The 135474-nt window shown below is 45.1% G+C and overlaps 1 protein-coding gene across 1 annotated transcript; it reads right to left on the bottom strand.

Annotated features, from left to right (window-relative positions):
- Positions 1-13831: 13831 nt before the first annotated feature.
- On the bottom strand, positions 13832-110403 carry RDH10 (retinol dehydrogenase 10). The gene is made up of 5 exons (XM_078783439.1): positions 109840-110403; positions 19808-19906; positions 18894-19039; positions 14960-15094; positions 13832-14217 (listed from the first exon to the last, which is right to left on the bottom strand). The coding sequence occupies exons 1-5, from the start codon at positions 110287-110289 to the stop codon at positions 14043-14045; spliced, it is 1005 nt and encodes a 334-aa protein (XP_078639565.1). The 5' UTR covers positions 110290-110403; the 3' UTR covers positions 13832-14042.
- Between the last annotated feature and the right edge of the window lie 25071 nt (positions 110404-135474).

Here is a 135474-nt window from a genome sequence, read left to right as displayed (position 1 = left end):
GAAATACTTGATCGGGTGAGGCCGATGCAATCCGGACCGATTTATATACAGCGGCTCTGATCGGCATTGGAGCGGGACGGACAGGTAACGATCGTCGTCGAAACGGCACAAGATAATCCTCCCGCTGCAACGACGCTGTAGTCACGATCAAGCCGTTCTAACTACGATCAAGCCGTTCTAACTACGATCAAGCCGTCCTAACTACGATCATTCCGATGGACTACGTTGCATTCACGCTGTAATCACATTCACGCTGCAGATTACAGATTGTAGGTTGATGGTCACCAGCGCGTCCTCTTTAACGAGCACTGCTGCATAAGTCCTTTTAGCAACGATATTCTCTCGAGTCCTTCTACCAAGCGCGCTTCCTTATAGTCCTGTAAAAGGGCTTTGTGCACTCGCTTTTATAATCTAGCCAGCGATCGCTCCGCGAGCCCAAAAGCCACGCCTATCAGGCGATGTCACTACAGCCCTGGTTGGCTGGTTATTGCTTACCGGCCCTGCCCTGACGTCTGGGTGACGTGGCCACACCTTCTCCCTGGCGATCCGCCCACTTTTTCTGGGCTTCACCTCGTGGCTTATGGCGGCGTTTAGCGAGCTCACGCTCAAGGGCGTGACTCTGCTAACAAAGGCACGTAACAAATTGGGAAGGGCCATGGGGCACAGACTGGGGAGCGCGCTTAATGGCATTGCTTGGAGGGAGGCTGGCAAAATGGACGAAAGGGCCTACTTCTTATTTGATTGACACAATGCAGATTCAACTATTGGAAAATGCCTTATCTAAACACATACTGAGGAATAACTGATGTCCTATGGTGACCTACGTGTTGCTTGTGGCCTATCTATGGGGTGCTATCTTTAACCTGTAATGATGTCATATTTACAAGCAAGTGTGGGTTCTCAAACCCGCAACAATATATATATATATATATATATATATATATATATATATATATATATATATATATATATATATATCATGAAAAATACACTTTTTTGTTTGACATGTAAGTGAAGTGTAAAATACACCAAAAAGGTATATTACAAATCTTGAAAACATGGAAATGAGCCACAGAATATAAAAAGATTGTCTTTATAGCTTGGAACAAGTTATACATTCTCACAAGACATATTACATTTGCAAAATGATATGCAGGAGACGATGTGTTTCCGGCATCGTTTTGTGCTACACTTCTTGCAAAGAAAGGTAACACAGTCACATATTCGGGTCGTCCACTAATGCAAGGATCTGGCATGAATGATGAGTCGTCAGCACTGATAGTCCATCCAAAATTGGTTGGAGCTCTTGGTGAGTCCATGTTTAACACTGAAGTACACCATGTAAAATGATCGATGTAAGTGACCTCGTAATGAAGAACTTGTACAAGGTAGGTTTAGAAAGTTTGGTGCACTAACCTGTGTGACGATTTCAACACGAAGTTTATCAAATGTCTTACACTTCTTACCTGGTTTTAGAACTTTGACCAAGTATTCCTCTGCAAGCTCAAAGGATTGATTACTGGGTGGAAGAAGTCGACCGAAGTTCTGTAGATCTTTTTCTGGGTGTGCTCTAAGCGATGACGCGTTTGTACCTATTTTACTGGTCACCTCAGACCCAGTAAGAAAATGAGTGGCAAGAATGACTTCACTGACAGGACCCATATTTTTGGCCAAAGTATGAATAGATGTTTGTTGCTGACTTTCTCATCCAGAGTTCAGAGAGACCATTTTCATGAAGAACCTTGTAAAAATGAATAAGCAGCACAAACACACCTGAGTCATTTGAAAGTACAACTACATGCTGCGATCCTTGTTTGACCGAGTGGAAAATGTGAGGGATGAGGTGCAAGTCGGATTCTTCAATAGGTGTCTGAAGTGTGTCCTCGACTGTGCTAATACTACTGACTTTTATTGCTACTGCAGGGATAGGTCCACTTTCAAGGAACACGCCACTTACGACAGTTTCCCACTGCCGATTAGCCGATACCTCCAGTAGAATCTGTTCCAGATCATCTTGAGTCAAACTTTTATTGCCAACTGATGCCCAGAACATGTCCACCTGCACAGGAAGCTTCGTAGCAGGGGTAATGGACGTCAAAATTAGTGGTTCGACAGAAGATCTTCTTTCTCTCTCTGCATTTTTGATCGATGATGGCCGGTAGCTATCAAATATATAGTTAACACTAGATGGTATTCATAGAATACTTACCCTGCGTAGTCTTGAGAAAGACTTAGTCCAAGCCAACTCTTCTGTTTTTTAAGGGTTTTTTTTTTCATAATTATCATTTAAAAAAATTATAGTGGAGGAGGCGCTCCTATGGTGAAGATTTAGTGTCCATCGGACCAACAGTTGCTAAGAATTTTTTATTTTTTACTTATCGAATGAAGCGTTGTACTTGTTGAATCATGACGTCATAATTAAGGCACCGATGACATCATCATTAACATATCTTATTCTCCATGGGGAGTACTTGACAATGAGCCATGTTTCAATTTTTTCCATTAGGCGGTTTGGGAGACATAGAGGTGTAACGTTTTTCCAAGATGGCGTCTGCACCACGTGACCTATGACGTCATAATTATCAGCATAAAAACTACAAGCAGAGGCGCTCCTACGGTAAAATTTAATGTCAATCAGACCAACGGTTGCCGACAAAATTAATTTTTAAAATGCAGAAACAGCACACGTACGACACACGTACGCAGAAGATTGCTTAAGGTGGGTTTTCACGGGACTCGCGAAGGATGCGAATGTCGAAAAAATGGCAAAGTCCAATATTCGTATGTTAGGCTCCAAAAGTTCGCCAAACATGCGCGGGGGTTCGGAAGCGTCGTCAATTGTTCGCAGGAGTCGTTTTTTGTTCGGCGGGTATTTCAAAAAAGTTTGAAATTTATAGCGAACGTTTCCAGCATCCCGGGTCGTGATTTGCTCTCAAAAATGTCTAAAAAGCTTCGTCATATGCGCACGACATACTCACGACGTGCGTGATGTTCGCAAAATCTTCGTTAAACCCCAAACAGATTCCGACTGTTTGGATAATGTCTCGCGCATGTCTCGCGAAAGCAGCGAAGTTCGTCCGATCATTTATCGACCTATTCACGAACTGTTCGCGTCTGTCTTCGTGCGAAGTTCTCATGAACGTTTGGCGCACGTGTCTGGTGGCAAATCCGCAAATTTATATACTGCCCAAGTGTTGGTCGGATCGCCGGTCGCAAGATAATCGCGCGACATATGTACAAATTTCGCATGAATGTCGCACGACGTTCATTATTCGCGAAATATGCGCAAAACGTTCGCATGTGTCGCGAAATGTCCGCACGAATGTTGCCCGAGATTCGTCCAACATTCGTGTTGTTCGCATTTTAGTCGTGTGTTCTTCGTGTATGTGGACTGGCCATAGTTCGGCAACGCTACACACGACATTCGCCCATACGTTGTGAGAACTACGCACAAACTGCGCAAGAATGGTTTACGGCTCCATTGTCGCGACACATTCGGAGAAAAACTTCTCCGAATGTTGGACTTTGCCATTTTTTCGACATTCGCATCCTTCGCGAGTCCCGTGAAAACCCACCTTAAACCCCGCTTTTCGCTTCGCAAGAGTAGGGTAATGACTGAATCTGCAGACATTGTTTACATTATTATCGAGTGTTGTAAACAAATACGGTTCCGTATCCTTCGATATGGTCTGGCACCCAGCTCTGCTCACCAAACTCTCCTCCTATGGTATCCATGGAAATCTCCACTCATGGCTTGCGGACTTCCTCTCTGGTCGTAGGCAACGTGTGGCCCTGAATGGATTTCTCTCATCTCCCCTTCCTGTTCTGGCTGGAGTTCCCCAAGGTAGTGTTCTGGGCCCTGTGCTATTTCTGGTCTTCATCAATGATCTCTCCGACTCTCTGGAAAATCCTCTCTATCTCTTTGCTGATGACTCCACTATCTGCCGCTCCATTCCTCATCCCTCAGATCGGCAGTCTGCAGCCTCCTCACTTTCTGCAGACCTGGACAAAATCACAGACTGGTCAAACAAGTGGAACATGTCTTTCAATCCTGACAAATCTCACACTCTCACAATGTCTCTCCGAAAGGACCGACTGGAAAACCCTCCCATCTACTTTCTCAACAATCCTCTCCAAGAAGTTCTGTCCCTCAAGCTTTTGGGTCTCACTATCTGCCATGATCTTTCTTGGGAAAACCACATTTCCAAGCTGGCCTCCAAAGCCAGTCGCCGACTGGGCATCCTCCGTCGTGCGAAGTCCTTCCTTGGCACATCTGAGCTCCTCACCACATACAAGGCTTTCATCCGCAGCTCAATGGAATACTGTTCCCCCCTCTGGGCTGGTGCTCCTGCCTCACACCTAGCTCGGCTTCACGCTGTTGAGGCCAAAGCTTTCAGAATCATTGGAATCTCCTGCGATGAAGTTAACTCCGAGGGCCTTTCACTCACTCACCGCAGGCAGGTTGGTGGTCTTTCTGTCTTCTACCGACTCCTCTCTGGCCTTGCTCCCCCAGCTCTCTCTGTGCTCTGTCCCCCCAGTATTCCTTCAGGTCGCACAATATCTGCCTGCAACCCTCTTATGGTTACACTGCCAAAATCTAGGCTCTCTGCTCACCATCACTCTTTCATTCCCATTTTCTCCCGCCTCTGGAACAAACTACCCCACTCCCTTCAATCCCACTCCTCCCTCCAGGTCTTTAAAACAGCTGTTCACCACCATCTCTTATCTTCGCCCTTCCAAAATCTTGATCTTTTCTACCCCCGCTAATTCACCCCAGAGTCCTTGCAGTGTTCATATGTTTTATACCTCTCCCACCTCCCCCCAAGTCCTCCCGATGTCCCTGCTCTCAAATGTTGTGTTTGTGTCCTTCCCCCTCTCTCCCCATCTTGTCTGCCGCTCCCCTTGTTTTTTGTGTTTTGTGTGTCGGTTTGACTTTTTGTGTGATTAATGTTTAGCTCTTTCACGAGCCTCGATCTTGTATACAAAAAAAACAAAAAAATCTTCAAATGTGTTGTGTCCTTTGATCAGAATTCTGCGTAACTGATTCATGACATCAACAGCAACGCTGGTTTTCAGTGTGTACTCTTTTTGAAAATTGAAGTCTGTGCTACCCAGTGTTTTAGTTAACTCAGACATGAGCAGCTGTGCTTTCACCAGTTTAGTTGTGGCACCGTCTCAATCTAGTAAGGAAGATGTAACGTCATAGCTAAGGATTTCTGCCATTGCCATTCCTCTTTCCTTAGCAATGTCAACAGTCCTTTGTGCTTGTAATAATTCTTTGACAGTATTTACAGGTGGCTAGGTTTTTTTTCTTGTTTTTTTTTGGATACAATATCGAGGCTCGTGTAAGAGCTAACGTTAATCACAAAAAAGACAAACTGACACATAAACATATAATAAGGGGAGCGTTAGACAAGATGGGGAGAGAGGGGGAAGCACACAAGCACAACATTTGAGAGCAGGGACATCGGGAGATCTGTGGGAGGGAGAGGGCTTAGGGGGAGGAGGCGTGGGAAGGGGGAGGAGGTGGGAGAGGTATAAAACACACATGGACACTGCAAGGACTTCCAGGAAAGAAGTTGGTATTTCAAACAAGGTGGATCTGGGGTGAATTAATGGGGGTAGAAAAGATCAAGGTTTTGGATGGGGGAAGATAAGTGATGGTGGTGAATCTGATAAGAGATGGTAGTTTGATGATACATCTAAGCCTGTTGTTCTTTGAAAAGTGTGGAGCTTTTGCTTGTGGATTGGAGCGTGAGATACACCTTTCCTCACGAAACATTGAATAAGCTTCTTTCCCTGTTGTCAAAAACTGGAGTAACGTTTTGGCATTTGATGCTGGCACACATTCATTGGTTAATATGTTATGGGGCCTGACTTCACCTCTACTGAGATATGGGTTTTCTCTGCTTTTGACATACTGCAGCATTTGTTGGATGTTGACTTCCGTTTGATTTCTGAGCCTTCCTGTTAGCTGCATTCTCAGCTCATAATCAACTTGTGTAATGTTCAGTAGTCCTTGAAATGCTTTTCGAATAAGAAGGACCTCATGATAAACAAGCTCCCATTAAGCAATATAGTCTTTTCGTTTTGTTTGGCCAATGATCCCCCCAGTTGACCTCTGAGATCTCTTTATTGTCTGTTTGAGAGCCATGTCGACATCAACTGCATTAAACTTTCCATTTGTTCTTCGAACAACAAATTGGCCTTTCATCAACTTATAACAAACCGTAGGATAGCGTCTCTTAATGAAGAATCTAAAGAACATGTCACATTTGGCACAGCTGTAACCAGAAGAAGAAAATAATGATGAAAACCGAAAGAGGGTACTATTCGCATATGCCCAAAACAAAATGGCGTCGTAAAAATTTTAGGTCCGGGATGACAGATGTCTACCCAAGATTTTCCCCTTCATTTAGGCATGCCCTAACAGGATCCAGTGAGAAACTCGTCCACCTCAAAATTCCTACAGGTCTTATGGTCAGGGACTGGGCTACCACCTTCAATTGAGCACCACCTCTGCAACTCGTGAATGGCCTTGGTCGAAAATATGTCCTGGCTGACCCACAAGAAGGTGTGAGTAATTGGGGCCATTAAAGTTTATCACACCTGAATATCCTGTATATGCAATGTGCTTTCACTACACCACAGTGCTTTGAGGTACACAATCAATAACAACCAGGTACGAATGACCCTCAATAGCCCCAAAGTGGTTTCATTGATGTATAAAAATCTTACAACTTGCAGAACATTTTGGCGACGTAATAGTTTGAGCATCCGTTCTGAGTCTGGAGAGGTCTGTTTTTTTCAAACCCCAGCCAAATCATACCAAGGACTTCAAAATGGTGCCTGCTGCTTCCTTACTTGATCTTCAGGATTTCAAAGGATAGAGTTGCAATGGGCAAACAACGCTGGGAATGCAATGGCAAACCACCCAGTATAAGCCTTGACAAGAAACGGCTTAGGCAGCACCAACGTTCTTTAAAGTGCATGCTACATCAAATCAAATCAGCAGAATCAATTCAGAAGCAAAAGTTCACCATGAAGGAAAGTTTGCGAAGAAGAGGACGTTGCTTTTTGCACAAGTCATGACATCTAAATGATCTGATCTCTCATCGGAGACTCATACAAGTCATAAAACTTCAATGGGGACACTGCTGCAGCATTGGGGGCACAATACCAGAAAGTGTTTTTAAAAGTGTTTTTCAACGTTTCATGTTTGACGTTTAAATGTTTAACGTTATTTAACGTTTACGTTAAACGTTTTTAAACTTTTAACGTTTAAGTGTAGACACTGTTTTTACGAGGTATTCTGAAGCTATATTATGATGCACTCGAGAAACATGTAATTTGGCCATAATTCGGTTTCACCCCCCTCCCCCCCCTTCCCACGCGTCCTCCCCCCCCCTTCCCACGCGTCCTCCCCCCAAGCCCTCTCCCTCCCATAGATCTCCCGATGTCCCTGCTCTCAAATGTTGTACTTGTGTGCTTTCCTCTCTCTCCCCATCTTGTCTCCCGCTCTCTTTATCGTATGTTTTATGTGTCAGTTTGTTTTTATATGATTAATGTTCGCTCTTACATGAGCCTCGATCTTGGATTAAAAAATAATAATAAAAAAAATAGAAGCTCAAAGGCCTAATCTAAATACTGTGACATCTTAAATAGTCACAAATGAGTACAGATTGTAATGTATCAACACTGGTTCTCTCCATGTTGTGAATTGAAAATACTGTGTTTGCATTCACCATCTTCTCAAGTGTGCATTTTTCAAAAGTCCTAAAATAATTTCCAGACACAACATGCATCGACACAACTTGAGAATCTTTTTATTAACTTCTTTCTCGACATGTACAAAACTTGTGCCTCAAAGCTCTCTTCAACGCAAGGAAAAACTCATATATTCTTCTATAAGCAGTTTGGCACATTCACTAAGGAAATCAAACGTACGAGCACCAATGGAGCCCCGAACTCAATGCCATTTAGACCGAAGCCCGTCGCATGATTCTAACAAATTCCAACCGTTGTACATTTGTGAAATATCACGTTCTGCGGCAAACCCGAACTCTTATGAACCATTGACTGCATGAAGGCCAATCCTACGAAGTTCATTATGTACAAACATAAGAAGACCAGATTCCTGCCAGTCATCTTGATGACGAGCAAAAGATGGAAAGGCTACACAGCATTCTTCCTAATCTTGCACCTTCTGCTTTAGATACATTTCTTCAAAGCAAGGCATATCTGTAGCAGTAAGTAAACGGCAGGTGAAATGCATCAACTGAAATTCCTGTTGGTGCCCTCCTCTTAATACAGTCGACTCCTGACAATTTGAATATATCTATCTGCTCTGAAGATTGTACAAATTTGGCAAAATTTGAATCCGTGTTTTTACCTCCGCCACCAAAGGTAGCCGGATGGAGGTTATATTTTCACCACTGTGTGTCTGTTTGTTTGTGAACAAGATATCTCAAAACGTTGTGGACGGATTTGGACGAAACTTGGTGGACCGGTTAGGTGTCTGACAAGGACGATTCAAATCGATTTTGGCGAAGATCTGAATATGTATTCGGATATGAGAATTATTTAATTTTTAAGTGATTCTTCACCATTGAGTGATAAGGCTAAAACCAACAGAAAGCAAACAACAACACAACAGGCATTTTAAGGCCATGTTCCCTGCTAGAGCGGGGGTTAGCCTTGCGGTCCCCATGACAATCTTCTCCATTTTGCCCTATTTTCTGCATCTCTCCTTGTTAACCCCCTTGCCCGCATTTCTTCTTCCACCATCTTTAGCCAAGTCTTTCTCGGTCTTCCCCGTCCTCTACTTCCTTCTACATTAACTTCCATCACTCTTCTCAACCAGTCACTTTCATCCTTCCTCAATACATGACCAAACCATCTCAACCTGTTCCTCTTCACAGCATCAATCACAGGCAATATTCCCATCATCTTTCGCAATTCATCATTTGGCTTCTTGATCAGGCGGATCAGGTCTTGATCTTTGTCTTGATCAGGCGGCCTCGAAGACCGAAATTGTGACGGTGTCACCCTACTCTCCGCGCAAATATGCGCAACAGAAAGCAAGATATCTCAAAAAGTTATGGACGGATTTGAACGAAACTTGTTTAATGTTGTAATTTCTTTTTATTGGTAGGTTATGTTTGAAACCCTGTCTGTTTGTTTGTGAACAGGAAAACTCAAAACGTTATGGACAGATTTGGACGAAATTTGGTGGAGAGGTTGGGTATCTGACAAGGACGAAATGATTCGATTTTGATGAAGATCGGGATCTGGATACTAGAACTTTTGAAGTGATCATTCACTATTGGGAGATAGGGCTAAAAATGATATGTAGTAACATATCTCAAAAAGTTGTGGACGGATTGTGGTAAAACATGGTGGACAGGTTGAGTGTCTGACAAGGAAGAATTGATTCCTGTTTTGGTGAACATCTGGACCCAGAGCCGAGAGTTTAAAAAAAAAAAAAGATTTTTTTTTTTACCATTGATTGTTGTTATTTTTCCTGACTTGGAAGAAAAAGTCTAGCTTAGGATATTAAATACTCATGTCATGCTATAAGACTCATACAATTACGAGCATTAAAAAAAAAAAACAAGATTGCGATTTACAGACCACCACGAGTATCTTTTACAGCACAACAGTATGAGGATGGGAAAGATGGTCGCTTTAGGAGCAAACTGTACACCTGAAGAACAATACAAAATCAACGTGCCTCATGTATCTGTCTGGCCCTTATGGTAAATTATGACTGAAGCTTGCTGCAAAGCACGAGTGACTGCTAAAAATAACTAGATGGTATTCATAGAATACTTATCTCGTGCAGTTAACTTGGTGCGAGCCAACTATTCTGATTTTTTTCAGGGTTTTTTTTCTTTCTTTGATCCAATATGGCTGCCAGAGTATGTGACCGATGACATCATAAATTTACATTCTCCAATATAATTGCGTAGATCACACACAATCAATTTAAAACTGATCGGACTAAGCATTGTACTTGTCGAATTACGACATCATAATTAAGGCACCAATGACGTCATTGTTAACAACACTTATTCCCCATACAGAGTTCTTTACAATGAGCCACATTTCAAGTTTTTCCATGGAGAGCTTTCGGAGATATAGAGGTGCAACTTTTTTTTTCTTTTTTTTCAAGGTTTAGAAGTTGTTTTTTTTCAAGATTCCTCTAATACGTGACCTATGACGTCATAATTATCAGTAAAATATGGACAGGATGAGATGCTCCTCTGGTGAAAATTTCGTGTCTGTCAGACCAACAGTTGCAGAGAAAAGTTTTTTTATACTGATGGGATCAAACGTTGTACTTATCAAATGATGACGTCATAATGAAGGTACCGATGAAATCATCATTAACATATCTTATTCCCTATGGGGAGTCCTTGACAATGAACCATGTTTCATTGTATTTCCATTGAGCGGTTTCAGAGATATACACCTCTGTTTTTTTCCAAAATGGCATCCGTACCAGGTAAACTATGACGTCATAACTATCACTAATAATTCTTCAGGAGGAGCCGCTCCTATGATGCAAAATTTCGTGTCTATCACTTGCTGAGAAAATGAATTTTTTAAAATGCAGACACTACGTACGCCACACGTAAGGAACCCAACCAATCGCTTAACCTCGCTATTTGCTTCGAGAGCGCAGGGTAATCATTGTCGTTTCTTTTAGCATGAGGGATTGTGCAAAAAAAGAACAAATCCTTACTCAAAACTTCCTGTGCATTGATTCACCCAGATTTGCCCGATTTGTTTGAGCACTATTCTGTATAGGCCGCAGCTTACAATAATTAGATGGTGCTGAAAAGGACAGCGCAGCGAGAATCATGAAAGGAAGAAGAAATATCTGTAAAATTGTTTAAAGAGATTGTTTAACTGCAAATATCATGCAGATGAAGATGAAGCAGACATTCACGGAAGTTAATAGCAGAGCACAAAGGACGAGCAAGTCGTCAGAAACGGCATTGAGCCAGTTTGGAATAAAATCTCAGGAATGACATAGTGTGCGGTGGATATATACAATGGATTTAGGATGAAGATTTAGAACAATCGAATCATGCAGGATGAAGCATGGGAAAGATGGTGGAGGAAGGATAAAAATGAGAAATCTAAGAATGGAGAAACAAGTGGAGTTTAGGGGAGTGTGGGAGAAGTGGAGAGAGAATGGGAAAAGGCTTGGAAGGAGATCAGACACGCGGAGGAGGGGATGGGAACGTGGGGTGATGGGGAGGTCAAAATTGTGCACCCCATTTGGTTACATAATAAATAGATAGCCCCAGAAAAAAGAGCAAACGTACATACAGCTAATTATGCTATAGAAATATGTGCTGAAATGCATACTGTATTTGTAAGCTCAAACACAGCCAATGTTATAGAATGTAATAACAAAAATAGTCAAGAAATGCTATAAATTGAATAGGTTAACATTAAGTCCAGTACTAACTAACAAGGTTATCATCAGCACAAATGCAGCGCTATCCCCAAGTAACCTTATCCCTCACCCAAAGTGTAACCCCAACCCTCATGCACAATGATGAACAAGGCTAACCTCAGCACAGATGCAGGATGTGACTAATCCCTCCACTAACCCAACATAACCTTAACCTTAACTCTATCCCTAATTTTAACTCCAGTGCTAACTAACAAGGTCCCAAGGCTAAATCTGGCTGTAACTTTAACCTTTACCGTAACTTTTGCGTCGTCAGTGCCTGCTGATTCAGTGTTACCACAGTAAAGCCAGTGCATTCACTTAACACAAGATCATTTTGGAATGATATGAAAGAGAAGTTACACTAGAGTATGGTATGTGGAGCACTGTGTGGAGCACTGTGTACGAGTTTAAATCCAGCAGTTCATTTGTACAGACCTCAAGAGGAAACCAATGTTCAATATGCTATTGTGCCACCATGGCGCACAAACATAACTTATCAAGGCGTGGGACTCAGGTTTTAATTGCTGTTGAAAGGGGAAAACTCATAAACTGCTTAAAACTACTATGTTGCAACAACCTTCCTAAACATACTGGCATTCGGTCATATGGAAACCGCTCAGAACCTTCTGGCTATTGACTATATTGGCTATTGACTGTTGACTATATTGTTGACTGAGATTTGCCTTATTTATTTGAACAGATTCCATACAGCTGTAACCTACAATAATGGGATGTGATAAAAGTGCAAAGAATCATAATGTGAATGAAATTTCGATGCAGACTTCCATCATACAAATGCCCTGTCAAGACGTCTCTTCATTGGCATTCTTCATGAACACCTTGATTTCTGTGTCCATCAAGCATATTTTTTGCAGGTAAAGCAATGATTTTTTAAATTTTTTAAATTTTTTTTACAGCCTGGTGTTGGCTTAGCGGTTGGGGTGCCGGCTTGGGATCCTAGGATCCTGGGTTCGAATCCCGGTCGATCGCTGAATTAACAGCAGGAGGGTTGACTCAGCCTGTCAATCTTCCGAGGTCGTGCAAATTGAGTACCAGTTGACTGGTAATTCCCTGTGTGTCGCAAAAGGCGACTAACAGGGTTGGCGAGAGGAAGGGCATCCGGCCGCAAATCATTGCTTCAAAAAGGGGACCACGGTGCCCGAAGAAGGCCAACCCCTGCTCTGTGGGGGAAAATGGCCTCCAAAGGTGGTCTAAAGCAATCTAATTTTTATTTTTTCATGTTAAATTTATCTCTTTTTTGTCCATTGTCATCTAGAGTTTTGAAAGCTCTCAGAGGAGCCCAATGTCCGGTAGAGTAACGTGTATGAAAGGATGCATGGTCTTGCATCCAAATACTACACCGTTCAGTAAAACTGAAAAAAAACCCAGAATGATGGACTATACAAGTGATAGCTCAAAATCAAGAAGCTCTATTTGAGAAATGGCGGCATTTGAATTGGTTTGAATCGTTTTGATAAGACCCCAAGTCAAATTACTAGATACGAAATGTATTCAACTTGGCAAGAGTCGACTGCATTCCTTTCTCTTTATTTTGTCTTCATCATTAGCTGATTCTTCCTTTACATCTTTTCAATCCTCACCGTGTGACCTCCAACTCTGTCATGAAGATTACGAATTGTCAGGAACTGATAACACTGGTGCAAGCCTTAAATTTCATAACATTAACTTTCCATTTTTCATAACATTTTCATGTTTTCAGAATGATTTCCATTTCACTTTCCATTCAGACATTTCGAGTTTTCCAAATCAGAAGACTTTTCGTGATACGAGTCTGATTCAAAATGATGGAAATCTTGCATTGAAAGAAATGCATGAACCAGTCGTATGTGAGCTAGCGCCGGCACCTTGGCCAAATTCCGAATTCCTGCTCCAACGTACATCAACGGAACAGCTCTAGCAAATGATGCTACCCGCAGCTATGTGCTGCATATGGAGGAAGAAGATGAACCATTCAAGTCATAGTTGCCTGCAAAGGGCATTTAAACCCACTGTTGGAGTACAAAATGGCAAAGTGTATTGAAGTCGTTCCGACCTTCATTCCGGAAAGATGTGCGAATGAGCCACCAAAGTTGTACAGCCTTCTGTACTCCTGGGCAGATGTCTCCCATGCATGTCTGTCACCGTTGGCCAACACCACTTCACACCCAAGATTTCAAAGCAATGCCCAGCTCCGTCAGGCAAGCGTCTCCACGTCGAGACGATTCAAGCCATGAACATCAAGAACCACGCGGCTCCCGCATTTGGCAAAATCACACATCTTGCCCGAAACACGTTGTGCCACACTTTCACCGAATACGTTACACTCAGTGAAATTTCACTTTCTGATAAAGATAACAGATGTATGATTCGAAAGCAAATTTATAGAGGCACAGCTCATGAGTGCTTTTTCTGGGGACAGTTTTCAGGAATGAAGATGAAATGGGGGTAGTAGAAATTAAGCGAAGAAAAAGAAGTAGGGAATGATGAATTGGAGTAGGATGGACGAAAATAGGGTGATGGTATAAAAAGAGGAAGATAAAATGAAAGATTAATATAGTAAACCATCAATAAATCAGTCCAGATCTGCATTGCCATTGTCCACACAAGGATTTGTGGGTAGAGCATCTGTCCAAGGCTCCTTCTGGTTATTGTTGAGGCCTCGACGATGTTCAGCAAAGAATGGATACATGCACTTGTCTGCGCCGAGGAAGCGATAAATGCAGACAACAGCGTCCCATGGCAAAATGCTGCAAACAACAAGAGGAGAACGTGGGTAGCGGTAAAAATAAATATAACCGAATGGAATGTCATGAGCACACAATACAATATGAAGTTACAAAGTACTTTATGTACAAGTAAGACTGCCAATGATTAATCAAAAGGAAGTCTGAGGAAGCACAAGCAAGGTCCAGGTCTTGTTTTCTTTTCAAACACAATTTCACAAAGAGGGATTTTATCAAACTCTCCTCCCTTCAAAACTACACAAATAACAAAGCTTTTCCCACGTATCCTCCAGCTATTCCCCCGCAGGCACCTTCACAAATACTCCACTGCTTTTCCAGAGAAACTCAGTGTTTCATCGCAGCCGCCAAGGAAAATCCGCTAATCCCAAAATCCGAGAGGCTTCCAGAAGCCAAGGCTCCTGGTGCCACTGCAGCATGTGGGCAGACGCAGGGTCCGGTCCAAATGTCTTGTTACACACAATATAGTTTTCCCCTATTGAAATTTATTCCATTGATATGTAATAAAGAAAGAAAGAAATATATATATATACTTTTTTTTCACAACACAACACAAACCAACCTCGTGAACATAACTGACAGGAGAATATTATTTGCCAACTGGGGAAACAAGACACATGGACCACCCTTTACAAGACATTCCCTGGGGAAACAGGACATGGACCCTTTTCAGGACATCCATTTTCTCTCTAACTTACCAACAAGTCAGCCTATTGGACCATAAATCTTATTATGTAGATAACCTCACCTCTTCATAAAGACCACGAGGTACATAAGGCGTGGGGTGCAGATCATGGAGCGGTTCGTGAGGACAGCATGCATGGCTTCATGCACACAGTACTGTGGCTCCAATGGAGATAGCAGGTATGTTTCAATTTCTTTTCTGATAATAGTGAGAAGACATCGGATGGTTTGGTGAGCAGTGATGTCTTGCTGACTTTGAAAACCAATATGTAAACAAGCATAGTACGGTCGACCTTTAAAAATGAAGTTCAAGTGACAACCCAGCTGTTCAAAGACAAAAAGTGAAGTTTCATCAGCAACTTTTTAAGAACTAGAAATTCAACCGAATAAAGTCATGGAGAATAAAAACAAACCAAGATGAAACAACAATATAAAACAAAAGTTTCAAGCGTTGGTGAAAGTTGTCTTTTTCCAGGAAGCTTAAGAATACTTTGATGACAACAAGAGAAAATCTGTTTGGACCATCCTCATCCTATAGTGTGAGGGGAAAAGAGAGAGGGGATTTTTTTTTTGAAACAAGCAGGAATATAATGATTCAATGTTGACCATTGTGGAAGTTTGCTGATTAAAAAAAAAAAAGCAGTTAGACAAGCCCGAGCAAATCCCACTCGCTGTAGGGTCTGTGTTTCTGGATGCAATATGCTTAGACTAGAAAAGAAAAGGCCCAGTACACTATATTCTGTCTGCCACCAGTTTCAGGTACCACCTCCGTCTCCCTCCCGATATATCGTTCAAAAAACAAGAAGTGTGGATTGTCTTATGAAGGCAAGAACCCTTTGATCTGGTGATGCGTGCAGCAAATGACATTCCTCCAGACTGCTTTTCCAGCCGCCCTGGCACAATTGCTTGAAGTCACTTAGCCCACCAACCATGAAGAATGTCCAGCCAGTTTATTGAAAATGCCATAAGGAAGAAGAAAAAAAAAAAAACTTCACGACGTCACACAACAAGAGGCATCGCCATTCCAGCAATCAACCAAAAACATTCCAGTGGAGAATATTAGACGCTCCGAAGTCCAAATTACAGGTCCGGTGGCAGTGCTTCAGTTTGATGGGGGAGGGCAGAGCTGGAGAGTAGCCAGGCACAGCGTCTTGATAGACGGCGCAAACTGACAGGTGCTCTTTGCTGACAGTTGTTTCGCAAGCACATAAACCTCCCATTCTTGGTGTCAGATTCAAATTGGTTTTTAACTGTGCGACCGATTACGATCAGCAGGATGCTCAAGCCATCTCCGCTCACTCTTGATCGCTATTTATCAGTCGACTTATTTGTGGTGAAGTTAGCCTATGGACAGTAAAGGAAGGTGAGTGGTTGTTTTTCCTCTCTCTGTCTTTGTCGATGTCTTTCTTTAAAAGTCCTATTCACTCTTTCTCGGAAGTGACTAAGAAAACACACTCATCAACGTTTCTTTTTTGGGAGACACACAAATGAGCCAAAACTTTTGGAAATTCCCAGTTATAGATTTATACACATGAATAATACAGTAAGACAGGCATTTTGGAATTATGCCTCACGTCTTAGCAAATCGCCAAACAGATAAAACAAGAGCAAGAATTGCTTTTCAAAACATGTCCCTGACCGATGTGATATTTTCCAAGTCCAAAATAGCAAAACTCAGGAAAAAAAAAAAAAACATTCACGAACCCTGAAACTCTAACTTGTTCTGTAACTGCTCATAATAAAGTCATGTGTCAAGTTTTAGTTGAATAGCTTAAAGGGTGTGGGAAAAAAAGTCTGAAAAACCACTGGTGGGACTGACGGACGGACAGAAAGAGGGAGAGCAAACCTATCGTGATTAACTAGTCAGGGACTAATAAAACATATTATATAACAACTTTCATGGCATATAAATGAATGAAGGGCCGTCTGCATGCCTCAAGCATGACGTCTCAAGCATGCAACGTCTGTAAGCATGCAACGTCTGTAAGCATGCAACGTCTGTAAGGCCTCAAGCATGCAACGTCTGTAAAAATGGCGGAATTTTATTTTGAGGAATACCGACCCTCATTCCCCAATATACTATCCTCTTCTGCCGCTAACTCCCCCTACCATTTTTTCTACCAGCTTCACATCATGTGACACCAAAGCCTATTTATTGTCGATATTAAATCTCCAGAAACTGAGAAACTGATATGAACAAAGGAGCCAAGGAAGACCTTTTGATCACCCGGATATGTTGAGCTAATAGAGTTGGATTGATATCAAATTGTCACCCGGATATTGCACGATGAAGACAATGTCTCCAGGAGTTGATGCACATTTGAAAAGCAATGCAAAGTTTGCTGTATTTCATTACAAACATCCTCAAAAATATCTCAGATACGGAGGCCGAGGGAAGATCTAAGGGTGTGCAACCATCCAGGCCAAGAGTGATTCGGTGAGGGGACCAATTGAGGATAGGAAGGTTTGTGAATAAGAACAAGGGGAAAAGAGGAGTTGGCAGGAGAGGAAAGAGAAGGAAAGGAAGTATAGGACGATGTATGGGGAATAATAAATAAATGGAGGGCAGAGGGGTGTGAAACCTCCATCATTTTGTGCACCTAATATGTAGATGGTGCCAGTTGTGGATGTAGCGGCTCCAGCTCCATGAAGATTGTTTTGAAATAACGATTATAGTATGTGGGTTTCCTGTTACTCAAGTTATCTCAAGCATTTCCACTTTTGCAAGATTTCTTTTCTGCATGCTCTAGAAATGCAGGCGGACCAAAATGGATGCAAAGTTTCAAAAAACGCTTTTCGAGACTGCGGGGGTTGGTGATGTGCAGCGGGGGAGGCCAAGGCTGTTGAAAAGCGTGTTTCTGTTTAATGTCTGCAGAACGGCGTGGGCATTTGTTTTCTGTGGGAGACACAACCACGTGAGGAATGCGGCGATATGCCGACGGATGCTGCTGCCACAGCCGAACGCGAAGATGCCAAAGTTTTTAGCACCTTGACAGAGGCCTGGCGAGGGCAGCGGATGCAAGACTCAAGGCCAGCTGGGTTTTTAATGAACATTAATGAGTGTCCGTTTATCTTCGATGTCATCGTGCTTTTCATTCATTTGTTTGGTTTTGTGTGTATGTGTGTGTCTGTGTCTGTGTGGGGTAGGGGGGCTTTCGCAATTACATTTTCTGAATTACCAGATAGTTTAAATGAATTGGCTAATGACTCATGTAATTGCAGTTTTGAGCAAACTTCAATGAACTCTTTCATGAAACTTTCTCTACTGGAACCCATGACGGGCCGAGGTGACTGGGATTGGTGTTGTGTTTGAAAAATAAACGTTGTGCTTAAGTTTGTTGTGCTCAAGTTTAAATCATTTATCATATAATATTTTTTGCAGTGTGTAATAATGATCTTATATTTTGCAGCAGCTATTTAAGAAGCCTCAACAAACATGCAGAGAATAAATAAATAAATAACAACTAATTATATGACAGCCCCAATTATTCCTGCATTCCAGCGGTGTAAGCCAGGGATACGTTTTAGGCCTAGGTCTTTCACAAACTGGCCGGTCAGACCTGACGTGTGACTGAAGGAGACAGAATTTGTAATTTGTTCTAGTTGTTGGTAATAACTCGTCCACTCTTCACCAAAGACACATTGGGATCCTTAACATCCACCAACGATGATGATGGCAGATGGATCCTCCAGCTTGATGTCCTTCAGATGACTGGTACACACACTGATGCATCTCCCTTCATGTGAAACACCAGGGTGACAGTTTATAGCAGGGTCGAGATTCGAACCCATGCTATAGACAGCTCAGAGGTGTGTGCATACCTCGAAGCTATATCCTACCAGCGCAATAAATAAATAAATAAATAAATTAATAAGGGGGAAATTAAAACAAATAAATAAATAAATGCATCTACAATATTTCAACATCAATTACAATTACATGTGATTCCTGGTAAAGTTTGACATGTATGTGGCAGGTGAGCATAAGAGACGCTCACCGAATCCTGCAGCCCCGGAACATCCCAGTGTTGACGAGGTACGGGCAGATGAGGGTCGTGTTCACTCCGTCCTTGCCTATTGCCTTGATTTCATGACTCAGGGACTCGTGGAAGCCAACGGCACCATACTTGCTTGCGCAGTAATCCTGGAAGTGGGTGTAAAGAACAATGAAATGTGTTATGCAAATAGAACAATGAAATGTGTTATGCAAATAGAACAATGAAATGTGTTATGCAAATAGAACAATGGAATGTGTTATGCAAACAGAACAATGAAATGTGTTATGCAAATAGAACATTGAAATGTGTTATGCAAATAGAACAATGAAATGTGTTATGCAAATAGCACAATGAAATGTGTTATGCAAATAGAACAATGGAATGTGTTATGCAAATATAACAATGGAATGAGTTATGCAAATAGAACAATGGAATGTGTTATGCAAATAGAACAATGGAATGTGTTATGCAAATAGAACAATGGAATGTGTTATGCAAATAGAACAATGAAATGTGTTATGCAAATAGAACAATGGAATGTGTTATGCAAATAGAACAATGAAATGTGTTATGCAAATAGAACAATGAAATGTGTTATGCAAATAGAACAATGGAATGTGTTATGCAAATAGAACAATGAAATGTGTTATGCAAATAGAACAATGAAATGTGTTATGCAAATAGAACAATGAAATGTGTTATGCAAATGGAACAATGGAATGTGTTACACCTTGTATTAGTACCTAAATTACAGCGATTATTGATCTTTGTAATTATTACAGGTCATCACATAATGAAATAAAATATTCTGCATTGGGTTAAGATTTACTTTTATTATGTGTATTTTGACTGTTGAGCGATTCCAGTAATATTAGCAATCTCACTCCAGTACAGGTACTCGTGTTCGTCCTTACCTCTATTCCCGCAGTACTGAACAGGCCCAATGAGCTGGCGACCGTGACCACGTGCCCGTGGTTATTCTCAAGCATGTGTGGGAGAAATGCTTTCACCATCTGAGGGACGGAGAGGTGAAAATGTCTCGTGTTATTTCAACACGGCGTTCCGCAATCTCCTTTGTGCCTAACCCTGGGCAACAGCACCCAGTGCACGTTTGTATGAGAACATTCGTCTTTCTGGGTCATTCATTCAATAAGTTTGTTTCATACGATGTTAATCCTTCATAATCATAACCTTTCCAGGCCATTCTTTTGGAATCATTAATATGTTTCCGCATTATCTGGTGAATGTAAGTTCATTAAATGGGATGTAGATGCTAAAAGTGTTATGTAATATGTAAGTCAAGCGAATCACTTGCTAAATTAAGTAAATGACATGTGAATACAGGCACAGAGATACATATAAGGAATGATCTCAATTTGGGAAACTTAGACACAGGAGTAGGTCCTTTAGATAAGGTTCTAGAGATAATTTGCCCGAGGGTACCGGTACAGAATTGCCTTATATTTTCGTAATTTAGCACAGGATCTTTAACATCGACAACCAAATTATAGATGGGACCGTCAACTTTACATCCCCATCTGTATGCTGGTATGCACTCAAGATGTAGTGACCCCTGCTGGCACTGAAACAGAATGGCAGTTTACGTTTCAATATTATCGTCATCAGGATTTGAACCTTGACAAGACAGCTTCATGACATACAGACTCAATACTCAATACCCACGTTGATGGCAATAACAGACGACAACCAATACCGACAATGACAACAAGAGACTACCTCTACAATGACAATACAGACTGCCTACAATAACCAACTACTGGCAATACTACAGACTAGAATTGAGTATTGTCTGTTCAGTTGATTCAGTTGACCTCAACCAGGCTGAACAGTTTACATTTTGTATCATACTGATAGGCCGGATATGGATCTGGACATGAACCAAAATCTAATCGGCTGGTTATTGTCACCTATCCAACCCATCCCCCAAGTTTTGTCATATGTTGTCCACAACTTTTTGAAATATCGTGCTTTATATCGTTTTTGGCCGCATCTCTCAATGTTGAAGAACCACTTAATTTTTTTAATTTTATTCTCATATCAAGATTTGGATCTTCACCAAAATAGTATCAATTCGACCTTTTCACATACCCAACCGGTCCACCAAGTTTCGTTAGAATCCATCTACAAGTTTTTGAGATATCCTGTTCATAGACAAACAAACAAACAGACAGGCAGACAAACAGACAGGTGTGAAAACGGTAATAACAGACTACCGATCAAATAATGACTGAACTATCCTGTTACCTGAAACATATTTTGCTGCATAGCATCTCGTGGTACCTGTAAAGGTGCTATATGTGTGTATATATACACATATATATATATATATATATCTATATGGTCACTTGGATGTGCCCTCTGCTTAATATGAAGGGGATATTACTTAAAGGCCTTTCTGTCGACGTGGATCAAATCCCACAAAGAGAGATCACCGAAAGAAAAAACAAAAATCACCCTAAGTTTCAAGTCTCCCACTATTCTAAGTTCCAAGTAGTATGGATGCAAGTAAGGCCCACCACTGAGGGCCCTTTGATGTAATCACCAATAACTGACACGGAAAGCTTTCACCTTTAACCTTACTGAGACTGTCTCTTCAAACCAAGATGCCTCCAAGCCCCTGAGCTTCCTTAACCTGTGACCCCAGACCCACACTTCCTGCGATGGGACATGACACCTTCACAAACAAGGCACTTTTTAAAGCTGCAGAACATCCCACAGCAGGTAGCATTTCGTATCCTCACTCAGGGATGCTTACAAAGACGTTCTTGTCAGCCAGTCACAACTTCGATGCCAACCACATAGTTGTGGTCCAAGCAGCACCTGTATTGGTACAAAAACTTATTTTAAAAAATAGTTGTAATTAAATTAATATTACAAATAATTATGACGCCGCTTTGCAAAGAGACAATATCTAAAATATGAGTACGAGCTCCCATGATGTCAGTGCAACTTTCCCATTGGCAAGGAAGTTGGCAAGGGAGTCAACTTTGGGATCAGTCCTGTGAACCTTCCTTCTCCTTGGGTAATATTTGGACAGGAATCTCTGTAGTTTTACGAACTGAAATTCATAGTCAAGAAGGGCCAAAACACATCTGATTTACAAGGCAATCATAGACAACATACAAGCTAGTTTGGGGTGTTTAAAGACAACATTTTATCAATGTAAATTTGCAACTTGCCATCAAACAAAGCAAAGTAGAATCGCAGCAACCCATGGATTCATCACTCACTGGCTCATTTGGCCTCATTTTTTTTCAGGGTCTAAGGTCCACGGAAGAGCTGTCACACAAGTCACACATGCACACATGTAGAGAGAGAGAGCGACATTGGACAACACCAGACTTGACTTCGGACTAATGCAGCCGGTGACATTGGGGGAAGTGACGTACCCTTCTGGGATACTTTGGATATTGCCGGCGTTGATGCTATAATGTGACGTCACGTCCTCTTTGTATAGTCAGCGAGGTAATTAAGAAAAAAAATCTCCCCCACTCTCCTTCCCACACCATGGGATACCGAGCCACGGGGTTTATCTGTGCTCTATCCACTAATTGCTGAGTGTCAAGCAAGAGAGCAGCACATATCATTTTAAAGGTCTTTACTATGACTCCGCCAGGATCAGAATTGAACCAGGATCAGATCTGAAATTTTCCTTACTAGTTGTACTTTACTAATGTTGAAGTTTTACAATGAAATTCCAAGTTCTCGAACAATCGGGTATGCATCGCATCCAAGTTCTCGATGCATCGAACACATTATGAGACAATCAAAGGTTTATTTCTAAGATATTACAGTATCAGGAAGTTACATCCCACGATGTAAACTGGACAGAATGTGTTGAACATCAAATGACAAAAGCATATAATGCTGTTAATGATGCAGCAAATAAACAATTGGGTGTTTTTAGTTAAATATATTGTTACGGATTCGTCACCTCTGTTGTGGTGGTTTGCATCCACTGTAAATATTTCTGATTCCATGTACTATTATTGTTTTCAAAAGGTTTATTGTCCATGAACTGTTTTCAAAAGGTAAAAAAGTTAATGTTAAAAGAAACAGGAAACCGGATCGGGAACCGGACGACGAAGAGGAAGAAGAGGGAAAAAGAGGGCGTAGCAAGTGGAGTCGGACAAGAAGCATAGCTGCTTCTTGGTCTGGAGCGAACGATGGCAAGCAAGAGTCACGAGTGAACTTTGGGTTTCCCAGGAAAGGGAGTCCTGCGACAGAGTGGTTATCGCTGTGACAGATTAACCTGCGTGTCAGGTTTTGCGATCGATTCCGGAAGAGAATCGTTGGACTGCCGTTACGTCTCGAGTACGGACGTCGGCCATTTTGACTCACGCGCTTTGCACGTCGAGCAAGGTTTCTTTGCTTCGTCAGCCATTTTCACCACTTTCAGACGTATCTGGTGTGAGTGTGTGCACCGTGGCTTTTGAAGAGTAATTTGCGGTTCGCCGACTGTGAGCCGTGAAAGTCCATACCCGAGGGTGTGATCTCTCAGTTGCCTGGAGGGCGCCTTTGGATTCCCCAGTCGTCTTGAGGGCGCCTTTGCCCCGCTTTGGCAGCAGGACTGTTCTTGCCATCCGAACGGGATTCTGGTCTCGATGGGACATCATTCTGGCGATCGCTGGAGCACATCAACTTTGGCTTGGAGCCGGGAATAAGAGACATTGGGAATGTTCTTGGTTCACTCACTTGGAGCGCAGTGAGTTATATATTACAAAACTGATGGTACCATCATAGGATATTGATTGTACTTTTGATTCATATTATTGTTGTACTATTATTCTTGTGTGATCTTAATACAATATTTGTTTGTGAGTAACAATTGGTGTGGCTTCACCCTTGATCTTTGACATACAGAATAACACATTTTTCTGCCGTGACTCCTCTCGGGGCTCGGATGTACACCGTGACCAGGGGGTCGGGGAGGAGCACGTAACAATATATATTTTTTGCTTTAAATAAAGAACATTTTGATAGCTGACAAAGTCTCCAACAAAGTCTCGAGTCTTGGAAACAGGGTGTTATTGCCTAGCTAAATAATCACAAGTTCAAAACCTAAGGCTTGAAGCAAACTATCAATCAGTAAAGTGGTTTCATCAAGAATAGTCAACCAATGAGAAATTAAAGACACTACCTTCTGCTGGCAAAGAAATAATCAATGTTGTTAAGGCCAACCGAGGTGTTACACAAATCCCTGCCACCTTCACTTAACTATTCTGTGTAGGAGTGGTGGCCTGTCCAGCATTGGTTCTAGCTTAGAAAGGTTTCTCGACTTGTCGTGATATGCCAGGACAAGTCGAGAAACAAACATTTGTCGTTTCTAAGCTAGAACCAATCCTGGACCATAGTTCTGTAAAGTTATTGGTCTGAACCACCTTTAGAGGCCATTTCCCCCCACAGAGCAGGGGTTGGCCTTTTTTGGGCACCGTGGTCCCCTTTTTGAAGCAATGTTTTATGGCCGGATACCCTTCCTCCTGCCAACCCTGGTAGTCACCTATTGCAACACACAGGGAATTACCAGTGAGCTGGTACTCAATTATGCCGACCTCGGAAGGATGACAGGCTGAGTCAACCCCCCTGGCATTAATTCAACGATCGACCGGGATTCGAACCCAGGATCCTAGGATCCCAAGCCGGCACCCTAACCGCTAAGTAAACCCATGATCCTAGCATCCCAAGCCGGCACCCTAACCGCTAAGCAAACCCATGATCCTAGGATCCCGAGCTGGCACCCTAACCGCTAAGCAAACCCATGATCCTAGGATCCCAAGCCGGCACCCTAACCGCTAAGCCAACACCATGCTTGTAAAGTGTATTGGTCTGCAATTAATAATTTATTTTGCTATCAAAGATGGCATTTAAAGAATATAAACTCACAATTTGGACATCAATAACCAGTGCTCAACATCATACATTGTTTCAAGAAGGGTACTTTTACATCGAGTAAATACACCAAGAAAATATAAGGTAATTAAATATTTTAGTAATTTTATTTTTGTTTATTCTTGTTTGTCCAAATGTTCATCAGCTTTTGTTGAATACCACAATAAGAGACTAGATAGGATTGACACTTTACTGATACAAACGTGGTGTAGAAGTCACAAAGATATGCGACCATTGTCCAAAACATACTAAACTGACAAATTGTATCTTGGCTGGATAAATGTTCTGGTACAAATGATTTTTCTTTGCCATGCTAGAAATATATTTACTTAATTTACAATTAAAATTGAGGATGAACGGAAGGTACAAAGAATGGGATGTTAAGGTAGAGGCCTATATGACATCATTCAACCCTGTTGCATGCCACAAGCAAATCGTAAACAGAATGTGACTATTAAAGCCTCTGGTAAACAGGTTTTGAACCTGTTCCTAGAAAATGCTCAAAACAATACAACTTTCTAAAGATATATCTTTCAGCAAAAAGAGAGAAAATGCTTTTGTTTTATTTACTGACCTATGACAGGTTGGAATAGTTTATTCGACGTTGCGGCCTCATGAGCATGCCAAGGTCTAAAGCCTCGGCCTATTGTCAGGTATGTTTATATCTTCTTTATTTATTCAACATAAATGAACACTCGTTTTACTCTGTGCACGTTGCACATCACGTGCAGCGAATTTCTCCTCCATGCTCCTTGTATTTATTGTTATTAAAAAAAAAAAAAACACTTCGGAACACCACCATCTACAATTCAAATAGAAGAGACATAATTACTCTTTTATGGAAAATGTTTTTTGAGTTAGTTTTATCCTCAAAATAGGCCATAGTAAACACACATTCGTGTTAAAATATTGGCCTTTAAAACCCACTCTTACGAAGGGGCACAGACATCTGTACAAACACACAAACTGACATTGTGTTTTATATGGTAGATTGTTGCACGTGATTCAACCATAAAAATGAAAACTCGATTAAATTAAATTATTACGAGTTCCTTCACATAAGCCTGGTATCGGCTTAGCGGTTAGGGTGCCGGTGTAGGAGGATAGAATCACTCCCCAGGATAAAATCACTCTAGAGTGATATGTTCCTAGGAAAAAATCACTCTAGAGTGGTTTTATCCTAGGATGAAATCACTCCCCCTAGGATTTTAACACTCCCCCTAGCAGGATCAAATGACTCCCCAGGATTATAACACTCCCCCTATATCTTTTGTGATTTAAACAATATTTATTGCATGGTAATGACATACAACCATGACAAAGTTAGTGAATATGAACATAAAATGATAAATGAATTGACAAACAGGGCAGAATGATGTCCTTTGTAAATGTCTCTCCCTAAAAATAAAAATACAATGTTTTTCGCATCCCTGTATTAAACTGGGTAAATCAAATAAAGAAAAGTATAAATTTAACATTCAAATAACTATCTATTTTGATATTAGAGCATTCGCAGTAATCATTACGATACATTTACGATGTTTTATACAAAAAGGATATTTTCATTTCAACATATTGTTATGTCGGTAGGGTAGTGATATGTAGAGCCAGATAGATCTGTGTAGGTAACGTGCTTCGTCTGTCGCGGTAAGGAATCTGACCTGTAATAAGTTTCATGTGTAGGCGTTTTGTTGGTTAAGAGTATACCTGTGAGCATACCAGGATTTTCGAGTGATAAGTAGCATAGGGATTAAAGAGTAGCACCCCTGTGTGTCACACCTGGTAGCTAAACCTTTGTCCCTTATGGCAATGCACACCTGTAGACACTTAGGTAGGATCTTTATTGCAACACTAAATAACTCCCTTCCCTGACATGACTGTGAAAGACAAACAGGCAAGGAAACCAGGCCGGGGCACCACCGATGATGGCCGCTGCCAATTACACCTCTGACAGGCCGAACCACATCGAGTACCACGTGCTATGACCACGGAACAGGGAACGAGTGTTGGGGTGGCGCGGTAGGCGTGAACCTCCAGCCAACGAGTCGGTGGAGGGCACTGATTGGGTGGCGCGCCAAGGCTGACGTCACCACGGCAAGGTTGTAAAAAGGACGCGCTTGGCTCGTGGGCGAGCAGAGCGAACTTGGACTTGGCTCATAGTGTGCAGTCGCACTTGCGCCCTCTCCTCTTTTTGCCATTCTTCTTGGTTCTGAGTTCGTGCTCGTGTTGGAGATCGACCTCGTGTGGAGCTCGCTGGCCTGCATGGTGCTGTTGGTGCGTTGGACGCGTGTTGCTTGGTGCACAGACCTCGGGAGCGGCGAGGCCTTGTAGAGCTTGGAGTGAGGCCTGGTGGTGCTCGGAGGTGGATGGAGAGGGCCGCGTGGGACGTCGGCGGACACGACTACAAGACTGCAGACAGATAAGCTCGCACCCCACATTCCCCAATTACACGACGAACGTGTTCTTTTATTAATTCACAATCCCTCATCTGTATCAGAAGTCTGTGTGTGGGATCCTAAATTAGGAATTAGGTTTATCGTCGCGTTTCCCTGTCCCGATTCTTATTACAATAAATCCTTGTATTATTTTGCTGTACATACTTGAAAGCAGTTTCCCATGTGATTGATTTAATAGGTACGGCTGCAGTGCTCTCGCGCCCCCCTCCATACCGCGCGCTTTGGTGTAGTTTTTTTGTTTTCCGGAGTCTGCCATTGAGTTTTCGCCTCAGGGACTAAGGCCTTCGCGATCAGCTTCCGTGAGCGTCTGATTTTAATCAAAGATGGTCGCGCGACAATATAATATGTCATTTTAAGTTACGTTCTATAACTTTACTGCACTTTTAAGAAATATTAAATACGGGTTTTAAAATGTTATGAAATGTAAATATTCATTATTCATGCAATACATTTATTTAATATATGTGTATGAATAAATATTTTTCAACCATGACAACTTACTTAACGTCTAATTTGATTGAAATGTGAATCTACAGGACCGGATAATCTATCTATAATTCCAGTAATCTCTGTCTGTCTGTACGTTTGTCTGTGACCGCTGTTTCTCGACAACCACGGGTCCGATATACTTTTAACTTGCCAGGTATATTGCTGGGGACCCGAGGATGTGCCTTTTCAAGGTTTCATATTAATCGGACAATTACTTACCGAGCTATGTCCAAAAAACGATTCAACCAATCAGAGAGCAGCGAACGATCGCGTGTGCCGAACGTGGCGGGCACACTCTGCCTCGGATGGCACATTTGAGAGCGTATTCATTTATTTCACGTTTGCAAACTATGTTGGCGTTAAACTATGTTTTACAACTAATAAAAACGAATTTGAGATTCATTCGCTTTCCTGCGCGTTTGTGCACGCGATGGCGATTTCTTTACCAAACTCCGGAAGCCGTTCGCTTTGGACCAAACCATTGCATGTAAATAGAGGGGGGGGATTGTCACCACTCGCAAGCCGTTCGCTTTGGACCAAACCATTCCATGTAAATAGAGGGGGGGGATATAATTTTAGATATAGATATAGTACGGGCATGCCCTAGTTGATTAAAATTACATGGAAAATATGTGAGGTTTTTCGTTAATTACCTCTGATGAGCTGGAACGATATAGTATTCAACAACCGAATATGTAGATCCGAAGATATGTAAATATTACCCACATCACACTGAATACACTCGGAAGAGTGTACAAAGGTTTACATATAGATATGAAATGAAGTGCACTGCATACAACAACAACAACAACATGCATTTTAAAGGCCATTTTCCCTGCTAGAGCGGGGGTTAGCCTTGCGGTCCCCATGACAATCTTCTCCATTTTGCCCTATTTTCTGCATCTCTCCTTGTTAACCCCCTTGCCCGCATTTCTTCTTCCACCATCTTTAGCCAAGTCTTTCTCGGTCTTCCCCGTCTTCTACTTCCTTCTACATTCATTTCCATCACTCTTCTCAACCAGTCACTTTCATCCTTCCTCAACACATGACCAAACCATCTCAACCTGTTCCTCTTCACAGCATCAATCACAGGCTCTATTCCCATCATCTTTCGCAATTTATCATTTGTCTTCCTCTCTCTCAACGATACTCCGCACATCCGTCGAACCATTCGCATTTCCACCCTTTCCAACCTTCGTTGCTGCTCTACGTTCATTACCCATGTCTCGCTCCCATAAATCATAACACTTCTCACACATGCAACATACACCTTTCCCTTCAGCTTCAACGACACTCCCCTCATCATCAGCACGCCACTCAATTCCCGAAACTTCTTCCATGCACATCTCACTCGAGCAACCGTTGCCGAGTCTGATCCACCTTCTCCATTCAGCATGTCTCCGAGGTAGCAAAATGTTTTCACACCTTCCAGCTTCACGCCATCTCCAAGATCCAACTCAACATTTCCTCCATCTGCAGCTACCTCTGTGCACACCTTACAATTGAATGTAGCTGCCACACTGGTTAATGACCCTCTCAGACCACTACATTTTTGATGAACCCACTCAGCGCACATTGTACACTGAATGGAGTTCACTCCGACACCCTTCCTACACACAGCACAGGGCCACTTCCCAGTTCTTTCCACCTCACCACATGCTTTACCACTTGCCATCACCTTCGTCTTTCCGATATTCACCTTCAGACCTTTTGTCTCCATACATTCCTTCCACGTGTTCATCTTTTCCTTCAGTCCATCCATACTTTCCGCAATCAACACCAGATCATCTGCATACAACTCCCACGGTAAACCCTCCTTTACGTTCTGAGCCAGCACCTCCATCACAGCTACAAATAGTAGTGGACTTAGTACCGACCCCTGATGCACTCCCACCTTCACCTCAAACTCACCACTGTTCCCGTCCTTCGTCCTTACAGCTGTGCGTGCTCTTTTGTACATTGCCATCACTACTCTGATCAACCATTCCTCCACTCCTAACTTCCTCAATGCCCATGTCAATACTTTGCGTGGAACCCGATCGAATGCTTTCTCCAGATCAACAAACCCAAGAAACAACTTCTTCCTCTTCTCCATGTACTTCTCCTGCAACTGCCTCACAATGAAAAGCGCGTCTGTCGTTCTTCTTCCTGGCATAAATCCAAACTGCATTTCGTCGATCTTCACTTTCTTCCTTATCCTCCTCTCCAACACCCTTTCCAATACCTTCATTCCATGCTCCAATAACTTTATCGCTCGGTACGAGCCACACTCCAGAGGGTCACCTTTCCCCTTGTATAGAGGGATGAGGGTACTCAGTTCCCAATCCACTGGAATGCGGCCTTCTTTCACCACCAGATTACAGATCTCTGTCATTCTCTTCACACCCCAACTTCCTGCTGCCTTCAACATATCTCCCACAACTCCCGTCGGCCCTCCCGCTTTTCTACCCTTCATTGCTTTTATCGCTTCCTCAACTTCCTTCTCAGTTATCTTCTCTGCCGTTCCTAAAACTGGGTTACTCTCTATGTTGCCATCCCATTCATTCTCTGTATTCAACAGCATTTCCATATATCTTTTCCATCTTCCTTTAATTCCATCTGGGTCGACAACGATTTGTCCCACTTCATCCTTCAAGCAGCTCACCCCCATCACATCACACCTCTCTTTCGCTATCTGCTTTGCAATCCTGAATACCGCTCTCTGACCCTCTTCCGAATCCAAGCGTTCTCCGAACATTTTCCTACATGCCTCCTGCGCCTTTGCTACCTCTTTCTTTGCAGCCTTCCTGGCTGCCTTATAACTTTCATGCTCTGCTGTTTCTGCTCCCGTACCCTTCGCCTTCTGCCACTCCTTGAACTTCTTCCTCTTCTCGTCAATCGTCTTTCCAACTTCATCATCCCACCACCATGTTTCCGAGTGCCTTGGTGGTCCTTTTGTCCATCCACATACCTCACCAACGGCTCCCAACAGACTAGCTTTCATTGACATCCAACCACTTTCAAGCTCAACCACATCATCCTCTACCCTACTCAGCCTCTCTTTTAATGCCTCCCTTACTGTCACCTCTTTCAACCTCCACACCTTCATTCTCGGTTGGTACTTCACCCGCCGAGCTTTCCTCACACCTTTCACCCTTACGTCGCAGACAACCAAGTGGTGCTGTGAAACAGCCTCCTCCCCCGGGATCACCTTTGTGTCTCGGAGGTGCCCCCTATCTCGCCTACGCACCATCAGGTAGTCAACGGTTGTCGTCGACCCACCTGACGTGTATGTAACAAGCTTATTATCCTCTTTCTGGAACTGAGTATTACAAATCAACAAATCAGCTCCATCAGCAAACTCCAAAATCCTTTCACCTTCTCCATTTCTCACACCATATCCGTAACCCCCATGAACTCCTTCAAAACCATCCATACTCCTTCCCACATGTCCATTTAGGTCTCCTCCTACCACAACAACTTCCTCATCTTTCACGTTTTCCATCAGCTTCTCTATCGCACACCAGAACTTGTCCTTCTCTTCATCGCTCCGCCCAACCTGCGGAGCATATCCCAAGATGACGTTCACCAAGAGCTTTCCAATCATCATTTTCACCATCATCAACCTATCACTCACTCTAGTCACACTCACCACACTGTCTACAAACTCCTTAGAAAACAGGACACCAACACCATTCACGCCCTCCAGGCACCCTTGCCACACAAACTTGTATTTCTGTCCCTGCCTACCCTTCACCATTCTCACACCACTTCCCTTCCATCTCGTCTCTTGCACACAACATATGTCCACTCTTCTTCTGACCAATACTTCCACCACTTCTCCTGATCTCCCTGTCATTGTCCCTACATTCCATGTCCCAAACCTCAGAAACCGATCTCCACTTCGGGCTGTACCCTGCCCACATGTAGTTGTAATTGTCATGGTTCTCTTTTTGAGGCAATATTTTTTTTTATGGCCGGATGCCCTTCCTGACGCCAACCCTCTTAGTCGCCTCCTACGACACGCAGGGATACGGCGTACCTATTCTTATCCAGGGTACACACTGGGAAACGTTTAAAACATGGAAATCCTGGGGGGGGGGGGGGGGGATCACCGCTGCGGTTTAAACATATTTAAAGAAATATTTCAACAAAACCATGAAAACAATCTGGGAAAAGTCTCTAAGTGAGAACGTGGATTTGAGAAAGCAGGAGCAGAGGTGAAAGAACAAACGAGAATATAGGGGGCGGGGCACAACACAAGTCGAGACGAGGAGGCCGCACGAGCCACCAGGCCGCACGAGGCGCGGACAAAGAAACGACTAATTACACACAAATTTGCAACAACTACAAAACCAAAACCAAATAGAAACACACAATAACACATACACAACAAAATACGCAGCGGAAATTTGACAAAGAAACGAACGGGAAAACACTCAAACTTTGATGCCGTGGAGAGATCAAAGCAAGCCCCGTCGCTCGAGGGACCGGAAGCGGAACTCCGACTGCATGATATTTTAAAAACCATAACAAAGTATAATAACTCTCATGTGAATATAAATGAACGGGAGTATTGATTAAATATACGGGGAAAACGGGACTCATGTCTTCTTTTGTTGTATTGAAATATTGATGGGCTCAAATATAGTACATGTATTCAACAATTGAATATTAAGATCCGACAATATGATGCACATGCTCACACGGTATACACTAAAATACATAGTAAAAGCCCTGTTGATCATTGCAACGATATCTAACATCCTGTGAGTTATATTTCCAAAGTAACTAAATATATCTTTCCATTCTTTCTGGGGGATTGACTTTATCCTAAAGGGGAGTGCTTTGATCCTGGAGGGAGTGTGTTGATCCTGACAGGGGGAGTGATTCTGTCCTAGGATAATTACACTCTAGAGTGTGCCAGTCCTAGGATTAGTTCACTCTAGAGTGACTTTATCCTAGGACAGAATCACTCTAGAGTGAGATTTTAGGGGAGTGAGAGAATCCTGCTACACCGGCTTGGGATCCTAGGATCCTGGTTTCGAATCCCGGTCGATCGCTGAATTAATGCCAGGGGGGTTGACTCAGCCTGTCATCCTTCCGAGGTCGGCAAATTGAGTACCAGTTCACTGGTAATTGCCTGTGTGTCGCAAGAGGCGACCAACAGGGTTGGCGGCAGGAAGGGCATCGGTCATAAAACATTGCTTCAAAAAGGGGACCACGGTGCCCGAAAAAGGCCAACCCCTGCTCTGCGGGGAAAAATGGTCTCTAAAGGTAGTTCTTCTTCTTCCTTCCTTCACATGAAACTTTAACACAGGACGAGGCCCATTAAATCCTGCACTAGTATTACCAACCTTTGGTTGTTTGTCCAAGCTCTATGTCTTTTAAATGCTGAGCATCAAGCAAGGAAGCAGCACGTACCATTTAAAAAGTCTTTGGATATGAGTTGGTCAGGATTCCAACCATTGTCATCCAACACTCAGAGCAGATGCTTTAACCCGAACCCGACACCATGATGATATAAGACCTATTCCACGATGATCAACTCTTGGTTTACAAGCAAGCAAAAGATAACAAGCTTTATGACGATTTAATTGTAATCACTGTGATGTGTAAAATTGTTGTCACTGTCACGTGGAAAATTAGAGATTTTTTTTTTGGCGACTTTCATTCAACTGAAGATTGTCATATAGAGAATGTTCACAATAACAAAGTACTTTGATTTCTTAATTCTTACTTCTCTGCCAGGATAAATCAGGCCAAATTGTGCTGTGTTTCCACTGGCATTAAGTTGTGATGCATCCCAAAATTCAAGCGTTTAGGTGGTGGATAAACCTATCAGAAAGCCTGGCCTATTCGAGCCAGTTTATTCCAAACTGGAAAATTCTACTACTCGTCTTATATCGTGTTTCAAACGAATATGCAAACAATCTGTCTCATGTAACAGATTCCTTTTTATTGTACTAGTGCATTTGGAATGTCCGACTGGAGTGTGACGAATAATTGCACCAATCCAATTGAATGGCACAAGGGTAGATCAGTAAGTACGCAGCCTGACATTTATTATTTTCCTACCTAATCCATTTAAAAACAATTATATTGAACAATCACCAACAATTTATTCAATTGCCACGTATACGTTATGGACCACGTACCAAGTGATATCATGTTGATGAAAATTGTTTGGAAAAAAGAAAAAAAATTGCCTCGTTTTTTTTTCGGTTCAAAATCTTTTGTAATCTCGTTTAATTATGGAAATAGAACACAACATATAATATTCATACTGTGGAAGTTAATAATTATTAATTTATATTATGGATACGATATCAAATATGTTTACATGCATGTGCAACGTGCAAGACCCACACAGGGAGAAAGCAAATATGAAATAACTAAATCACATTTAACAACTTACAATGTGATTAAATTTCCTATTTAACACAGACAATTATTTATTATTTTCCTGGGGATGACAGGTTATAATACCCCAGTGGTTTGCACAATCACCTCTAAGCTGTCTAGCCTAGGTTTGAATGTCGACCCAGCTATAACCTGTCATCCTGGTGTTTCACAGGCAGAGTTATTCATCAACTAGGGCATGCCCGTACTATATCTATATCTAAAATTATATCCCCCCCCTCTATTTACATGAAATGGTTTGGTCCAAAGCGAACGGCTTGCGAGTACGGTGACAATCCCCCCCCTCTATTTACATGAAATGGTTTGGTCCATTCGCAAAGCCAAAGCGAACGGCAGTTACGAATCGCAGTTACGATGAATCGCAAAGTAGTTTTAATTAGTTTTAAAACATAGTTTAACGCCAACATAGTTTGCCAACGTGAAATAAATGAATACGCTCTCAAATGTGCCGTCCGAGGCAGAGTCTGTTCGGCACGTTCGGCACACGTGATAGCTCGCTGCTCTCTGATTGGTTGAATCGTTTTTTGGACATAGCTCGGTAACTACTTGTCCGATTAATATGACACCTTGAAAAGGCACATCCTCGGGTCCCCAGCAATATACCTGGCAAGTTTCAAGTATATCGGACCGGTAGTTGTCGAGAAACAGCGGTCGCATACACACACACACACACAGACAGAGATTAGTGGAATTATAGATAGATGTATGTGCCGTTCCGTTAAACTGGGCATCCCGGCTGCTGGCATTAGTTAGTGAACGCTAACACCCTACGGTGTCATACGTATAGAGTAGGCGAGTTATCGCCGGCATCCTGAAGAAATTACAAATTCCTTTCACCTTCCATCGAATATCAGGACTGACCAGTTAGTTCATGAAAGACTTGGGGGCCAAAAACCTTCCCTGGCAGACTCCACAAAAATGTGGGAATAAGTGGGGACATTGAAGTAGTCGTATTGTAGTAGTAGTAGTTAGCTTTATATTTCCCTTATAATAAAGTGCAATGACATATTTCCTAAATAATAATAATAATAATAATAATCATCATCATCATCATCATCATAACCATTATAATCTATCTATAATTCCACTAATCTCTGTCTGTGTGTGTGTGTGTATGCGACCGCTGTTTCTCGACAACTACCGGTCCGATATACTTGAAACTTGCCAGGTATATTGCTGGGGACCCGAGGATGTGCCTTTTCAAGGTTTCATATTAATCGGACAAGTAGTTACTGAGCTATGTCCAAAAAACGATTCAACCAATCAGAGAGCAGCGAGCTATCACGTGTGCCGAACGTGCCGAACAGACTCTGCCTCGGATGGCACATTTGAGAGCGTATTCATTTATTTCACGTTGGCAAACTATGTTGGCGTTAAACTATGTTTTAAAACTAATTAAAACTACTTTGCGATTCATCGTAACTGCGATTCGTAACTGCCGTTCGCTTTGGCTTTGCGAATGGACCAAACCATTTCATGTAAATAGAGGGGGGGGATTGTCACCGTACTCGCAAGCCGTTCGCTTTGGACCAAACCATTTCATGTAAATAGAGGGGGGGGATATAATTTTAGATATAGATATAGTACGGGCATGCCCTAGTAATAATAATAATAATAATAATAATAATAATAATAATAATAATAATAATAATAAATAATCATCATCATCATCATCATCATCATCCAAAGTATTTATACAGTGGGTAGCCCAAGCATGTATGCAAACTTTGGTGGAGATCGGCCGAGCTGTTTTCGATTCTATAATAATCAGACATACATACATACATACATACATACATACATACATACACAGTATACACTACATATATATTTACAGAGAATTGTATTATTTTAGTAAGATTTTGTTTTAAACTTATAGACCCTCTTCATGTTAAGCTGGCTATCCAATCTTAATGATTGTATGATACAACTCAAGTGTTAATTACACTTTGGAGGAGTCATTTATCAAACTCAACGTCTTGTTTATCTTATTGGCCAATCATGTGTTGAATAACCTTTCTCTGAAGAACTTCTCTCATTTTGCATTTACCTTAATCCATCAATTCATTGTACATTTATTCAGCTCCAACAAAGACCTTCCAATGAAAAGTAAATGTAGGGATTAAAGAATAACCAAGAACCTAAGATGTTTGTACACTGGTTTGTGAGTTATTGCTGAATGCCATTTGCATCTTAAGCAAACGGGAGGACATCATTCACTGTCATCGTGAAATACACTGACCTGGAGTTTTGGAAATGCATCTTTCTTCAGCTGTCGGATCACTCGGTTGAAAAACACTCAAAGCTGCCCCCCTTGTCTATTTTCTCTTCTTGCCCCGTCCAAAATGGTCCAGACCTTGGTGATGTGTTTATCAGGGAAAGCAACTGAGCTGCGGGAGATGGCTTGTTTGCGCTGTGATAAGACTTCCTTGTGGAAGCCATCTTGTACTGAAGAACATTTGTGCCTTGTCGGAGCAGGAAGCAAGAGAGGTACTTACTGACAGAGCTTCATCCATCATCGTTGTTTCAATATCAACATACTTTCACCACTTGACAACTCTTCGTAAATAATGACTGCCTTTCACCACCTGTAGTTGGTGGTTATGTCCATGGTTAATACGACCTGCTGCAACCACATACAAGTTGGTGTTTTGGCAACGAAACTTTCGGTTCAAATTCTCAAAGAACGATAATCTGAGAGAAAATTTTATTTTTCAGCGCTGTTTACAGAGAGTGTAATACAGAGAGTTACAGAGAGTTACAGAGAGTAGAGAGTTACAGAGAGTGGCCAAATATCAGACAATTGTTTGGAAAATAACTTTGGTGAACCCATTTGTCTCTTGGCATTCACATATGATGTATCTTCATAGAAAAAGCAATGTGAGCCAGCAGTGAATGCACTGCATATACATGTGTATACTTTCATCTTTCATATCTAGAAAGTACGAAACATTTATATGAGTGAGTGGTCAGAAAGAGCCCCATATATATATAAGCAAAGATTTGCGGTTGGGAGTAAATCCAAATGACTCCATGGTAAGATCTCCAACCTTTAATTGAACAAAGCCACACGCCTCCGTTAATCTTCCTCAAGAGTGATAAAATCATCTCAACATCCCCTTATATGCAAAGTGGGCGGAGTATATGCAAAGTAGGGTGGATAAAGCTGGACAGCCAATGAAACCGTATCACACCGCTCTCGTGAACGGAGACGTTACTGACCAAATTCAAAAATCAACCGCATATTAACGGATCAAAACAATCCTGTAAGCAATGCTGGATTATAACTCAAGTGTTTAGAAAATCAGGAACAATCAATACATTTAATTAAAAGTTAAACTTGTAAATAATTAAATTGTAAATTAAATTAAAACTGTAAATATATTAAAGCAAAAATTTTTTAAGATAAAATAAAATTGCCATAATATCAAGATCATCACATGTGGCCCTATGCGGTAAAGGGTAATGCAGCAAGGCAGGGGGGGGCGGGGAGGGGGGTGGTTTGGGTGGGGGGAGGGGGCAAATTGTCCGAATAAAAACCTTGTGTGACATATTATATGGACTCGTTGTTCAAAGTACGGAATGCCTGCTTCGTTTACACAAGAGTGGGTCAAACGCTACCGGTAAGTCAACTACCTCTTGTGTGATCGAGGTAACAGTTTCTTCCATGTGCCAAGCCTCCAAAACACGTCTTCTGTTTCTGTTGGGTGTGGAACCCAAAATATTAACCCTATCCCATAAAGGTGTGTGGCCTTTCTTAAGGCCGTGTTTGGCAATAGCAGATCTGCTGGGATAATTACATTCAAATGCTTTTTGGTGTTCAGCAATACGTTGACCTAAGGTCCTCCTGGTTTCACCCACATATTCAGCTCCACAACCACAGGGCACTACGTATACCACCACCACCCCTGACCTATCCTTCCTCAGAAGCTTGTCCTTGACCCTCATAAGGGCTTGGCGAAGGGTGAAAACCGGTGTGAAACTAACCCTCACTCCTGCCGATTTCAAAATTCTGCCAACCCTCTGTGAAACCCCCGGTACAAAAGGCAGAACACACAAACCCTTTGGTTGTTCTCTCGGTGTCAGCCTGTTGTGTGGGGAAGCCCTTATCGTTTTCCTGTTGGGTAGCAAGCTATCAGGATAACCATTTGCCCTTAACACATTTTGAAGATGGTCCACCTCACTCATCATGTCTTAAAAGGTAGATGGTAAATCACGTGTTCTTTTTGAGAGGGTGTGCACCACCGATCTTTTGTGTTCCATTGGTTGGCAAGAATTGAAATCAAGGTAGCGATCAGTGTGTGTTGGTTTTCTGTACACCGTTACCTTTAAGGCTCCTTTGGGATCCCTTGCTACGAGTGTATTGTCACGGATTCGGCCCTAATTATTGTTGGTATTATTATTATTGTTGGTTCTCAGTAAGGGTTATTGTGGTTAAAAGGTTTAAAAGCGCTCCTGGTAAAATGTGGCCGGAAATTCCGATTGTGACCCGGAAGAAAAGGGAGCGAGGAAGAAGAGGCGGGAGGAGATCGTGAAAAGACGTTTTTGTTGAAGCTCCGGACTGAGCGGTCGAGCGGACAGTGCGAGTGAACCTTGCGTCCTTGAAAGGAAGTTTGTGCGATAGGAGATATCGCCGGAGTGCTATGGAGCCTGCGTAGTCGGGTATCCTCATTGAGGTTCCGGAGTATCCTTGCCTCAAAGCCCTGGTTCGAGTGAAAGCCGTCCGCCATCTTCGCCACGCGCGCAACCTTGAGTGAACAGGTTTTTGTCGCATCGGCCAGGCATTATTCCCCGGTGGGTTGCCGGGGACGGATGTGCAAGAAAGTGGCTTTTGAGAATTATAAGGAGACTCGTTGATTGAACCGCAAACGTGTACGTCGGAGCGCGTCTTTGGGAGGTTTCCCATTCCGCCGCTATTGTGCGGGGTGTTGGACCACGTGACCTGTGGGTTGCTTCGATCGTCCACGCCTCAATTGATTGTGATCGGACATTGATCCAACGATCGCTGGAGCGAGTCGACTTCGCCTTGGAGGGGTACAGAGACATTGGGGGAGTGCTGTGAGTTTGGGTTAAAGGAATAGATAAGGTTACCATCTTAAGATTTGATTGTAGGGTTGATTGCCCCCATTGTTGTATGGCTCTTTTTGTGTGATTTATAATATATTATTGTTTGTTCATCACCCTTGGTGTGGTTTCATTATTGATTAATTTCAACCAAGGATAACATATCTTTCTGCCGGGGACCCTCTCAGGGTTCGGAGGTTTACCGAGACCAGGGGATAGGGGAGGACCCCGTAACATAAATTGGGGGCTCGTCCAATTGATATTCGTGGGCTCAAAATTGGGTCTGCGTCCGGGATATTAAATTTCCTAAATTTATTCCGGGAAAGAATTCCCTAACTTTCCCAGAATTCCCAAATTTGGAACTTTTTCCAACATTCCAAAATTTTTCCAAAAATAAAAATAAATTTTTTTTTCCTGTGTGAAAGTTAACAGGTGTTAACAATAGTCACCATGGAGTTTGACGCAGAGAAGTTTGCAGTGACCCCGAGTGAAGCACAGTTCAGAGCGTTAGTGAAATCGGACCTCGGGAAATTGGCCAAACATTTTAGCTTGGAGGTCAGAACTAATATGAGGAAGGCAGAGATGCAGACAGTGGTGATACAATCTATGGTGGGATTAGGAACATGGGAAAAGGTAGCCCGGGATTGGTTACCTGAGGAACCAGAAGAGGTGGAGCTCCGGAAACTGGAGTTGCAATTGCAGAGTGAGGAAAGAAGAGCAGAACAGGAACGAGAACTCCCGGAAAGGTTAAAAGCAGAGGAAAGGAAAGCAGAAGAGAGAAGAGAAGAGAAACAAGCAGAGGAAAGGAGAGTGGAACGAGAACTCCAGGAAAGGTTAAAAGCAGAGGAAAGGAGAGAGGAACGAGAACTCCAGGAAAGGTTAAAAGCAGAGGAAAGGAAAGCAGAAGAGAGAAGAGAAGAGAAACAAGCAGAGGAAAGGAGAGCTGCAAGGGAACTCGAAGCAGAGGAGAGAAAAGCCGACAGGGAGTTAAAGGGCCGTGAAATGGCGCTTCAGCAGGAAATTAGACTCAAGGAGCTGGATGTAATGAAAGAACGGGGAGAGGTACCATCCATGCCGACTGGTTCGACACCTAGTCAAAACACCTGGGATGTTGTCAGACATGTGAGGCTGGTTCCACCCTTCAATGAAAAGGAGGTAGCCAAGTTTTTCCCACACTTTGAGAAAATGGCTCAACTGTTAAACTGGCCTGAGGAGTACTGGTCCATACTAGTGCAAAGTGTTCTGGTGGGTAAAGCTCAAGAGATTTATTCGGCTTTACCGATTGACAAATGTGCAGATTACGAGGTATTGAAGAAACACATTCTCAAAGCCTATGAATTGGTCCCGGAAGCTTACCGGCAAAAATTCCGGAATGCCAGGAGGAGGGAGAGTGAGACCCATGTGGAGTTTGCCAGATTGAAAGAAACCATGTTTGATAGGTGGTGTGATTCAAAAGGAGTGGGGAAAGACTTCGAACTATTGCGACAATTGATCCTGGTGGAGGAATTCCAACAGTGTGTCAACGAGGACATTAAAGTACATCTGGAGGAAAGGAAAGTACCAAAGTTGTATGAGGCAGCAACCATGGCAGATGACTATGCCTTAACACACAGGATGGGGTTCCACACACCGAACTTCTCGCCCAGACCTAGTCAGGGGAGCTATGGTACATCAGGGGCGGAGAACGAAAATTCATGGGGGCAGCCTCGAGATGAAAAAGGACCATTCTGATACCACGACTTCTAGAAATCAGAAGACTGCGGTTCCAAGACAGACCTATCGTCCGGGGGGCTCGAGGCAGACCGCCACCCCCACGCCTTGGCAGACCACGAGGTTCTCCTCTGGGCCTACTTGCACTTTTTGTCATAAACCTGGACACTTGATGCCCAACTGTTATGCTCTGAGAAAGGAAAATCAGGAGCGGAGTTCGACTAGTACGACTCCAAATGCGATGGCCATTGTGAGAAATCGCCCTCAAAAGGGTTACCAACCATTTATTTCAGAGGGGTTTGTGTCACTGGATGGAGCCTCGACTAACCGGAGACCAGTTAGGATATTGAGGGACACAGGAGCACATCAATCTTTAATGCTTGAAGGCACCTTGCCATGGTCCGAGGAGACGGCAACTGGGGATAGTGTTCGTTTACAGGGGATTGGTGGCTGTGTTAGTGCTCCACTTCATGTCATCCATTTGGAGTCCGATTTGGTGTCAGGACCGGTCACCGTCGGTTTACAAGCCACTCTTCCTGTAGAAGGAGTATCTTTTGTTATCGGGAATGATTTGGCCGGTGGCCAAGTTTCTGGTAACCCGATGTTTGTTGAAAAGCCGAGTTGGAAGCGCCCTGAAGAGAAGAGGAAATACCCTGAAACTAAGTGTCAGCACACGCACGTCAGGGATGGAGGCAATATTGGCAAGCTCTTTGTAGGGGGACTGAACATCAAAACAAAGGAAGAGGTTCTGGAGTCTGCCTTCAGCAAATATGGACCGCTTTTGGAAGTGCTGCTGATAAAAGACAGGGAGACACGAAAGTCAAGAGGGTTTGGCTTTGTCACGTTTGAAAACTCAAAGGACACCAGAGAGGCAGAAAAGGATCTGAATAGCAAGGAGTTGGAGTGTCGGACCATCACAGTAGGGAAGGCATTTCCTAGGGGTCAAGGGGGCTACAGAGGAGGACCACGGAGTAGTAGTGGTGGTGGCCACAATCGATATTATTATGGAGGCTTCCAGAGTTATGACAGCTCCCGAAGGAAGGATTATCAAAGCAGTGGCCGAGAAGGAGACCGCCATTCAGGTGAGTACTGTGACAAGTGGTCCAACCGTGATTGTTAGGAAAGTTAGAAAGAGTTGAAGCACTGAATGCTGCGGAGCAGCCGAGTCAAGATTCCTACACGGATTAACCGTGAATGCCACGTTCCTAAAGGCGTCCATGTAGTGAACTTTCCTACACGGATTAACCGTGAACTCCACGTTCCTAAAAGCGTCCATGTAGTGAATATGTCCAGGCCTCACCACCCAACCACCATGGAACCTGGCCCTCAGCTCGGCCTCCCAGAAAAAGTGCTATCGATTTGCTTGACTTTGGATTTTTGATCAACCCCTTAATCTTCATTCCAAAATAAACTAAAAGTAAAAATCAGAGGGTGATGAGATGGAGTTTGGCTTTGCAGGGGTAACTTGGAAATGGAATATGTAAAGGGCAGGGACAATGTCATTGCTGATGCTTTGTCCAGAGTGAATTAACTTTGGAAATCTCTGTAAGTTGTTCGAAGTTTTGTTGCTTTATTTTTGGGGAAACATTGATTACTTGTGTTGGTTTCAAGAATTTGTCGACAAAGAAAGTTTTCGCTGTGTTCAAACTTTCTTTCTTGAGGGGGGGGGGGAAGTGTTACGGATTCGGCCCTAATTATTGTTGGTATTATTATTATTGTTGGTTCTCGGTAAGGGTTATTGTGGTTAAAAGGTTTAAAAGTGCTCCTGGTAAAATGTGGCCGGAAATTCAGATCGTGACCCGGAGGTAGAGGGAGCGAGGAAGAAGAGGCGGGCGGAGATCGTGAAAAGCCGTTTTTGTTGAAGCTCCGGACCGAGCGGTCGAGCAGACAGTGCGAGTGAACCTTGCGTCCTTGAAAGGAAGTTTGTGCGATAGGAGATATCGCCGGAGTGCTGTGGAGCCTGCGTAGTCGGGTATCCTCATTGAGGTTCCGGAGTATCCTTGCCTCAAAGCCCCGGTTTGAGTGAAAGACGTCCGCCATCTTCGCCATGTGCGCAACCTTGAGTGAACAGGTTTTTGTCGCGTCAGCTGGGCATTATTCCCCGGTGGGTTGCCGGGGACGGCTGTGCAAGAAAGTGGCTTTTGAAGATCATAAGGAGACTCGCTGATTGAACCGCAAATGTGTATGCCGGAGCGCGTCTTTGGGAGTTTTCCCATTCCGCCGCTATTGTGTGGGGTGTTGGACCACATGACCTGTGGGTTGCTTCGATCGTCCACGCCTCAATTGATTGTGATCGGACATTGATCCAACGATCACTGGAGCGAGTCGACTTCGCCTTGGAGGGGTACAGAGATATTGGGGGAGTGCTGTGAGTTTGGGTTAAAGGAATAGATATGGTTACCATCTTAAGATTTGATTGTAGGGTTGATTGCCCCCATTGTTGTATGGCTCTTTTTGTGTGATTTATAATATATTATTATTGATTGTTCATCACCCTTGGTGTGGTTTTATTATTGATTAATTTCAACCAAGGATAACATATCTTTCTGCCAGGGCGAGAGGGATTCGGAGGTTTACCGAGACCAGGGGATAGGGGAGGACCCCGTAATAGTATCCAGGAAGGGAAGGGCTCCATTTTTCTCCTCTTCAATGGTGAAATTAATGGAGGAAAAAGTTTTATTCATGGTCTCATGTATGATGCCCACCTCATGAGAGTGACAGATGACAAATGTGTCATCCACGTATCGGAACCAAACTCGTAGTTGCACTAACAGGGCTGGAATGTTGCGTTCCTCCAAATCCTCCATCACCATGTTAGCAATCACAGCCGATACCGGGGAACCCATAGTGGTGCCATAAACCTGCTTGTAATATACCTCATTAAATACAAAGTAGGTGGAAGAGAGTCAAGTAGAAAGCATGTCACAGACGTCCATCGGGCTTAAAGCTCCCGCAGTCTCTTTCCATTGATCATCTTCCATCAAACGCCGGTTTGCCACCTCAATCGATTTGATTCAATCAATTCAATCAACCAAATCAATTTGATTCAATCAATCATTCAATTCCTCAATCGTCAAACGCCGGTTTGCCATCAATTTGCCACCACAATTCCACCAGTAACAATATATATGCAGTATATATATATATATATATCTGTGCAGTGTCTGTGTTGTGTTGCCTTATCAATAAACTGCTCCCTCAAACTTTTGAGAAATCGTACAACACTTCTGGTATGCACCTATCTCTCCCGTATGTATGTCCTAAAGGTATTGTTTTTGAAAAGATTTGAAATGTATTTTGAAAAAATTTTTTTTTTAACTTAAATCTTCATCTTCAATTTTTTATAAAATCTAATATCACATATATTACAAATACATTGGTACAAAATAATTGTTTGTATAATGATTGGTGTAAACCATGACAAAACAGCAACTCAGGTACAGTCATCTATCTCTATATCTACATACCTGGGTAGTGTCTGTGTTGTTACTGAAGTATTCCCTCAAACCTTTGTTTCCGTGATTGTGAAGTGTTTTTAATAACGTGGCTGTGAGGTGTTTTGAATCACATGGTGGTGAGGTGTTTTGAATCACGTGGTGCTGAGGTCTTTTGAATTACGTGGTGGTGAGGTGTTTTGAATTACGTGGTGGTGAGGTGTTTTTAATTACGTGGTTGTGAGGTGTTTTGAATCACATGGTAATGAGTTGTTTTTATTTACGTGGTGGTGAGGTGTTTTGAATTACAATATATACTGGATATATATTGTTACTGTTGCCGGAGCGGATTTCCACTCCCGGCACCAATGTGTTACGGTCTGGGGATAGGGTTTACTATGAGGGGGTTACTTACCGGACCTACGGCTGCCGCGCACGAATAACTTTGTGCTTAGCAGGTTGCGAATCAGCAACTACGAACGCCAATTGGTCCGTCACGCAATAGCTTACCTGTACCACGTGACGGTCCCAATCGGGGATCATACCGTACCCTCCGGCAGTACACCAATTTAGATGGCCGAGTGAAAATCGTTGGTAACCGCCGAGGTTATGCTCATGTCGTTATGGCCAATCTTTACTCTGGGTACGAACAATGGCGGGTCAATCAAGGCAAAGACATTCACGGATAGAGAGAAAAGGAAAACGTTTTAACAATTTGATTTATTTACAAATATTTACAATGTAATTATTTCATTAGGAAAGAAAAATGGGCGAGAATCAGGAACTTAGCTTATTCTATGCCTTATTTTGCTTACTACAAATAAACACCACATGGGCCCAGCACACTTTCATGGAGGAGGGGATGGGAATGAACAAACGAACGTAGGAATCCTGATAGCACAAAGGCGACGATGTTCCAGATACCTCCCAGCATGGCAGAGTGAGGTCAATCATCAGCACGGATTTGGGCAGGTAAGATCGTGCACACATGCACCAAGAGAGAGTTTTCAGCCAGCGGAGAACAATGAATACGTGCAAAACGAGCAAGTTCAAGGCCTCTTTGTCATGTCTACGTGCAGCAAGAGGGAGCAGGGAGAGTCCGGCCGAGAGAGCAATCACGTGCAGAGGCTGAGTGAACCCGGCAGAGAGAGACAGGCCCAGAGTCGATTAATCGTGCAGACACGTGGTGAGTGGGCTGAGAGAGAACGGCCAGAGCGAGCGAATGCTCCTGTGCTGAATCACAAAGTCCATGCCCAAGAGAGTACAAAAACGTGTTCAATCTCTCCTTGTTCACCCTCGTCGAGGGAGTGGGGGGGGGGGGGGGGAATCTTGGAGGAGTCTTGGCTCCCTATTGGTGGAGCCCGTTACTCCGCCCCACAAGTTCCCCCAAAGTAACTTTGACCCTGATTGGTGGGTTTCTGAACCTGGACACCATGGTGTGCCAAGGAGCCTTGTGCAATATCCCTTATGAGTGGAGGACCTATCTTTCCTTTCCCCAAAGCATGAAGACATCATAACCCTCCATCTACATCTACATGACTCCTTCTACATCTCGCTGTCTGATAATATGGACCAACTTCTATCTACTCATCCCAACTCTCTCTTCCTCATATGTGGTGATTTCAATTGTCACCATGCCAGTTGGCTGGGTGTGGGTACCTCTCTCACCAGCCATGGCTCCTCAGCAAAAGACTTCTGCGACTCACTGGGACTGACACAATCTGTCAATTTCCCGACCTGGAACTCAGTCAACGGAGCATCATCTCTTCTGGACTTGGTTATGACTAACTTCCCTGAAAATGTCTGCTGCTCTTCTTCTGCTCCAATCGGCTCATCTGATCATGTGCTTGTTAAAGTGGACATCTCTCTGACCATTCTCAGGGAGCCTGCTCAGCTTCGACGAGTCTGGCATTTCACTCAGGCCAACTGGCACGGTCTTCAAGCAGCCATCAATCATCTGGACTGGTCTCCCATCTCTACCACCTCTGACATCAACTCATCCTGGGAATTCTTCCAAAGTAAATTGCTCTCTCTCATGCACAGATTTATCCCATCTCGTCTTCAGTTGTCATACCCTTCCTCCCGTCCATGGTACACGGAATCTTGTGGTGAGGCTGTTGCCCAGAAACAACTTGCCTTCGTCTCCTGGAAAGCAAATCCAACGGAAGGAAATCTCATTTCCTTTCACAAAGCCTGAAACAAGTGTGTGTCCACCCTCAGGAGAGCCAGGAAACAATATCTCTCCGTTCTCAAGACCGGACTCTCTTATCTGTCTCCCCCTTCCAAATCCTGGAGGCGTCTGGTCAAATCTGTTTCTTGTGTTTGTTCCCCCTCCATCCCCTCCCTTACCTCAAACGGCTACACAGCTGACTCTGCACGTGAAAAAGCTGAATGCCTCAACTCTGTGTTTGCCTCTAAATCTTGTGTCCCAAACCCATCCCTCTCTGTACCCACCGTACCAAGGCGTACCCAGCTGCTCCTGGACTCCGTGTCCTTTCCTCCGGACAAGGTGGAAAAGTTTCTGTCAACCCTCGACTCTGATTCTGCAACTGGACATGACGGCATCAGCCCACGGGTCCTAAAATCCTGTTCTTTAGCTCTTTCACTCCCTCCCTCTGTTCTCTTCACCCTCTCTTTTGCTCAAGGTCAACTGCCATCTGCTTGGAAATCAGCCAACATCACCGCTTTGCACAAAAAAGGTGCAAAAACAGATCCTAGCAACTACAGACCAATCAGCCTTCTCCCGATTATCAGCAAAGTCATGGAATCCATCATTGCTTCGGATATGAAATCTTTCCTCTGCTCCAATGGCTTGATCTCTGATCATCAATTTGGTTTCAGACCAGGTCACTCAACTCTGGACATGCTGCTTCTGCTGTCTCTACAATGGATGGAGGTCCTCAATGCCAAACAGGAAATTAGAGCTGTCTCCCTCGACATATCACGTGCCTTCGATACGGTCTGGCACCCCGCTCTGCTCACCAAACTCTCCTCCTTTGGTATCCATGGAAATCTCCACGAATGGCTGGCGGACTTCCTCTCGAGTCATAGTCAACGTGTGGCCCTGAATGGGTTTCTCTCATCTCCTCTTCCTGTTCAGGCTGGAGTTCCCCAAGGCAGTGTTCTGGGCCCTGTGCTTTTTCTGGTCTTCATCAATGATCTCTCTGACTCTCTTGAAAATCCTCTCTATCTCTTTGCTGATGACTCCACTCTCTGCCGCTCCATTCCTCATCCCTCAGATCGGCAGTCTGCAGCCTCCTCACTCTCTGCAGACCTGGACAAAATCACAGACTGGGCAAACAAGTGGAACATGTCTTTCAATCCTGACAAATCTCACACTCTTATGATGTCTCTCCGAAAAGACCGACTGGACAACCCTCCCATCTACTTTCTTAATAATCCTCTCCAAGAAGTTCTGTCACTCAAGCTTTTGGGTCTCACTATCTGCCATGATCTTTCCTGGGAAAACCACATTTCCAAGCTGGCCTCCAGAGCCAGTCGTCGACTGGGCATCCTCCGTCGTGCGAAGTCCTTCCTTGGAACATCTGAGCTCCTCACCACAAATAATGCTTTCATCCGCAGCTCAATGGAGTACTGCTCTCCCCTCTGGGCTGGTGCTCCTGCCTCACACCTAGCTCGTCCTCACGCTGTTGAAACCAAAGCATTCAGAATCATTGGAATCTCCCGCGATGACGCTATCTCCGGGGGCATTTCACTTACTCACCGCAGGCAGGTTGGTGGTCTTTCCGTCTTCTACCAACTCCTCTCCGGCCTTGCTCCCCCAGCTCTCTCTGGGCTCTGTCCCCCAAATATTCCTACAGGTCACACAAGATCTACCTGCAACCCTCTTATGGTTAAACTGCCAAAATCAAGACTCTCTGCTCACCTTCACTCCTTCATTCCTCTTTTCTCCCACCTCTGGAACAAACTCCCTCACTCTCTTCAATCCCCCTCCTCCCTCCAGGTCTTTAAAACGGCTGTTCACCACCATCTCTTATCTTCCCCAATCAAAAACCTTGATCTTTTCTACCCCCGCTAATTTCACCCCAAATCCACTTTTTGAGGTGCCGACTTCTTTCCTGTAAGTCCTTGGTGTCCTTGCGTTTTATACCTATCCTGCCCCCCCCCCCCAGGCCCTCTCCCTCCCACACATCTCCCGATGTCCCTGCTCTCAAATTTTGTGTTTGTGTGCTTCCTCCCCTTCTCTCCCCATCTTGTCGACTGCTCCCCTTTTTATGTACTTTGTTTGCTTGTTTGTTTGATTTGTTTGTTTGATAAATGTTAGCTCTTTCACGAGCCTCGACTCTGTATGCAAAAAAAAAAAAAAAAAAAAACCCGAAATAAGGGAAAGGGACTAAGATAATGGTCTGCTCTGAAATAACTATTTGAAGGGACCTGTATGGTTGGTGGTTGCCATTACTTTTTAGTGGTTTCCCACAACCGCAACAATATATTGTTGCGGATCTCGAGCCCGTCGACGTACTAAGGGGGGTTAAACCCTTCTCCCCCTCGAGCTTCGAGTCCATGAGGCCGCTACCCACTTTACACTCGTGGGGGCGGATTGTTAAACAATTCCAGCCGCCAACCCCGCAGCGAGCACGCGGAAGGGTTTCCGGTCAAATTCCCGAGTACCTTTGATACACGTGCCGCCATGAGGACGGGGGCTGAGCCTCGCACGAGTCATGCTGGTCTGATACGCCCGAGCGGTTTGCGTGTCACGTGACTCGTGCCGTTAATTATTATGAACCCGATTGAGCGGTTTTATCTCGTACAATGCGAGGCCAATGGTGGAAAAGACGTGAACAGCCAAGTGGAAGCAAAAACACAGGTTTATTATAATTTGTACAATGATCAGAGCAAAGAGACACAGGGCAGAAACTTAACCGTCCTTAACTTAATTTCCCAGACAAGGGCCCTCTCACTCACGCGGGGAAAAGGATGAAGAGGAGGATGCACTCACAGCGCGGCCGTTCCGTGCAGTTCACCCTGGACAGCTCGTTGGGCATTCCCCTTTGTGATGTTCGTAGCCGGGACGTCGGCCTCGGTCGTGCCCGCACGGGAATCCGCCCAGCATGTCCCGAAGTTAACAAGGCAAACGTGCACGTGCAGGGAGCCCAGGCAGGGAGATCGTTGGAGTATGGGGCCATGGGAGAGATCGTCCTGCGAGAGCATTTATAACAGGGGCAGCTGAGAGCAGGGGCAGAGAGCGCTGAGAGCTTCAGAATCCCGGGACAGAGAGTTCATGCTTCGACTTAGACTTCGACCTCGAGAGCAGAGAGAGAGTTCAGGGGTCCGGGGCCGGGTTTTATAGACACCCCCCCCCCCCCCGAGTCCCACCAGAATGTTCCAAGCACCTCCCCTGGCCGCCGTTGCTGGCTACTCCCCTTTAGCTCCCATTGGCTGCCGTTGTTGGCCACTCCCCTTTAGCTCCCATTGGCTGTTTGCCGCTCACCAACCACTCCCTCGGGCCTCCTAGACTTGTTCCAGGCCCAGCACGTGGCATTCCAGGCCCAATAAGGCCTACCCTTACTTACCTGTCTCAATGCATACTAACACTGGGAAGGAGACTATACTTAACATTTAATAAGAAATAACTGAACTAAAGCGAGGCTACATGTTGTGGTGCAACTAACTAAGAGGGGGGTTTGCCTTTAGTCCAAAAAACACAACAATATATATATATATATATATAGATATATAGATATATATATACAGACTTGGCATTTAATATGGAATATTTTTTTTGTGGGGGTGAACTTACTTTTCAAGATGTCTTAGAACCAAAAGTTCATTGGAATTATGTTGAAATTATTCTAGATTTTGTTAATGTGACCTTTAAAAGAAACAAAAACCACATTTGACATTTCGAAGGAAATAAATTGATCCTTGAAAGTGATGTAAACTGATATCGAACTCAATTCATGGACAGTACTGTGTTAAACTTCTGTACGTTTTCCAGAAGTATCTCTTTATTTTGCACATTAGCCAAAAATTTTTTTAACAAAAACAAAAGTTAAATTACAATTGGGATTACGGACAGTAAAATTACAGTTCAGTACTTTGTGTAACCCCCACGAGCATTCAGGAGAGCGTGTACACGTTGAGGCATGCTGTTCACGAGATTTGCCAAGGTTTGGACAGGAATTGCTTGCCATGCAGTGACAATAGCCTGCTGCAATTCACGCACAGAGGTCGGCTGCTGGTCCAAGTGGTCGACTTGACGCGTTAATTCTGCCCACAAGTTCTCTATCGGATTCATATCCGGGGACATGGCAGGCCACTCCATATGCTCCACACCACGGTCAGCAAGAAAGTGTTGGATCATGTGAGCACAATGAGGCTGTGTGCATTGTCATCTTGGAAGACAAAGTTTCCTCGAAAGGCTGCACGAGCAAATGGAAGCAATGTTTCTTCCAGAATGGCCCTGTACTTGAACTGGTTCAGGTTTCCATTCAGAACAACCAGGTCAGTTTTTCCCCCTGCATGAAAAGCAGCCCAAACGGTCACCCCACCACCTCCAGCTTGGACTCTTGGCACTATACAATCTTTGTTGTAGGCTTCATGCACTTGTCTGCGCACTCGGACGCGGCCAACTTGACGATAGACCAGAAATTTACACTCGTCACTGAAGATCACATGATTCCAGTGTCCTGGCTGCCATTGACGGTGCTCTCTGGCCCACTGCAATCGGCGCTGGCTGTGTTGTCTGGTCAGGCGTGGCTTTCTCAGGGGACACCTGGCACGATAGCCTGCTTGAACCAGTCGTTGGTTGACTAGCCTTCTGGATACAGGCACATTTGTCAGTTGCTGCCACTCAGCCCTAAGCCGATTAGCTGACTTGGTACGGCCATTGCGGACTAACTGGTGCAGCTAGCGATCATCCCTCCTTGTGGTTCTGCGGGGACGTCCTGGCCTCGGTATTGGAGTAGGGACACCCCTCTGAGCATTTCGTTTCAGGATCTTTGACACCTGACCTTGAGTGGTGCCATACTGCTGAGGAATAGCATGCTGTTTCATGCCGTAATTTCGTAAAGCCACCACTCCATGACAAACAGCATTGTCGAGGTGACGGACCATCTCCAGAGGAAGCGGCAATAACTTTTGGAGACGTGCAGCAGTTGTTTTCCACTAATACAGAATGCAACAACCCTTGTATACCCGACTGTGAAACCAATCATCAAATGCACCTGTCCGTACATTTTGCCACGCCACCTGTGATATAATCCTGTTGTTGACTTCTTGCTGCGACAGACAATCAGTGACATGGTTCTTTTAACAAATAAATCACCAAAGTGTAAAAGAAACTCACCAGATTGATATACTGAGTTAAGAAAGTAACCCCAAGTCAAGAAAAAAAAATATATTCCATATTAAATGCCAAGTCTGTATATATATATATACACATACACACAGACTTGGTATTTAATATGGAATATTTTTTTGTGGGGGTGAACTTACTTTTCAAGATGACTTAGAACCAAAAGTTCATTGGAATTATGTTGAAATTATTCTAGATTTTGTTAATGTGACGTTTAAAAGAAACAAAAACCACATTTGACATTTCGAAGCAAATAAATTGATCCTTGAAAGTGATGTAAACTGATATCGAACTCAATTCACGGACAGTACTGTGTTAAACTTCTGTAATTTTTCCAGAAGTATCTCTTTATTTTGCACATTAGCCAAAAAAAATTTCAACAAAAACAAAAGCTAAATTATGACTGGGATTACGGACAGTAAAATTACAGTTCAGTACTTCGTGGAACCCCCACCAGCATTCAGGAGAGCACGTACATGTCGAGGCATGCTGTTCACGAGATTTGCCAAGGTTTGGACAGGAATCGCTTGCCATGCAGTGACAATAGTCTGCTGCAATTCACGCACAGAGGTTGGCTGCTGGTCCAAGTGATCGATTTGATGTGTTAATTCTGCCCACAAGTTCTCTATCAGATTCATATCCGGGGACAGGCAGGCCACTCCATATGCTCTACACCATGGTCAGCAAGAAAGTGTTGGATCATGCGAGCACGATGAGGCCGTGCATTGTCATCTTGGAAGAAAAAGTTTCCTCGAAAGGCTGCACGAGCAAATGGAAGCAATGTTTCTTACAGAATGACCCTGTACTTGAACTGGTTCAGGTTTCCATTCAGAACAACCAGGTCAGTTTTGCCCCCTGCATGAAAAGCAGCCCAAACGGTCACCCCACCACCTCCAGCTTGGACTCTTGGCACTATACAATCTTCGTTGTGGGCTTCATGCACTTGTCTGCGCACTCGGACATGGCCATCTTGATGATAGACCAGAAATCTAGACTCGTCACTGAAGGTCACGTGATTCCAGTGTCCTGGCTGCCATTGACGGTGCTCTCTGGCCCATTGCAATCGGCGCTGGCTGTGTTGTCTGGTCAGGCGTGGCTTTCTCAGGGGACGCCTGGCACGATAGCCTGCTTGAACCAGTCGTTGGTTGACTAGCCTTCTGGATACAGGCACATTTGTCAGTTGCTGCCACTCAGCCCTAAGCCGATTAGCTGACTTGGCACGGCCATTGCAGACTAACCGGTGCAGCTGGCGACCATCTCTCCTTGTGGTTCTGTGTGGACGTCCTGGCCTCGGTATTGGAGTAGGGACACCCCTCTGAGCATTTCGTTTCAGGATCTTTGACACCTGACCTTGAGTGACGCCATACTGCCGAGCAATAGCACGCTGTTTCATGCCAGAATTTCGTAAAGCCACCACTCCATGACAAACAGCATTGTCAAGTTGACGGACCATCTCCAGAGGAAGCGGCAATAACTTTTGTAGACGTGCAACAGTTGTTTTCCACTAATACAGAACGCAGCAACCCTTATATACCCGATTGTGAAGCCAATCGTCAAATGTACCTGTCTTTACATTTTGTCACGCCACCTGTGATATAATGCTGTTATTGACTTCTTTCTGCGAAAGACAATCAGTGACGTGGTTCTTTCAAGAAAGACATCACCGAAGGGTAAAAGAAACTCACCCGATTGATATACTGAGTTCAGAAAGTAAATCCAAGTGAAGAAAAAAAAAACATTCCATATTAAATGCCAAGTCTGTGTGTGTGTATATATATATATATATATATATATATATATATATATATATATATATATATATGACCATTGGCGGCACTTCTGACCAACTAATGGGTGAGATGACATAAGTTTCATGCACACCACATCACGTCCAATACCGGGTGAGTTGTGTATATTAAGGATGTACACGATAATAAATTACATATGGATGGCAGCATAGCTGAAAGGTACGCACACTCGCTTCTGAGCTGTCTTGTCTGGCTTTGGATCTCGACCACGCCATAAACTGCCATCCTGGTGTTTTGCAGGCAGTGCGACCAATGTGTGTGCAGTCCATGAGAATGACGTTAAACTGGATGTCCCGTCTCTACTACCATTAGATGGATGTTGGATGCTGAAGATCCCACGGTGTCTTTTGTGAGAAGTAGACAATTTATCACTGGCACCCTGAACAAGATCTAAGTTCCAGCCAGTCGAACGTAAGACCTGGCCAGCCGGTACGAGAAACACCTGGGCCAGAACCGCCCCCCTGGCCAATTCGCCAGTTAGTTAGCAATAATTGCATGTCGTGTAAGAAGAAGACAAAGAAGACGTCAATAAATGAAATATAATAATCTCGTTAATGTGCAATATCACTGCAGTCTTAGCAAGACTGATCATTGCCATCACCAATGTCACACTGAAAAACACCCCACAAAGGGTGTGAAGATGAAAAGTTATAAAATATAAACGTAAATGTAAAAGCAACAAATACTCTCAATTAAGCTCATCTCAAAGAACTTAATTTCGCATTTACAGTACATACCTGAGCACACCTAATTTTGATTGTCACGAGTGCAAAAGTACAGAAGGATATCTCCTGGCCGAAAAAGAATAAATAGTTAGAGCCACAGAAATCTCAACAACGTTGTTGTTTCTTCACTTGACAAAGAGCCCTTTTCAAAGCATTAAGCAGGAGCATAAGGTTCCATAAGTGGCAACAAGCTGCAGCCTAGAATTTCCTGATTGCATTAGTCCCAAGCTTTTCTTCCACCTAAGCTTCTGCTGCCAAAAATGTGACCTTTCTCTCAATGCATGATTACAGAATCCCTCGGTTTATCGGCTTGCTGTACGGTTACTTCGGATTAGCTTCGTATCAGCCGTTGTGTGCCTTGCTGATGAGGTTATTAAATCCAAAATGAATGACCAAGACCCCAAGACTGATGATGTAAACACACGTATATGGATTACACACACTGCCCATTTTGGGGAGCGCTTCATGGTATTCCGCCTTGTGAAGATCTCCCGCATTCCGACAAGATTACTGAGGACTTTTGGAAAACTTTCCTTGCTCAGCACTCAGGTCCTGCACCCTCAATCAAGCGATGTGGGGTTAAAGTGGATCCACTAAGCTCTTGGCTTCACTGGGTCGCTGCATTGGGGGGGGGGAATGGTGGGGGAGGTGGGGGAGTAGCTCAGAACCACCTCACACTCTATTTTAGACACAAGAGAACTTCACACCTGCCACAAGCAATGGCTTGTGGGAAGGTATATCCACAGAGCCGGTAGATCTTGGAAATTAGTCTGAAATTGAAAATCAATCGATCTCGTATTATGGCTGACATTTTGGGAGAGAGATTTTGAGGAGTGAAATTAAGACAAAAGGTCGTCAAATGAATGACACAATGGCATGGCCTTGAAATAGGGTCAACATAGACAGGAAAGGGTGTAAAAATGAAAGAGCAGTAAAGCTTATTTTGAAATTGAATCAAAATTGTAGATATACAGTGGATGATTGATGGTCTGATTATTTTTTCTGTATCTGATACAAAAATTATGGCCATGATAATTAATTCATTATTATTGCACTGTAACTAAGCGGAAACACGCATGTTGTTGAGCGAAATTATTCCATCTGATTACAATCCTTTCTGTTTCATTGGCACCAGGGGAACCAATGAAAGTCACTGTGGAGTGTGGAGCAAGCTATCCATTTGAAGTGGATGTTGAGACATTGAAGATCCAGTAGATTATTTTCTATGTGTAGTCCATTATCCATAACAAATTCGATATTCACTGCGTAGATCTATAGTATAATAGTGGGAAAGACGCAGCCTGCAGGATTTTTGCAGCCCACAATGCATACACTTGCAGACCACCTTTCCTGTTTTTATCACATTTCTGGGACCAGATTATGTGAAGGACTCTTCGCAAGGTGTTGAACCCAGCAGTCACTGTTAATGAGACTTCCACCAACTTTAATTTATCATAGAGTATGGTAGAACTCCACATGGAGGGATGGCAATGGAAAAAAAATGGCCGCCTCATCACAAAGAAAGGTTTTCCAAAAGAACTGCTTACCTCTCAACCAAACTGATGAGATCAAATGAATAGTTCATCTTAACCTCAGTGGAGTTTGTACTAAGATTATTGCAGACAAATTGGGTCTTGTGGATGTTGAAGTTGTTTGAGAATCAGACCTGCGACCCTGTGATTATCTTAGGTTGCCCACCACTGGTCTATCGCACAAGGTTGATATTTTTCCATGGCAATCAGTCTTCCTTGTCTATAACTATCATAGCAATCCTTGGGGCTGTGCGAACAGTGAGCTTTCAATGGGACATGAGTTTGACATTGTTATACACAAACAGAATGAACTGAATCCAACATGTACAGTCCAGGTATACTCATACAAAGATAAAAGCCATTCTGAAGAAAAACAAATGTTGTTAAGCCATATTATAAAACAGCATTTTGCACCAAAGCTCGATCAAACTGCCATGTGACAAAGTTTATTATCTCTATTATTATTTCAATCTGAAAAAGTAAGCATTGTTAATGCGTGAAAGCATATGGCAGGAAAGGAGATTAGCTTTGGAATTAAGAGTTTTGTTAAAACTTCAGGTGCAATTATTCTGCGGATTAAATTCCTCGTCAAAAGCTGAAGAAATGTGTTCTTTCAAAACTAAACGACGTTGATGGAACAGGCAATGCACAGTAAGAATTAAACATGTAATTGGATTAGCAAAAAAAAAAAATCTTTGAAAAGTGTGGTTTGAATCCTGACAGACATATATATATATATATATATATATATATATATATATATATATATATATATATATATATATATATATATATATATAATATTATATATATACATACACACACACAAATTAAACCCCCTAACTTGATGAGGAAGCAAGGCACAGATGGAGTCTCATCCCAGCAATTGCTGCACAACCTGCACAATCGCCGGGAGCTTCATGAAATGGGTTTCCATGGCCGAGTAGCCACACCCAAGCCTAAGATCACCATCCGCAATGCCAAGTGTCGGCTGGAGTGGTGTGAAGCTCGCCGCCATTGGACTCTGGAGCAGTGACAACACGTTCTCTGGAGTGATTAATCACGCTTTACCATCTGGCAGTCCAACAGACGAATCTGGGTTTGGTGGATGCCAGGAGAACGCTACCTGCCTAAATGCATAGTGCCAACTGTAAAGTTTGGTGGAAGAGGAATAATGGTCTGGGGCTGTTTTTCATGGTTCGGGCTCGGCCCCTTACTTCCAGTGAAGGGAAATCTTACCACTACAACATACAATGACATTCTAGACGCCTGTGTGCTTCCAAATTTGTGGCAACAGTTTGGGGAAAGCCCGTTCCTGTTTCAGCATGACAATGCCCCCGTGCAAAAAGCTAAGCCCATACAGAAATGGTTTGTCGAGATCGGTGTGGAAGAACGTGACTGGCCTGCACAGAGCCCTGACCTCAACCCCATCGAACACTTTTGGGATGAATTGGAACGCTGACTGCAAGCCAGGCCTAATCACCCAACATCAGTGCGGACCTCACAAATTCTCTTGTGGGTGAATTGAAGCAAATCCCTGCAGCAATGTTGAAACATCCAGTGGAAAGCCTTCCCAGAAGAGTGGAGGCTGTTATAGCAGCAAAGGGTGGGGAAGGGGGGGGGGGGACAAACTCCATATCAATGCCCATGATTTTTGATAGAAATGTTCGATGAGCACATACAGATGTAATGTTTGGGTGTCCACACACGTTTGGCCATGTAGTGTATACAGTGCATTCAGAAAGTATTCAGGCCCCTTCACTTTTTTTACATTTGTCATGTTGCAGCCTTCTGCTGAAATCGTTTAAAATTCATTTTTTTCCCTCATCAATCTACACTCAATACCCCATAATGACAAAGAGAAAACACGATTTTAGAAAGTTTTGCAAATTTATTAAAAAGAAAAAACTGAAATATCAGATTGACATATGTATTCAGACCCTTTGCTATGACACTTGAAATTTAGCTCTGGTGACTCCCATTTCACTTGATAATCTTTGAGATGTTTCCACACCTTGATTGGAGTCCACCTGTGGTAAATTAAATTGATTGGACATGATTTGGAAAGGCACACACCTGTCTAAATAAGGTCTCACGGCTGACAATGCATATCAGAGCAAAAACCAAGCCATGAGGTCGAAGGAACTGCCTGCAGAGCTCAGAGACAGGATTGTGTCGAGGCACAGATCTGGGGAACCCTACAAAAAAAATTCTGCTGCATTGAAGGTTCCCAAGAGCACAGTGGCCTCCATAATTCTTAAATGGAAGAAGTTTGGAACAACCAGGACTCTTCCTAGAGCTGGCCACCCAGCCAAACTGAGCAATCGGGGGAGAAGGGCCTTGGTAAGAGAGGTGACCAAGAACCCGATGGTCACTCTGGCTGAGCTCCAGAGATCCTGTGTGGAGATGGGAGAAACTTCCAGAAGGACCGACGGTAGCCTCTCCTCAGTGAAAGACACAGGAAAGCCCGTTTGGAGTTTGCAAAAAAGCACCTAAAGGACTCTCAGACTGTGAGAAACAAGATTCTGTGGTCTGATGAAACCAAGATTGAACTGTTTGGCTTCCGTCTGGTCACTCTGCCATAAAGCCCAGATCGGTGGAGTGTTGCAGTGATGGTTGTCCTTCTGGAAGTTTCTCCCATCTCCACACAGGATCTCTGGAGCTCAGCCAGAGTGACCATTGGGTTATTGGTCACCTCTCTTACCAAGGCCCTTCTCCCCCGATTGCTCATTTTGGCTGGGCGGCCAGCTCTAGGAAGAGTCCTGGTTGTTCCAAACTTCTTCCATTTAAGAATTATTGAGGCCACTGTGCACTTGGGAACCTTCAATGCAGCAGAATTTTTTTTGTAGGCTTCCCCAGATTTGTGCCTCCACACAATCCTGTCTCTGAGCTCTGCAGGCAGTTCCTTTGACATCTTGGCTTGGTTTTTGCTCTGATATGCATTGTCAGCTGTGAGACCTTATATAGACAGGTGTGTGCCTTTCCAAATCATGTCCAATCAATTGAATTTACCACAGGTGGACTCCAACAAGGTGTAGAAACATCTCAAAGATGATCAAGAGAAATGGGAGGCACCTGAGCTAAATTTCACGTGTCATAGCAAAGGGTATGAATACTTATGTCAATGTGATATTTCAGTTTTTTCTTTTTAATAAATTTGCAAAACTTTCTAAAATCCTGTTTTCTCTTTGTCATTATGGGGTATTGAGTGTAGATTGGTGAGGGAAAAAAATGAATTTAAACGATTTCAGCATAAGGCTGCAACATAACAAAATGTGAAAAAAGTGAAGGGGTCTGAATACTTTCTGAATGCACTGTATGTATATATATATATATATATATATATATATATATATATATATATATATATATATATATATATATATATATGTATATATATATATATATATATATATATATATATATATATTACATACATATATATATATATACATATATATATATATATATATACATATATATATATATATATATATATATATATATATATATATATATTGCTGCGGTTTTGAGATTGTACATATGACTTCAATAAATGCTAAAGGTTTGCCCCTCATAGTTAGTTCCACGAGCAACACGTAGGCCCACTTGTAGTATTAGTTATGTCATAGTATGTGTAATTATAGGCCATTTCCCCTATTAATATCTGCGTTGTGTAAAGACATGAGATAAGGTCCCGTTCATTTTGCGTCCACCCTCCAATTCCACCTCGATGGGCAGAATCCATCCCGCGCCCCATTTGGCTGCCCGCTCAGTTTGTTACGCATTGGCTGCCCGCTCAGTTTGTTAAGCATTGGCTGTCCACTAGTCGAGTAACACGAGGTAGGCCTGAGAAGGAGGAGCGCGGGGTCGGGGTGGGGGCGGCGTTGAGATCGGAGCATCAGAGGCGATGACGGTAAGAGCCTCCAGCCAATCAGGGCTCTTGCGGCATGGCGTGAGAGGGCGTGGAGAGGCGCGTCTGGTGAGTTCGAGAAGGTTCGCGGGGCGTTCCTATATAATTCACTGCACAAAGCCCTTGAACAGGACTCACAGAGAGAGGACTGGACTTGAGGGGTTTTGCTCATTGTGAAAGGACTCGCTCGCCAGGACTCGCAGAAAAAGGACTTACAAGCAGGACTCGCAGAGAAAGGACTTGTTGGGAGAGGCCTTACAGCGAGTGCATATCAAGAGGATTTGATCAAGAGAACTCGCAAAGGAGAGAGAGAGAGATCACAGGACTTGTGGCAGAGAAGGACTTGGGAGAACTTCGTTGCGATAGCGCTTTAAGGCTTTGAACTGTAACTCGCCGTATCACGTACGCGCCAGAGGGGAAGAAGAAGAGGCGTTGGCGATACGAGTACACGGCTGCAGCCAGACGCGCCGGTGGCGAATAGCGAGTATTCCAGCCACGCGAGTAAATGCGGAAATAGCCGCCAGTGATTAACCGCCAACCGCACCAGAGCCCACCCCCTACTGTTCGCCCCGGAATAACCCCGTGCATACAAGACGACATGCGGAGAGCTCCTGCCTTCTCCTCCTTCCATCGGCACGGTATGAGCCGGAGACCGGAGGGAGCTGCATGGGAGCCATCCCTGGACGCGGTGAACATCAGCCTGCTCATCGGCAAGCCTCGTGTGAGTGTGTGTGTGTGAGACGGGCCCGTTTGTCTTGGGTATTAAGTAAGACTGTATGAGGCTGCACTGTGTCCCCTTTTTCTTGAACCATTGTATCGTGTAAATAAATCTTGTTCCTCCTTTTTCCAATTTGATCGCCTCTGTGATTTCGCCATTGACTAAGCGTGGCACGAATAAGACCGCTAGAACCGGGTTCACCATCTAAATGGCACGGATCGCGTGTACGCACCGCTCGGCGTCTCAACACACGTGGTTCGTGGGAGGCTTATTTCCTCGTTTCAGGGCAGCGCGAGTAATTAGGTAATAGCGAATTTCAGTCCTAATACCCTATTTCGCGCTGTCCGGAAGGGATGTCATAGGCCTCGGGTCACGCCAGTCAGTCAAGGACAAGGAGACTAATCCCCCCTTGGTAAGGGGAGAAGGCCGGCGGCGGATCCGCAACAATATATATATATATATATATATATATATATATATATATATATATATATATATATATATAGATATATACATACAGTATATATACAGTATATATATATATATATGAACCACCTTTCGAGGCCATTTTCCACTGCAGAGCAGGGGTTGGCCTTTTTCGGGCACCGTGGTCGCTTTTTGAAGCAATGTTTTATGATCGGATGCCCTTCCTGCTGCCAACCCTGTTAGTCACCTCTGGTGACACAGGGAATTACCAGTGAACTGCTACTCAATTTGCCGACCTCAGAAGGATGACAGGCTGGGTCAACCCCCCTGGCGTTAATTCAGCGATCGACCAGGATTAGAACCCAGGATCCTTGGATCCTTAGCCGGCACCCTAACTGTCAAGCCAACACCAGGCTTAACAGTATATATATATAATATTATATATATATATATATATATATATATATATATATATATATATATATATATATATATATATATATATATATATATATATATGTTGCGAATATGGAATTTGGCCTCCATATCCGCTTGTAAATATTCCCCTATTTCCCCAATACTCCCCAACTATCCCCAATCCCCCATTCCCTAGTCCCATTGTCTGTAAACAACAATCAGTAGAGCCGACCTCCCCCTTTTTCCCCCATTAAATGTCGTGCCCAGGTCCACCGCATCTCACGTAGACAACTTTCGGACATCTTGCTAGTTATTCTTAGTCTATGTCAGTTAAGGACTCCTTTCCATTAATTCTGACTCTTCGTTGCACCAGAATGTGATTATATGGCACCAGTAGTGAGTTTAGGACCTTTCCCATACCTCCTTCCATCTTCTTCCCCAAACAACAACAACAACTACAACTACAATTACAACAACAACGACGCTGCGCGGGGGAGTGTGCGTCATCACACCGGCTCGGTTAGCCGCCATTGACAATGCGCTCCGGACCATGCGCTCCACGGGGTTACAACGAAGGGGCTCCTTGTCAGTCCCTCGTCAAGGGCGGAGCCGGTAACCCCCCCCCCCCGCACGCACCCAATGAGAAGCGACGTGCCGATTCCATCTGGGGCGGAGCTAACGAGCCGAGGGCGTGTCACTCCCCGCCGGATATACGAAGCGACTCACCGGATGTGAGGTCAGATGCGCCCCCAGCTTGAGATGACAAGACGCCACCTCGAGCGCTGTGAAACCTCCCGCATCTCTGGACCGGACCGGGTCGATTCTGCCCTGAGCCCAGGTGCACCTGGAGCCATCGCTACCTGCCTTTCCTAGCCATCAATCCCCGTGTGAGTCAGCCTTTTGTCCCGTTTATCTGTCGTCTGTTGGGGTTAATATAAGATTGTGTCTAAGTGCCTATCTTCCTTTGCTGTCCCTCTTGTAGTTGTAATCTAACCTTCCGAACGAATATAATCTCCTCCGGAGGTCTTGAGAACCGTATCCCTGGTGTGTCATTTTAATCCCAGCCGTGTGTCTTTTCCTTCATTGACCTAGCGTAGCGCGATTAGTCAACGTTCGGGTATAATCGGGTAACTTGTGCAGACGTGGTCATACCAAACCGCTCGGTAAATAACATCTAAGCCACGTCTGTAACAATTGGTGTCGAGGAGTGGAATTCGAACCCGGGACTAAATTTATTAGGCCCAAATTTGTAATAGAATCGATTCGGAGCGCGTTTCACGCGCGAAATTATAACGGCGAAATTTGAATTTGTTTTACGAAAATAAAAACCCGAATTTTGAAAGTCGCGCTATGGCAGACCAAGACAGCTGGGGTCCGGTAGGGGAGAGTGAGGCAGGGTCGGTCCAGGACCAAATTGAGGGACGCGAGGAGAGCGAAGCAGCGAGGGTAGCAGACGCACAAAATGGCGCCTCGCTGGTCACCGCGCCCGCGACCGTGGTAGCGCCGCCGATGGATTGGGGCCTATTTATGGAACAAATAAAGGCCTTTATGGTTAAGTCGGGTGAAGAAATGAAGGACGAGATGAGGGCTAATAGTCAGCAATTGGGAAACCAAATTGTGGGATTGAGGGCTGATAGTGAGCGATTAGAGGGCCAAATGGGGGTAATGGGAAACCAAATGGGGGTAATGAGGGACGAAGCGAGGGGTACCGGTGAGGGGTTAGACAATAATTTTAAGGGATTAGACAAGAAATTTGGGAAGTTAGACGACAAATTTGAGGGGTTAGACAACGGGATAAAAGAAGTGAAAAATGGGTTAATGGGGGTAGAAAATAGAATGGCTGCCCAGGAGAATCAGATAGAGGGAGTGAAAAATGGGTTAGAGGGGTTAGAAAACAGTATGGAAGGCAAATTGAGGGACATGAGGGACCAAGCGGAAAGGGAAGTTAACCAAATGGGGCAGCAGATAGAGGGGGTCAGAATGGGGGTAGAAGCCAAACTGGATGCTCACAGGGAGGAAATGGAGCAGATGAGGGTGGCATCTGGGCAGGAGATGCAAGTGATGGGAGAGGAGATCAGGAGAGGAGTGAGTGAGGAGGTCGGAGGAGTGCGCGAGGAGGTGAGGCACTGTAAGGAGCGCATGGAGAAGGAGGTGAGAAAGGGGACTGTAAAATTGCAAGGTGGTATAGAGGAGTTGACGCTGGGAGTAGAACAACTGACAGTGGGACAAAAGGAGTTGGGGGACCAGGTAAAGAAGAACACAGCGGTAATAGAGGGCTTAAAATCGACACAGAAGGAGATGAAAAAGGACGTAGGGGTAATTAAAAAAGAGTGTCAGACGGTACATGAGGACCTGACGAGGAAAATGGACAAGGTGGTAGAGGTGATGGAGGTTAAAGAGCGGGAGGTGCGGGAGCACATAGAAAAAAATAAAGTGGAGTTAGAGGAAGAACTTAAAGGGGCGCACGAAGAGATGAAGGAGGTGAAGCAGAAATTAGAAGAAGTGGAAGAAGGGGTGAGCGAAATTAAGAAGCGACGGAGAGAGGATAAGAAAGAGATAAAGGAGGAAGTAAAAGAATTGGTCCAAAGTCTGTGTTCGGATCGTGATGATGTGCTCATTAACCGGATGAGGGATTCGCAGGTGATGGAGGAGAAGCGAGGAGAAAGAGGACCCGGGGTAAGTGGTGACCAATATGGTCGTGCGTATGATGCGCCAGGTGATTTAATAAGCTTGGGGGTCGAGATAGACCCGGATGTTCGTGAGAGGCCACGAGTGAGGTGTATGGCTGGTCCGGAGGGTATGGAACGAGAGGTGCGAGGTGTGGGTGAGCAAGGTTGTGGTGGTATGGAATGGGTAGCGGGTTGCGGAGGTGTGACCCATGCATCGACGCCAACAGGGGTAGTAGTTGGAGGGACCGGGGAGGCACGAGAGCCCCTTGGGGGTCATGTACTGTGGGGGCCCGGCCGGTTCGGCCCCGCGCTGACCCCGCAAGGGGCGACGCACGGGGTCCGGCCGGCGGGCAACGACTCGCATACGAGGTGGTCCCACAAGGTCCCACTCGCGCCGTATGACGGCAAGAGTGATCTACGCGCGTACCTGGCGCAGTTCGACTGTGTGTGTAAGGGTAACGGTTGGGGTGAGGACGAAGGTGGAGTACACCTGGTGGCCGCATTGCGCGGCGCGGCGGCGGAGGTGCTGACGGCATTACCAGCGGGTGCTCTCACCCTGCCAGCCCTCCGCGACGCCCTAATTAATCGATTCGGCATAGAACAGCAGAGCGAGCTTGTTAAAGCTCAGCTCGCGCTGCGAAAGCGCAAGCCCCAGGAAGCCATCGGGGAACTTGCCCACGACATTCGCCGCGCAGTGGGGATCGCACATGCTAGCATGGCAGCGGATTCCCGGGAAAGCCTGGCGCTGGACCATTTTATCCAGGCCCTCCCGGACATTGAGCTCCGGCAACAGCTCGCCATGTGGCGCCCGCAGACTCTGAGCCAGGCGGCTGACGCTGCGGCCCGTTGGGAAGCAGCGAGGCCCCTGGCCCGGGGGGGGCGAGCGTCTCGCAATGGCGGTCCGCCAGGTGGGACCCCCGATGGAGGGCGGACCCCTTAGGGGGCCCGCCCACGACGTGGGTCCTGACCTGGCGGGCATGGTCCGGAGGCTGGTGGACCAGCGCCTGGCAGGACCTGGACCATGGCAGGCGGCCCCGGAGGTGGCCCGCGGTGGACCACGAGCGGGTAATCCAATTCGGACCTACAGGGGGGGAAATTTGGAATTCCGGAGGCAAGCACCTTATCAGGTGAGGTGCTATACCTGCAACCGTCTGGGTCACCTGGCGCGGCACTGTCGAGCCGCGCGCCGGGATGATCCCCGGCGGTTGAGGTCCTCAACTCCGCCCAGGGGGGAGCGGGTTAGCCGACCCCAGACACCCCCCCGCCAGACCCCGGGAAACTAGAAGGTGTCGGGCACGTAGGGCGGTGTTCGGCAGCAGAGGATGGAGGAGAGCCCTCATTGACGCGACAGGTCATTTATTGTGGCCAAATTGGAACCGGTAGCCTGACAATTAGATGCAAAATTGCCGGCGTGGGGGTAGACGCCGTAGTGGACACAGGAGCTAGCGCCACGATCATCAGCCCTGTGGTCCTTGATTCGAGCGCAGGTGGCTGGGATAAGATCCAGCGCCTGCAAAATTATAGTTTGCAGCTTGCTACCGGGGTAACGGCCCCGATCATAGGGCGTGGTTCTGTGACCCTCAAGTTAGGGTCGGTAAGGAGGGAGATAGATGTTTGGGTGGCGGAGGTGTGCGACCCATGTTTAATAGGGTTGGACCTGTTGACTGCCAGCGGCTGTAAAATCGACTTGTGCCGGGGGATCCTGCAGGTGGGAGTAGAAGAGCTGCCGTTAGGGGGAGTGAGCATGGCCGAGAGAGCGGAGCTGGAGGCTTCCGAGGCCGTGACCATCCCCCCAAGGGCCGAGGCGATAGTGCCGGCCCGGTGGGCAGCTCGCCCAACGTGGCAGGAGTCCTGCGGCCTGGTCGAACCGGTGGCAGCGCAGTCCATACCGGGTTTAATCGTGGGCCGCACCCTTGTAAAAACGGACGGACCGGTAGTGGCCGTCCGAGTAATAAATATGAGTACAGAACCACGCACTATAGTAAGGGGCACGAGGGTAGCTGGCTGCACCCCAGTTGAGGAAGTCGCGACAGTGAGGGGCGAGAACGTCCAGCCGAGCCGACCCCGGGGGGAGCCTTCAATAACAAGTAGGAATTGGCCCGATCCCATTTGCGAGATGGTAAATCGTAGTAGCGTAGAGTTGGGAGGTACCCAGAGGGAGGCCTTGCACAAACTGGTTGGGTCCCATTTGGACCTCTTCTCCCTGTCCACCGAGGATATTGGACGTACGGGCCTGGTGAAACATCAGATCCACACCGGTGAGGCCCGGCCTATTCGTCAGGCCGCCCGACGGCTCCCTTGGAGCAAGAGGGCGGAAGCTGACGAGCAGGTTGAAAAAATGCTCGACGCAGGTGTGATCGAGCCCTCGGGAAGTCCTTGGATGTCACCTGTTGTGCTGGTCAAAAAGAAGGATGGGACCACGCGGTTCTGCGTGGACTATCGCCAGCTAAACAACGTGACACTCAAGGACTCATATCCCCTGCCAAGGATTGATGACACCCTCGATGCCGTTGCGGGCTCAAATTGGTTCACAACTTTGGACCTCAAGAGTGGGTATTGGCAGGTGGAGATGGATAGGGCAGGGAAGGAGAAAACGGCATTTTCCACAGGTAAGGGACTGTATCAGTTTACTGTGATGCCGTTTGGTTTGTGTAACGCCCCCGCCACCTTTGAAAGATTGATGGAGCATGTACTAGGCGGCATGCCATGGCAGTCATGCCTGGTGTACCTGGATGACGTCCTGGTACATGCCCAAACGTTCCCCCAGGCAGTAGCTAATTTGGACCAGGTGTTCGGGTGCCTCAGACAGGCAGGGTTGAAGCTGAACCCGAGTAAGTGCACTTTGTTTGCAAGAGAGGTGGCCTATCTAGGTCGCGTGATCGGCCGCGAGGGGGTAAAAACGGACCCAGACAAAATTAAAGCGGTAGAGGAGTGGCCCGCACCACGTACCATCAAAGAGGTGCGGGGATTTTTGGGACTCTGCTCCTACTACCGGCGCTTTGTGGCGAAATTTGCGGAGTTGGCCCGTCCCCTCCACCGGCTTACGGAGAAGGGGACGCGATTTAATTGGACACGGGAGTGCCACGAGGCCTTCCAAAAATTGAAGGGGTGTCTAACATCCGCACCCCTTCTCGCTTACCCCACTAGCGACGGAGCATTTACCCTGGACACGGATGCGAGCCAGGAAGGATTGGGCGCAGTTTTGTCTCAGACACAGGAGGGCGTGGAGAGAGTGATTGGTTATTATAGTCGGGCCTTAAGTAGGCCCGAGAGAAATTATTGCGTCACTCGCAAAGAGTTATTGGCTATGCTGGCTGCCATGAACCATTTCCACCCGTACTTGTACGGGCGGAAATTTTTGGTTAGAACTGACCATTCCTCCTTGCAATGGCTCCTTCGGTTCAAGGAACCGGAGGGCCAAATTGCAAGGTGGTTGGAAAAGTTGCAGCAGTACGATTTTGATGTGGCCCATAGGGCCGGGAAGGCCCATGGTAATGCGGACGCACTCTCTCGGCGTCCTTGTCTGGGGGAAAACTGCAAATTTTGTGCGAGACACGAGGAGAGGGAGCAATTGGGCGATTCGGACCCGACCCTCGTTGTCCGGGCAACCCGGGTGAGAGGGCCAATTTTGCCACTAACCGCGGACGAAGAATTTGGAGAGTTGGCTTGGAGCACGGCCCAGCAGGAGGATCCTGTTCTGGGGCCGGTGTTCCAATGGGTCAAATTGGGGCAAAGACCAAAGGGGGAAGAGGTCACCCCCCTCGGGCGCAAACAAAGGCATATTGGGCTCAGTGGCAGACCCTGGAATTGAAAGGCAACATCTTGTATCGCAAGTGGGTGGAGGTTCCCTCTGATAGAACTTCCTGGCTGGTGATAGTCCCTGACAAATTCAAGAACGTCATATTGCAACAGGTGCATGGTACCCGCTCCGGCGGCCATTTGAGCAGGACAAAGACAATATCTCGGGTCCGCCGGAGGTTCTATTGGGTGAATATGGGGCGCGACATACAGGACTGGTGTCGGAGATGCGACGCCTGTTCTGCCAAAAAGGGACCAGCACGGAGGATGAGGGCCCCCCTTCAATTACATCAGGTGGGGGCCCCCCTTGAGCGGGTGGCTATGGATATTCTAGGACCGCTGCCCCGCACCCGCCAAGGTAATAAGTATATCCTCGTTGTAATGGACTATTTCACCAAGTGGCCGGAGGCCTACGCCCTCCCCAACCAAGAAGCAGGGGTGGTAGCGCAGGCCTTCGTGGAAGGATTTGTGTGCCGGCACGGGATTCCACAGGAGTTGCACACCGACCAGGGACGAAATTTTGAGAGCAAATTGCTAAAAGATGTGTGCAGTCTCCTGTCAATTCGGAAAACCAGAACAACGCCTTTAAGACCTCAATCTGACGGGATGGTGGAAAGATTCAACCGAACTTTAATCCAACAACTGGCACTGTTCACCGCCACCCGTCAGGATGACTGGGACGAACATCTCCCTTATTTGCTCATGGCCTACCGAACCAGCCAGCACGGGGCCACCGCATGCAGTCCAGCGTTGCTTATGTATGGGCGGGAGTTACGGGCTCCCGCCGACTTGCTATGCGGTCCCGTGCCAGACACAGTGGTTAACCCGCCGAGGGAGGGGTACGCACGTCACCTAGAGGAAGGCATGGAGCTAGTCCATGCCTTCGCCCACCGCCAACTCCATCTGGCGGGGGAAAAGATGAAGCGCAGGTACGACGACCGGAGCCAGGGGAGTCAATACGCTCCGGGGATGAAGATTTGGTTCTTTAATCCCCGGAGGCGGAAGGGAAGGTGCCCAAAGCTCACCTCCCCCTGGCAAGGCCCAGGAGTCGTCCTGTCGCAAATCTGTGACGTGGTCATTAAGATCAAAATGGGGCCACGAGCCCTCCCTCGGATCGTCCACGCCGACCGGATAAGACCTTACACCGGCGAGCAGGCGCCCCCGTGGATTGCCTCGGCTTTAGATGCCGAGGCGGGACCCAGTACCTCTGAATAAGGGGGGCTTATTAGTGCCAGAGGACTGGGGGATTGAGGAGCGATGGGCCCGTTGGGTAAGGGGGGCATCCCTGCCACCCTTCCCATGTGGGGGCAAATGCGCAATAGCTAATGGGGTGTATGGCAGTGAAAACTAGCCCGGGTGGGTTAGGTTATATTGTAGGGATCTAGAAGAGATTGACATTAGGTGACGTTAAGTTTAGTTAGTGACTGATACCTGTAGTGGGGACGCAGGTAGATTAGTGTGGATGATAATGACGAGGGAGCGCAATAGTTTAAAGGGACGACTGGGAAGCGCAAGTTTCAGAAGGGAGTAGTTAGCTGAGATGATGCCGTGTGTGTGAGGATTGAACAGGTGTGATTGCACAGGTGTGCAATTGAACAGGTGTGATTGCACAGGTGTGCAACTGGACAGGTGTGTGGAGCAGTGTGTGAGTAGTGAGTGTGTGGATCAGCGCAAATGCGCTTGGGGAGAGAAGGGTGCAGGTGGCACCAGGTGTGAGAGCACAGGTGTGCAAGTACAGGTGTGTGGAGAGAGTTGGAGTAAGTGGTACGGAGTGGTGTGCATGGTGCGAAGGTGTGGATGGGGGAAGAGTGGACCCCTTTCACGAGTACCCGGGGCGGGTAGTGTAAGTGTTAGGTAGAGGGTATAGGTAAATTGTGGTTGGATATTGGCATCTGTGGTGCGGTTGCAGAATGGTGTTGTGAATGGGTGCATTAGTGTTGTGGAAATGGCTGGGCGTGTAGCCTGTTAGTGTGTGTAGTTGGTTGGGCACTCCACCACTGTGAGGATGTCGGCCAGGTGAGGCCGCAGGTGGGCTCTGGGAGCCGGTAGTTGTGAGTGGGTGCCTGAGGATCCCGGGTGTGGATCGGGCAGCCCAGTGCCAGAGAGGGCACCGAGTGGGGAGAGCGCCAGAGGGCCTTCCCCAGGTAGTTAGGTTAGGGTAAGGAGCAGGTAAGCTCGGAGGCAACTGCAGTGGTGGAGGTGTGCAGGTGGGTAGACCCACTGGGAGAGGTACACGCCACAGCCCAGAAATTGTGCGAGGGCACCGGGAGATGAATCGGGGGAGTGAGACCCCAAATTGAAGAGCACCACAGTTTGGCCAATGGGAATTGGTTTTTAGAACCCATAGTGTAAGAGGGCCAATGGTTTGGCCGGAGAAAGACCCCGGGTAGTGTAAAGTTGTTAAAGTCATTTAGGAAATAGTTAGGATTGATGAACCTGTCGCACCATACGCAGCCACTTACCTGTGGTGATGATGACTCCACACCTGTGTTTTCTTTGTTCTGTGTGCAGAAATGAGAATTGCTGTGAGGATTTGTGAGACGCATCACGACGTGGATGAGACATTGGGGTGATTCCATCTCTCCCTCCCTAGGAGGGACTGATGATGAATTGGTAATGGCAAATCTTGATGTGCAGTTGGAGATGGCAAATATGATTGGTTAGGAGGGAGAGAAGACGAATTTGGTATATGGGAGGAACGGGGAAGACAGTAGGGACGTTTGTTGATTGGTAAAATAGATGTTTATGGGTAGTGTTGTGTTTTGTGGATACAGTAAGGGGTAAGGGAGGGGCCATGTAGGTTACCTGGTGGGGGGGGGGGCGTACGGTAGGAACGTACGTGTCTCACCTGGTTCCCATGTGCCCCCAGTGTGCATTACCTTGCATTGCGTGCACTTTTGCGCCCTTACCACCTTACTCACTTGTCTGCTTCTTTTGTCTCCCACCTCCGAGGATCTGGCTTTGGGGTAGAGAGAGAGGAGAGAGAGGTGCTGGCTTCGCAGTTGTGGGCCTGCACTTTCGCTGTTTGCTGCTTGGATCGATACACCATATGGACCGCAATGTTTGTGGCCACCCACAATGGACCGCAGCTCTTTTGCGGCCAAGCACCACCCGTGGAAGGACCTATGGGTCAACGTGGCACCTATGCCAAACAGGTGAACCACTAACAGTTGGCCCCCTGACGGCCACAATAAAGAAATGGACGTGGTTGGCGCCTTTCTTTATTTTTAAAAAGAAGTAAGAAGGCCAAGTGCACCACACGAAGGCAAGACCAGCGGCAGAACATCGGCCGGCTGCGACACCACACAATGATTTATAGACACTTTATTGGTGCACCGGATGGTGCTCACTGTGTGATGGGGTGGTGCTTGATGCTTGGAAGGGGTGCTCTGCACATTATTAAAGGCCGTAGGCCACAGAGCACTCGTGGGTTGGTGTATCGATGCTAGCATGCGTGCTCTCTCTATGCATAACACCTGCATGTGTTCCTCCAAAAACAGGTCCTGGATCGTAGTGTAAATATCAGCGTAGTCTTGTGTAAATAATGCTCCCTACCGGCTGTATGTTTAGTTTGAGGATTCTTTCCGGATTCGGTTATCCTGTGGGTGTGTTTCTGTGAGGAGAAGGGTGCAACGTCGCAGGGGGACATATTTACTCATTTGTGAATATCTGTAAAACTGTCGCACTCAGGGTAGAGTTAATAGTAGAGGGAACTACATTGCGTGCCACACTAAAGTAGGTAAAAATTTATCGGGTCGGGACGCCCCGAGGGTAGAGAAGGGTGCAATGTTGCGAATATGGAATTTGGCCTCCATATCCGCTTGTAAATATTCCCCTATTTCCCCAATACTCCCCAACTATCCCCAATCCCCCATTCCCTAGTCCCATTGTCTGTAAACAACAATCAGTAGAGCCGACCTTCCCCTTTTTCCCCCATTAAATGTCGTGCCCAGGTCCACCGCATCTCACGTAGACAACTTTCGGACATCTTGCTAGTTATTCTTAGTCTATGTCAGTTAAGGACTCCTTTCCATTAATTCTGACTCTTCGTTGCACCAGAATGTGATTATATGGCACCAGTAGTGAGTTTAGGACCTTTCCCATACCTCCTTCCATCTTCTTCCCCAAACAACAACAACAACTACAACTACAATTACAACAACAACGACGCTGCGCGGGGGAGTGTGCGTCATCACACCGGCTCGGTTAGCCGCCATTGACAATGCGCTCCGGACCATGCGCTCCACGGGGTTACCACGAAGGGGCTCCTTGTCAGTCCCTCGTCAAGGGCGGAGCCGGTAACCCCCCCCCCCCCCGCACGCACCCAATGAGAAGCGACGTGCCGATTCCATCTGGGGCGGAGCTAACGAGCCGAGGGCGTGTCACTCCCCGCCGGATATACGAAGCGACTCACCGGATGTGAGGTCAGATGCGCCCCCAGCTTGAGACGACAAGACGCCACCTCGAGCGCTGTGAAACCTCCCGCATCTCTGGACCGGACCGGGTCGATTCTGCCCTGAGCCCAGGTGCACCTGGAGCCATCGCTACCTGCCTTTCCTAGCCATCAATCCCCGTGTGAGTCAGCCTTTTGTCCCGTTTATCTGTCGTCTGTTGGGGTTAATATAAGATTGTGTCTAAGTGCCTATCTTCCTTTGCTGTCCCTCTTGTAGTTGTAATCTAACCTTCCGAACGAATATAATCTCCTCCGGAGGTCTTGAGAACCGTATCCCTGGTGTGTCATTTTAATCCCAGCCGTGTGTCTTTTCCTTCATTGACCTAGCGTAGCGCGATTAGTCAACGTTCGGGTATAATCGGGTAACTTGTGCAGACGTGGTCATACCAAACCGCTCGGTAAATAACATCTAAGCCACGTCTGTAACAATATATATATATATAAAATCGGGAGATTAAATCAGACGCGGACGTAGCTTCAGGACGGTCGATCTTTAATTTTCGACAAGCTTTCGCCCAACAAAGGTCTTCTTCTTAGTCGTCCCCAAGTTCAGGGGAACAAAATGAAGCTTCTTCCGCTGAACTTGGGGACGACTAAGAAGAAGACCTTTGTTGGTCGAAAGCTTGTCGAAAATTAATGATCGACCGTCCTGAAGCTACGTCCGCGTCTGATTTAATATCCCGATTGTTTATTTAATGCAAATGAGACGCCCTGCCCGTACTGTGGAGTTTCTACTATTTGTCATAGTTATGTATATATATATATATATATATATATATATATATATATATATATATATATATATATATATATATATATATATACACATACATACACACAAGTATATACCATACATATCCCACGCAATGGTGAAAAAACAATAGAACGACAATGACAATGTACAGCTTCAAAAATTCCGCTGAAACAGGGTACCCATGGCTTGTCGCCTTTGCCTAAACTTGGTGGATTGTCCATGAATCTGGAAGTGGTCACAGTGGGTCGGACAGATTCCTTGTGACCTGTGTGGAAGCGGCCTTAGAGGAGCAGTGCTCGACCAATTCCATCCATTTTGTCGTCCCAATGTGCCAGCGGGCAGCTGATGCGTCACTTTTACACGGCAGGGGAGATACACAGACGGGACCAGAAACGCACTGCCTGAACATCGATTCAGCTGTTGTTTGGTTTTAAAACCCCGTTTCCTGGCTTAGTTGCCGAGGACAAGGCATTGCCCCAGCTGTTACAGCAACGCCGCCTGCCAGGAAAAGCAATACAGGCTGACATTTATTGCGCTTCGAAGATGTAATCTTCAGGATGAAAATGCTTTTTAACTTTTAACTGGTTAGTTTTACCCTGATGAACAGTAATCTTCCCTTCGTCACATGCGACGGTTTGTAAATACATTATTTCAATATTTGGCCATTCATCACAATTGCTTGATTGTTTTGCTGATGTGTAGCTGGGTCCCCCTCCCAACCACCACCACCACCATCCTGTATTGCTCACACTTTAGGAGTAAACCATTTCATACCAAATGCATAAAGTAACAACAGTAAATTACTGATCATGAAAAATTCTACAGTCTCAAGGTGGACCTGTCCGATTTCTCGGCTGAGATTCAACATTCGGCCTAATGACATTATGAAATGACCAACTTTTACTCAAGCCGACAATAGAGACATTTACTTGTAGGTGAAGTAAGCTACTTGCGAGATAACAGGTATAAATTGCCATTCCAAACTGTGTCCAGAATGAACTGATACTTGCGTTTAAATATCGAATATACTTATACTTGCTTTTTAAAAGTTATACTTGCTTAAAAAAGTTATACGTTAAAAAAAAAGAAGTAATACTTGCTTAAAAAAGTAAAACTTGCTTTAAAAAGTTATACTTGCTTTAAAAAGTTAAACTTACCTAACAAAGTAAAACGTGCTTTAAAAAAGTTATACTTGCTTAAAAAAGATATGCTTGCTTAAAAAAGTAAAACTTACTTCAAACAAGTAAAACTTACTGACAAGTAAAACTTACTTTGAAAAGTTATACTTGCTAAAAATGTTATACTTGCTTAAAAAAGTAAAACTTGCTTTATAAAAGTCATACTTGCTTAAAAAAGATATGGTTGCTTCGAAAAAGTTAGACTTGCTTAAAAAAGGTATACTGCCTTCGAAAAAGTTATACTTGCTTAAAAAAGTTATACTTGCTTCAAAAATATATACTTGCTTCGAAAAAGTTATACTTGCTTAAAAAAGGTATACTGCCTTCGAAAAAGTTATACTTGCTTAAAAAAGTTATACTTGCTTCAAAAATATATACTTGCTTCGAAAAAGTTATACTTGCTTAAAAAAGGTATACTGCCTTCGAAAAAGTTATACTTGCTTAAAAAAGTTATACTTTCTTTAAAAAGTTACACTTGCTTCAAAAAGATATACTTGCTTCAAAAAAGTTATACTTGCTTAAAAAAGGTATACTGGCTTCGAAAAAGTTATACTTGCTTAAAAAAGTCATACTTGCTTAAAAAAGGTATACTGGCTTCGAAAAAGTTATACTTGCTTAAAAAAGGTATACTGCCTTCGAAAAAGTTATACTTGCTTAAAAAAGTTATACTTTCTTTAAAAAGTTACACTTGCTTCAAAAAGATATACTTGCTTCAAAAAAGTTATACTTGCTTAAAAAAGGTATACTGGCTTCGAAAAAGTTATACTTGCTTAAAAAAGTCATACTTGCTTAAAAAAGGTATACTTGCTTAAAAAAGTCATACTTGCTTAAAAAAGGTATACTGGCTTCGAAAAAGTTATACTTGCTTAAAAAAGGTATACTGGCTTCGAAAAAGTTATACTTGCTTAAAAAAGTCATACTTGCTTAAAAAAGGTATACTGGCTTCGAAAAAGTTATACTTGCTTAAAAAAGGTATACTGGCTTCGAAAAAGTTATACTTGCTTAAAAAAGTCATACTTGCTTAAAAAAGGTATACTGGCTTCGAAAAAGTTATACTTGCTTAAAAAAGTCATACTTGCTTAAAAAAGGTATACTGGCTTCGAAAAATTTATACTTGCTTAAAAAAGTTATACTTGCTTAAAAAGTTATACTTGCTTCAAAAAGGTATACTTGCTTAAAAAAGTTATACTTGCTTCAAAAAGATATACTTGCTTCGAAAAAGTTATACTTGCTTAAAAAAGGTATACTTGCTTCAAAAAGGTATACTTGCCTTAAAATATACTTATACTTGCTCCAGAATTAACTTATACTTGGGGGTTTGCTCCACATGGAGATTGAATGTGCAACTGCTCCTTCCACCTCATCAAAGCTAAGCTTTCCGAAGCAGATCCCTGTGTTTGTGTTGTATTTTCGTCTCTGTGTTGCTTTTTGTCTTTCCGTCCAATATTATGTGTTAAATCGTAACTTCTCGTGCCTGCCTTATTCTTCAATTTGTTATGTGTTGCTCAGGGCCTACTCCTTGGATAGAAGGGGTGCAAGTTCTGTCTCTGTTTGGATGCTGTGTTCCTCGTTCCACTTCTTTCTTCCAGAGTATTGTCCTTACTGCCAACTCAACGTGACCCAATTTCCCCTCCTTGACTCCTCATTCCTCCTCCCTTCCCTTATTAGCCGAAGTCTCCCTCTATTTTGTCCTTTAGCCATGCTGTAGGTGCTTCCCCCTCTTTCTACTGTTCCTTTTGCTCTGTTTTTCCCTGATCTGTTATGTGTCCTTGTTCTTCCATGAGACTTGACTTTGTATACAAAAAATACTTGGAAAACACGAAATGACACGGAAATCAAATAATCAAACACGTTTCCCTTTTAGCATTCACACAACACCGTCTCGGTAGATTTGGACATTCCACCGATTTGTGTCTGGCTTGTTAGAATGTGGGCAACACCGTTTTGTGTCTACCATTAATGAAACGGACTATAGAAATAGCTCCATCCAATGCAAGAGGAGAGGAGGATGCGTGGGGTGGAGATGCGGAGGAGTGCGAGGGAGGGGGTGATGGAACGACGAGAATCAGTCTGCGCGGCTTGTGCGAAACAGGCCATTAAACAAAGGGGTTATTGTGCGTGAAATTAGGGGCTTTTGAGAGGGAAAGTTGCCAAGATACCACGAGCACTGCGTGGGTTTTACGCTCATGAAAAGTTCTGCAATTACTGCGCACACCTGATTGGCACAACAATGAATTCCCAGCGATGCGTCACCTCATTACGTTGCTGCTTTCTGCTTTTGCCCTTGCAGCAAATATTTACTTATTGTATACAACAGTGAGCGTGAGCCAATGTTCACCTGCTCAACAGTTCTGATGCAACCGATTACAGAGAGTGAAAACTGTGTTCTGGAGACACCCCATCCCCCTTGTTGTTTCGAATTCCCGGGCGTTGCCAGCTGGAGCGACTTGACATCAGGTGCGAAAAGCAGGCAATGAAATGCATCTCAAAACGAAGTATTCGCACTCCGTACTTGTTTTATTTTATCTTACCCCAATTGGCTGTTTATTCGTAGACACCTCGCTCAACCTACACGATTGTATCCATTGGACTAAAGTTGAAAGGCATGGCGTTGGTTCCAAAATACATCTTGTCAGAGGCTATATGAAACTATACTTCAAAAAAAATGTTTTATAATATGGCAACAGACATGTAAGGGAGAGCAGGATTAAAGCCTCGGACACAATAAAAGGTCAAAAACGTGGGCATGCAACGACTAACCAGACATCAGGCGGCGGTTTGTTTGAACTACAGCAAGATCAGCTGAGAAATAGAGTGGGGTCGGAAGGGACTTCAGTAAACTTGAGTTAAAATAAAATAAAGTTCCTTTTCTATGAAAAGTGCTCAACATTTGGCGTCAGTACACGTACTCGGGGATAGATGCAAGACCCTTGGAGGAGCTTTTAGGTTGCAAAGGGTACCGAAGGAGGAAATGTAATGACAGCTACAAAGTGCGCCTCCTGTTGTACAGAGCTGGTTGTACAACCATAACCCTAAACCTAACAACTCGACGAAGATCATGGAATCTTATTTACTTGAAAAGGAAATCGTTTTTATAACCAAAAGGAATATTAATCAATCCAACACATCATTTGCAAGAACCGCCAAATGGTCTCGTGCGCCACAAACTATGTATCATAGTTCTTCATCTCACTCTGCCAAATGGTCTCCTGCGCCACAAACTATGTATCATAGTTCTTATCTCACTCTGCCAAATGGTCTCGTGCGCCACAAACTATGTATCATAGTTCTTCATCTCACTCCGCCAAATGGTCTCGTGTGCCACAAACTATGTATCATAGTTCTTCATCTCACTCTGCCAAATGGTCTCGTGCGCCACAAACTATGTATCACAGTTCTTCATCTCACTTCGCCAAATGGTCTCGTGCGCCACAAACTATGTATGATAGTTCTTATCTCACTCTGCCAAATGGTCTCGTGTGCCACAAACTATGTATCATAGTTCTTCATCTCACTCTGCCAAATGGTCTCCTGCGCCACAAACTATGTATCATAGTTCTTATCTCACTCTGCCAAATGGTCTCGTGCGCCACAAACTATGTATCATAGTTCTTCATCTCACTCTGCCAAATGGTCTCGTGTGCCACAAACTATGTATCATAGTTCTTCATCTCACTCTGCCAAATGGTCTCGTGCGCCACAAACTATGTATCACAGTTCTTCATCTCACTTCGCCAAATGGTCTCGTGCGCCACAAACTATGTATGATAGTTCTTCATCTCACTCTGCCAAATGGTCTCGTGTGCTACAAACTATGTATCATAGTTCTTCATCTCACTCTGCCAAATGGTCTCGTGCGCCACAAACTATGTATCATAGTTCTTCATCTCACTCTGCCAAATGGTCTCGTGCGCCACACACTATGTATCATAGTTCTTCATCTCACTCCGCCAAATGGTCTCGTGCGCCACAAACTATGTATCACAGTTCTTCATCTCACTTCGCCAAATGGTCTCGTGCGCCACAAACTATGTATCATAGTTCTTATCTCACTCTGCCAAATGGTCTCGTGCGCCACACACTATGTATCATCGTTCTTCATCTCACTCCGCCAAATGGTCTCGTGCGCCACAAACTATGTATCACAGTTCTTCATCTCACTCCGCCAAATGGTCTCGTGCGCCACAAACTATGTATCACAGTTCTTCATCTCACTCCGCCAAATGGTCTCGTGCGCCACAAACTATGTATCACAGTTCTTCATCTCACTCCGCCAAATGGTCTCGTGCGCCACAAACGATGTATCATAGTTCTTCATCTCACTCCGCCAAATGGTCTCGTGCGCCACAAACTATGTATCATAGTTCTTCATCTCACTCCACCAAATGGTATCGTGCGCCACAAACTATGTATCATAGTTCTTCATCTTACTCCGCCAAATGGTCTCGTGTGCCACAAACTATGTATCATAGTTGTTCATCTCACTCCGCCAAATGGTCTCGTGTGCCACAAACTATGTATCATAGTTCTTCATCTCACTCTCACTTCTGCTCTGCTGTTGGTGTTTCCCCCTTTCAATTTTGTTCCTTTGCATTCTGCTCATGCTCTTCCACGAGTCTCGATCATGCATAGAAAAAAACAAAAATTGGTGACGCGTCATGGAATCCGAAACCCATCATTTTTGGGACTGAACTGCTGTCACACCAAAGGCAGTTATCCTCGACTGGAGACCGTTCATGGTCAACGTCATGGAATCTGCCCAGTCATAAAGTCTGTAGTCTGACATTCATAGTAAATAGTTGATATTTCATTTGAGTTCCCTTACAAGGAATTTCAATGCAGGAGGATGCCATCACATCCACCAAAGCCCACACAATGGTTACCATTGCCAACCTATGAGTGCTTCTTTCCGTACTCTATCCTTTATAAAACTGAGCATCAAGGAAGCAGCATGTAGCATTTTTAAAAGTTTTGGGTATGACTTGGTGTTTTGTATCCCACTGATAGGTCAGATCTGGATTCGGACCTGAACCAAAATCGAATCGGCTGGTTCTTGTGACCTAACAAACTCACCCACCACTTACCCACGAGTCCATAACGTTTTCAGATATTCTGCTGTATATCGTTTTTGGCTCTATCCTAGTTATTTTATATCTATCCTAGTTATATTATTCACTATCTATATCTATTTGGAAGACCTAGCAGTGTCCACGTGTTTTTTTTTATCTCTCCCACCCCACCCCACTCTCCCCCCACACTCCTCCCATTCCCATGCCTCTTCCCACCCAAGCCCTCTCCCTCCCACAAATCTCCCGATGTCCCTTCTCTCCATCTTGTTCTCCCGCTCCCTTTATCATATGTTTTATGTTTTATGTGTCAGTTTGTCTTTTTTGTGATCAATGCTAGCTCTTACACGAGCCTCGACCTTGTTCACACAAAAAAAAAAAACTGCACTCAATGATGAAAAATCACTTTTAAAATACTCATATTCAGAACCGGATATGGATCTTCATTAAGTTCTCGTTAATTTTTTTTCATGTGACACACCCAAACTGTCCACCAAGTTTCGTCCAAATCCATAAATATCATTTTGAGATATCCTGATCATTGACAAACAGACAGACAGACAAACAAACACAACAGGGTTGAAAAAAGCTTGGTGTTGGCTTAACGGTTAACGTGGCTGGCTTGAGACATTTGGATCCTGAGGTGAACCCACTGTCAGTCCATTGAATTAACACCAGGTGGGTTGACTCAGGCAGTCATCCTTTTGAGATCGACAAAATGAGTACCAGCTCACTGCTAATGGGGGGCATTGCATCAGCAGCACAGCTTTGTCCCCAGAAAATGATGCAGCCAACCAACCACAGGCTGCACACGCACCACCAAGGGTAAAAACATATCCTCTGTCCACCTGTGGTGGTGGAGGTAAATAAATACTCGAACATCCACCAGCGAATACACACAGGACAGTTGCGGTCAGGAGTGTCAACTATACATTGCCTTCAGAAAGTATTCACACCCCTTGACTTTTTTCACATTTTATGTTACAGCCTGAATTTAAAATGGATTAAATTGAGATTTTTTTTGCCACTGATCTACACATAATACTCCATAATGTCAAAGTTGAATTTTCTTTTCAGTAATTTTTACAAAGCAATTAAAAATGAAAAGCTGAAATGTCTAGAGTCAATAATTATTCAACCCCTTTGCTATGACACTCCAAATTGAGCTCAGAGCATCCAATTTCCTTTCGTCATGCTTGAGATGTCTCGACAACGTGATTGGAGTCCATCTGGGGCCAATTCAATTGAATGGACATGATTTAGAAAGAAACACACCTTAAGGTCCCACAGTTGATAGTGCATGTTAGAGCAGAAACTCCACCATGAAGTCCAAGGAACTGGCCGTAGAACTCTGCGATAGAATTGTGAGGTGGCATAGATCTGGGGAAGGGTATAAAATAATGTATAGTGTGTTGAAAGTTCCAAAGAGCACAGTGAGCTCCATTATTAGTAAATGGAAAGAATATGGAACTACAGACTCTTCCTAGAGCTGGCCGTCCATCTTAATGTCTGACTAAACTGAGCATCCGGGCAAGAAGGACCTTGGTCAGGGAAGTGACCAAGAACCCAATGACCACTCTGACAGAACTTCAGAGTGCCTTAGCTAAGATGGGAAAATCTGCTGGAAGGACAACAGTCTCTGCAGACATTCACAAATCTCGGCTTGATGGGAGAGTTGCTAGACGGAAGCCACTCCTGAGAAAAAGGCACATGACGGCATGCATGGAGTTTGCAAAAAGGCATGTGAAAGACTCAGTGCATGAGGCAAAATATTCTGTGATCTGATGAGACAAAAATTGAACTCTTTGACCTGAATGCAAAGCTCTACATCTGGCGGAATCCGCGCACAGCTCATCGCCAATCTATCACCATCCCAACCGTGAAGCATGGTAGTTGCAGCATCATGCTATGGGGATGCTTTTCAGCAACAGGCACTGGAAGACTTGTAAGGATAGAGGGAATAATGAATGGAGCCAAATGCAGGCAAATCCTTGAGGGGAACCTGCTTCAGTCATCAGGAGAACCACCTTCAGAGAACCTGCTTCAGTGCAAACATTTTTAGAATGTGGCGAAGATTTACGTTCCAACAGGACAATGTCCCCAAGCATGCGGCCAAAGCAACACTGTAATGGCTTCCTACAAAGAACGTGAAAGTTATTGAGTGGTCCAGGCAAAGCTCAGACATGAATCCCATTGAGAATCTGTGGAAAGATTGAAGATTGTTGTTCACCAACGCTCCACATCCAACTTGACTTGACTGAGCTTGAGCAAATCTGCAATGAGGAATGGGAGAAACTCCCCAAATCCAGATGTGCAAAGCCGATACAGACAAACCCAAGAATACTGAAAGCTTTAATCGCTGCCAAAGTCGCTTCTACAAAGTATTGACGCAGGGGGTTGAATACTTATATAAATGAGATATTTCTGTATTTCATTTTTAATAATTTTGTAAAAATTTCAAATAAAAAAATCACACTTTGACAGTATGGGGTACTAGCCGGAAGCCCGTTGTAAAATACCAGGAAAGAAAAAAAAAGGATGCCTTTTATTCAAGCCCTGATTGAAAGAGCTCAAAAAATGAAAAACACATTTCTTAACAACAAAGATATCACAGCACTCCTCGGTTTATATTGGTACCTTCGTTCATTTTAAACAATTAAAGTGCCGATGTTTGGTTAATATTGGATTCCAAAAGTTCCTTACCCGGGGAGGGGGCACTTTATATCCCCTTTACAGACCCTCCTCACCCAACCCCCCACTCCTCCCAGACCCTCAACCCCCCTTCCCAGACCACCATTGCACAAATTAGCAGAGTATATCTAGTTTACTCTTTGGATGGAAGCGCCTTTCTTCTTTTAAAATGTATAATCCCAACCACTCCAATCTTATACCATATACAGTGCATTCAGAAAGTATTCAGACCCCTTCACTTTTTTCACTTTTTGTTATGTTGCAGCCTTATGCTGAAATCGTTTAAATTCATTTTTTCCCTCATCAATCTACACTTAATACCCCATAATGACAAAGAGGAAACAGGATTTTAGAAAGTTTTGCAAATTTATTAAAAAGAAAAAACTGAAATATCACATTGACATAAGTATTCAGACCCTTTGCTATGACACTTGAGATTTAGCTCAGGTGCCTCCCATTTCTCTTGATCATCTTTGAGATGTTTCGACACCTTTATTTGAGTCCACCTGTGGTAAATTCAATTGATTGGACATGATTTGGAAAGGCACACACCTGTCTATATAAGGTCTCACGGCTGACAATGCATATCAGAGCAAAAACCAAGCTATGAGGTCGAAGGAACTGTCTGCAGAGCTCAGAGACAGGATTGTGTGGAGGCACAGATCTGGGGAAGCCTACAAAAAATTTCTGCTGCATTGAAGGTTCCCAAGAGCACAGTGGCCTCCATAGTTCTTAAATGGAAGAAGTTTGGAACAACCAGGACTCTTCCTAGAGCTGGCCGCCCGGCCAAACTGAGCAATCGGGGGAGGAGGGCCTTGGTAAGAGAGGTGACCAAGAACCCGATGGTCGCTCTGGCTGAGCTCCAGAGATCCTGTGTGGAGATGGGAGAAACTTCCAGAAGGACAACCATCACTGCAACACTCCACCGATCTGGACTTTATGGCAGAGTGGCCAGACGGAAGCCTCTCCTCAGTGAAAGACACATGAAAGCCCGCTTGGAGTTTGCAAAAAAGCACCGAAAGGACTCTCAGACTGTGAGAAACAAGATTCTGTGGGCTTTCATGTGTCTTTCACTGAGGAGAGGCTTCTGTCTATCTGTCTGCTTGTCTGTTAACAGGATATCTCAAAATGTTGTGAACATATTCGGATGAAATTTGGTGGAGAAGTTTGCTATGTGACAAGGATGAAATTGTTAGAATTTGGTGAAGATCAGGGTCCGGATCCGACAATATAATTATTTTTTTTCTTTTTTTTTTCTTCACAATTGAGAGATAGGGCAAAAATAATACAAAGCACGATATCTCAAACGTTATGGACGGATTCCGTCGAAACTTGGTGGAAAGGTTGGATGTATGAAAAGGACGAATCGATTCGATTTTGGTGAGGATCCAAATCCGGATCCGGATACAAAAAAGTTTTTTTAAAGTGATTCTTCATTGTTGAGATATGAGGCCAAAAACTATATATAGCATGATATTTCAAAAAGTTTTGGACTATTTATGACAAAACTAGGTGTATGAGTTGGTTAGGTGACAAGAACAAGCTGATTAGATTTTGGTTCAGGTCCGGATCCAGATCTGGTCTAACAGTGGTATACAAAATCCATTGGAGGCTCTTTAGTTTCCTCTTACCCCCCTCCCCCCACCTCCGCTTAATTCATCGCCCCTCGTGCAATGACGCACAATCCCTCCGTTTGTGTGTGCGGGGGGCAGGGGGGTGAGAGGGGGGGAGGGAGGAAGGTGTGGCTGCATTGGTGGACATTCGGGAGCTCGCTCCTGGATGGACTCCATGGATCATGTGCCTGGATACACTGCACCAATCAGTGGGCAGAATGTCATACAACAGAGCCCCTGAAAGGGCCAATGTGTTCCTTCTGCAAGAGACCTCTGCTTACACACTGACCTTCATGTGTGGTTCAACGTGGTGGAGCTCAGTGTGACCCTCTGTCAGATATGCACATGGGGGACCGACATAGTCTGCATGGTCCACATGGACCCAGCTACAGTGCCTCAGGCTGATGGAAAGCCTGCTCCTCCTCTTCACCCCTCCTCTTTTTTTTCCTTTTCAATTTGTTCTTTCCTGTTTGTGTAGGTGTGCTTAACATTTGGTTTAGTAAAGATTATCCGTTTGTGTTCTAGATTAAACACATCCCTGACTATGTTTTCCTTTCCCCGTAAATTGCGTTATTGCGTCCGCACCCCGTCTTGCACAATTAAAGCACAAGTTTTTCTTTATTCACTGTGGTTATTTGGATTATGGACGTGCCTCCAGCATGGTAAATTATTTTGGTGGAGAATAATAATTTACATTAGTGTGTCAAATTCTGAAATTTTGATCAAATTAGCGATGATAACCACACACATGGTTAACACGCATGCCAAATTTGCCTCCTGCTCAGGTCTAATCCTGCTGAGTTTATCTTCAGTGTAATATCCTCTAGTTCCTTAGACTAAGACCAATCCTGTTAAAAATATGTCAAATAGTACCTCTTGAGTCTTGACTGAAAGAGTGACCATGAATCTTTGTGACACACCAGTGTTTCCCACAAGGGTTCTGACCAATAGGGGAGTGCCTGCCACCCACCCACCATATTTTGACATCCACAACACAGTTTACGAGGATTTTCCATTCGGAAAATATGATATTACAATTAAAATAGCGACTTCCAACTTTTTCTTGCAGCCTGTGAATGACACGGAAGCACCCACTGCAAATAAACAGTGGGAATGGAATCGATCCATGGATGCATTTCTGGCTCTCTAACCTTCATCAGCATGGAGTGGACTCTGCCCAAGAGTTGAGGAGGAAAACTCATGTGATATATATATATATATATATTTTTTGTATACAAGATCGAGGCTCGTGTAAGAGCTAACATGAATCACAAAAAAAAACGGACACACAAAACATAAGATAAAGGGACTGGGAGACAAGATGGGGAGAGAGGGAAGCACACAAGTACAACAGCAAAGAACATACACTGATTTCCTCTCTTCTCCGGATACTCAATTAACAAAACCTGGGATAAAATTCACTTCTGAGTTATATTTACGGGGGTAAATCTCATTTTCTTCCCACATCATTTCTTAGGGTTAGCAGGAATACCTCGTCGCTACTCTGACTACCCAGATGCTTACTCCACATGAAATGTTTTATCTTGTATTGGGTCTATAATTTCATTTGTAGCAACAATTGTTTTAATATTTATTATCTGAGAGACTTTCTCTTCAAAACGAGAACCAAACACCTTAAGCTTACCTTTATATACAACCCTGAATGAATTTACGGAACACCTCCCACTTTCCATACATTTGAAAACCCATCATATCTTAAAATTATTTAAAAAAAGAAAGGACTTGAACCTTCATCTGCAAGTTTCAAGGTAACCGCATAACCACTGTCACTTTTTTATCATAATAGTTGGACACTGCTAGTTAATACTAATAGTTTAATAGTTTAGTTGGACACTAATAGTTGGACACATGGACACTGCTAGGACTTCCAGGAAAGAAGAATGTCTTAAATGATGATAGTCTTAAATGCCAAACAGTTCCTCCACCACATTGGCATTGGTGAAAACTTGCCAGACCAGTATTTTCTTCAAGGTTTCTGAACAAAATGGGGGGGCCTGTCACACTTACACCTAATTTTTAAGCATCCATTGCTCAGTTAGGGTAATGGTTAGACAGTCCACTTGGGAAGTCAATGATTGAAATCCCATACAGTCGTGTATTTAATCATTGCAGTTGTCAATTACTTTAAAAGCAAATACATTAAAAATGGTTCATGCTGCTTCCTTGCTTGATGCTCAGCATTTAAAGGATAGAGCATGGACAAACAATGCTGTGAGGGCAATGGCAAACCACCCAGTATAATCCTTGCCATGAAACGGTTTGGGCAGCACCAACGCTCTGTAAAGAGTATTCATGGTAAATCTAAAAAATATATGATGCTGATGTACCATACTCATATTCTGTTACAGAGCGTGTCGGTTATACCGAAACAGTTTCAGTGCAAGGATTATAGCGTCCACCAACTATATAATGACGGCAGATGGGACACCCATTTGACATCTTCCCCAAACCACTCCTTCCTCTCCACGTCCCTAATTTGTCCAAGTCTCCTCTATTTTGTTATTCAACCCTACTGTTGGGGTTTCCGCCCTCTTTCTACTCTTCCTTTTGTTCTGTTGTGTCGTGATCTATTCAGTATTCTAGCGCTTCCACGCCCCTTGATATTGTATACGTATGTATGTTTGTATGTGTGTGTGTATGTATGCATGTGTTTGTATGTATGTATGTATTTATGTATGTATGTATTGTTATGTCGGTGGGGTAAAGGAATATCTAGAGTCAGGTAGATCTGTATAGGTAGGTCTTCGACTGTCGCGATAGGGAATCTACCATGTAATAAGTTCCATGTGTAGTCCGGTTTGTCGGGATAAGCTGTATTGATGTCCCCGCTACGGGGGAGTAGGGCGTGCTAAATAGTCCAGGGATTATGGATAAGATCCCTTTGTTCGTCATCACCCCCCCCCCCCCCCCGTCACCAAACCTTTGTCCCTTCTGGCAATGCATACCCATATAAACACTTAGATAGGCCCATTAGTGCACGCAGTAATTAAATTCCCTTCCCTTACAATGACTTTGGAAAACAGGCAGGAAGCCAGTTCGGGGCACTGCCGGATGGCCGCCACCAGCTACACCTCTGGCAGGCCTAGCCACATCGAGTAGCACGAGCTATGACCACGCCACAGGGAATGTGCGATTGGAGGGAAGGTGCTGGAAGGTTCGGTGGAAGGCACTGTTTGGGTGGTGCGCCAAGGTTGACGTCACCGCCGCAGGTTATAAAAGGGCGCTGCAGGTCATTTTCAGCAGCTCTAGCTCTAGATCTAGCCCTTGCGCTCTCTGACTGTTTTGACGCTGCACAATATCTCTCTGTGCTTGAAGCTCTTGCGTTTCTTCTTGGTCTTGAGAGGTCCTGGCGGTCGTTGGTTCACCATCTGTGTGGTGCAGGAGCGAGGCTCGGTGCTGTGAACGGGCGGGACCTCGTGTGCGAATGGAGAGGGCGTTGGCTCGGGCCTAGCGAAGTGTGCGAGGCGGACGGAGGGTTCCTTCACGCCGGAGTTTGGAGCCGCACGGGGACAAAATGACAGACAGTTAAGACGCACCACATTCACCAGCCCACGACGAACGTGTTCTTTTATTAATTCATTTGCCCCTGTCTCGTTTCTGAAGTGAGGTGTGTGGGATCCCAACGTAGGATTTAGTTTATTTGATTACCGTCGTGTTTCTTGTTATCGGGTTCCGTGGAATAAATCTCTATTTTTGTACATTGAATTTGGTTGTCGTTCGCTTGAGTTAATTCCCCTGCAGGATCGAAGCTGCCGTCGGTTCGCTGAAGGTAAGCGCTTTTGCCGCAGCTTCCACTTCCCTTCTTCCTCCCGCATTTTATTACCGAATCCGTGTTTGGTCGACGCCTCAAGTATATCCGTTTGGTCCATCCGCGGTCCCTGGTATTAACCGGAGAGATTCGCACGACAGTATGTATGTATGTGTGTATGTGTGTATTATGTATGTATATATGTATATATGTATGTGTGTATGTGTGTGTGTGTATGTATGTGTGTATGTATGCATGTATGTATTTGTGTATGTATGTATGTATATGTGTATGTGTGTATGTATTTATGTATGTATATATGCTTGTATGTAGGTGTGTATGTATGTATGTATATGTATGTATGTGTGCATGTATGTGTGTATTTTGTTGTTTTTTTTTTTGTTTTTTTTTGTATACAAGATCGAGGCTCGTGAAAGAGCGAACATTAATCACACAGAAAGACAAACAGACACATAAAACAAATAACATCAGGAGCGGTAGACAAGATGAGGAGAGAGGGGGAAGGACACAAACACAACATTTGAGAGCAGGGACCGAGAGACATGGAGACATCGAGAGAACTGTGGGAGGGAGAGGGCTTTGGGGGGAGGCATGGGAAGGGGGGGGGTGGGAGAGGTATAAAACATATGGACACTGCCAGGACTTCCAGGAAAGAAGTTGGAATTTCAAACAAGGTGGATCTGGGGTGAATTAGTGGAGGTAGAAAAGATCAAGGTTTTGGATGGGGGAAGATAAGAGATGGTGGTGAACAGCTGTTTTAAATACCTGGAGGGAGGAGTGTGATTGAAGTGAGTGTGGGAGTTTGTTCCAGAGGTGGGAGAAAAGAGGAATGAAAGAGTGAAGGTGAGCAGAGAGCCGAGATTTCGGCAGTTTAACCATCAGAGGGTGGCTGGCAGATCTTGTGCGACCTGTAGGAATATTTGGGGGACAGAGCACCGAGAGAGCTGGGGGAGCAAGGCCGGAGAGGAGTCGGTAGAAGACAGAAAGACCACCTACCTGCCTGCGGTGAGTGAGTGAAAGGCCCTCAGAGATAGCTTCATCGCGGGAGATTCCAATGATTCTGAAAGCTTTGGATTCAACAGCGTGAAGCCGAGCCAGGTGTGAGGCAGGAGCACCAGCCCATAGGGGAGAACAGTATTCCATTGAGCTGTGGATGAAAGCCTTGTATGTGGTGAGGAGCTCAGGTGTGCCTAGGAAGGACTTCGCACGACGGAGGATGCCCAGTCGGCGACTGGCTTTGAAGGCCAGCTTGGAAATGTGGTTTTCCCAAGAAAGATCATGGCAGATAGTGAGACCCAAAAGCTTGAGCGACAGAACTTCTTGGAGAGGATTGTTGAGAAAGTAGATGGGAGGGTTGTCCAGTCGATCTTTTCGGAGAGACATAGTAAGAGTGTGAGATTTGTCAGGATTGAAAGACATGTTCCACTTGTTTGACCAGTCTGTGATTTTGTCAAGGTCTTCAGAGAGTGAGGAGGCTGCAGACTGCCGATCTGTGGGAAGAGGAATGGAGCGGCAGAGAGTGGAGTCATCAGCAAAGAGATAGAGAGGATTTTCCAGAGAGTCGGAGAGATCATTGATAAAGACCAGAAAAAGCACAGGGCCCAGCACACTGCCTTGGGGAACTCCAGCCTGAACAGGAAGGGGAGATGAGAGAAATCCATTCAGGGCCACACGTTGACTACGACCAGAGAGGAAGTCCGCAAGCCATGCATGGAGATTTCCATGGATACCATAGGAGGAGAGTTTGGTGAGCAGAGCTGGGTGCCAGACCGTATCGAAGGCACGTGATATGTCAAGGGAGACAGCTCTGATTTCCTGTTTGGCATTGAGGACCTCCATCCATTGTTGAGACAGCAGAAGCAGCATGTCCAGAGTAGAGTGACCTGGTCTGAAACCAAATTGATGATCAGAGATCAAGCCATTGGAGAAGAGGAAAGATTTCATATCCGAAGCAATGATGGATTCCATGACTTTGCTGATAATTGGGAGCAGGCTGATTGGTCTGTAGTTGCAAGGATCTGTTTTTGCACCTTTTTTGTGTAAAGCGGTAATGTTTGCTGATTTCCAGGATGCTGGCAGATGACCTTGAGCAAAAGATAGGGTGAAAAGAACAGAGAGAGGGTGAGATAGAGCGGCAGAGCAGGATTTTAGGACCCGTGGGCTGATGCCGTCTGGTCCAGTTGCAGAATCAGAGTCGAGGTTTGACAAAAACTCCTCCACCTTGTCAGGAGAGAAGGACACAGAGTCCAGGAGCAGTTGGGTTCGACTGGGAAAGGTGGGAACAGAGAGAGATGGGTTTGGGACTAAGGATTTTGAGGCAAACACAGAGTTGAGGCATTCGGCTTTGTCACGTGCGATGTCAACTGTGTGGCCATTTGAGGTAAGGGAGGGGATGGAGGGGGAACAAACACCAGAAACGGATTTTACCAGATGCCACCAGGACTTGGAGGAAGGAGACAGGTTTGAGAGTTCATTCTTGAGTGAGGAGAGATAGTGCTTCCTGGCCCTCCTGAGGGTAGACACACACTTGTTCCGAGCTTGGTGGAAGGAACTGAGATTGCCTTCAGTTGGATTAGCCTTCCAAGAGGCAAAGGCAAGTTGTTTCAGGGCAACTGCCTCACCACAAGATTCAGTGTACCATGGACGGGAGGAAGGGTAAGACAACTGAAGGCGAGATGGGATAAATCTGTGCATGAGAGAGATCAGTTTGCTTTGGAAGAATTCCCAGGAAGAATTGATGTCAGAGGCAGTGGAGATGGGAGACCAATCCAGACGATTGATGGCTGCTTGAAGACTGTCCCAGTCGGCCTGAGTGAAATGCCAGACTCGTCGACGCTGAGGAGGCTCTCTGAGAATGGCCAGAGAGATGTCCACTTTGACAAGCACATGATCAGAAGAACCGATTGGAGCAGAAGAAGAGCAGCAGACATTAGCAGGGAAGTTTGTCATAACCAAGTCTAGAAGAGAAGATACTCCATTGGCTGAGATCCGGGTCGGGAAATTGACAGATTGTGTCAATCCCAGTGAGTCACAGAAGTCCTTTGCTGAGGTGCCATGACTGGTGAGAGAGGAACCCACACCCAACCAGGTGGCATGATGACAGTTGAAGTCACCACATATGAGGAAGAGAGAGTTTGGATGAGTGGATAGAAGTTGGTCCATGTTGTCAGACAGTGAAATGTAGATGGAGTCATCACTGTTTGGGGGACGGTACAGAACACATATGAACAAAAGGTGGGAGCGGAGAGGAAGCCGTAGCCAGAGGTACTCCTGGGGGTGAGGAGGAGAGAGGGCAGTGCAAGGAGAGTGAGGAAGAGAGTTTTTGATAAAGATAGCCACCCCACCACCAGGACGAGGCTCAGGTCTATCATACCGGAGGAGGGAGTAACCAGGAAGAGATATTAAGGAATCAGAGACATCTTGAAGGAGGAAAGTCTCTGTTAAGCAGATCAAGTCTGGATTGTCAGAAGCAACCTGTATGGAGAGATCAGTCAGGTTTGAGCGAAGGCCCCGGATGTTTGAGGTCCATACCGTTAATGAAGAGAGAGGGGGAGCATCGGGTACAGGACAGGGGAGGGGAGGAGTAGGGTAAGATGAAGGATGAGAGGGGGGGGGTAGGGAGAGCAGTTGATAGTGTGTCAGAGATTGCAGAAGAGTTCCAAGAAAGGGAAGGATGAGGAGGATGAAAGGTTTGATGGTGAAGGGATGAGGCACAGTGAGGGGTTGTTTGAGGGGGGGCAGAGGAAAGTAGAGGTTGGGGGGGGGGTGGAGGTATGAGATAGAAGGGAGACGAAGTGGGGAGGAGGCAGCTTTGAGGAGGAGGAGGGAGGAGGGAGAATTGGAGAGGAATGGTATTGGGAGAGATTTGAATGTGAGGGGTTGGGGGGGAGTTTTGAAGGGGAGGAGTGAGGGGGGAGTTTAGGAGGGGAGGGGCAAGGGGGAAGTTTAGGATGGAAGGGGCAAGGGGGAAGTTTAGAAGTGGAGGGGCAAGGGGGGAGTTTAGGAGTGTAGGGGCGAGGGGGGGGATTTGGAGGGGAGGGGCAAGGGGGGAGTTTAGGAGGGGAAGGGCAAGGGGGGAGTTCAGGAGTGGAGGGTCAAGGGGGGGGATTTGGAGAGGAGGGGCAAGGGGGGAGTTTAGGAGGGGAAGGGCAAGGGGGGAGTTCAGGAGTGGAGGGGCAAGGGGGGAGTTTAAGAGTGGAGGGGCAAGGGGGGAGTTTAGGAGTGTAGGTGCAAGGGGGGGGGGGGATTTGGATGGGAGGGGCAAGAGGGGAGTTTAGAAAGTGGATGATTAATGAAAGACGAACATTGAAAACAAATTGGGTTTGTTGTGATTTTCAAGTTAGCAATCCGATTCAGAACGATGGAGGAGGGATGGAATGAATGTGAATTTAGACCATGTAGTGAGGGAGACGTATAAGATATTGAATTTCTTTTTTTTGAAGTGGTATGAGTTGGAGAGGAAATTTAGAAAAGCCTTTTAAATAGGAAGAAAAACAGCGTGTTGTAAAATACCACTGAGTAAAACACTGAAGGGGAAAGGTTAAACATATTTAAATAATATTTAAACAGAACCGTGAACAATCTTATATGCACAAAATACCAACGGGGGGAGAGCCGAGAGGGACCACCACGAGTCACGTGAACTGGGCAAACGGTGGATGGCAAGGAGATAATGGGGGCGGGGCGAACAGCACACCTGGACAGAAAATACAGGATGAGACAACAGTACACGTGGAGAAAGGAAAATAAATGCTTTTGTTTTTTTTGGGGGGGGGGAGTGGGGGCGGGGTGGGGGGGGGTGGGGATTTAGAACGTTAGACAGAGTATTATGTTCGGGGTAGAAGGGAAAAAACTAAGAGCCAAGCAAAACACGCTTAAGTTAACAAACACCGACGGGGGTACAACTACAAGGCCGCACACGAGGAGCAGAACACGATTAATTAATTACGAGTTACAGGAAATTCAAAGCAAAACTAAATATAATCAAGCAATAACGCATGGACGATAAAATAACGAGTTAACAATTTGACAATCTATCTGGATAAATGGGGGAGAAACACGTGGTCGAAGAACGAACGAACGAATATGAATGAATAAACGAATGAGAACAGAGAAGGAAATTATTTTTTGTTTTTTGCACCGTTGTATGAAAGTTGTTGTTGTATGAAAGATTTGCACCGAAAATCTTCGTCGGGAGACAATATATACACCATAAAATAAATACAGTTATAACGAAAATACAAATGGGAACAATTACTTAACTTCGATTTCGATGGAGAGCATGGAGCGTTGAGAATAAACGAACCCTCGCCAGCAAGACCGGAAACGGAAGTATGTATGTATATGTAGGTGTGTATGTATGTATGTGTGTATGTATATGTGTATATATGTGTGTATGTATGTATGTATGTATGTATGTATGTATGTATGTATATATATATATATATATATATATATATATATATATATATATATATATATATATATATATATATATATATATATATGTATATATATATATATATATATATATATATATATATATATATATATATATATATATATATATATATATATATATATATATATATATGTATGTGTGTATGTATTTATGTATGTGTGTATGTATGTATTTATGTATGTGTGTGTGTATGTATTTATGCATGTGTGTATTTATGTATTTACATATATATATTGTTGCGAATATGGAATTTGGCCTCCATATCCGCTTGTAAATATTCCCCTATTTTCTCCGATACTCCCCAACTCTCCCTTACCCCATTCCCTAGTCCCATTGTCTGTAAACAACACCCATTAGAGCCGATCTTCCCCTTCATCCCCCCATTAAATGTCGTGCCCAGGTCCCCCGCACCACACGTAGACAATTATAGGACATCTTGCTAGTTATTCTTAATCTATGTCAGTTAAGGACTTGTTTCCATTAATTATGACTCTTCGTTGCACCAGAATGTGATGATATGGCACCAGTAGGAGTTTAGGACCTTCCCATACCTCCCCGCATCTCTTCCCATCATCTCAAGCTCCAACAACAACCACAACAACAGCGGCTTTGCGTCCTCACTCCGGCTCGGTTGGCCGCCATTGAACATGTGCTCGACGGGGTTACCCAGAAGGGGGCTCCCTGTCGGCCCCTCGTCAAGGGCGGAGCCGGTAACCCCCGCACCCAATGAGAAGCCATGGGCCGATGCCATATGGGGCGGAGCTAACGAGCGAGGGCGTGACTCCCCGCCGGATATACGCAGCCGCTTGCCGGACGTGACGTGAGATGCGCCCCGAGCTTGGAAGGAAAAGACGCCACCCTCCCGAGCGCTGAGCGACCTCCCCAGCTTGAGACCAAAGTCGCGACCCACAAGCGCTGTGATACCTTCACGCATCTCTGGACACCACCGTACGTGATTCTGTCCCTGAGCCAGGTGCACCTGAGCCATCGCGACCTGCCTCCCCTTTTCATCAACCCCCGTGTGAGTCAGCGTTGTCCCGTTTATCTGTGGTCTGTCTAGGGTTAATATAAGAGTGTGTCTAAGTGCCTGTCTTCCTGTAATATACCTCTAGCCCCTGTAATCTAACCTTTTTCCGTACGAATATACTTGAGAACTGAACCCCTGGTGTCGTATTGTGTCATTATAACCCAGCCGGGTGTCTTCTCTTTCCTATTGAGCCAGCGTAGCGCGATTAGTCAACATTCGGGCACAATCGGGTAACTTGTACGGATACGGCGGCCATCCCGCTCGGCCCACCATACCATCAAAGTCGTATCTGTAACAATTGGTGTCGAGGAGTGGAATTCGAACCCGGGACTAAATTAGTTAGGCCCAAATTTTGGGAGGGAAAATCGATTCGGAGCGCGTTTCCCGCGCGAAATTATAACGGCGAAATTTCAATTTGTTTTACGAAAATAAAAAATAAAAACCGAATTTTGAAAGTCGCGCTATGGCGGATCAAGACGGCTGGGGTCCGGTAGGGGAGAGTGAAGCAGGGTCGGTCCAGGACCAAATTGAGGGACATGAGGGACATGAGGAGAGCGAAACAGCGGGGGTAGCAGACGCGCGAAATTGCGCCTCGCACATAGCTACGGCGGCCGCACCCGCTGCACAAGTGGGAGGGATGGCCCAGATGCAGGTCCTCATGGAGCAATTTATGGCGCAAATGCAGGCGTCCCTCAAACTGCAGAGTAACCAATTGGGGAACCGGATGGATGCTCAGAGTGAGCAAATGAGGGTTGATAGTGGGCGAATGGAGGGCCAAATGGGGGTAATGGGAAACCAAATGGGGGTAATGAGGGACGAAGCGAGGGGTACCAGTGAGAAGTTAGACAATAATTTTGAGGAGTTAGACAAGAAAATTGCGAAGTTAGACAATAATTTTGAGGAGTTAGACAACGGGATAAAAGAAGTAAAGAATGGGTTAACGGGGGTAGAAAATAGAATGGCTGCCCAGGAGAATCAGATAGAGGGAGTGAAAAATGGGTTAGAGGGGTTAGAAAACAGTATGGAAGGCAAATTGAGGGACATGAGGGACCAAGCGGAAAGGGAAGTTAAACAAATGGAGCAGCAGATAGAGGGGGTCAGAATGGGGGTAGAAACCAAACTGGATGCTCACAGGGAGGAAATGGAGCAGATGAGGGTGGCATCTGGGCAGGAGATGCAAGTGATGGGAGAGGAGATCAGAAGAGGAGTGAGTGAGGAGGTCGGAGGAGTGCGCGAGGAGGTGAGGCACTGTAAGGAGCGCATGGAGAAAGAGGTGAGAAAGGGGACTGTAAAATTGCAAGGTGGTATAGAGGAGTTGACGCTGGGAGTAGAACAACTGACAGTGGGACAAAAGGAGTTGGGGGACCAGGTAAAGAAGAACACAGCGGTAATAGAGGGTTTAAAATCGACACAGAAGGAGATGAAAAAGGACGTAGGGGTAATAAAAAAAGAGTGCCAGACGGTACATGAGGACCTGACGAGGAAAATGGACAAGGTGGTAGAGGTAATGGAGGTTAAAGAGCGGGAGGTGCGGGAGCACATAGAAAAAAATAAAGTGGAGTTAGAGGAAGAACTTAAAGGGGCGCACGAAGAGATGAAGGAGATGAAGCAAAAATTAGAGGAAGTGGAAGAAGGGGTGAGCGAAATTAAGAAGCGACGGAGAGAGGATAAGAAAGAGATAAAGGAGGAAGTAAAAGAATTGGTCCAAAGTCTGTGTTCGGATCGTGATGACGTGCTCATTAACCGGATGAGGGATTCGCAGGTGATGGAGGAGAAGCGAAGAGGAAGAGGACCCGGTGTAAGTGGTGACCAATATGGTCGTGCGTATGATGCGCCAGGGGATTTAAGAAGCTTGGGGATTGGTTTGGATCCGGGTGTTCGTGAAAGGCCGTTGGTGAAGTGTGCGACAGGTCTGGTGTGCGAAAAAGGAGGTGTGCGAGAAAGTCCGACTCTGGGGTGTGTGAGGAAAAAGTGCGTGCCAAGGAGTGAGGGTGCTGGCGAGAGTGAGTCGGTCGTAGCGTGTGTGCGAGGGAGCACATGGAAGCGCGGTGTGGTGAGTGTTACAGAGGGTGTGACGGGAGAGTGTGCGCAAGAGTGTGCGCGAGAAAGGTGTGTGACGGACAGGTGCATGAGGAAAGAGTGCGCTGTCAGAAGTAAGGAAGAGTGTCCACCTGTGGTGAGTGTTACAGAGGGTGTAACGGGAGAGTGTGCGCGAGAAAGGTGTGTGACGGACAGGTGCATGAGGAAAGAGTGCGCTGTCAGAAGTAAGGAAGAGTGTCCACCTGTGGTGAGTGTTACAGAGGGTGTAACGGGAGAGTGTGCGCGAGAAAGGTGTGTGACGGACAGGTGCATGAGGAAAGAGTGCGCTGTCAAGAGTAAGGGTGAGTGCGCTGTCAGGAATGGAGGTGAAAGTAGTGAGAGTGACATGGAGCGTGAGGTAGTTGTGACAGGTGAGCGAGGATGTACACCTGGGATGGAAGGATGCACACCTGGAATGGTAGAGCGTGAGTGGGAATGCACGCTGGAATTGGTAGTGAGACACGTGGTTGGGTGTGCGAGTGAGAGCACACCTGTGATTGTCACAGAGGAGGTGACCGAGAAAGGGGCGCGAAGAGGTGTATTGGTGAGGTGTGCGGGCGACGAATGTGTGCCAAAGTGTTCGGTGGTCAGGTGTGTGACCAAGGTTGTGAGTGGAATGAGGGTACCTGGGTGTGTAAGGAAGGGTACGAGGAGCATGGGCACAGCTGGATGTGTGAGAAAGGAGCGGGCTGCGGGGTGTAAGCAAGCAGGTGAAGCATCGACGGTGACGGGGTAGAGTTTAGAACGACTTATAGCCGAGTCGGGCCCTCGGTGCGTGCTGGGCCTCGCTTTGAACGGCCGCGTCCGTGCTCCACTAGGCGGAGCGGGCAGCCCGATAGAAAGGGTCGTCATGGCGACCACTTTTTGGTGAGACGTGCCGGCAGGTCGAGATCGGGGCATTGGATGGCTCCGTGCCGAGAAGGTGCGTGGGATCTCGGGCCGGGTAAACCTCCTTCCCTGCACCGAAGGCAGGATGCAGCCAGCCACTGGCACAAAACAACCAGCATCCATTGTTTGGCTTTACGAAGCCGGGCTTTGGACAGGGATTGGCGCACCGAGAGGTATTAGTGAGTCGACTGGGTGATGAGGTTAGTGTTTTGGACCCAAAATTAGAGAAAAACAAAATTTGATGATTGGCAAAGGATTGGCAGTAGTGATTGGCAGATGATGGGCAGTGATTGGCCAAATTTTTGATTTGTTGAAATTTGATGTGCAAAATTGGTAGTGAGAGACCCCCGATGTGGTGGGATGGCAAATCCACCATCCCTCACAGGTGGGGGGCAAAGGAGCAATAGTTTATGGGGTGTATGGCAGTGAAAACTAGCCCGGGTGGGTTAGGATATGGTGTGTAGGGATCTAGAAGATGACAGTAGGTAACGTTAAGTTTAGTTAGTGACTGATACCTGTAGTGGGGACGCAGGTAGATTAGTATGGATGATAATGACGTGGGAGCGCAATAGTTTAAAGGGACGACTGGGAAGCGCAAGTTTCAGAAGGGAGTAGTTAGCTGAGATGATGCCGTGTGAGTGAGAATTGAACAGGTGTGATTGCACAGGTGTGCAACTGGACAGGTGTGAGAGCACAGGTGTGCAACTGGACAGGTGTGTGGAGTAGTGTATGAGTAGTGAGTGTTGTGGATCAGCGCGAATGCGCTTGGGGAGAGAAGGGTGCCGGTGGCACCAGGTGTGAGAGCACAGGTGTGCAGGTACAGGTGTGTGGAGAGAGTTGGAGTGAGTGGTACGGAGTGGTGTGCATGGTGCGAAGGTGTGGATGGGGGAAGAGTGGACCCCTTTCACGAGTACCCGGGGCGGGTAGTGTAAGTGTTAGGTAGAGGGTGCAGGTAAATTGTGGTTGGATATTGGCATTTGTGGTGCGGTTGCAGAATGGTGTTGTGAATGGGTGCATTAGTGTTGTGGAAATGGCTGGGCGTGTAGCCTGTTAGTGTGTGTAGTTGGTTGGGCACTCCACCACTGTAAGGATGTCGGCCAGGTGAGGCCGCAGGTGGGCTCTGGGAGCCGGTAGTTGTGAGTGGGTGCCTGAGGATCCCGGGTGTGGATCGGGCAGCCCAGTGCCAGAGAGGGCACGGAGTGGGGAGAGAGCCAGAGGGCCTTCCCCAGGTAGTTAGGTTAGGGTGAGGAGCAGGTAAGCTCGGAGGCAACTGCAGTGGTGGAGGTGTGCAGGTGGGTAGACCCACTGGGAGAGGTACACGCCGCAGCCCAGAAATTGTGCGAGGGCACCGGGAGATGAATCGGGGGAGTGAGATCCCAAATTGAAGAGCACCACAGTTTGGCCAATGGGAATTGGTTTTTAGAACCCATAGTGTAAGAGGGCCAATGGTTTGGCCGGAGAGAGACCCCGGGTAGTGTAAAGTTGTTAAAGTCATTTAGGAGATAGTTAGGATTGATGAACCTGTCGCACCATACGCAGCCACTTACCTGTGGTGATGATGATGACTCCACACCTGTGTTTTCTTTGTTTGTTGCAGGAAATGAGATTGCTGTGTGGATTTGTGAGACGCATCACGACGTGGATGAGACATTGGGGTGATTCCATCTCTCCCTCCCTAGGAGGGACTGATGATGAATTGGTGATGGCAAATTTTGATGTGCAGTTGGAGATGGCAAATTTTGATGAGAGTTGAAAATGGCAAATTTGATTGGTTAGGAGGGAGAGAAGACGAATTTGGTATATGGGAGGAACGGGGAAGACAGTAGGGATGTTTGTTGATTTGTAAAGTAGATGTTTATGGGTAGTGTTGTGTTGAGTGGATACAGTAAGGGGTAAGGGAGGGGCCATGTAGGTTACCTGGTGGGGGGGGGGGCGTACGATAGGAACGTACCTGTCTCACCTGGTTCCCATGTGCCCCCAGTGTGCATCACCTTACATTGCGTGCACTTTTGCGCCCTTACCACCTTACTCACTTGTTTCTTCTTTTGTCTCCCACCTCCGAGGATCTGGCTTTGGGGTAGAGAGAGAGGAGAGAGAGGTGCTGGCTGCGCAGTTGTGGGCCTGCACTTTCGCTGTTCGCTGCCTGGATCGGTACACCATATGGACCGCAATGTTTGTGGCCACCCACAATGGACCGCAGTTCGTTTGCGGCCAAGCACCACCCGGGGATGGACCTATGGATCAACGTGGCACCTATGCCATACAGGTGAACCACTAATAGTTAACACCACCAAGTGCACCACAAGAAGAGCAAGAGACACCTGCAGGGTTAGGGGTTGTTGAAGTTATTTTTATTCCAATGAACAATGGTGACTGCACCGATTGGTGGTGGGGTGGTGCTGTTGATGCTCGGGAAAGGGTGCTCTGCACGTTATTAAAGGCCGTCGGCCACAGAGCACTCGTGGGTTGGTGTATCGATGTTGGCAAGCGCGCTCTCTCTATGCATGGCATCTGCATGTGTTCCTCCAAAGACAGGTCCTGGATCGTAGTGTAGATATCAGCGTAATCTTGTAAATAATGCTCCCTACCGGCTGTATGTGTAGTTTGCGAATTCTTTCCGGATTCGGTTATCCTGTGGGTGTGTTTCTGTGAGGAGAAGGGTGCAACGTCGCAGGGGGACATATTTACTCATTTGTGAATATCTGTAAAACTGTCGCACTCAGGGTAGAGTTAATAGTAGAGGGAACTACATTGCGTGCCACACTAAAGTAGGTAAAAATTTATCGGGTCGGGACGCCCCGAGGGTAGAGAAGGGTGCAATGTTGCGAATATGGAATTTGGCCTCCATATCCGCTTGTAAATATTCCCCTATTTTCTCCGATACTCCCCAACTCTCCCTTACCCCATTCCCTAGTCCCATTGTCTGTAAACAACACCCATTAGAGCCGATCTTCCCCTTCATCCCCCCATTAAATGTCGTGCCCAGGTCCCCCGCACCACACGTAGACAATTATAGGACATCTTGCTAGTTATTCTTAATCTATGTCAGTTAAGGACTTGTTTCCATTAATTATGACTCTTCGTTGCACCAGAATGTGATGATATGGCACCAGTAGGAGTTTAGGACCTTCCCATACCTCCCCGCATCTCTTCCCATCATCTCAAGCTCCAACAACAACCACAACAACAGCGGCTTTGCGTCCTCACTCCGGCTCGGTTGGCCGCCATTGAACATGTGCTCGACGGGGTTACCCAGAAGGGGGCTCCCTGTCGGCCCCTCGTCAAGGGCGGAGCCGGTAACCCCCGCACCCAATGAGAAGCCATGGGCCGATGCCATATGGGGCGGAGCTAACGAGCGAGGGCGTGACTCCCCGCCGGATATACGCAGCCGCTTGCCGGACGTGACGTGAGATGCGCCCCGAGCTTGGAAGGAAAAGACGCCACCCTCCCGAGCGCTGAGCGACCTCCCCAGCTTGAGACCAAAGTCGCGACCCACAAGCGCTGTGATACCTTCACGCATCTCTGGACACCACCGTACGTGATTCTGTCCCTGAGCCAGGTGCACCTGAGCCATCGCGACCTGCCTCCCCTTTTCATCAACCCCCGTGTGAGTCAGCGTTGTCCCGTTTATCTGTGGTCTGTCTAGGGTTAATATAAGAGTGTGTCTAAGTGCCTGTCTTCCTGTAATATACCTCTAGCCCCTGTAATCTAACCTTTTTCCGTACGAATATACTTGAGAACTGAACCCCTGGTGTCGTATTGTGTCATTATAACCCAGCCGGGTGTCTTCTCTTTCCTATTGAGCCAGCGTAGCGCGATTAGTCAACATTCGGGCACAATCGGGTAACTTGTACGGATACGGCGGCCATCCCGCTCGGCCCACCATACCATCAAAGTCGTATCTGTAACAATATGTAAGTGGAGGGGCAACCAGAAACGGATTTGACCAGACGCCACCAGGATTGAAAACAAATTGGGTTTGTTGGGTTTGAGACGCTGCACAGATATATATATCTGTGCAGCGTCTGTCCTGTCCTGTGTTGTCTTGTGTTGTCACTGAACTACTTTCTCAAACTTTTGTGAAATCGTACCAAACTTCTGGTATGCAAATATCTCTCCCGTCGGTATGTCCTAAGCGTATTTTGTTTGAAAAATTTTCCAAATTTTTTATTTTTTTGGGGGGGAATTTTTTTTTTTTTCAACTTAACTTTTCAACTTCAATTGTTTATAAAATGTGATATCACGTATATTACAAATACATTTGTGCAAAATAATTGTTTGAATTATGATTGGTTTAAACAATGACAAAACGGCAACTCGGGTAGTCATTTATCTATATATCTACACATCTGGGCAGTGTCTGTGTTGTCACTTAACGACTCCCTCAAACTTTTGTTTCCGTGGTTGCGAAGTGTTTTTAATAACGATGTGGTGGTTTTGAATCACGTGATGGTGAGGTATTTTGAATTATGTGGTGGTGAGGTGTTTTTAAATCACATGGTGGTGAGGTGTTGTTAAATCACATGGTGGTGAGGTGTTTTTAAATCACATAGTGGTGAGGTGTTTTTAAATCACATGGTGGTGAGGTGTGTTGAATTACGTGGTGGTGAGGTATTTATCATTACGTGGTGGTGAGGTGTTTTTAATTATGTGGTGGTGAGGTGTTTTGAATTAGTTGGTGATGAGGTGTTTTGAATTACGTGGTGGTGAGGTGTTTTGAATTACTTGGTGGTGAGGTGTTTTTATTATGTGTTTTATGACTGTGAGGTGTTTTTAATTTTGTGGTGGTGAGGTGTTTTTATTTCGTGTTTTATGGCTGTGAGGTGTTTTTAATTTTGTGGTGGTGAGGTGTTTTTATTTCTTGTTTTATGGCTGTGAGGTGTTTTTAATTTTGTGGTGGTGAGGTGTTTTTATTTCGTGTTTTATGGCTGTGAGGTGTTTTTATTCCGTGTTTTATGGCTGTGAGGTGTTTTTATTCCGTGTTTTATGGCTGTGAGGTGTTTTTAATTTCGCGGTGGTGAGGTGTTTTTATTACGTGTTTTATGGCTGTGAGGTGTTTTTATTTCGTGTTTTATGGCTGTGAGGTGTTTTTAATTTTGTGGTGGTGAGGTGTTTTGAATTTTGTGGTGGTGTGTTTTTATTATGTGTTTTATGTGTTTTTATTACGTGTTTTATGGTTGTGAGGTGTTTTTATTTCGTGTTTTATGGCTGTGATGCGTTTTTATTACGTGTTTTATGGCTATGAGGTGTTTTTATTACGTGTTTTATGGCTGTGAGGTGTTTTTATTACGTGTTTGATGGCTGTGAGGTGTTTTCAATTTCGTGGTGGTGATGTGTTTTTAATTTTGTGGTGGTGAGGTGTTTTCATTACGTGTTTTATGGCTGTGAGGTGTTTTAAATTACTTGGTGGTGAGGTGTTTTGAATTACGTGGTGGTGAGGTGTAATCGTCCCAAACTTCCAGTCTGCACCTACCCCTTCCCTATGTGTGTGCTGAGGGGTTCTTTCTTGAAAAAAAAAAACATTCAACCTAAATCTTCAACCTAAATTGCCTATAAAAATGTAATATCACAAACACAACAAATACATTTGTGCAAAGTAATTGTTTGTAATATGATTGGTGGAAATCATGACAACACAGCAACTCAGGTACAGTCATTAGCCTCAGCCAAATTAAGCCCGTGCCTGAGTAACAATGCTTGGTGAGGCGAGCGTAGCGAGCCGAGCCAAGCTAGTATATATATATCTATATCTATATCTATACAGTCACCTGAAAAAGCAAGTACACCCCATGTAAAGTTTTGACTTTTTCAACATATTTCAACATTCAGCTATTTCATCTTCATTTCAGCAATATTGATAGATAAAGGTGATATAATATAACAAATATCATGAAACATTTACATTTTGTAGTCCATTGTATAATTTAAATAAACATAAATGCAAATTTCGCATGTGGAAAAAGTAAGTACACCCTTGGCTCTAATAGGTGGTATTGCCCCCTTTGGCAGAAACAACCTCAAGTAGGGGTTTCTTATAACTGTCTACCAGTCTCTGACATCGACTGGAAGAAATTTTTGCCCACTCCTCCATGCAGAATTCTTTCAGCTGTGTGATGTTTGAGGGGTTTCTTGCATGCACAGCTCGTTTCAAATCCCCCCACAACATCTCGATGGGATTTAGATCCGGGCTTTGACTTGGCCATTCCAGAACCCTCCATTTCTTTCTTTTCAGCCATTCCTTGGTGGATTTACTGGTATGTTTAGGGTCATTGTGATGTTGCAAAGTCCACCTTCGGTTGAGCTTCAACTTTCCGACAGATGGCCTCACATTATCCTCAAGCACCATCTGGTACAATGAAGAATTCATAGTGGATTCTATGATGGTGAGCTGCAAAGGCCCTGATGCAGCAAAGCTGCCCCAAACCATAATATTTCCACCACCATGCTTTACAGTTGGTATCAGGTTCTTGTGATCAAATGCTGTCTTTGGTTTTTGCCAAACATGTCTTCTGGTGCTGTGGCCAAATAGCTCTACCTTTGACTCATCTGTCCAGAGCACATTGTTCCAGAAGTGCTGGTCTTTGTTTAGGTGTTCATTGGCAAACTTTAGTCTTGCCCTGATGTTCTTTCTGGACAGCTAAGGTTTCCTCCTGGCACACCTCCCATGTAGATCAAATTTGTGCAACCTCTTTCTAATGGTAGACTCGTGCACTTTGACATCAACAGTGGCAAGAGCTACCTGTAGGTCCCGTGATGACATTCTGGGGTTCTTAGAGACTTCTTGCAGCATCTTGCGGTTTGCTTTCGGGCTGAACTTGCTGGGGCGGCCTGGCCTGAACAAGCTGGCAGTTGTTTGGAATCTTCTCCACTTGTAGATGATCTTCCGGACAGTCGAATGATTGATTTCAAATTGTTTGGAGATCTTTATAAATCCCTTCCCAGACTCGTAGGCATCTATAACCTTCTTTCTGAAGGCCTCAACGAGCTCTTTTGATCTAGGCATGGTGATGCCACACACTTCAACAACAAAGAGCAAACCAAACTAAATGTCTGAAGTTTAAATAAGACAGGTTCCTCCAAGATCCTCTAACGATTGTTCTAATCATTTGCACCTGAGCTGGTGCACCTGATTCTAATTTTAGGTATTTGAAGTAGTGATAAATGTAGGGGTGTACTTACTTTTTCCACATGCGAAATTTGCATTTATGTTTATTTAAATTATACAATGGACTACAAAATGTAAATCTTTCATGATATTTGTTATATTATATCACCTTTATCTGTCAATATTGTTCAAATGAAGATCAAATAGCTGTATGTTGAAATATGTTGAAAAAGTCAAAACTTTACATGGGGTGTACTTACTTTTTCAACGTGACTGTATATATAGAGATATATATATATATAGAGATATATATATATATATATATATATATATATATATATATATATATTTATATATTTATATATTTATATATATATATATATATATATATATTTATATATTTATATATTTATATATATTTATATATATATATATATATATATATATATATATTTATATATTTATATATATATATATATATATATATATATATATTTATATATATATATATATATATATATATATATATATATATATCAGTCACTATGCGACCTTCATACAAGTATATGGTTTCATACAAGTATACGTATACTTCATACAAGTATACGAGTTACAAGTGTATTGAAAGCCTCACTGCGTTGCCCTGATGAAGCCCCAACAAGGGCGAAACCAGGTCGGTAACTGTGAGTTTTGCATGCACTTGTGACAGTATCTGTATTTATAATCCGTAATGACGCACTGCTAGATGGTTCCTCTGGAACTTTGCAGGCAAGGCGGACGTGCATGGCGATGACGTCATGTTGTCCGCTCATTAGGTTGGAGAACCAGATTACAGATACCATTATATATATATATATATATATATATATATATATATATATATATATATATATATATATATATATATATATATATATATATATATATATATATATATATATGTATATGTATATGTATATATATATATATATATATATATATATATATATATATATATATATATATATATATATATATATATATATATATATATATATACACACACGTGTAAAAATGAAAACAGATTAATAAGTAGCTCGATGAATAAACGTTTCCAGTAATTGTGCAGCTCATGAAGCTCTACACAAACGCTCCTCTAAATATTAGTTCAAGTCATATAAACACATTGTGAAATCTTTGTTTCTGTTTAAAACCAAATTTACGTGCTCGTGAAAAAGAGTATATCTGACGCTGAGAAGCAGAACAGCAACATTGTTGTCCTTTGGAATGCAATAAGCGTTTATACAACATAACTTAAAGGTCCAGTACATAATGGTCCACCTTCAAATTGAAAACCAAGCCTGCTTTTGGAACTTTGCAATCAGGAGGCTGGGAAATTGATACGGCTTTGCCAACGCCGACAGCAACACTTAGATTCAACAAAGGGTCTGTAGGAAAAGGAGGATCGAAGATGTTTGGGATCTAAAATGATAAATATAGAGGATTTGGGAAGAACTTCAACGAGTTCACAATGAGTGTGTATTTGACCCCGACCCCTCCGACAAGGCCGGAGACGGGGACATTAAAATGAGCTACGTCCGTCCGTCCGATCATCCATCCATGTACTTTTGTGTACATGATATTTCAAAAAACCGTTGAACATTTTGCTTTCGTATTGTAGATATCTATTCCTCATGACGTTATCTCAACATGAATAGATCACGGCTGTGATTGGCTGAATTATGTTGCCTTGGCAACCATCTTGGTATACTGACTTGCGTACACGATATTTCACAAACATGGTTTTTTGGCAGGAAGCTTTCAGATGAGTCCCATGGATGCTGCAAACAATGCATTTGTCAGGCGATAAATGTGACATCTTCATTGTGTGTGGTATGTATAGTATCTTCATTGTGTGTGGTATGTACAGCATACATTGTGTGTGGTATGTACAGCATCTTCATTGTGTGTGGTATGTACAGCATCTTCATCATGTGTGGTATGTACAGCATCTTCATTGTGTGGTAGGTACAGCATCTTCATTGTGTGTGGTCGGTATAGTATCTTCATTGTGCGTGGTATGTACAGCATCTTCATTGTGTGTGGTAGGTATAGTATCTTCATTGTGTGTGGTAGGTATAGTATCTTTATTGTGTGTGGTAGGTATAGTATCTTCATTGTGTGTGGTATGTACAGCATCTTCATTGTGTGTGGTATGTACAGCATCTTCATTGTGTGTGGTAGGTATAGTATCTTCATTGTGTGTGGTATGTACAGCATCTTCATTGTGTGTGGTATGCACAGCATCTTCATTGTGTGTGGTAGGTATAGTATCTTCATTGTGTGTGGTATGTATGGCATCTTCATTGTGTGGTATGTATGGTATCTTCATTGTGTGTGGTATGTATGGCATCTTCATTGTGTGTGGTATGTATAGCATCTTCATTGTGTGTGGTATGTATAGCATCTTCATTGTGTGTGGTATGTATAGTATCTTCATTGTGTGTGGTATGCACAGCATCTTCATTGTGTGTGGTATGCACAGCATCTTCATTGTGTGTGGTAGGTATAGTATCTTCATTGTGTGTGGTATGTATGGCATCTTCATTGTGTGGTATGTATGGTATCTTCATTGTGTGTGGTATGTATGACATCTTCATTGTGTGTGGTAGGTATAGTATCTTCATTGTGTGTGGTATGTATAGTATCTTCATTGTGTGTGGTATGTATAGTATCTTCATTGTGTGTGGTATGTATAGTATCTTCATTGTGTGTGGTATGCACAGCATCTTCATTGTGTGTGGTAGGTATAGCATCTTCATTGTGTGTGGTAGGTATAGCATCTTCATTGTGTGTGGTATGTATAGTATCTTCATTGTGTGTGGTATGTCTGGCATCTTCATTGTGTGTGGTATGTATCGTATCTTTATTGTGTGTGGTATGTACAGCATCTTCATTGTGTGTGGTATGTATAGCATCTTCATTGTTTGTGGTATGTTGAGCAGCTTCGTTACCTTGGGCAAAGGTAGAATCGCACATATGGATCACGAAAAGGACAAGGTTGACAAAAAAAATAAAATTCTTTCTCTTGTTTTTATTTAAAAAGTCCTCGAAAACGGATCTTTGTGTATAAGAGCGCACGATAAGCACAGGACCTGCAAGGTCATTTGGGGAATTGCAGGCCCGGGCCCCACGTAGACTCATACAAAAGTCATTTGCATGAGTCTTGGTCCGTTTCTCGTCGGTGGCGGGTTTGCAGAAGGTTTGCCAACTCGGTTTGCAGAAGGGGATGTTACATGAGCGAGAAAGTCACACTCGTTACACAGAGGCGGCCGTGGTGATAAGGTTCGTGTATAAACTCGAAATGCGCACTTTGCACCTGTTGCGCAATTATTACCTGATGCAAAATGAAGGCGAAAATGATTCGAACAGCCGCTCCTTTTTGGCTTGTAGAGTGATTGGCCTGTGATAAAACATGCAAATGGTGGAAGACGGACAAGACCTAATTGTTTGGGTGATAAACTTGACGTCTGTTCACGACCCTCCCCACTCCTCACCCACCGCAACCCCACCACCCTCTCCTCCTTCCCCAGGAATAATCATGCAACTCCCTTTCACTGGAAGTTAAATGGTCTGTAAAAAATAGCCACAGGGTTGAGAGTTGAGATGGTACCACCTGTACTTGCAAACTAAGTGATGTCATTGAAAACCCCGTGCAAGACATGGAAAACCCAATACGCGCCATGGAAAACCACATACGAGTAATGGAAAACCCAGCACAAGTCATGGAAAATCACGTACGAATAATGGACATCTACATGTAGACATGGAAAACCCGTATGGCTCATGGAAAACCCAGTACGAGTCATAGAAACGGGCCAGTACGAGTCATGGAAAATCACGTATGAGTCATGGAAAACCCAGTACGAATCATTGGAAACCCAGTACGAATCATGGAAAATCCAGTACAAGACATGGAAAACCAGTACGAATCATGGAGAACCCAGTACGAGTCATGGGAAACCCAGTACGAACCATAGTAATCTCAGTACGAATCATGGAAAACTCAGTACGAATCATGGAAAGCCCAGTACGAACCATGGAAAACCCAGTATGAATCATGGAAACTCCGTACGAATCATGGAGAACCCAGTATGAGTCATGGATATCTCCGTACGAGTCATGGAAAACCCCGTACAAGTCATGGGTTTCCTTTAACCACCATCGGTGGAGTAATGGTTAGAGTGTCCGTTCTGTGTCTAAAGCACGCACAAACAACCATAGGTTGGTAATAATAGTGCAGGCTTTGATGGGCCCAATGGTCTCATCCTGCATCAAAAGCTCCTTGTACGGAAACATATTATTACTAAAAGTTAGAACTGTTGTCGATTTTAGGAAAATGACGTTTTCCATCGTTATAAACTTGAGTGTTTTGTGTCACGTGGCTTTGTTGAAGATCTATCACTCATTGAGTGTGTTTTACGTGAAAAGGCTATAACCTTGGCATTTCCTTCACCAAGACAAACGGTTTACACAAGTTTATATCCCCATGTCGAGTAAATAGAGCTCGGGTAGAAACCCAGCTGACGGAGACGTTCATGCAACTTTGGGTAAAACGTCTCCGCAACGTTTTCGAAATGTTTCTTGTTCGCTGGTGCAGCGATACCGTCATTTATGTGGTTTTCCGTCATGTGTTAAAATAAATAAAAACAATGGTAAATTTGTGATGTAAAAATATATCTCGAGTTTTCTTACAATCTTTCCGCAAATTATTGGAATAGAGGAAAGGATGGAAAAATGACGTCATAATGTGTAACTGTCGATGCCATTATTTTTGGTGTGAGTGTGTGCTGCAACAATCTGAGTACCAACAGTTGGAGCGCAACCTTTACTCAGATACAGGTGTACACAATTTATATGGGATAACTTCACGTATTACAAGTTATCCAACAATCAAATACAATGTATCGAAAAGGAAGATAATTTCGACGCTCTCTCAAATATCCATTGCCCTATATAGAGTGACGTTTGTATTTATTTTATGTATGTACTTAAAGTTGTCTGCATATCGTTATGAGATATTCACACGAGACATTTTTCTCATTTTGTACCGTCAATTGAGTCCGGGTTATCCCACACCTAGAGACAGATCTCAAACATTCTCAAACAAGAATGAGATTTTTTTTTAATGTCAGTCGAACTTTGTTGATTTTTAGTTTCCAATTTTTGTTTAAGTTTCTATATGGGAACCTAAATTTTAAACCCTCTTTTCTCTGAACTTGTATCATGTTAGATAGTTTTATGTACTTCTCAGTACGACCATTCTATAAAAAAAAAAAAAAAAAAAAATGCAATATGCTGTACGAACATTATTATCGATCAAAAATAGATAAATAAATAAATGCAATATGTTGTACGAACATTTTAATCGATCAAAAAATAGATAAATAAATAAATAAATGCAATATGCTGTGCGAACATTTTAAACGATCCCAAAAAAAAAAATGCAATATGCTGTACGAACATTTTAAACGATCAAAAATAAATAAATAAATGCAAGATACGTACACTGTACGTACATTTTAATCGATCAAAAAATAGATAAATAAATTAATTAATGCAACATGCTGTACGAACATTTTAATCGATAAAAAAAACAAAAAAAAACATTGCGAACATGTACGAACATTTTAATCGATCAAAAATAAATAAATAAATAAATGCAATATGCTGTACGAACATTTTAATCGATCAAAACGATATTTTTTTCTTGTTCTGATTTTATTCGGTATAAATCACATTATTAGATGTTGTGCCGACGTCACACCAACCTGTATACGTGCATACGGAAGGTATTTATTGTCAAAGCACTGGCAGGTGATTAGATTACATGTAAACGCAGCAACGTTTTGAATTGCGTTTGTGTTTGTATAACACAGCTATCTGTAAACGCGTAACCTTCACACTCGCTCCAATAAGCATCACCGCATCTCTGACCCCCCCCCCCCCCCATACCTCTCACCCAGACAAGGTGCCCCCCCACCGTCCGCGCGCTCGACGGCGCGAAACCCACCCAGAAGAGAGCGTGACAGTTGACGGCCATGGAGCGCTCGATCAGCTCGTCGGGACATTCGAGCAGAGGACGACCCGCCACGACGCCCGCGTTGTTCACCAGCACCGTGACCTCCCCTACCTCGGCGCGCACCCTCTCGGCGGTGCAGTAGACGTCCGCGCGCCGGCTGATGTCGCACGTGTACGCGCGGACCCGCGCCCCGCTCGCGCGCAGCGCCTCCGCCGTCGCCTCGTTCGCGACTTCGTTGATGTCCCAAAGGACGAGCGAGGCGCCGCGCTCCGCGAACTCCCTGGCGAAAAGGCGGCCCAAACCACCGCCGGCTCCGGTGACCAAGCACACCTCCCCGGCGACGCTCTTCTCCGGCGTTCTGACGACCCAGCGCAGGGCGGCTTGCACGAACGCCATCACGACCCTGAACGCCACCAGCACTAGCTCCGCGGCGATATTCATGGTGTCCTTCCCGCGCTTCTGGAGCCACCCGATCAAGTCGCAGCTATTACTATTATTGTCCAAGTTGTCCCTCCCGGAGGCGGTGGCCGAAAGTCCACCGGTAGTTTTTTTCTTCAAGTCGTGGTGGTTTGCCCCAGGCTCCGGTTTTATCAGCGTTCCGCATCCTCACCCCTCCCCTCCCCATCACCACCACCACCACCACCACCACGTCGCTAATAAACGGACACGCCTGGCTCACCGCCCCTCAACATCCCTCCGCCCGTCTGAGCTCTCTTTCCCTCCGTGTCTGTGTAATAGACTAATACCGAGGGTCAACCAGCTGTCCTCAAAACTCTCGCCTTAATGAGCGGCCTTGGCTCTCCGAATTACCCGCGTGAATATTCAGCGACCATTTCTCTTTTCTTTAACCTCCTTAGCCAAACGGACCACGCATAGTTTCGCGATACCTCCTGACTCTTGATCTTGATCAATCTCAGCTGATTTGGCATTTTGAGCAGTTTCCTGTGCTGGTATAACGTAGTCAATTAAGTAACTTTGGGTCTCAATTGGTGTCTCGTGGTGAAGTGTCAACTTCAAGGCCAAGTCTGAGGCTTATATTCAAGCTCATTAGAACTTTCTAACAGCATGCTTATCAAACTTAAAATCATATACACTTGTCTTGCACCTCGGTGACATGACAAATTCATATTTAGCACACGGGTATAACTACCAATGTCTTTGTTCATGCGTCGGCCTATCTATGTTGCTGAGATAGTTGTTTTCTGCAACAGGGAGTTTTAAAACACCAACCCAAGTGTTTCAAGACCGAAGCAATAACATTAACTCTTCATGTAGGGGATGTGACTCAAACTCCATAAACTACTACTACTACTACTACTACTACTACTACTACTACTACTACTACTACTACTACTACTACTACTACCACTACTACTTTAACGCCCTCAATTATTCCCACCTTCTTGTGGGGTCGGCCAGAGAACGTTTTAGGTGCAAGTCTTTCATGAACCGGCTGGCCAGGCTTGACGTTCGATTGAAATTGACAATGATTTGTAATCTGTTGAGGGTGTCGGCGATAAATCGCCGACTCTTCGCAAAGAGACTGTGGGAGCTTTAACGTCCACCGACTAATGCAGGCAGATGGGACACCCAATTTTAACACACATCTGATGTATAGCCTTGAATGGGAAACACCAGGGTGATAGTTTATTGCTGGGTCGAGATGCAAGCACAGGCTAGACATCTCATGGGGCAGGTGTGCATACCTCCAGGCTATCCTGCACAAACTAATTCAACAAAATACAAGCCTTGGGAAATTGGTGCAGCACTGCCTAACCCCATATCTCAAAATACACTTTATAGTGGCCTTTTGTGGCCTCAAAACAGAAGGCAAGGCCAACGTGTGATAGCTTGAAACATTGCCCAGATACGGAAGAACTTAGACCCAAAATTTGGGCCTCTTGGTGCTATGGTTCGGCCATGAAAGAATAACATACAAATGCATACACAAACCCAAACACACAAACAAACAGGCAAACTCTTGAAATTTATTCATAATCACATAGTGTATATAAAGCTCTTTTTAAACACTGGACTGACTGATTGACTGACTGACTGATGTTAATGTTCTGTAGCTTTCGGGTATCGTAGAAAGCTGAAATTTGGCGTGCTGATAGACATTGAAGCCGGTACACCAGGAAAAAAAATCACAGAACCGTCGGAAAGCGTCTGTAAATGAAAATTTACACTAAAAAAAAAAAGCCACAAACGCATCAATAAAAAAACTCAATCTCTATGTAGCATTTGAAATCTATAAACTTTTATAAATGCACACAGTGAAATAAACATGGCAATAATGTCCGTAAACGAAAAAAAAGAAAAAGTGTCCGTAAAATTAACTTTACGTAAAAAGTCAAAGACGCATATGTCCAAAAAAACCTCAATCGATATCTTGCATTTGAAAATTGTAATTTCTATAACTGTAAACTGTGAAATGAACATGACAATAATGTCTGTAAATGAAAAATAAAAATAAAAAAGCATTTGGAAATAAAAATTTACGTAAATAACCATAAACGTGTCTGTAAAAAAAATACCTTAATCGATGTCTAGCATTTGAAAATTGGAATTCCTATAACTGTAAACTGTAAAATAAACATGACAATAATGTCTGTAAATGAAAAAAGAAAAAGAGTCTGAAAATAAAAGTTCACGCAAATAACCATAAACGGGGCTGTAAAAAACAAACTCATCGCCTTTTTTTTTTGGGATACTTGGTCTAGGCTCGTATAAGAGCTAACACAAAAACATATCATAAAGGGAGCGGAAAACAAGAGGGGAAGAGAGAGGGAAGCACAACAATAGTAGAAAATGGACATCTGTGCTGTGGCGGGCTACATGGGATAAACAAGCAATGACACTAAAGGAGATTTTAGGAAAGAAAACAAGGAATTTGAAGGAGGATGGGTTTGGGGTGGATTAATGGGTATAGAAAAGATCATGGTTTTGGATGGGGGAAGATGGTGATATGAGGTGGTGAACAGCTGTTTTGAATACCGGGAGGGAGGAGTGGGATTGAAGAGAGTGATTGTTCCAGAGGTGTGGAAAAAGAGGAATGAAAAGGTCAAGGTGAGCAGAGTCTAGATTTTGCCAGTTTCACCAGAAAATGGTTGCTGGCAGATCTTGTGCGTTCTGCAGTATTATTTTGGGGACAGAGCAGGAGTTGAAAGGCTGGAGAGGAGTCGGTAGAAGACAGACCACAAACCTGCCTGCGGTAAGCGAGTGAAAGGCCCTCAGAATCACCTTCATCGCGGGAGATTCAAATGATTCTAAAAGCTATGGTTTCTACAGCATGAAGCCGAGCGAGGTGGGAGGTGGGAGGAACAGCCCAGAGGGGAGAACAGTATTCCATCAAACTGCAGATGAAAGCTTTGTATGTGGTGAGGAGCTCAGGTGTGCCAAGCAAGGACTTCACACGACGGAGGATGCCCAGTCGGCAACTGGCTTTGGAGGCCAGCCCGGAAATGTGGCTTTCCCAGGAACGATCATGGAAGATAATGAGACCCAAAAGCTTGAATGACAGAACTTTTTTTCCAGAGGGTCTTTGAGAAAGTAGACGGGAGGGTTTTCCAGACTGTCATTTCAGAGAAACATAGTGAGAGTGTGAGATTTGTCAGGATTGAAAGACATGTTCCACTTGTTTGACCAGTCTTGAGAGTTCAATCTTGAGAGTGGAGAGATATACGTTCCTGGCTCTACTGAGGATAGACGTGCACTTATTCTGAGCTTTGGGGGAAGGAACTGAGATTGTATTCAGTTGGTTTAGCTCCTTAGGAGGCAAATGCAACTTGTTTCAGGGCAAAGGCCTCACCACAAGGTTCAGTGTGCCATGGGTGGGACAAATGGTATGCTAAATGAAGAAGGCATGAGATAGAACAGTGTTCTTTGGAAGAATTTGCAGGATGAGTGGATGTCAGAGAGAGTAGATGTGGGAGACCAGTCTCGAAGTTTGATGGCTGCTTGAAGACCATCGGGTGTGTCCGTCTTGGAAGATGCCATGTGCCATTTATCACTCATTATAAGTGCCAAAAAGAGTTTCGGAAACAGAGGAGTTTGCGCGTCCTGGGAGATGCCATGTGCCAGTTATCATTGGTTCCCTCCTCCAGTATGATAGACCTGAGCCTCATCCTGGTGCTGCAATTGCTCTCTTTCTTGAAAATTATATTATTCCGAACTGGCCTGCACTGTCCTCACTCCACCACACCCCCAGGAGTACATCTAGCCACGGCTTCCCCTCCACTCCCAGCTTTTGTTTATATTTGTGTTGTACCGTCCACCAAAGAGTGACGACTCCATTTACATCTCGCTGTCTGTCAATATGGAACACCTACTATCCATTCATTCAAACTCTCTCTTCCTTATATGTGGCGATGTCAATTGTCATCATGCCATCTGGCTGGGTGTGGGTAGGTACCTTTCGCACCAGCTAAGGCACCTCAGCAAAGGACTTCTGCGACTCATTCGGACTGACACAACCTATCAATTCTCGACCCGAATATCAGTCAACGGTACATCATCTCTTCAAGACTTCGTTATGACTAACTTCCCTGCAAATGTCTGCTGTTCTTTTTCTGCTCCAATCAGTTCATCTGATCATTGGTTTGTTGAAGTGGACATCTCTGGCCAATCTCAGAGAGCCTCCTCTGCGCCGACGAGTCTGGAATTTCAGTCACATAAGATTTGCCTGTCTTGGGAGGCGTCATGTGCCAGTTGTCCCTCCTTCTAAGTGAAAAAACGAGTTTCTGTAACATAGGAGTTTGCTCGTGCTGTGAGACGGCATGTGCCAGTTATTAATAATTCAAAGTGCAAAAACGTGTTTCAGTCACATTCGAGTTTGCCCATCTTCGGAGATGCCATGTGCCTGTTATCACTCGTTACAAGTGTAAAAACGAGTTCCGGCCACATACGAGTTTGCCTGTAGTGGGAGACGCCATGTGCCAGTTATCAATGGTTCAAAGTGCAAATACTAGTTTCAGACACATACGAGTTTGCCTGTAGTGGGAGACGCCAGGTGCCAGTTATCAATGGTTTGAAGTGCAAAAACTAGTTTCAGCCACATACAAGTTTGCCCATCTTGGGAGACGCCATATGTCAGTTTTCACTCGTTCTAAGTGAGAAAACGAGTTTCGGCCACATACAATTTTGCCCGTCCTGGGAGACGACATGGGGCAGTTATCACTGGTCTTAAATAATCTCCCTTTTGGGAGAAGGGAGGGAAGCTCGAAATTTCCTGGTTATTTGTGAAGTGAAGCATGGTTCGGCCATCTTCTCGCCAGCAAAAAACGATGCTGCTCCTGTGGGTGATACGCACTGATGTCTGTATACTACAGACTTGGCATTTAATATGGAATATGTTTTTTGTGGGGGTGAACTTACTTTTCAAGATGTCTTAGAACCAAAAGTTCATTGGAATTATGTTGAAATTATTCTAGATTTTGTTAATGTGACCTTTAAAAGAAACAAAAACCACATTTGACATTTCGAAGCAAATAAATTGATCCTTGAAAGTGATGTAAACTGATATCGAACTCAATTCACTGATAGCACTGTGTTAAACTTCTGTACGTTTTCCAGAAGTATCTCTTTATTTTGCACATTAGCCAAAAAAAATTTCAACAAAAACAAAAGCTAAATTATGACTGGGATTACGGACAGTAAAATTACAGTTCAGTACTTCGTGTAACCCCCACGAGCATTCAGGAGAGCACGTACACGTCGAGGCATGCTTTTCACGAGATTTGCCAAGGTTTGGACAGGAATCGCTTGCCATGCAGTGACAATAGTCTGCTGCAATTCACGCACAGAGGTAGGCTGCAGGTCCAAGTTGTCGATTTGACGCGTCAATTCTGCCCACAAGTTCTCTATCGGATTCATATCTGGGGACATGGCAGGCCACTGCATATGCTCTACACCACGGTCAGCAAGAAAGTGTTGGATCATGCGAGCACGATGAGGCCGTGCATTGTCATCTTGGAAGACAAAGTTTCCTCGAAAGGCTGCATGAGCAAACGGAAGCAATGTTTCTTCCAGAATGACCCTGTACTTGAACTGGTTCAGGTTTCCATTCAGAACACCCAGGTCAGTTTTGCCCCCTGCATGAAAAGCAGCCCAAACGGTCACCCCACCACCTCCAGCTTGGACTCTTGGCACTTTATAATCTTCGTTGTGGGCTTCATGCACTTGTCTGCGCACTCGGACGCGGCCATCTTGACGATAGACCAGAAATCTAGACTTGTCACTGAAGGTCACGTGATTCCAGTGTCCTGGCTGCCATTGACGGTGCTCTCTGGCCCACTGCAATCGGCGCTGGCTGTGTTGTCTGGTCAATCGTGGCTTTCTCAGGGGACGCCTGGCAAGATAGCCTGCTTGAACCAGTCGTTGGTTGACTAGCCTTCTGGATACAGGCACATTTGTCAGATGCTGCCACTCAGCCCTTAGCCGATTAGCTGACTTGGTACGGCCATTGCAGACTAACCGGTGCAGCTGGCGATCATCTCTCCTTGTGGTTCTGCGTGGACGTCCTGGCCTCGGTATTGGAGTAGGGACACCCCTCTGAGCATTTCGTTTCAGGATCTTTGACACCTGACCTTGAGTGATGCCATACTGCCGGGCAATAGCACGCTGTTTCATGCCAGAATTTCGTAAAGCCACCACTCCATGACAAACAGCATTGTCAAGTTGACGGACCATCTCCAGAAGAAGCGGCAATAACTTTTGTAGACGTGCAGCAGTTGTTTTCCACTAATACAGAATGCAACAACCCTTATATACCCGATTGTGAAGCCAATCGTCAAATGTACCTGTCCTTACATTTTGTCATGCCACCTGTGATATAATCCTGTTATTGACTTCTTGCTGCGAAAGACAATCAGTGACATGGTTCTTTCAACAAAGACATCACTGAAGGGTAAAAGAAACTCACCAGATTGATATACTGAGTGCAGAAAGTAAACCCAAGTCAAGAAAAAAAGAAATTCCATATTAAATGCCAAGTCTGTATTTCACTGATCTGTATATGTGTATTTTGCTTTCTTTATTAGCCCGTTCTCTGCTCAGCAGGACACGGGGTTGTGCAATCTCTTCTGTGTTTCTGTGTGCATCTGCCCAGGCCATAACTTCTTTTCCATTTGAGCTTTGTCACCAAATTTTAAAAAAAGCTTCAGTATGTGAATATAAGGCAAATTAATAATTCGGTCAAAATGTGAAAATGTCAAAGGCCAGCGTCACATAAAATCGTCATTTTTCTTCAGATTGACCTGAAATTTAACGAATTTGCATAGTGTGACACTGAATTGGTTCACCAATCAAAAGCTAGATGCTGATTTTTTTTTTTAGATCAAAAAGTCAAAGGTCAAGACTGCATAAAATCATCAATTTTCCTTTTGTATATTTTTAACTGTTTGCATATTGTTTAGCATATGGAAGAAGAAGAAGTCATCTGAATACAAACGGACGTGGACGGGCTTTGCATTTTCAGATATTCTCTAGTTAACTCTTATATTTATTCCCCCTTTAAAAAAACCAACAGAAACAAGAAAAAAAACATTAACAAAAAAAAAAACAGAGGGATGAAATCTAAAAAAACAAAAGCCAAACAAGGTCGGAATGATACCACAATACGACACCACAACCCCTTTATTGATTACCATCACGAAATATTTTGACGTTGTTCCATCGCAATCCCACAACAAAAGTAAAACTTTCTCCAACCGCATTCTTCAGACTGCCAACATAGCGGTACGCCATCGCTCGACACACAAGCTTGAATCTGTTCTTCACACACATAAGGACAGAAGACATGTGAACCACCATCCAGGCATTTACCATATCCCTTGTGAATGCGGTAAAGTTTACTTTGGTGGAACTGGCAGTACTTTCAATACGAGACTGAAAGAACATCAAGCACATAATAGACGAGGTGAACGGGAAAAAATCAGCAATAGTCAATCATGCACAGACCAGTAATTATCGCATACTATGGACAGACAACAAACGTATCACATCCATCAACCACTGGCACACAAGGAGAATCAGAAAAGTTATGGAGATACATTTACTTCAAATGGCCCCCAATAAAATGGGCCACCAATTAGTGATATCTGGCTCTCCATCATCAACAGGCAGGCACCTACCAACATAGGTATCAACATATCGAGAACAATGGACCATGATGAGCAAAACCACACCAGACAATCAGCACCCCACAATAAGCAACCAATCAGCAACACACAACAACCAGCCAATGGGGGGGAAGGGGGAGGGAGGGGGCGAGGGAATGTGCAATTCTTATAAACTCTGCATCTCATTAGTTCCATTTGCTTGCTCCTGTCAATGGGCGGTGCATGCTGCCCGCAACGTTGAGGTCAACTTTTTTTTTTTCTTTTGTTATTTTTCAAAAGTATGAATAATATAAATAGCTCTTTTAAGAGCCAACACATGGAGCACACCATTAACATTTTACTATATATATATATATATATATATATATATATATATATATATATATATATATATATATATATATATATATATATATATATATATATATATCTTAGGCCTGGGCGATAATGGAAAAACCTATACCACGATAATGGACCTCATTGTCACGATTATCGCGATAATATCAATATTGTAATTAGCACCTTGAGGGCCATGTAGCACACAATAACAATACACCTGTGGTGAGTTGCAGGTGCCTGTAATATAAAAATCACTCATTCAACCAGTTTGAAAAGAGCAAAGGAGTGATTCTGCTGTTTTGTGTCACTGTGTACCGCAATGAGCATGGAGAAAAGAAAGAAAACCAGAGAATTGTCTGAGGAGGTCAGACACAAGATTGTCGCCAAGCATGGACAATCTCAAGGCTACAGGTCCATGTCCAGGGACCTTGATGTTCCTGCGTCCACTGTATACAAAGTTATCAGGAAGTTTAAGGCCCATGGCACTGTGCCAACCTCCCTTGACGTGGCGGTAAGAGAAAACTTAAAAAGAATATTGCAGCGAATGATTGTTCGAATGGTGGAGAAAGCACCTCGATCAACTGCCAAACAGATTCAAGCTGAACTTCAGACACAAGGTACGACAGTATCAACTCACACCATCCGTCACCATCTCAATGAAAGGGGTTGCTATGGTAGAAGACCCAGGAGGACCCCACTGCTGAGAAAGCCTAACTGGAGTTTGCCAAAACACATTTGAACAAGCCAAAATCCTTCTGGGAGAATGTCCTGTGGACAGATGAGACCAAATTAGAGCTTTTTGGTAAAGCACATCATCTCTATATTTACAGAAAACAAACTGAAGCCTTCAAAGAAAAGAACACCTTTCCTACAGTCAAACATTGAGGAGGTTCAGTGATGTTTTGGGGTTGCTGTGCTGCCTCTGGCACTGGGTACCTTGAATGTGTGCATGGCATCATGAAATCAGAAGATTACCAAGGCATTTTGGAGCTCAATGTTCAACTCAGTGTCAGAAAGCTGGGTCTCCGTCGAAGGTCATGGGTCTTGCAGCAGGACAATGACCCCAAACACACTTCAAAAAGCACCCAGGAATGGTTCAAGACAAAATGCTGAACTTTTCTGAAGTGGCAAGAAATGAGTCCAGATCTAAATCCCATTGAACACCTGTGGGGAGATCTGAAAACAGCAGTTGGGAGAAGGCCCCCTTCACATGTGGGAGAACTGGAGCAATTTGCACAAGAAGAGTGGGCCAAACTGCTAATGGAGAGGTGTAGGAAGCTCATTCATGGCTATAGGAAGTGCTTGACTGCAGTTATGTTGTCTAAAGGTTGTGCTACCAAACATTAAGTTTCGGGTGTCAAAAATTTTGCGCCATTTCTTTTTATTTTCTGATTTAAATGTATATATTAAGTTCTGAATAAAAAACAATGGTTCTTTAATACTATAAAATTAACAGTGAAATAAAGAATTGTGGAGACCAAATACTTTTGTCAATTTCAACTTATTTTTAGAGAAAATTGTGAGTTATTTGAAAAAAGTGCAAGCCAAGGGTGCCAATATTTTTGGCCATGACTGTGTGTGTGTGTATATCTATCTATATATATATATATATATATATATATATATATATATATATATATATATATATATATATACTGTATATGTATATATATATATATATATATATATATATATATATATATATATATATATATATATATATATATATATATATATATATATATATATATATATATATACATATATATATATATACATATATATATATATATATTATATATATATATATATATATTATATATATATACATATATATATATATATGTATATATATGTATATATATATATATATATATGTATACAGTGGTACCTCGGCTTACGAGTGCCCCAACGTACGAGTTTTTCGGGATACGAGCCGTCGCTCGGGCGGTTTGTTGCTTTGGGATACGAGCCGAGATCCGATGTACGAGCTCAAAAAATTTATTTTTTTGAATTTTCCGGTTGTGGCTTCCGGTTCCGGTCACGCGGTTATCTTGCCGTGAAAGCATCTCTGCTTGGATATAAAACACGCAATCGTCGAAATACATGAGCGAGGAATCTCCTTGCTCCAGCCGGTGACGTCATCGGCGGGGATCCCGCCTCCAGAGTGGCTGGTCACGTGACCGCCAAAGCGTGTCGCGCGTGCGGGTATAATGAGCTATGAGCTACACCTGTGGATCACGTAACCACGGAAGCACGCCTCGCTTGAGAGGCATGGCTTTCGGTTTGCGTTTTGCTTTATAAGGCGCGATAAATGGGCTTTTGAGTGTTAGCGGTTCATGGCGTTGACGGTTCATGGCGGTTCATGGCGGTTGACGGTTCATGACGGTTCATGACGGTTCATGGCGTTGACGGTCAAAAACCCATTACATCAATTTTACCAGGCACTGTACAGTAAGTACAGTGGACACCAAATGCACGGTGGAAGGCTAGAAGTAGAAGATCGTCCAAGACAAGTGAGAATAAGCCATACTTTGGAGGAGATGACGTCATTCGCTGGTCCGATAACCAAAGATGTGGTATAAAAAACCAGGTGAGCTAACAATGCAGCAATGAAGGAATTCGGCCAAGGCACCGGCACACAACGACCTACCTACATCGAAAGACTCAATGCCAATGGTGACAGAAGCCAAGACGGCCGGCTTAAACACCGCCGAAAGACCACGGTGTACCAACTTACGATGCAGAACATCTTGCACTTAATATGATGACAACAGGTGCCATCCTCTGACGTACCATTACAGGTACAGGTACAGTACACGTGAGCACAGAGCAAAAGTTCACTGAAACCGAGATTAAGAAAAAAGAAAAAACACCTCGTGGTCCGTGCTCGATATCCGAGTTTCAATCTTTTCAAACACATGATGCTCTCGGTCACGGTATCTCCTGCGAGCTGCTTCTCCTTCAACCACACAAACAACAACTTCTCCATATCTTCATGGATAGAGGTCCGGAGCTTTGAAATAATCGTAACGCCCTTGGCTGGCGTTATAGCCTTTATGGACTCCTGCTTCAAAATCGTACATATCGTAGAAGGAGTACGATCGTACTGCCTCGCCAAGTCGACAACACGCACACCTCACCTGGCATGCTCTTCTCCTCTGCTTAATAAAACCAGTTTATTTCTTTACATTCTCTTGTATTATGTACAGTATATACGAGGTCGTGCTTGTTTATACATTATTTGTTATTTATAAAGTACATTTTTGTTATTTAAAAGCACCTAACAAAAAAAATTGGTGTTTTTTTTTTGAGGCTGGAACGGATTAATAGCATTTCAATGCATTTGAATGGGAAAATTTGCTTTGACTTACGAGCGATTTGGCTTACGAGCTCCGTCACGGAACGGATTAAACTCGTAAGCCGAGGTACCACTGTATATATGTATATATATATATATATATATATATATATATATATATATTGTTGTGGATCTGCCGCCAGCCTTCTCCCCTTACCAAGGGGGGATTAGTCCCCTTGTCTTTGACTGATCTGGCGCGACCCGGGACCTATTACGTCCCTTCCGGACAGCGTTAAATAGGGTTTCAGGACCAAATTCGCTGTTACCTAAGTACTAACGCTGCCCTGGAAGCAAGGAAATAAGCCCCGCACGAACCACGTGTGTTGGTGATACGCCGAGCGGTTTGCGTACACGTGATTCGCGCTATCATTAATTACTAGACCCCAATTCAAGCGGTTCTTATTCGTACCATGCTTAGTCAATGGAGAAATCACAAAGACGATCGAATTGGAAAGCAAAGGAATAACAGGTTTAATTATTATTATTTACAATGTACAATGGTAGAAGAAACAGAGACACAGAGCAATCCTTAAAACAGTCTTATACTTAATCCCAAGGACACGGGCCCATCTCACACACACACTCACACGGGGATTGCAGATGGCAGGACGATGTTCACCAGCTCGCCCAGGGATGGCTCTCGTGCAGTTCTCTCCGGTACCCGGCACGTCCTTTGTTGATGGAAGTAGGCGAAGGCAGGAGCTCTCCGCGTGTCGTCTAAACGGAGCGAGTTATCACGGGGCGAATTGGTAGGGAGCGGACTTTGACGCGGCCGGCGGTTATTCACTTGCGGCTATGGCCGCGCGTACTCACGTGGGTGAAAAGCGCAACATGCGTTACCGGCGCGTCTGGCTGCGCCCGCGTACTTGGCACAGTTCACCGCCTCTTCTTCTCTCTCTCTGCGCAAGTCCTTAAACAACGCGCGTATCCTCCGCAAGTTCTCAGAACAACGCGCTTATCTTGCGAGTCCGAATCCTTTCGCCACCGCCGTCCAAGTCCTCGTCCTGCTGGTAAGTCCTTTCTCTCAAGCTCCCTCTCTGCAAGTCCTCTCGAGGGCTTTGCGCAGCGATTTATATAGGCACGCCCCGCGAACCTTTTTCGAACTCACCAGACGCGCCTCACCACACCCTCTCACGCCATGCCGCTAGAGCCCTGATTGGCTGGTGGCTCTTACCGTCATCGCCTCAGGCCGCTCCGATCTCAACGCCGCCCACCCCGACCCCGCGCTCCTCCTTCTCAGGCCTACTTCGTGTTACTCGACTACTAGCCAATGCTTAACAAACTGGATCGAGGCTAGGGTGGCTGGGAAATCGGTGGCAAGTAAAGCCTATTTTCCTGTCTTTACACAGCGCAGGCACTAAGAGGGGAAATGGCCTATTCTTACACATACTAAGACATAACTATACTACAAATGGGCCTTTATGTTGTTCGTGTGACTAACTATGGGGGGCAAAACCTTTAACCTTTAATGACTTCAATGTGCCAATCTCAAAACCGTAGCAATATATTGTCATGTTCCTCGCGATTAAAATCTTTACCAAAGAACAGATTAACTGAGCAAGCTTTAACTCCGGAAGGCGTTCAGTTCAAATATGGCAAAGTTCATACACGCGGGGAGGGAGGAGGGTCAGGAGGAAGGTGAGGAGGAGGGTGAGGGGATGGTGAAGGGGATGGTGAGGGGGATGCTGAAGTACCTTACCTCACGGTACCGATGGCAGCCCTCGATCCTGTAGGAAATGAAATCAAGCGAACGAAAACCCGAATTCAATGTACAAAAAGAAACGATTTATTATGCGGCACCCAAGAAAAATGGACGCGCTGGTAAATAACTATGATTCCTAAATCGGGATCCCGCACACCTCACTTCAACAACAGCACAGGGGAATGAATTAAGCAAAAATAACTGTTGTGTGTGTTGGCTTATCTTTGTGCGTCAGGAATCATCCGGTTTCAGCACGTCGTCCGAACACAGCTTCGGTTGGCGCGAACCGCTCAGTCATTGGCGCGAACCAGGCCCTAACGCGCCCTTGCTCGCTCGGCCCCGATGAAGGCCTCCCGCGCGAGGCAAACGAGTGCGCAGCCCGCTCCCCAACCGTGCCCTTCCTCATGAACATGGTACGGAAACTGTGGCTCTTCGTCTTGGGGCTCTGCCATTTTACGAACACCCCACATGCAGTCTCTCCTCAGTTCGCAACCACATTTCACGTCCCACACACCGTCGCTCGCCAACATCTGACACGAAGCGGGGAGAGTCGATGGCAGAGGAATACGCAAGGGCCAAGCGAGAGAGAGTATCCAACGACACAGGAAGGAGAGTGACGTCGATGCTGACAGAGGCAAAATGCGACCGCTCGCTATGGATCCAGCATCAGAAGGGCCAAAATCTCGGCTCACGGTTCGTGGTCTCCTTCTCCTCTGACATCACTGCCCTCCCTCCACCAATCCTTCGCAAGGTGGGCTTGGCCTCAGCCTGCCTGTACGATGTCTGTCTGCCATGGTATAACACTGCGCGGATGCTTGCTGGTGCTTTTCCAGTCAGTTTTATCATCTTGTGGCGGAGGGGGATTTTATTAGTGTGTGCACTAATGGATCTATCTAATGTCTATGGGGTGTATTGCCATAAGGGACATCGGGATGTTCACAGAGGGAACGACACACAATGGTTTAGCATATTCCCTAATTCTAGTTACCAAGCCCCGCCCCCTCGTGGCGGGGAAACAGCTACGCAGCTTACTCCGACATTCGGACTACAGGTCCCTGACTTACTGCACATCAAAATGGTTCGAGCCACCCACCACAGATGAAGCATGATACCTACAGTCCTACACATATCTACCTAGATCTAGATATGCCTACCCAACTGACCGACATAACAATATGTATATATATATATAATAATTTAAATAAAAAAGAAAAAAATTGCTACGGTTTTGAGATTTGCACATTGAGGTCAATAAATGCTAAAGGTTTGCCCCTCATAGTTAGTTCCACGAGCAACATATAGGCCCATTTGTAGTATAGTTATGTCTTAGTATGTGTAAGAATAGGCCATTTCCCCTCTTAGTACCTGCATTGTGTAAAGACCGGAGAATAGGCCATTCCATTCATTTTGCGTCCACCCTCCAATTCTACCTCTATGGGCGTAATCCATCCCGTGCCCCATTTGGCTGTCCCCTAGTCAAGCTAACACGAGGCAGGGCCTCGGAAGGTGAAGGAGGGGAGCGGGGTCGGGGTGATCGGCGTGGGGAGACAGTAAGAGCCACCAGCCAATCAGAACTTGAGCGGCATGGCATGAGAGGGCGTGGTGAAGCGGGTCTGGTGAGTTCCAGAAGGTTTGCGGCGCATGACTATATAACCTGCTGCGCAAAGCCCTCAGAAGGACTTGCAGAAGGACTTGGACTTGCAGAGAGGGAGCTTGATAAAAGGACTTGTAGGGAAGGACTTGAACGCCAGGACTTGAAGGACTCGCGTCCATATGGCGGTGGCGAAAGGACTTTGGACTTGCAGAGAGGGAGCTTGATAAAGAGAACTCGCAGAGCTGTTACGGAGGTGGAACGCAGAGAGGACCGGAGGACTCGCATCACTCGCCATTGTTGAGCTTTGAACCATACAAAGTACGCGGGCGCAGCCAGAAGCGCCGGTAATGCATATAGCGCTTTTCAGCCACGCGAGTAAGCGCGGCCATAGCCGCAAGTGAATAACCGCCAGCCGCGCCAAAGTCCGCTCCCTACCATTCGCCCCGTGATAACCCGCTCTGTTCAGGCGACACGCGGCGAGCTCCTGCTTTCACCTACTTCCATCTCCAAGGGACGTGCCGGGGGCCGGAGAGAGCTGCACGGGAGCCATCCGTGGATGCGCTGGTGAACTTCAACATGCCCATCAGCAATCCCCGTGTGAGTGTGTGTGTGAGACGGGCCCGTTTGTCCTGTGTATTAAGAATAAGACTGTATAAGCTGCTCTGTGTCTCTTCATCCTGTACTGTATATACATGTGATAGTAATGAAACCATTTGTTCTTCCTTTCTTTCCAATTCGATCGTCTTTGTGATTTCGCCATTGACTAAGCGTGGTACGAATGGAACCGCTTGAATCGGGGTCTATTAATTAATAATAGCGCGAATCATGTGTACGCAAACCGCCCGGCGTATCACCAACACAAGTGGTTTGTGCGGGGCTTATTTCCTCGCTTCCAGGGCAGCGCTAGTACTTAGGTAACAGTGAATTTGGTCCTGCAACCCGATTTAGCGCTGTCCGGAAGGGACGTAATAGGTCCTGGGTCGCGCCAGGTCAGTCAAAGACAAGGGGACTAATCCCCCCTTGGTAAGGGGAGAAGGCCGGCGACAGATCTGCAACAATTGGTGTCAGGAGTTGGGATAGGACCCGAAGTGCGCTTGACGCACTCCAAATTACGAGCGACCGAAATTTAATTATTAACATCCAAATTAAATTCGTGCCATGGCTAGCCAAGACGGTCGAATGCCGGTGGGGGTAGAAGAGGAGGTAGATAACGAAGTATCAATAACCCAGGACCCCCAGGAGGAAGTGGGAGAAGAGGAGGACATCGACGAGGGGCTGGCAGTAGGGGTAGAGAATGGCGGCGCCTCGCACATGGCGGCGGAAGCCGAGCCTGCGGTCGGTGCTGAGGTACATGCAATTGTTTATGGCACAAATACAGGCATCCATAAAAATGGAGGGGGACAGAACCACCTGGGAAATAAAAGGGTTGGAAAACAAAATGGGGGGCCAATTGAAGGAAATGGGGGACAAATCCACCCGGGACATAAAACAGATGGGTGATCAATTGGAAGAGGTGAAAAACGGGCTGGAAAGCAAAATGGACACCCAAAAGAACGAATTGAAAAAAATGAGGGTGGCATCGAAAAAGGAAACGAAAGAGGCAGGGAAGGACATAAGACGCAAGTTGAGCGAAGAGGTCGCAAAGGGACGCGGCGGGGTAATGCGATGTGAGGAACGTGGAGAGAGCGCCCGGAGCGGGGTAGAGCAGAGCGCAGCCAAGTTGACCGAGGGGGTAGAAATCGCGACTCGGGGTATGGAAAAGCTGACGGCCGCTGAATTGGAAAATAAAATTTTATTGGCGCCGGCGGTCGTCGAAGAAATAGAAAAAAAAAATGAAATGGTTATAGTTGAAATTGGGACCGAAGAGACGGCATAGTTAGAAAATGCATCACCGGAGGTCGAAATGGAATTTGCACAAAGTCTGCATTCGCATTGTGATGCCGTGCTTGCTAACCCCAATGAAGGTTTGCAGGTGCGGTTGACGGAGAAGAGAATCCCGAAGGTGAGCAGGAGTGTGTATGGCACGAAAGTGTTTGGCGCGAAAAGATTTTTGGCGCGCTTGGGATCGAGGCGGAACCCGGGCGCTCGTGGAAGGTCCGTGGTGCGATGTGTGAGGGTGACTGGCGCGCGTGTGCGAGAGAAGTGTGCACCGGAGCGCGAGTGTATGTGGGAAGAGTGCGTCGGAGAAGTGTTAGAGAGTGTGCACGAGAAGAGTGCATGGATGGTAAGTGTGCAATGATTGGGTGTGCAACAGGGGAGTGCACACCCTTGGGTAAGTGTGCGATGATTGGGTGTGCAACAGGGGAGTGCACACTCGTGGGTAAGTGTGCGACGATTGGGTGTGCAACAGGGGAGTGCACACCCGTCGGTAAGTGCACGATGATTGGGTGTGCAACAGGGGAGTGCACACCCGTGGGTAAGAGCGCGATGATTGGGTGTGCAACAGGGGAGTGCACACTCGTGGGTAACTGTGCGAGGATTGGGTGTGCAATGGGAGAGTGCACACCCGTGGGTGTTACAGACTGTGTGCGGGGAGAGTGTGTTACAGAGAGTGATTGAGAATGCACACCGGAGCGTGTTGTGGAGAGTGTGCAGGAGTGCACACCAGAGCACGTGATTGGGTGTGCAACAGGAGAGTGCACACCCATGGGTAAGTGTGTGGTGATTGGGTGTGTACCAGGAGAGTGCACACCCGTGGTTGTTTCTGAGGGTGTAACAAGAGAGTGTGCGCGAGGGTGTGTGATGGCCGAGTGTTTAACGGAGTGTGCGAGTGGTATGAGAGCGCCAGGATGTGCGCAAGGGTGTGTGGTAATGGAGTGTGTGAACGGTGTGATTGCGCCTGTGTGGTGTGCACCTGAGTGTGCAAGAGAAGAGAATGCACGGGAGAGTGCAGTAACGAAATGTATGAAGTGTATGGGCGGCGCTGGAGCGCCTCAGTGTGCGAGAGTAGAACGGGTCGCGTCTGTTGAGAATGCGGCTTGAGCTTCGACGCAGACTGGGGGAGCGTTTAGGGCGACGTATAGCCGACGCGAGCCCTCGGTGCGTGATGTGCTTTGTGTGCTGCGGGGACCGGCGGGGATCATTGCAGCGGCGGCGTGCACGATTCGTGCCGGGCCCCGCCCTTTATGGTCAGTGCCGCGCCTTGGCGGTAAAGGCGATCGGCATGGTTCAAGGGGGGGGTAGGAGAGGTCGGAGCTTCGCCCCCTGGTGGCCGTGGTGCTCCGACCGAGGGCGGCTGGGCCATCGTGCAGGAGACCGAAAGGCTCCGCACAGAGATGGTGCCTGGAACCTTGGCCCAACAAAACCTCCTCCCCTGAATCGAAAATGCCGGACGGACCCAACCAACAGTAGACCAACCACCCTCATGCATTGCTCAGCTTTTCAAAGCCGAGCTGAGAAAATGTATTTCCGCACCGAGAGGCTCAAGTGGAGTGGACGAATGGCGAAAGTGTTGGCGAATGGTGTCCGGTGTAGAGGGATGGTAGATCTACCATCCCTCACATTTTGGGGCACATGAGCAATAGATTATGGGGGTGGCAGTGAAAACTAGCCGAGGGCGGGCTAGGATAATTGTTAGGGATTTAGTAAATGACAGTAGAGACAAGATTTAAGTAGTGACTTTTGTACAGGTAGAGGGGACGTAGAGAGATTATAAGGATGATAATGACGAGGGAGTGCTTAGTGTAAGGGAAGACGGGAAAGCACGAGTTTTAGTGGAAAAGCAGCTAGTTAGATGATGCTGTGTGTGTGTGTGTTGAGCTTGAGCAAATGAGGAATTGGTTGGGGATAACCGGAGGTGGTGTATGGGTGGTGTATTGAGGACATATGGAGTTGTGTTGGAGTGAATTGACTTGCATGGGGTGCAAGTGGAGAAAAGGTGTAAGAGCACAAGAGGTGTGCAAGAGAGCTTGGTGTGTGGAATAAATGGTGAGAATATTTGGTGTGTGGAATAAATGGTATGGAATGAGTGGTGTGGAATGCATGGTGCGAAGGAGTGAATGGGGGGAGATGGACCCCTTCACGAATACCCGGGGAGGGTAGTGTAAAGTCAGGTAGAGGGTTTAGGTAAATTGTTGGATTTTGACACCTGTGGTGCAGGAAGTATCAGGAAGTGCTTGGATGGGTGCATTAGTCTGTGGAATGGCTGGGCATGTGGGCTTTGTTGGTGCGTATGGTTATTGGGGCACTCCGCCACTGGTAGTTTGTCGGCCAGGTGAGGCTGCAGGTAGGCTCTGGGAGCCAGTCAGAGTAGTGTTCAGAGGGGCCCGAGGATCCTAGGAAAGGACCCGGGTAGCCCAATGCCAGAGAGGGCATCAGAGGGGTGAGAGAGCCAGCAGGGGCCTTCCCGGATTTAGGGTAGTCGCAAGGAGCAAGGTAAGCTCGGGTGGTGACTTCAGTGGCGGAGGTGCGCAGGTAGGTAGACCTGCTAGTGGACCCACACGAACCATCCCCGAAATTGTGCAAAGGCACAGTAAGAAAAATTGGGGAGTGAGACCCAAATTGGATGGCATCACAGGATGGTCAATGGGAATTGTGTTACGGATTCGTCACTTCTGCTGGGGTGGTTTTCACCCACTGTACATGTTTCTGATATTATGTATTATTATTAGTTTCACAAGGTTTATTATTCACGAACGGTTATCAAAAGTTAAAAAGGATAACTGTAAGTGAAACAGGAAACCGAAGGAGAAGACAATGAGGGGAAGAGGAAGAAGCAGCGCGAACCAAGTTGGAGAGGACGCGTGACGTCAGCGCTCCGTAACGGGCCAGGTTTACCAACAGCCGCGAGGGGATTTTGAGTTCCTGGAAGGGACATCCGGCGATAAGAATATTCGCTGGAGTGGAGAAATCTGCGTAGACAGATTTGGGGCGCTGAGATTCTGACGAATCCTTGCCTCGTCGCATCGGCTCAAGCCAGAGCCGTCGGCCATTTTGAACCCCGTGCTTCGAACACCTGTGAACGTTTGCTTCGTGTCATCTTCACCCCCAACATCCTAACATCTGTCAGGGATGAGTGGGTGTGACCGCTTCGTCTCCAATTACGTTGCGGTTTGCTGAGGGGGCGGTGAAGGTGCGCCTCTGGAGGGCGCCGTTGTACAGTTTGGCGGGAAGAGCACCCTTGCCCACTGTACACGATTCGGATATCGACCGGAGAGCGAGATTCGGGCTTCGACCGGATTTCGTTCCATCGACCGCTGAAACGAATCCCATTCGCCTTGGGAAAAGTCATAGAGACATTGAGGAGTGTCCGTTCATTTGCTGGCAGAGCAGTGAGTCACTTGACTTTATATAAGATATTTATAGAGTGCACTCTTAATGGCCATCTGTTATCCCGTTATTCCTGTGTGTGATTTCTAATACAATTTTGTTCATTTATAAATCATTGGTGTGGTTTCACTATTCATTTTCAACACAGGGTAACATATGTTTCTGCCCGGGTTCCTCTCGGGGTTCGGAGGTTACTGAAACCAGGAGCTTGTAGAGGACTCCGTAACAATTGGTTTTTAGAACCACATAGTTTAAAGATGCCAATTGGCAGGGCATGACCCCGGGTAGTGTAACTGAGTTAATGTTATTAGAGTATAGTTAGGATGAGGAATCTCTTCGCACCATCCACATCCACTCACCAAGTGAGACGGAACTCCACACCGGGTTTTGTAAACTGTTGAGTAAGTGAGACGCATCACGACGTTATTTGACAATGTGGGTATTCCATCTCTTCCTTCTTGGGAGGGATTGGAAGACGAATTTGGTTTAGAGGGGGATATGGGAGACAGGACGTAGAGACGAATTTGTAAAGTGTAAATACAGGGAGGGGTAAAGGTACTGTAGTGTAGCCGACGTTGGGGGGGGGGGGGAGGTACGGCCAGTAGGGATGAGTCTGCTCTGCTCGCTCCTCCGTGCCCCTCGCGTTGCATTACCTTGTATTGTGTGTACCTTTGCATCCTTTCCTTTGCTAACTGTGCTTTGTCTCTCCTCCCCACCCATGGACCCATTTTGGAGGGGAGTGTGCAGGAACACTGAACTGTGCAGCTGCACCTGTCTACAACTGTGCAGCACCCTTGCTGCATTTTGCTGCACCACAATGCACATTATGGACCACACCTTCTGTGGCCTTGCCTTTTTGCTGAGCAGTCATTTGCTGCAAACTTACCTTGCACCTGCGGACCACTGGTTCTAAGTGGCGTCGATGTCACGCAGTCGAACCACATTAGATTGGCCCTGCTGGCAATAAAAACGGACACGGTTTGTACATTGTATTCTGGTGTGCCAGGAAAGAAGACCTTTAAGTTTTTTTTTTTATTGCACACCGAAGATGAAGCAGGAAGCAAGAAGATGCAGCCAAGCAGCAAATGTGACATTTAAGTATGGCATTTGAAATGTGAACTTTTTGTGAAATGTGTATTGGTGCATTGGTGCATTGCTGGGTTTTCTCCCCTCCAAACCTCTTTCCAAAAAGAACAGGTCCTGGGTTTTCGAGTTGTAAATAAGGTTAGGGTTTGTAATTGCAAATAAGATGCTACCCACCGGCTTTATGTTTAGTTTCAAAACAATTCCGCAATTCGGTTAGCTGTGGGTGTGAGTCGGTTAGAGTTAATTACACAACGCAGGAGGTGGGACATATCTAGCGTTGTAAAACTGTCACATACAGGGAGTTAGATTAAACTAGGGCATGCCCGTACTATATATATGCCCGTACTATATATCTATCTAAAATTATATCCCCCCCCTCTATTTACATGAAATGGTTTGGTCCATTCGCAACGCCAAAGCGAACGGCGAACGGCTTGCGAGTACAGTGACAATCCCCCCCCTCTATTTACATGAAATGGTTTCGTCCATTCGCAACGACCACAGAACCCCCCCCCCTCTATTTACATGGAATGGTTTGGTCCATTCGCAACGCCAAAGCGAACGGCGAACGGCTAAATCGCCATAGCTCGGTAAGTACTTGTCCGATTAATTTCAAACCTTGAAAAGGCACATCCTCGGGTCCCCAGCAATATACCTGGCAAGTTTCAAGTATATCGGACCGGTAGTTGTCGAGAAATCGTTGTCGCATACATACACACACACATACACACAGAGATTAGTGGAATTATAGATAGATGTTAGAGGGGAACCACATCTAAGTGTCACACGTAATTTAAAAACTAGTCCCAAACCTTTCTCAAAACCGGTCGTTCTCACTTGTGTGGGTTTGACTCAGGGACGAGTCTGGAAAGGGAGGGGGGCAGTGCAACGGTTTTGAGATTTGCACATCGAGGTCAATAAATGCTAAAGGTTTGCCCCTCATAGTTAGTTCCACGAGCAACATATAGGCCCATTTGTAGTATAGTTATGTCTTAGTATGTGTAAGAATAGGCCATTTCCCCTCTTAGTACCTGCGTTGTGTAAAGACCGGAGAATAGGCCATTCCATTCATTTTGCGTCCACCCTCCAATTCTACCTCTATGGGCGTAATCCATCCCGCGCCCCATTTGGCTGTCCCCTAGTCAAGCTAACACGAGGCAGGGCGTCAGAAGGTGAAGGAGGGGCGCGGGGTTGGGGTGAGCGGCGTGGGGGAGATGGTAAGACCCACCAGCCAATCAGAGCTCGAGCGGCATGGCATGAGAGGGCGTGGTGAAGCGCGTCTGGTGAGTTCCAGAAGGTTCGCGGGGCATGCCTATATAACCCGCTGCGCAAAGCCCTCAGAAGGACTTGCAGAAGGACTTGGACTTGCAGAGAGGGAGCTTGATAAAAGGACTTGTTGGGAAGGACTTGCACGCCAGGACTTGAAGGACTCGCGTGCATACGGCGGTGGCAAAAGGACTTTGGACTTGCAGAGAGGGAGCTTGATAAAGAGAACTCACAGAGCTGTTACGGAGGCAGAACGCGGAGAGGACCGGAGGACTCGCATCACTGGCCATTGTTGAGCTTTGAACCGTATAAAGTACGCGGGCGCAGCCAGACGCGCCGGTAACGCATATAGCGCTTTTCAGCCACGCGAGTAAGCGCGGCCATAGCCGCAAGTGAATAACCACCAGCCACGCCAAAGTCTGCTCCCTACCATTCGCCCCGTGATAACCCGCTCCGGGGGAGCTCCTGCTTTCACCTACTTCCATCTCCAAGGGACATGCCGGGGGCCAGAGAGAGCTGCACGGGAGCCATCCCTGGACGCGCTGGTGAACATCAACCTGCCCATCAGCAATCCCCGTGTGAGTGTGTGTGTGAGACAGGCCCGTTTGTCCTGGGTATTAAGAATAAGACTGTATAAGCTGCTCTGTGTCTCATCAATGTCATCATCCTCTACTGTACATACGTGTGATAGTAATTAAACCATTTGTTCTTCCTTTCTTTCCAATTTGATCGTCTTTGCGATTTCGCCATTGACTAAGCATGGTACGAATGGAACCGCTTGAATCGGGGTCTAGTAATTAATAATAGCGCGAATCACGTGTACGCAAACCGCTCGGCGTATCACCAACACACGTGGTTTGTGTGACATTGTTTGGCTTGCTCTTTGTTGTTGAAGTGTGCGGCATCACCATGCCTAGATTAAAAGAGCTCTCTGAGGCTTTCATAAAGGTTATAGATGCCTACGAGTCTGGGAAGGGATTTAGAAAGACCTCCAAACAATTTGAAATCAATCATTCGACTCTCCGGAAGATCATCTACAAGTGGAGAAGATTCCAAACAACTGCCAGCTGCATACGGCGATGGAGAGGTAACAGTGAATACGGCGGTGGACTGCATATGGCGGTGGAGAAGATTCCAAACAACTGCCAACTTGTTCAGGCCAGGCCGCCGCAGCAAGATCAGCCCGAGAGCAGACCGCAAGATGCTGAAAGGAGTCTCTAAGAACCCCAGAATTTCGTCACGGGACCTACAGGTAGCTCTTGCCACTGTTGATGTCAAAGTGCACGAGTCTACCATTAGAAAGAGGCTGCACAAATTTGATCTCCATGGGAGGTGTGCCAGGAGGAAACCTTTGCTGTCCAGAAAGAACATCAGGGCAAGACTAAAGTTTGCTAATGAACACCGAGGCAAAGACCAGCACTTCTGGAACAATGTGCTCTGGACAGATGAGTCAAAGGTAGAGCTATTTGGCCACAGTACCAGAAGACATGTTTGGCGAAAACCAAAGACAACATTTGACCACAAGAACCTGATACCAACTGTAAAGCATGGTGGTGGAAATATTATGGTTTGGGGCAGCTTTGATACATCAGGGCCTGGGCAGCCCACAATCATAGAATCCACTATGAATTCTTCATTGTACCAGCGGATGCTTGAGGATAATGTGAGGCCATCTGTCGGAAAGTTGAAGCTGAAGCGAAGGTGGACCTTGCACCATGACAATGACCCTAAACATACCAGTAAATCCACCAAGGAATGGCTGAAAAGAAAGAAATGGAGGGTTCTGGAATGGCCAAGTCAAAGCCCAGATCTAAATCCCATGGAGATGTTGTGGGGGGATTTGAAACGAGCTGTGCATGCAAGAAACCCCTCAAACATCGCACAGCTGAAAGAATTCTGCATGGAGGAGTGGTCAAAAATTTCTCCCAGTCGATGTCAGAGACTAGTAGACAGTTATAAGAAACGCCGACTTGAGGTTGTTTCTGCCAAAGTGGGCAATACCACCTATTAGAGCCAAGGGTGTACTTACTTTTTCCACATGCAAAATTTGCATTTATGTTTATTTAAATTATACAATGGACTACAAAATGTAAATGTTTCATGATATTTGTTATATTATATCACCTTTATCTATCAATGTTGTTGAAATGAATATCAAATAGCTGTATGTTGAAATATGTTGAAAAAGTCAAAACTTTTCATGGGGTGTACTTACTTTTTCACGTGACTGTATATATTGTATTGTTGCGGTTCTACACTGCCCTCCTTTACCCCCTACCAAGGGGGGGATTAGGCCCCTTGGTCTTGCTGGGCTTGGCGGAACCGAGACTTGAAACGCCCTTCCCGGGCGAGCGCGAAGTAGGGTTTCGGGACCAATTCTCGCTCGTACCTAAGTACCCGCGCAGCCACAGAAACGAGGTAGCAAGCCTCGCACGAACCACGTGTGATGTGAGTACGCCGAGCGGATTGCGTACACGTGGTCCGCGCAGTTACCTAGATGTTGGAAACCGATTAGAGCGGTTGTATTCGTGCCACGCTGAGCCAATGAAGGAAACCACAGAAACGATCGAATGGAAGAAAGGAAGAACAAAGGTTTTAATTATTCCCACACGTATATACAATGTTCAGGGACGCAGAGACACAGGGTAGCCTTAGACAGTCTTAACTTATTCCCAGACAACGGGCCTGTCTCACACTCACACAGGGAATTGCAGATGGGTAGATGTTCCCCAACGCGTCGATGTGGTCGTCCAGAGACGGTCCCCGTCCGGCTCTCCACGCCCCGGCACGTCCCGCGAAGATGGTGGCAGGTGAAGGCAGGGACTCTTAGCACGTCTCCCGAACAAGGCAGATGATGGGGCGGAACGGCAAAGGGCGGGACTTTTAGCAC

Source organism: Myxine glutinosa, chromosome 8 (genome assembly GCF_964187855.1).
Source record: "Myxine glutinosa chromosome 8, kmMyxGlut1.1, whole genome shotgun sequence".
Classification (NCBI taxonomy): domain Eukaryota; kingdom Metazoa; phylum Chordata; class Myxini; order Myxiniformes; family Myxinidae; genus Myxine; species Myxine glutinosa.
The sequence above is the reverse complement of the archived record's forward strand: the minus strand, read 5'-3'. Positions and strand labels throughout refer to the sequence as shown.

What these genes read in the sequence shown, in the direction of transcription:
- RDH10 (XM_078783439.1), bottom strand. Translation starts at nt 110,289, where the DNA reads ATGAATATCGCCGCGGAGCTAGTGCTGGTGGCGTTCAGGGTCGTGATG. An exon ending in TTCCGGGGCTGCAGGATTCG is followed by an intron (nt 15,095 to 18,893) that starts GTGAGCGTCTCT and finishes CACTATTATCAG; the next exon opens with AAAAGAAATTGAAACATACC. An exon ending in CTCGTGGTCTTTATGAAGAG is followed by an intron (nt 14,218 to 14,959) that starts GTGAGGTTATCT and finishes TGTTGTTTGCAG; the next exon opens with CATTTTGCCATGGGACGCTG.